The 119,086-nt window shown below is 38.1% G+C and overlaps 1 protein-coding gene across 1 annotated transcript; it reads left to right on the forward strand.

The window, feature by feature from the left end:
- Positions 1 to 25,736: 25,736 nt before the first annotated feature.
- On the forward strand, positions 25,737 to 108,223 carry TRPC4 (transient receptor potential cation channel subfamily C member 4). Its single transcript, XM_058018388.1, has 10 exons — positions 25,737 to 26,135; positions 46,246 to 46,764; positions 71,410 to 71,746; positions 83,542 to 83,681; positions 91,380 to 91,693; positions 93,413 to 93,608; positions 95,248 to 95,442; positions 103,519 to 103,560; positions 105,327 to 105,416; positions 105,705 to 108,223. Exons 1-10 carry the CDS (start codon positions 25,758 to 25,760, stop codon positions 106,419 to 106,421), a joined length of 2,928 nt encoding a protein of 975 aa, XP_057874371.1. The 5' UTR covers positions 25,737 to 25,757; the 3' UTR covers positions 106,422 to 108,223.
- Positions 108,224 to 119,086: the final 10,863 nt, after the last annotated feature.

A 119,086-nucleotide genomic window follows, 5' to 3' on the forward strand; every position in this document is an offset into this window, starting at 1 on the left:
TATTAGAGCAAAGTGTTTCCAATAAGTATTGTGCAATTAAAAATATTAGAATCATACCTTTATTTGAGCTGCAGTATTGGAGCAAATTAGGAAAAAATAAGGAAAATGTTGCAAGTTTTTTCAATATTTCTTGATTTGCTCTTCTCTCTTTGCTCTGTGTTTAATCCTTGATATGTAATATAAAACTGTGTCATTCCTAATTAACTTTTACCTTTAGATAAGGTTTGACTGTAACATTCTTCGCAATAACTGTGAGAAGAACCTTCTGTCTTTTGCTGGCATGTTCTGTGAAAATACTTTTGAATTTACTGAGATTGTGTATTATTCCTGCTTTCATTTAGCTGATTTGCAATTCCCATCATCCTGCTGCCTCAGCTATCCTTCAGGCAGTGAAAACCAAAGTACAACTGAGGTAAATTTTTACCAGGCAAACCAAAACCACACAACCAAATGAAAAGTAGTCTTCACACTCAGATGTCATCAAAAACTGTGTGAAAACCTTGTTCTCAATTCAATATGCTTAGCAATTTGTGCTCTGCCTTCTTGCTGGTGGGGAATGTTTAGAGGCATTTGCACAATGCCCTTAATAAAATAGTTTAACGTTTGGTCAGCCCTGGAGTGTTCAGATAGTTGGACTAAATGATTGTTGGAGATCTCTTTCAACTGAAATACTCCTGTTCTATTCTATTCTATTCTATTCTATTCTATTCTATTCTATTCTATTCTATTCTACGCTAGACCTGTCCCAGTGGTTGTCTCTTTCCCTAAAAGATAAGGACACTCAAAGACAGAGAAAATAATACATAAATCTTAGAGCTTATTACAGGTAAGTACTTACCTCAGTACACATATTTTTTTTACCCACCTCTGTAGACAAGAAACAGGACACCAAGGAAAATCAGAACCTCATTTGTATTGTAGAGGTCAAGATACCCAAGTCATGCAATGACTTGCATATATAGGATATTGAGTGAGCAGAAGTGCAGTTGAACACAAGCCATGTCTGGCCAAACCTGGACAGTATGGTCCCCAGTTCAGTCTTTGTTTCTATGTCTGGAGCCCAGGATGTGGGAGGAGGTTGCCAATGGTTTCACTCCAGCCTCTCAGCTTGTGTGAGTGGAACAGTCCAGCACTGGCTAAATTCTCTCAAAGCATGAGGGCATCCTCTGGCCTCAGTGGGTTGGAGGCTCTCCCTTCCCTTAAGAGGGTGCAGCATCACCTGTGAAAGCACTTTGCAGTGAGCAGCACAGGATGGTTGGCAGACGCTCACAGGCAGCAAAGGATGGTGGCAGACCTGCACAGTTAGGGCATAGCAAGAATCAGTAAACTCTTAAATAAGGGCTGAACAAACATTTCTTGTGCTATGGAGACCATTTAGTGATGCTGCTCTGGTGTCTTTTGCAGTGTATCTGGGTTCTTGCTAATTCTGTCCTCTGTGTGAGGGTCTTTACATGAGTGAAACAGCTACTGAGGAAATGAAACAGTGTTGCATGATTTGGCTCTTGGTTTACTTCAGGCTTCAGTTAAACATGGGCACGTGGTATGTTAAAAAAAAAATCTGGTTCCATTAAGGTGCAATGAACCTTGCCTGAGTGTGCTTTATACAGATCATCTTAATCTTTTATAGCTGCCATTTGCATATTTCATATAAAGAACCCTGAATCTCCACGTGGCATCTCTCTGACTCTATCAAAAAAATATGAAGTTCTTCCTTGCAAGAGCTAGTGTGGAAATATGTGAGCGACAGGAATTTCTTTTAATGTAATTTGGTATCTATGGGAATTAATGACTAGGTCATTGCTTTTTATGAAATCACATACACTGTATTTGTAACTTTACTTTCTGATCCAAAAATCTTTTTAATGTCTCTATTCCAATCTTTTATAAGATAATTAAAATCGATTTTTGTCTTTAAATAAGTAATCCATAACAGAAATGTCATTACTTTGCATAATATATATAAAATATATTGATAAGTATCCAAATATAAATATAAAAAATATAAATACTACTCCAGTAGGAATGCCAACCTGTTGTATAGTAGAAGCATTTTCAGTGATCACATTTTTTCAGGTAGTTTATATTACAGTTTGTTCTGTGTCCATGGATTTGATATTGTGTGCTTAGAACTGAAGAGTTAAAAAAGTTTACCTCACTGCATCTGAAATCTGAAGTTAAAAAATAGTGAACATAATTAATTCTGTTAATGAGATTCTTGAGTTTTCAATCAGTGTAAATAAAAGTCAGTAAAACCAAGAGATACTAAATATAAGGCAGATTAAAATTGCATCCAGCATTTAGCAGAAAAAATGATATCAGAATTTTTTTTGGTAGATAGCTTCAGGGGGAAATTATTATTCTAGAATACTGAAATAATCATTTAGTTATCTTTGGAACAATGTCTCAGAAAGTTTTAGTTATTTGATTTTTTGTTTCATCTTAAAATTATTTAAATGCACTATTAATGTCAAAATTGTAATTTTTTTTAAAAAAATTGAATAATGAATTTATTCTCTTCCCACACTTCTATCTCTCAACATTTTATCTTCTTGAGTTATATTGAAATAGTCTCATTTGGAACACAGTTCAATTTCAAAACTTTGGAATCCATTGTAAAATGGCATTTTCATCCTTTGCAAAGCCTCAGTTTGTCATTAAATAATGACCCCAAACTAAAAGACTTTGTTAGTATTTCATCATGCAGAATTCATCCTTTCTTTTTTTGACACCACTTTGTTTAATAGTCTTTATCTAGTAGGAGATGATTAGTACATTCATTAGCTGTTTGAATTGTTCATGTGATGACAGATTTTTAATGTAGTTTGAGTTATAAGTTATTGACATAAAACATGTTAAGTATGGAAGTCTGCAAAGAAGAGATGGGCCAAGTAATACTCAGACTAACCAGCTATTTTGAATATTACTTATTTCAGGCTGGCTTTCTGGGCAGCTGGAGCAAAGTTGCCACTTCTGGCACAGTCTTTCCATATTATTAAATTTTCTTGCAAAATTACTTTGTGATAAATAATAGAAAAGATAAACAGAGTAGTGAGAGTCAAACTGAATGCAAATTGCTCTAAATTTGCATGAGATTTCAAAGAAACTAAATACCCAGGGCTCTGTGCCTCTTAGTAGAAGGTTTTCTGTACTGAGAGGAGGGGACAAAGAAAGTACCCAGGCAGCAGTCTGTTCACATTAGCTTTATTTTCTTGAACATTTCCTTGGGTTGTTTCTGTGCTGGGTAAGATAGCAGAGATTAGCTAGTACAATTTATCTGTTACACACTCTCTCATCTCTTAGAGAGGTTAAATTAAATAGCTCCTGCAGCTCTGTCTGCAGCAATATTCTGTGCCTGGAGCCACACCAAGGTGGAACAAGTAGCTACATTGGGAAATGTAAGAACAAATTATCTAGTGAAATTTTAACTTTGAAATAATATGAAGAATCATAGAATCACAGAATATTCTGAGTTGGAAATGTCCCACTAGGATCATCAAAGTCCAGATTCTGGCCCTGCACAGGACCATCCCCAAGAGTCCTGTGCCCTCATACACCCAAGAGCACTGTCCAAATGCTTCTTAACTCTGTCAGGCTGGTGCTGTGACCACTTCCCTAGCAGGCTGTTCCAGTGCCCAGCCACCCTCTGGGTGAAAAACCTTTTTCTAATATCCAACCTAAACCTCTCCTGACACATCTTCAGGCCAATCCCTTGAGTTCTGTCACCACAGAGAAGAAATCAGTGCCTGCCCCTCCTCTTTCCCTCATGAGGAAGCTGCAACTGCAGTGAGGTCTCTCCTCGATCTCCTCCAGGCTGAACAGACCAAGTGACCTCAGCCACTCCTCATTCAGTTTCCTCTCAAGGGCCTTCACCATCTTCAAAGACCAAGAAGGAAAAAGAGAGAAAAAAATACCAAGAAAGAAGTTTATTTTTATTGGCAGATTTGACAACACTGTGTCTCAGCTATGGTCTCTGCAAGCTGGAATTCTATTGATAATCATCCTTTATTGCCACAATTTCTTTTCAAGCTCAGCTGCATCCTTCTCCACATCATGAGAAGCTACATATTCATATCACAAGCTGGAGGTCATGTTTGAGTCAATAACAGCAAATAAATCCAGCAGCAAACATAGGTCTGACGAAAATACAGAGGAGAGAAGATGTGTGTCCAAGCACTGTTCACATGACATCTACATATACTTCCTAGGCACTGGTAGGATCTCTGGGGAAGAGCTGCCCAGGCATGTGCTGGCATTCCCACCACCCAACATGAGGACAATAGGTGCTTCCTGACATTAATGAAGGACTGAATCCACTCTTAGCCCACCAACACAACTTCAGTGTCTTCATTCAGAAAGGCTACCGAGAGTGCTATTTATTTTAGATCATAATTGCTGATTTTCTCTTCTTTCATACAAAGGAAATCAGCAAAGCAGAGATTATTGCTCCAACTTTAATTAGATATTTCCACATGGTCAAGCTTTCAGGTTATTGTTTTCCCAGTAACTTGACCAACCTCTGCTTCTCTTCTGTTGAAGTAGAAGTGATATATAAGTACTGGAGCATTTGGAGATGATGTACAATGTGCAGTCAGTTAGTAAATATCACTGATTCATTAAAAAAGCCTCACAATAATCTCAACTAAAGGCAAGAGGTAAAGAATTTTGCCATCATCCAGAGAGGGAAGAAAACATTTAATTAGAAGCCTTCAGTCATTCCACACATTCCACATTCTTGCTTAGCCTTGGAGAGATGTCTTTCAAATATTTTCCTCAAATACTTAGGTCATTTAGCTGGATGAGAGAGGTCATACTCATCAGTAAATACAACATACTTTTAAAAGTGGTATGGCAACAGACAAGTGCTTTTGTTGGTATAGATTACATCATTGTGGGGGGATACTGGAATTATTTTGGAAGGTCCCCTGATGCATGAGACTTAGCCTACATCACATTCTTTATGAAGCATATTTTGTCCAGGGTGCAATATTCTGGAGGATATTGGTGATGGTTCTGGTGCTTTCCTCCTAAACCACTATATTATGCCTTCCTGGTAGTAAAGGTTTTCTTTCTCCATGCTTTCTCCAGCCTGCAGTGGATTACACCCTTTTTCTGCTAGTTTTCTGCAGCTAGTTTTCCTGGGTGCTGGCATCTGAACTTCTCAAGCTATTGTAGTGGATCACATGATTCTCCTTTCTGGAGGTCTGGATCACTCTCTGTGACCCCTTGCAGTCCTGAATTAGTGACATCTTTCCACATGAGCACATTTCCTTTGTCTCCATCTGGTCTCATCCTTATTGTAGATCAATGATCTCAATCCACTACTGGCTATCTTGTAATTTAAACTAGCTGTTCAGTAGAATTTCATCATAAAATCAATAGTGGTGTTGTCCTGCTTTAATAGAGTTAGATGCTTCTCACAATGAATTGGCTGTCTGTGGAAGAGCTTTCTGTGCTTAAAACTAAACAGGAAATATGCAGTGGACTAAGTACTAAGCAGCTGTTTTCACAGTTTATTGTCAAGGATACATGGCACGTGGTTGACCATGATCTTTTTTTGGATCCCCAAGGAAGAAGCTGTGATATATTAGAGGTGTTGAGGTTCTGTTACATGCTGCAAGGTTAGCTGTTTCTAAACATTTATTTTTGTAGTTTCCTATGTGTTCTTACTGTCTCTTTAAGGCAGTGGTGTGGGAATGAAATGTTTAGTGCTGAAGGATCAGATCCAAAAATAGAAAAGAAATAGTTCTGAACATAAGGAACAATCTGAAGTACAAAGCCTAATGATAAATATAATTGTTAAAAATAGGAAATGGTGGTAGAAGTACTAGTGAAGTATTTGTTTCTAGTAACAACTTATTTCTTCTGTCTCCAGTAAGATAAGTGTCCTGGACAAACTGTACGAAATGATGTGAAATTAAAGGTTGTAAATTAGAGTTTCCCTCTACCAGGTTTTAAAAGCTGTAGTGCACACTCGATTGCAGCAGAAAGTCTGGAGAATTTTGCTTTCTGGGTGCTCTCATGGCCAAATAATTTGCAAAAAATAAAAGCAAAATTTGCAGAACCTGACATCTGGAATTTGTCCTTTCTAAGCCAGGCCAGCTGAAAGCCCTATTAATAAAAGTATGGGGCTTTAAAATCCAATTAATGATTTAAAAGTTCTGTGGTGGTGGAAAGTGGCTCTTCCTAAATAATGTGTAAGAATACTTGTGATGATGTTTCATCCCCTGTGCCCTCATTCTGGAGGGGTCTTATGTGGGGCAGACGTTGATGTTTCAGTTTTCAAGGCAAAGGGTTGTGGAATGTTTTGAGTCTCAATTTAGGCCCCGGAACAAACCCTGCGGCTGCTTGGGAAGAATATTCTAAGCTGAGAAGCAAAACATTCCACGGTCCTTAACCAACTCAAAACACCGACATCTGACCCTCACAGTGGCATGAATGAAAGATTTAAAATCCAAGAATTGTACCCTTTTAGTTCTGAGTTCTCCAACATGCCTGACATTGTCATATGGTGATGCTGTAGTTTTAAGTTACATGTTGTACCAAGGACATTATGTTCACCTAACAAGAAAGGGAAAAATAAGTTTCCAGAGTCATAACGTAAATGGCTACAGGGTTTTCAGTCAAAGTTGTTAACATAAATTCATTTTATAATAGATGAAGACAAAAAGAAAGTTTTCTTGAAGAAACTGTATTACAGTCTCACAAAACTGATAAAATGTGTCAAACTTCAGAATAACTACTTTAAAAGATGAAGTAAACAAAGACCTATTTTATTTAAGTTTTAAGTTACAAATAATGTATCAAATGTAAGAACTGGGCATGCCGCACTTTTTATTTTACAAATATAATTGTTGAATTTTTTATAAAGGTTAATATTAATTCCATTGTGCAAGACAACTCTACATCTATAAATATGTGTACCACAGATCTACATTTCCATCTATCCAAACACCATTTAATACATGATTAAACTGTCTCCTGCTGCCTTTCATAACTCATGTGCCCCACATGGAAAGAATTTGTAGGCTAAATCCATTTTCTGGATGACATACTAAAAGTCTTTCTAATTCATTTACGCACGTTTAAATCCAAACAAATCAGCGTCAGCCTCCCTTGTAGCCCACAAGGTCTCTGGGAGGAATTAATCTGATCCTAAAGAAAGTATCCAAGATGTACATATGAGAAATCTGTAGCAGCCAGCTTCTCTACACTAACTGTAAAGGAGGACTCCCCTTAGTTAATCAACTAAATTTAACTAAGACTACTGTGGACAACTAAATTTAGACAACTAAACTTAGGTGGGAGGAATTCCTCCACAACAGTTTACATGCCAGTTAGAAATGATGATCTCACTGTCGTGAGCAAGGATGAAGCTGACTGTTTGTCTTGGTGCAAGTGAAGACATAGTATCAGGACATTGGAAGCTTTCACAATTGTCCAATTTTATGTCTGTCTTGAGAAGCTACTGCCCTTGGTCACTTTAATATGTTTCTCATGCATTTCACTTTCAAACTTACTGATACTCATTGCTTACTTACTGATACTGTCATCTTTTCATGGTTAGATTTTTTTTCTTTGCCTGTGTCTTCTCAATCCAGTTCAAATATGTTAACCAATAAGTCAGTCATGCTCTTTGACGTGGTGGCCCTGGGTGCACTTGAGTGTGAATTAAGGGCCAGAGAGCAGGAAGAGTACAGAAAAATGTCTCACCTTTTTCCAGGTTTCTGGCAGAGCGTGTGATACAGGGCACTTGTAGCTCTGTTTGCTTTTCCTCACATTTTCTATTACATTCCAAAGGATCTTGTACAACAGACGCTATGGTTGCTTTGTGGTTCAGGTGTTATCTTCTAGGTATTCCAACAAAATAAATTATATAAGTGAGGAGGTATGTTTTATTTGTTGGCTAGACCATGGTGGATGTTGTAATTCAGAACATCTTATTTCAGCAACTTTTTTTATTATTTATGAGCTTGGCGTGGAGGAGTTGGAACTATTTACCAGTTGACTGACAAAAGCTTAGAACTTTGCACTTGGCAACAGATTTGTTCAAGATAGAGAGTGATGGTGTTATGGGCATGGTAATTATTTGCAGTACATTTACTTATTGCAACTTGACAGCCTTTTCCCTTTAACTTCATATTGAAAGTGTGATGAAATAGTCCTTGAAGCTTGATTATTCTGCAAAAGTCCAACTATTTAAAAAAGTCATAATAGGATTCACTTTGAAGGTTGTTTAAGCAGAAGGAAATATCTCAGACCCCTTTATCTGACATCTTTGTCTCTATTCTCCACCTGCATGTTTTAAAATATGCAAGTAGAACATCCAAGTGCTATGAATGTATTTTCAGAGGAAACATCCATGATGAAGATGGTTTTAGTCCAAATGATCCTTGCAATTTAGCATATTGTCATGTCTCCTGAAGCAAGGATTTGAGAACAAAGCTCTCTCTCATGTGAGGAGCTTTTTTTAGATTTCTTTTAGTAATAATCAGAAATAGTCTGAAAATACAATGTAGCTCTATTTAGGCGTTTTTGGGTGGTGTGTGGAGAACATTGTCTTAAGAAAAAGAATGTACAAAACATTTTTATTCACACTCAGCATAGTGGTAACAGTTAAGCAAATTTGCTTCTAAAAAGGTCTTGTGGTAATTAATTAAGGAACTTTCACATTTCCTAGATGGCAGAGGTGGTTCTGACTTGCAGATGAACATAAGCAATTGGAAATCCCTCAACTATTGTTCCTAGGAGTCTTCTCCATATATATTTATAGAATAATTTTGTTTCATCCTGTTAGATGAAGCAATATTTCACTATCAAGGTTGACTTGCAGGATTTCTGAGGAATAGTTAAAAAGCCCATAGTATTCTACACTCATTGGTCCATCATACATAACTGTTACAAAATTAAAAAAGCAGCCCCAGAGGTTTATTTTCCATCAAGAAGGGTAAAAAAAAAAAAGAAGCAGCTGGAGACAAATCGCTCTTGACTTGTTGAGGTCAGTACAAAACATGGATAGAGTTTAAGACCTATAATTTTTAAAGTCTGTAGTATCATCCAAAATAGAATTACATTTCTTTTTTTAATTATCATATTCTGCTTACTTGATCTGTGCTATAGAATATATAGAAAAGATAAGTCTAAATTCTTTTTAATTCATTTCCAAAAATAACATTATGCACTGGTAGAACAACATTTTGCTATGGCAAATGATAATAAAAAAGTTGATAGGGTAAAAATTACTTTGTAATTTTCAGTTCATATTCTCAATTTGTAGACCATGTAATAAATTTGAGCATACTCTCATTACAATCCTCTGTTACGATTCTAAGTTTGTCTTTGGTGAAAGGCCTGCCAGAAAGTTTCTATTTTATCTCTTGTGCCTTTATTTCTAGCCAGTCCTGAATGCAGAACTGAACACTGGCTCTTTCAGGCTCTAAGCACTAGATTTTGTCATCATACTCTTGTCCCTTCTCTCTGTTGTTGTCAATTTTGAATTTCTTTTTCAATGGCAAAATTCAGAAAGAATACTGAAAACTATTATGTTTCAGAACAGCATTGGGATTAGAATATATGTCTGCAAACAATCTCAGAATGCTTTGCTCAAGATTTGACCAAATTCTCTGAACACTGATCCATTCTATGAACATCAAGAATAACGTCTTTCTAGTTTGAAAGCAATGATCCTAGGTAATTTTCGTAAAAAATGGATTATAATGTTTTTACTTTCAAGAGAAAGACTGAGTGTCTTACTTGAAGAACAATTTCCTCTAGATCTGTGAATAAGTGTGAGGGGGTGGGTTGGGGGTCTTTTCGCAAAGAAGTGGAGTTTAAATCATAGAATCATAGAACAGATTGGGTTGAGAGGGACTCAACACAGAGAGAACTTAAGTCATGCACCAAAGTTCATGCTATCATGTACGTAACTGAATCCTTCCCTTGATTACGTTAGGTGTATCTTAAAAAAAAATTAACTTCATGTACCATCCACCAGGACGCTTGGAAATAACTGCAATTCTGTCAAATACCGGTGGGACAGGGGGAGCTTTCTTAGGTGTTTAATGATCAGAGCAATTTATGTCAGCACAAAAGTTTCTAAACTGAGAACGAGATTGAATTATTGTAGGTGCATCTACATTACTCTAGTATCCTAACATCAAAGTACCCTTTTCAGTGGTTTTTCCCTTCTGCTTTTCCCCATCCTACCAAGCTTTGTTTGGCACTGCAGAGAGGCCTGGAGGATTGGATTTCTCTACAGGATCCAAAGACAGATCATTGACCCCAGGTGTGTTCCTGCCACACTCCAGCTGCTAATGCTCAGCTTGCTGGACCAGGATAGAGCTCATCTGAGGTACATCACCTGAAGTGCGGGGTTCTCAGCAAGGAGCTCTGCTCCTAATGCACTGTGATATTTGCTGAGGCAGGTGCAGTCTTACCTATTCCTTTAGGAATGGCAGCATGAAAAAATAATGCTCAGGCTCCAGTGTGCTGTTGTGACCCACTCAGGTTTTCAACATGCTTTTGAGGAGCATAAAGCCAGTCTCAATAAGCAGACTAGTGCCTTCCTTATGCCTTGGTTCTGTCACATGCAGATCTGTGTGGTAGCAGGTGGTTTTCTGAATATAGCTTAGACAGCAGGGCTCATGTCACACAGGCACAGGTACACCTGCTCCTGCTTCCTCTTTGGTGGTTGCTCTTGATCAGCCTTGCTTTGCACATTAAAAGCAATGTCGCAGAGATTAGCTATTTTAGCAGTCGCTCATCTGCTCTCATCAAATCAGACTGGACTTGTAGAAGTAGAGCTGGTCACCAGCCAATTCAATTCCTCACTTCTACCTTCTCACCTGACACAAAGTGAAGCTTTGCAGATAGCCTACTAAGTGTTCTCAAGAAATCTGGCTTAATTTCCTTTATACTTCCTATTTTTGGTTTAGTCTAGTTTGGGTTTGGCGGGGCAGGATTTTTTGGGGGAAAGGAGGTTTGGTTTTTTGGGTTTTTTGGGTTTTTGGAGGAGAGATGTGGATAAAATAAGTTGATTGAAGAACTTGAAGGAAAAGGTTAGGATAAAGACGTGCTTCAGGGATGAGACGTGATATTGAAGCCATCTGATGCTGTCACCCCTGAAAATGTGACAGCAAGAAGTTGTGACTGCAGTAGAAAGATTTGCCCGTTGTCCCATAGCAAAAGGCAAATATGCAGCCAGTTCACCCCAAATCTTTCTAGTTGATAGATGTCATAGATGAAAACAACTTAGATGAGTGGTTGTCAATAAGCAGGCTGTTAGCAAAATTTGCTTAAATAGGTCAGGGTTGAGTATAATTAGAAGTAATGGGGTGTGAGATAGCAAAGTGAAATACCAGCAAAATATCTGGAAAGCATTTTGAATCGTGAAGTGTGTTGGACTGTGAAACATTCTCTCCTAAGTGCTGAAATACATGCATATGTGTCCATCATTTATGTTCTGTGCTGTTTTGCCTTTCTAATGTGATATGTTAATCATGTATCTATGAAAATTATTGGGAAATCTTGGCAACCCTGATTTAACCCTAGAAATATATATCTCTAGTAGGGCAAGTAGTGAGCCAAATGCCATAGATTGGAAATAAGCAGATGGCAGCCCAGAAGGGCTCTGACGTTTGCTCAAATGTGGAGTAACAGGGTATCAAGCTGTGGGATGATAACACCTGGTTGCCTGTTAGCACTTTGTGTCAAGGCAAAACTTTGATTGTCCCAAAAATGGAGCAGTGCCTGCAACAGCCTCATCTGTGCCAAATGATGGCTGCTAATGCTTTATATCTTTATTTTCTCTTCAGATATTGATTTAATGGGAGACATTCTTGGTTTTTCTATTAGTAGCAAAAACTGCATGGCAAACTCCACTCAGGCAATGAGGTGAAGCTGCACAGACATCTCCCATCCATTGCTGGATGTTGCCAGCAGCTTTGAATTCTCAGTTTTTTCTGACCCTCTGACACCATGGGAAGAAGAGACGTGCTCCTTTCTGTCTCTCTGTCCCTGTGCATGGCTTTTTTATAGACTGCACAGCCAGGGAGCAGTTTGACAGCAACCCCCTGGTACTGCAGCTGCCTTAAAGCAGATGGTCTGCATTCTCCCTTCCCCAGCAGACATCTAAATTCAGTGTGCTTCTGGGCTCCTCCCAGTGCGTAGCCTGGCAGATGATAGCTGCCCTAGAGGCAGCCCTTTCCCTGCCTGCCATGGCTTTCACCTGACCCCCATCACATCCGTAACCTCAGTGTATCATCTTGTGGCCCTACAGACAATATTTAGGCAACTGAATTCTGCTCACCATATGGGATTTGTATCCAGGCCCACACAGGGTATTCATGCAGGTGTCCATGAGGGTGCTGGGTGAGAAAACAGTCTGTGACCTCTTGGAGCTGCCTGGCATGTTGATCCCTAAGGCGAGTCATAGCACTTTGCAAGTGCTGCTACTTTTACTGACTAAAGCTGTGATAAAGTTGGGTAAAAGGCATGTGTCTAGTGACATCTGATATGGCAGCCTTCTGGGATTCTACCTGTGGACAAAGGAGGATATTTTCTATTTGGTCAGTTCCCAAGGATGTCTCTGGCATGTAGGATATTTTAAAGGTCATTCTCTGTTTAGAAAACTAATCCCATCCTGGTTATCCACCGGCAACAGAGGGAGTTTGAGGACTTATCTCAAATGCCAATATCTACATTTAGACATTTAACGTAGGTGTCTTAACCCTGAACTGAATGCCACCCACAGTTTTACTCTCCCAAAAGGAGTAGTCTAAGGACATGAGATTGCCTAAAGGAAAAACTTGCCAAAAACTTGCCAGTAAATGATTGTCAAATATATACAGCACTTTGACACAGCTCTCATCCAAACAGTTGGTTGCTTTTCAGAAATAAATGAAAGTATACTTTTAGGGTCCACTGCCACTGGGTGTAATTCTCAATTCTATGTGATTTACCATATTCCAATGGACACATCCTGTTGCATGATCCACTGCCCATCTCTTGTTGTTTTTATGCTACAATTTCTTTTCTAGCCAGGTCCCATAAATTATTGAGCCACTGCTAAAAATGGTGGACATTTTTCACTCTTACTGGTATCTGTAAAATGCAGGCTCCAGATACTCTTGTTCAGTCAAACTGAGTAATTGTTTCTGAGAAGAAGAGTTTTATTAGCAGCTGGTATTTCTACCTTGAAGTTGACCTTATGTTTTGAGACAATTAGCTTGATTAAGTTCTCACTGACATGCCACTGTGCAATGAGCTTTGGAATACTCTGTAAAGGCAATGTCTAAATTATACTACCCTTGAATTAGTCCCATTTGTCTTAGTATTAAAGTAAATGAGTGTGATTAGTCTAGAAACAGTTCTACTTCTGGAAAACAAATAGCTTGTTTTACTATGAGGATTGTTACTGTGAACAATATTAAAACCTCAGTCAGCTTCTCCTTACACAGCCAGCAGTAAGTGAGCACTCAAGCACATTATGTACCAATGGCAATTTAATTTTCCCCCTTGTTCTAAGCAGTGAGTGTAGAGTACTGAGGGACCCGTATTTCAGTAACATTCTATCCCTGATATCTGACAGTCTGAAGTTTTTGCGGCTGTAAGAAAAAAATCACTTTGAACATTTAGATTCTTAATCATTCCTAAAAGGACTCTTCTTTCTAGTTACAAAACTTAATTTTAAATTGAATTATTTTCAGTTGTTTGTCTGACTTTTCTCCTCAGACCACTGGTAAAAGAGTATCTAGTATCAACTCTTTTTATGATGGATGGTATTATGTTAACAGTTCCTGATTATTTGTTAAGGGTTATTGCATGTCTGAAGCTGTAACTCCCAATGGAAAGAATGCCATAATTTTAGATTTCCTTGAATAGAAACTGCTGGTGTTTGTAGTGCCCAGAAGATCAGGGCACTGGCTCACTTCAGCAGTGAGCAGTGTCCAGCACAGCTGGCTGTGGGTGGCCTGGCAGGTAGTGTGAGCCCTGGGGAGCAGCATGGACCGCAGGAGGTCCCTGTGAGGACACAACTTCAGTGGCAGGGAAGCAATGGCTGGAGGGGATGTTGCTCTAAGAACATATGTTAAGCTGTTCTTTCAGAAATATGTTACTGTCAGGCCAGAATAACCTGTTGCTTATTTAGTTAATGCATCCCCTGTGCATGGAATTTCTAACAGAGTCATCATTAGATTTCCAGCACTGTTTTTGATTCCATGCATCTGCTAGCGTATCAACTATAAGTAGTTTTAGACTGAAAATTAGTATTTTAAACAGTGTATTTTGCAGTGATACTCTAGCAGATGCATGGAGCCAATAAAATAATTACTTTCAAACCAGAACATCAGCATTGGTTACTAGAAGTACATAGCCTTGTTACTAGCAGCTGGTTTTATCTTTGGATTATGCTCAACTTTGTATATACTCTCATCTTTGGAAGAAAAAACAGAATTGCAATGGAAGCTCCATCACTAGCACCTGAGTTTGAAAGGAATTCCTACACTCAGTGTGTAACTGCAGTGTCAGCATGCTGGGGATCACAGAGAGTGTAGGATACACCTGCACAATGAGGAATAATGTTCGCAGCTTCCAAATATCTATTTGAAGCTCACCTTCTTTGTGTAGCTTGGGGTCAGTTTCATCTCTCAGACAACCAGTTTCAAGGAAAAGTAGGTAGGTATTACTTCCCTTGCCAGTTATAGTGAATTGTACATATATACCTCTGGAATATCTGTGATCTTCTTTAATATCTGAGGACATTTAATGAGATTTCTAGTGGCTAGCAGTGGTTTGATAAGTTGTTATATAGCACAGCATCTGAAAGGGAACATGTGCCACAACTCATGGTGCACTCCCTTATGCGCCAGTATTTGCCTTGTTACTTACAAAAGTATTAGAGTAAGAAATAAATTTCCTGCAAAGGGAAACCTTTCCAAAATAAATTTGTCTTATAATCTACAGTATTACAGGCATAGCTAGCATTATTGCTGTATCGGGCTTACAATAGTGACAGACACCTGCATATCAGGAGATTTCCTCATATTTCTAATCAAGGTAGGGTCTGTCTTCCTTTGTACATTTGTGTTCATTTGGTTTTGACCAAAAGCAATTTCTTATTTTCAGTTTTTTTCTTTTCAAAATGAACTTTCTGAACATCTTTGGTTCAGAGAATTCTTCAAATGCGCATGCTCAGGCCTAGGTTCATACCCAGCTGTGTCAGTCAAAAGAAAGAAATGGAGATTTGACTGAATTGCTTGCAGCAGGATTTTCCATCTCTTTTTGTGCTAGCTCTAGAAAGAGACCAAGACAAATACATTCCGAGTTATGAAATTTAGTAGGCTGTCTAAATTTAGGTAAGTTGCATCGAGGTACAATTTAGGTATTAACCACATCCAGCACTACTGTATGTGGTTAACACCTAAAATGTTTACCTCTTATATTCACTAGTAAGAGACAGTTGTGGGTGTCATTCTCACTTGGGAAAAACAGTAAACAGTAAAAAACTTCTCTCTTTAGCCACCTGCTAATTGCTTTTGTGTGGCCTTGAAGGAAGGAAGGAAGGAAGGAAGGAAGGAAGGAAGGAAGGAAGGAAGGAAGGAAGGAAGGAAGGAAGGAAATGCTCATATTTATATTCCACTTATTTTATAAAAGAAAATGGTGGTGGGTATATTTAGAACAAATTCTCCAATACAAAGTTCATGATGTTCACAGGGAACATTTGACATTTTTTACTACAAGGGGTCATGGAGTCAAAGACTTACTGACTACTAACAAACAGAGGCAAAGACCTGTGTGATACATCTAAGTAGAGAAAACTGACTAAAGCTCAAGCTCTGGGGAGGAAGATGATTACTGGAAGAAGAGAAGTTCTTGTATATATGCATCATTGCAGAATTAGGTTCATGCATTATGAGCTTTCTTTTGCTTTGCCCTTGAGACCAGTTATTCCACTATTGCGGGAAGTAGAGTACAAAAGGTTATTCTAATCTAGCTAAAAGTACAAATTACATGAGTGTTTACAGAATAATTTTGAAAAATGAATTTTTTTCCTTTTACCAGATTTTTTTTTTTTGACTGAAAACAGCTGAGGAAAAAAAGAGCATGAGTTATCAGCAGATTAAAGGTTGATGATTATGATGTAGTCTTGAACAAGGTGATTGTAGGTCTGGAACTTAATCAAGTAAAATATCCAAGCATGAGATGGAGAATTATTGAAATTATACAAAACAGAAAAGTCTGTCTTGGAGTAAAAAGTACACTTTGATCGCTCAAAAAAAGTGATGTGGCAAAGGAGTAGTGCAAACGCAGGAGTCTGAAGGTTCAGTTCAGCTGACCACTTGGGGACATCTATTTCTAATTAATTGCCTGAGGCTACCAGGGTTTGGGATGTGACATAAGAGCTAGAGGGGACCTGTTCCTTTTCAGGAGAGCAACTGGGGACAGATATGGCATCCTGGGGTGTTTCAGGTGGCACCAGCATGCAAGGAATAGGCCGGAGTTGTAAAGAGACATATTTATGCATCCTGGCCAAATGAAGTCTGAAGTGAGATAGCTTTTTCTCCAACTATGCTGGAAGAAGGATAATCCTGTCAGCAGTCCTTAACAGCTGAACATTATTCAGGACTGAGGCAATTTTCCTGCTGGAGGAATGAGTCTCTGTCCACCACCACTCGCAGAAGCAGTGGGTCAAGCAGGGGGATCCCAACTACTTCTGACAAGGAGTCTGATCTTTACAGAGTCTGATTGTTGGTGGAAGTTGCCTGTGTGAGAGGCTGGATTTGGTGGCTCAGGAAGCCTTTTCCAGTTGAGGTTTTTCATGACCAGGTAGCCATGCTGATTTTCCCTCAACCTGCCTTATGTCAGAGTTTAGATGAGGTACTTGTAGTAATCCTTAAGTTTGTGAATCTCTCATAACATCTGAGCTTCTTGATAGTTAAAATATTGTTTCAAAGAGTTTCTGATAATCACCTGTCATTTTCCTGAAATATTAATGTTCCTTGCTGTTCTCTTCAGCTTTTATTTGGTTGTCTTGCCAAGGAGTTATTCCTACAATGAGAATCCAAGTTAGGCTTGGTTGTGTTTAGATGAACTTGTACACTCTGGCTTAAGATGAAGAAACCATAACACAGGTGCTTCAAAATGAAGTTGTTTACTTACTATTTCCAGACATAAACCTGGATGATTATTTTTTAAAGTAGATGAGTAAAAACCTTGGCTAAAAGAGTTCTGAATTAATCTTCTGCCAGTTGAAAATATTGACAAGGTGCATTTTTCACAGTGAAAGTTTTCTGTATCAGTTTTTTCTTATCAGTCAAATGTATTTTTTTCTGTGAATAAGATGCTGAAATTATTATATCTGGGAGCAGATTCATTATTGAGGAGAAGAGACATTATATAATCCTTCAGAAAGTTCATAAGGAAGTGTTGAGGAGATAGGTTTGTTGTTCAGATTTTCAGGTGATCTATTTTTAAAGTTTTTGTGTTGTAATGCAGTGATGTACCTTCTTCTGACATTCTCCCACACAAGAATATACAAACTTCCTGAAGGGTGCTCAAAGTATTTTAGCTATTACCAGTCTCACATAATTGCTGCTGGGTCACAGATCTATAGAGCACTGTAATAGACGTGTTTTTGTCAGCCAGGGAATCCACATGACAGCTTTCTGGTGCCATCACTTCCTAGCAATGAGAGTTCTCTTATTGTTACTATTTATATTTTTCACTGTTGTTGTAATTTAGCCCGAGACTTTTAATCCTGAATTGTTATTTGGGCATATGTAGAAATGACAATTTGGCCATGCAGGCAAATTTCTGGAAGGAACTGTTATTCTGGATTTCAGAAGCCTTATATAATACCTTGTCAAGTTATTCATTAGGGCATGTTCTGTGCTATACATTTAAAGGTCCTGAGTGACATGAAACTGTCATTTTACGACTTCTGGCAAATAGGGCTTGTCACTTTGAAGTCTTTATTGCTACAAGGGCAGGAAGGGGTTAGTCATCACATAAGTGTACAACGTCTTGAGGGAAAAAAATGCCATTATTTTTGTCAGGCTTTGGTCCAGATAGTAAACAAGTTTCGCTGTTAGACAACTTAACCAACCAAATTATACATTTGACTGATTTCAATCAAATTCTTTCCTTAGGGTTTATTACCAATGGGTGATCATCTTCTTATAGACCTGTATAAATACATTTTGTGTTGTCTAACTAACTGAATTGTGGAACATTCATTGCTATTGAGTTTAAATGTTTTGCTTTGATGTCAGTTTGATTTCAATTTAATTGAGCATTATAATTCTTTTTACTTGAGTTTTTGGGTTACTATGGTAGGTGAGCTTAGATAATAAATTTTCCTGACTTTATTTTCATGCAGTCTTTCAGTAAAATTATTAAAATACACCAACTCAAGTGTCTCTAAGCAGTGTGAGGGCAGAACCACTAAGGATGTGGGTGGAAAAAGACCAATAAATTCCAAAACTTGAACAGTTTTCCTTAACTATCCTTTATTTATTTTGGTTTTTTTTTAAGTTCAGCCACTTTCAAAGCTCCCCACAAAATACACATACCACTCTGAGGGCAGCAGCCAGTACTAAAATGCTTATGTGAAGATATATGTATGAACACAAATCTCTGCACAGCTGGCTCTCTATTGGTCGTAAATACTTGAAAAGTGTTTTAACTTATCCTCAGGCTGCCTTAGCTTGTATATCTGAAAATGGACCCACAGAGGAGTGTTTTTATTAGCAAGGCTTTACTCAAGTATTTGGGCAGTCTGCCCAAACTCTCCCTTTTCTGGCCAAAGTGCATGCTGCCTTGTAGTTCATCACAGGAAGCATGGGAAGACATGTGGTTCTGTGTGGAAACATACCCAAGAACTTAGAAAAGTCACTGCTACTTGTAGCATAATTCCCACAAGTAATGCTCCTGTCCTGTATTTCCCAACCTAATCTGCATCCTCTCTCCTCCTCAAGTGCACCTGCTCAGTCAGACCCTTTCTGCCCACCTCTTTTCTCAACAGATTGTGTATACAGGTTTCTTCTCCCATCCTCTTCTCATTTGGAGAAAGACCACCCACCGTTTCCATGAGCAGGGACAGCCCACTCCCCATGTCCCCTGAGAAATGTTGCCGTGCAGTGTGGCTGCTGCAGGATCACATCCACAGAGCATTGTGTCAGTGCTAATGTTGGAAATGCTGGAAGGCAGCCTTCTGTGTAGCCAGATGACACTGAAGTACTTTTATCTTGAAAACTGTTTTGGAGAGCTCCTTGAATTTACCCAGGAGGATAACACCAGCCAAGGAGACAGGAAGGTCAACTCAACTGGATGTTGCAGTCACTCATTAAGATCATTATCTGTGTTATTGCCTTTCCTGTCCTTCCCACCCTAAACTGGCTGCCTACTGTGTGTAGGCTGGACTCGCATCTTTCATGCTCCATCATTTCAAAGAACAAGTTCATGTCAGTCAGGGGCAAGCAGTTTTTCTCTCCTTTGCTCTGGTAGCAGGTTTAAACACGTCACTATTTCCTTCTGGGCAAGAACAAATAGTTCAAGCTTCAAGGTCATTCCCACGGATCCCTGAGGACATTTGCGTACTGCTAGCCATCAGCAAGAGGTAACCATGCATCTTGTATTTTTCTGAAGAGTACCTTTTTCCAGTTTTAATAAACTGGGAAGATGAACTAATTTAATATTGTCATCTAATGATACTTCTGTTACCTAATGATGCTCTTTTTCTCATGAGTGACCTATCAGATTTTTGCCCACAGGGTAAATGAAATTAAGCTCAGTTTAGGTATATTTGAAGAACCAAGTTCTTGAATATCTCTTATTTTAAAAATATTTGCAGATTTGCAATACTGTATGCTTGACCCCAAATCATCCTACCCCTCTAAGATCTGGTAACAATTTCTAATGTCTCTCAATGGTCTTTTATTTCTATTTTGATATTTCTCAAACTCCAGTCTGATAATAGTCTTGTAGACTTTGAAGGTCACTGTTATAAGAATCTATCATTCTCAACTAAGATTTGGTGTAACATCAGCCCTAGAAGGTAAAAGTTTCCTCCTATCTGGCATTAAGTAAACTTACAGACCATCTTTATGCTATATATGAAGCACCATGCTTTAACAGCCCCCCCCGCAAACAATGCTATGAAATTGCGTCCTGTCTTTTACAAAAAAACATGAAGGTAAGTAATCTGTGTCACCTCATGAAAGGTTTACACATTCAGTGTCTCAGACTCAGACTTGCCTTGGTCTTGATCTCTTAAGATGTTGATATAAAATGCTGGTGGTGTTTAATCCACCATATAACCATTGTACCTTGGATGCTTAAAGTTGTTCTTTGCAGCTGATGACCTGCCTTTCTGACTGTGAAGCCAGAACAGCTGTAAGCAGATGACATGGCAACCTGCTTCCCATCATCCTCTACAGATGTATACTAGGTCATGTTCTTTGCTTTACTGAAACTTTGATTATAGGGCATTTTAGACCAGAGCAAAACTGAGACGTTTAGCTCTTTTCCAAATTAACAGCCTTATAGGGAACGTGCACCATACTGTTATTCAGTTTATGTCATGCATGTGTGAATCAGTGTTAAATTTTGAATTTCAAATTGCTACTTTTGCTATTGTCAGCTTTCAAATCTGAACTGTAGTTCTAACAATGAAAAATTACTTTCAGGTAAGGACCCTACGTACTGTATTGGCAGCTATAACAGTTGTAAAATAAACAGTGCTAGAAGGCAGGCACGATCAGTGAAGCTCCATCACCTGCAGCCAGAGTTGTTCGAGCAGTCCCTGGAATCAATCCAACTGCTGGCTCAATACAATTCTATCTTCCTACACACTTTCCAGGCACAGTGTAGGAGTTAGCCTGGACCCCAAATTATCCCCAGAAGACAGTTCTCATTCAGCTGACCTGTTTTGGGGTGAAGTATGTTTAACAGTATGGACACAGCCTATCCAGTTGATCCCAGTGCTAGAGCATGTTAAAGTTGCTGTTCAGATATTTGGTTATAAGGCAGTATCTGGACTAATGCTGGGTTCAGAAATCAAAGGCTTATCTGCATTTCTTTTGTTCTTGTTGAAATGAAACAGTCTGTTTTGGTGACTGACAGAGAAGGAACTTTGTGCTTCATTTGGACTGGGATTTATCAGAGCTAGTCTTACTTTCCAAAATTCTCTTTGAACATCATTTTTACTGTGTGTCATATAGCGTTCTGTGTCAGATTAAAGCTGGTATGTCACAGATCTATTTTAGAAGGAAAAATGTCATACTTTCATGAACCTAAAAAATGTCAGAAAGTTTCCTTTGCCATGAAAAGTGCATATAAAATAGTTTCAGAAGATCAGAGAAATCAGCACGTTATTCACTTGTCATAAATGTTCTGGTTCTGAGCAGGGTGATGCCATAGTTACATGTGAAGTTTCACTTTTGCTTTTTTTTTTAATGCAAATAGTCTGAAAAACAAACTCATGAGCAGAATCAGAAGTGTGCTTTGATTATATAGAAGAAGCTATATAGGATAATGCTATATTTATCTATCTATATATACTGTAATGTATGTAATGTAATAAAGTATAACAGTGGTCAGTGTTGGAAATGAGTGTCTTTAGAAGGGTTGTGTCGGTGAGGATTTCAGAAGCTGCACATGTGGATACTAAGAAGCATATCTGTATCCCTCCCACTTCCCATCTGCTGAAGGAAATGTGTCCTCACTGGGGTCTCTCTCTGTCTCTGGAAGGTTTGCAGTACGTCTGTGAGCAGTGATACAGGTGGCTTGTCACTGAGGCCCTTGGTGCCTGCTGGTGGCTCACTGATTTCCCTCTCACACCTGGTTTTGGGGTAGGGGGCAGCAAGCAAAGGAAGTGCAAGTCAGGGTCCTCTGGAAAAATAGGGAGGATATGATAATATATGTAAAGGAAGCAAATATGATCGAATAAATACCAAGGAAATCTGATTGCAGTTTTTCTTGAGCTTTGATGGGGAAATATCTTTGTGCCTGTGGTTAAAATATGCATGTATATGTACATATACACAATCATACGGCAGCAGAAAAAAATCCACATATTTATTTAGGACTATCAAAATTAATAACATCAACTTTTCTAAGGACATATGCAATTATTAAATAATGATAGAGTGGAAATGGTAAAGGTTTGCAAAGAAAGTGGAATGTTACCATTCCTCCATGAAAAACAACATATGAAAGAAACAGTCACATGTAATTTGAAATAGTGGTCTGTAGCAGGTGCAAACAAAACTGACTGTTAAGAAAAAAATGTTTTCTCTTAAGAAACTATTATTGACTATTCTGTCAAAGTATTATGATTTCCTTTTTTTATCTCTTTTTCCTGCTCAGGTGCTGCTGATATTTCCATTGCACAGCGGGAAGCACCATATAAAGTTATTTTGTCTTCATTTCTTCTCTGAAGTGTTTTTATTATGAGTCAAGTATATGAACTCTGTAGAAACTATAATTACACTTTTCATAAGTTTGTACCATAACTTTTTTTCTTTCATTCTTCTCGCACTGGCCCTGTGTTTTTGACCTCCTGTTTCTTTAGACTTCTTCCTGCAGAGATTTCAAAGCAATTGGAAACTTTTGTAGTGCTGCTGGTTTGTTTCTAGGTCTTACAGCTCCATGTAAATGTCATATGTATGCATTTATATGTGACAGCACAGTAACAGCTGTTACACAACACTATCTACCTGTAGATAAAATGATAAACAGGTTTTTTTTGTAAACACCCATGGAACCATTATCTTTGATGTTCGTATCACCCTCCAGGACCATCCTGTATCAGCAATCAATCTATAGTTTCTAATTGCATGTAAACATAGACTTTTACTTAAAACTAAACCTTATTTATGGGTAATTATTTTCAAGAATTGGTTCAGGCAACAAGTAGAGACTAGTGGGGGACAGCTATTTAAAAGAATGAAAATGTGTGTTTAATATCTAACTAAATTTAGATCTACTTCTTAAGAATCATGAAAAGGTAAACAAAAGAAGTTCCAACAAGTATTTTCCTTATGGCTTACAGTGAACAAACAAAAGATCTTCATCAGACTTAAAATAAAAACAAAGAAGCAATAAACACCGAAATCATTCTTATTAAATCATGATAGATCCCATCTGTAGGTGAGTGTTCTCTTATTCTAGAATAAACATTTCTGATGCCCAGTTTCATTGATACAAGTTAATTCATGGTTTTTCTCACAATAAATGTGGAGACAATGATCTTTTTATTCATGTGCTTTTAAGAGAGAGAAGCCTTTAGCATTAACCCCCCAGTTGCAGTCCCTCTGTTTTCTTCAAGGGTCTTGGGAACTCTGTATATATTAAAAAACTGGATAATGTGCGTACATTGTTGTGGGTTAACTTGACATCTGCCTGACACATATGAAATAGAGCCTGTGTTGAAACCTAAGTCTTTGTCAGGTGGCAGCTGGAGTCAGGCAGGACATCCTTCCACATCCAGCACCCAATCTGCTTGAGTTTGGGAACAGGGGTATGAAACTCAAAGTGTCCATGGCTATCCATGCAATATGGCAGTCCACCTTTCTTACAGATACCTCCTTGTGAACTATATTTATGTCTCTTAATTTGGATCTGAACATAAAAATTTTCACCTCCTTGAATTGAACTTGCAGTTTTGAAATTAAAGAATGAAAAGCAAAGAGATAAAATACAGTGCATTAAGAACATATCTGTTCCAGGGGTACAGAACTGTGCAATGGATATGAGGTTTATTTTACTTAGAGTGAAATTAACAGAACATAATCCACAGGCTCACAACCTCTAGTAGTCCAGACTGTAGGCTGATACCATTCTGTAGGGAGAACTGGGAAACATCTTGCAAAGGTTGGCAATTCCTCAGCCCCTGTATATGGATGTGGCAGAGAGTTGTCTCTCCCATATCTTCTTTACCTTTTCCTGCCTATGTCCAGCCACGTTGATCTGCTCTTGAAAACAAAGAAAACAACTTAGTAACAACCTTTACACGTTTCTCATTGCACTGCTTAAGAAAAGTGGGAGTGGATTAATTACTATATTCCTCACTATGTTAAGTGACTTTTTTTTGATGAATGAAAACCTCACAATAATAGAAATATGTATTATAGCTTGCTATAGAATCTCAACAGAGATTTTATTCTAATGACTGAAAAAAAATGGAGGAAAAAGCAGTGAGTTAATGCAGCTTGCATTATCAACTGAAAAAATTACACGAAGCTACAGTTCTTCCTCTAATAAGGTGTTCAACCTCCAGTTGAACAGCAGAGGGAAATATTTTTTGTAGACCTTGTTCTTTGAGGTCAATTTTTTTCTCTTCCCACTTTCGTCTTTCCCTTTTTTTTCTTTTTATTTCCCCAGGTGGAAGATAGAACCAGGAAAAATAATTTTGTTATAATGAAATTTTTTTGCAAAGTCCTTGGATAAAGTATACAGAATAAAACCACAGACACCATGTGCTTTAGTATATGTAAGACTTTGGAGTTGTTTTATTGCTTCTATGTTTCAGTATTAATTCTAGTTTAGAACTGAGTAGTTCAGAGTCAAATCTGTGGCTATTATCTACCAGTCCTTGGAAATTTATCTCCTATGGATTTTGGTTTTCCTTTTAGGTTCTGAGTTTATAAGTTAGTGAGCTCTGGTTAGAAAAACATTTTATGTGAATGTTTTTCTAGTAGCATGTGAGATTGAATCAAAATCTTAGTAGGGAAGCTCATCACTGAACTGTGCCTGTCATAGAAAAGTCAGGATATTTGAGCAGGACTAGATGTAAAGAGGTAAAAGCTGTATTTAATTGTCCACACACAAACCTCAAGCAACACACAAGTTGTTGTAGGATGTCAGAGAAGATCTCTCCATTGGAATTGCCTTTTACCCAATTGGAGTTGATTTCAAAACAGTTTTTGAATTGCCTTTCCTTGTGGCCCGTAAATTCTACACTCTTTGTCAGTGACCCATTCTTTTCCCCAGGCTTTGTTAATCTCTCCCTAGGTCTGAGACAGCACTTGGACAATAGTACCACCTTTATCTTATCTCAAGTTCCTACAGTAGTGGTTTATCTTACAGTCCAAGTTCAAGTTACCCACAGAGGCACGTTTGAGAGGTAGAGGGAGGTTTTGGTGATCATTGGTGGTCGTAGATGCCATCTTTCCCATAACTTGGGGTGATCTTTGTTTGACCATTCATATGTGTATGAGCAGTTGCTTCTCTACACAGTTTGCTGCACTGGGAATTTTTTGTCTGGATGTACCCACCAGGATGTGGTAACCAGAGCTCTCCTCTGTCAGACCTGGCATGGTCACCATCCTGTCACTCCCTTCTGTGCTCTTCCCATGGCAAAATCTTTCTGTGGACTTTACAGTGTTTGAGACAGGCGACTGTTTTTTAAGTCTTTGCAGAACTGAATGAAGAGATTAAGGATTAAGTGGACCAACACTTCTGGTGGTAACCTATGGTTGTACTGTATTTCTTGTTTGCCACAAATTTAAAAAAAGCAAATAAGCAAATGGTATTCTGACAGATATGCTTTTACTTGGTAAATTACAACTAAGCAGTGTTTTGGCTTCCACTTTTGCTTACATGTTCTATTGATAAAAAATGTTTCAGCATCACTTTCTAATATGAGTTTTAAATATGTACATAGAGCAAATATTAATGTGGTGCACCGTACCCCAAGCTCAATTACTGATTTTATCTTTATTTTCATGTTGCAGAGACAAAGTATTAGAATGGCATAAAATATGGCCCAGTTCTACTACAAAAGAAGCGTCAATGCTCCCTACAGAGATCGAATCCCTCTTCGCATCGTGCGGGCAGAATCCGAACTGTCTCATTCAGAGAAGGCCTACCTGAATGCCGTGGAGAAAGGAGATTACGCCAGCGTAAAGAAAGCCTTGGAGGAGGCAGAAATTTATTTCAAGATCAATATTAACTGCATTGATCCCCTGGGAAGAACTGCACTCCTAATTGCAATTGAAAATGAGAACCTTGAGCTCATTGAGCTGCTCTTAAGTTTTAACGTGTATGTGGGAGATGCTCTGTTGCATGCCATACGGAAGGAGGTTGTTGGAGCCGTGGAGCTGCTGTTGAATCACAAGAAACCCAGTGGAGAGAAGCAGGTATGTGCAGGGTTTTCTGAGTTTATAATCTGGTCTAATGTAAAGGGAAGAATTGTGCAAAGGGGGTAAGAAAAAGAAAAACAAAACATCATCCTTGCACACAGTACTTAAAATCAGAAAATCAATTCCTTTGATGCTGAATGCATTGTATTCATCTGTGTTTATGCATCATACAGTCAGAAATTGTTTTGAGTCAGAAGGACTGTCAAGTCTAGTTCCAACATCCTGCCATGGGCAGAGATATCTTTCCTTAAACAAGGTTGCTCAAAGCTCCATCCAACCTGACCTTGAACACTTCCAGGGACAGGACATTCTGAACTTCTCCGGGTAGCCTTATCCTGTGTCTCACCATCCTAACTGCAAAAAATGTCTTCCTTCTGTCCGTTCTAAACCTACCCTCTTTCCATTTAAAACTATTGCCTTTTTTCCTGTCACTACAGGCCTAGGTTAAAAGTCTCTCTTTGTCTTTCCCATAACTCCCCTCTATATAATCATAATATTATTCCTGCAGATATGGCTGGGAAATCTTTAATCATTCAAAGAATCAAATAATTCCCAAGAGAATAGTAGAGTTAATATGTAGTCCCTTTGAAATAATTATGAAACTCCCATAGAAGTCAATGAATGTTTAAACCCATCCATGTAGAGGTCATCGTATCCCAACTCAGAAAGGCAAAACTGGTGGACACGACCCAGTTATCAAGACTTCAGTCCTTCCTCAAGTAGTCATCCATCCTATGAAGTACAACTAAAAAAGTGCAAACTTCTCTCCCTTTCTCCCTATCTTTTCTCAAAGGAAAAAGTCACTACATATAGTCTCATTCATGATCTGTTACCTACTGTGCTTTCCCTTGAACTGCTTTGAGACATCTCTGGGAAGTATCTAGCCTCTTGCAAATCTTTGTCATTTTAAGAAAATAGTGCAGGCAGGATAACATAGCCCATAAATTCTGATATTACTATGACTCTTCTAGGAAGAAAAACCTTAAAAGTAGTTACACTATTGTACTCTATTTTCATCAATTTCAGGTTTCTTGTGTTATAGGTACTCTATTAATGTATTTCAATGAAAAGTATGTTGAAATTATTACAGCCCTTTTATACATAATGCATATAATATACTTAAATTACAGTATAATATACTTGCCATGGATAGAATTGCAGATAATAGGCAAAAAGTATAATTTTTGCTGACAAAATAACATTAATTCTATGCTCCTTTGTTATGGAAAGAAAGAGATACTAGGTATTCCTGCAAATGTGTGTGCCTGCCTTTTCTTCTTCTAGTAAATGCAGAGCTCCTGTAAAATGACAACAGATTTATGTCAGAGAAAGGGAAGAAAACTATATTCACATGATGTTTGTCTCATTTCTTGATTCCTGAACTGATAGTGGAGATGAGGATACAGCGCATAGGAATTTCTCAGTGCCGTGTACTAGGAGCCTGAAGGATCAGTGCACAGCCCCATCCCAAATCAGTTAAAACCCCTGTGTCTCCATTATGCAGCCTCTATAGTGGAAGTTGCCATTGGCAGGCTAGAGTTCATGCCATTTGATGGTAGCAGTCCAAAGGTGTGTCTCATCTCTGGTCTGGCTCCCTGGACTCCCCTTGGCAATGGAGAAAAATGGAGATCTCTGGAGAGCTCCTCCTGCTGTCTTTATCAGTTACTTGTTTTAAGACATCACAAATCACTTTGTGACCTTGGGAGTCTAGAAATTCACCTTACAAGAGCTGCCTAAATTTCAGGCTGTTCTTTAGACTTTCATGGCTACATTTTTGTATGGGCCACAGCTGCTGTAATGAAAATACTTGAACATAAACAGTCAAACTTGTATTAGTGAGCATCATGCTATAGCAGACAAAAGCTAAGCTTACTTTTTGTGTAAATACTACCATGTTAAATTATTCACAAACTGCTTTGCTCCAGTCTAGAGGATCCTTTTCTGTGCTGAAGCTTAAGCATGTTGTTTCAGTGCCAGAGTCCACTGCTGGCTGGTGTGAAGAGTGCTGCTCCTGCTGCACTTTCTTGGTCTCCCTGGTTGGACTTGCTGGAGGTTGTACTGTAAAGTGTGAAGAATAATAATGAATCATTTGAACAGAGACATCTCCTTTTGTGTCAGTTTAAGTTTAGGTTTGCCCGTTGCCTCTACAAGCACTGATTGCAAGCCAGGGCTTATAAAAATGGCTTCTTAACTGATAAGTTGCTTACACATGTTGACTGTTGTATGTGCTGGGGATCCCAACAACAATTAAGTTTCTATGGGTGTCAGGTGTGTAATAATACACTGATAATCACACTGGTTCATTTTTAGGAACATGGCATGCTGAAGAGAATGTAAATGCCAATGGCATTTTTGCAGTAATGCCACAATGAATTTAGTATAATAAAAAAGTACCTTTTGGCTGAAAAATCAGTCCAATGCGATAAAAACATAAAATCTGAATACTCAGAATTATGTACTTCTATTATATATTTTTTCTTCCTTCAAATCGTTTTCCCCCTTCCAGTTTCTTTTGAAACTATTTCAAATTACAACTCTACTTTTGGATTACTGGTGTTTGTAAATATTTGATATATTGTTTAGACAATGATTCATTTTCAGACTCTGTGCTTTTAGTAACATGATATCTTTGGCTGTTTGGTTTTCCTTCTTTGAATAAGGGAATGTGTGGTCATGTGTGGTGAAATCCTGGCCCCATTGAAGTTAGTGGGAGTTTTGCCATCGATTCAGTGAGGTCAACCCTTTTTTGCTGGGTTTTTTTTTTTTTTTTTGGTCCCTGATGAAAAGTTTTATTTCTACAGAAGACAGTTAATAATAGAAAGAAAAACACCTTGCTAAATACTTCCAAGCACAAGAAACAGTTTCCCAAATATTTAATTAGTGAAAAAGTTATGAACATTGAATTTCTGGAAAAAAACCTGATATGATTCACAAGTAAATGAATTAGCTCTCACTATTTTTTCTTTGTATTCATGAGATAATATCCTATGTATGATGCATAGCTAATTTCAGCTTCAGTTCATACAATAATGTAGCTATATTTGTAAAACGAAATAATTTTAAGCATAGAATTCATTATATAATTCAAGTTCTCATTGTCAATGTCAGAAATCTAGAAGAAAATGTCCTCTTGTATCAACAGAAAGCTAAAATTCTTCAGGACTGCTGAAATGTATCTTTTAAAAGAACTGGTTATACTCCAAAATTTAATGCTTTAAACATTTTAAGTGTTGCAAAAGAAAAGGGGGAAAATGTAACAATGTGTTAATTCTGACCAGGAATAATTTTATTTAGTTAAAGTAATCTGGTTTTGCATTTTTGGAGAAGTTTTATAACCAACATCTCCAAATTAGGAGATGCCACTGATCTCTAATTTACACTTTCTCCTAAAAGAAACAACAAAAAAAAAAAAAAAAAAGGAAGAAAAACCAAACAAAAAACCCACCATAACAAAACAAACTCAAAATAACCCACTCCAATAACAAAAAACCCTAACAAAACCCCAATAAAACAAACAAACAAACCCCATCCCCCAAACCCCCAAACTATAAAACAATGTTCAGATCTCGTTAAAGTTACATCTAAACTCTGTAGTCTATTGATCATTCAGCAGCTGGCTCTGCCTAATAGCCGTGTGTGATGGGCTCAGCATTTCCATGACCACGCAGGTTACAATGGTTTTAACCTAATTACCAATGTATGGATACATATGGTGCCACCTGGTGACTAGAGATGAGGCATGTAGGTTTAACAGTTCTGAATTGTCTTTGGACTCCTCCTGCTTCTCAGTTTTTGAGAGAAGTTTTTTAATTAATCCAACACAACAATCCAACACAACATTAATCCAACACAAGAAAAGGGGTTTTTTGCCACTTGCATTATATTCATTATATTTCTATACTTTTTTAGCTGTACCAGCTGCTAGAGCACAAGTAAAAGAGAATAGCACAAATTAATGTGAATGAGTTGAGGAAACTTGTCCAAGTACTTTCAAATTACCATTCTTCAAAGCCATATGTCCTGAATTATCTGCCAAGTCACTTGTTGCTTACCCTGATGGATAGCTGAATGCCAAATTAAGAGGGGGGGAAAAAAAAGTTGTTCTTTTAAATTTAGTATCTGCAGAAAACATTTTTGTCTTGTCAAATTGCATGCAGCATCCACAGATGGGCTGGGGGCTAGGCAGCATAAAAAATTAATACCTTTATCTAAATCATAGTGTGCTCTACTGCTTGTGGAACTCAGGCATTGATCATTAGCTGGGGGGTTGACCATCTAAATATTTGTGTATATTCAGGGAAGACTGAAGCAGAGGTGCAGCTGCCTTCTAAGGATGCTGCAAATCACATAAATGAAGCTGAAATCTCAGTTACTAGACTTGAATCCATGTGGCATTTTATTAGCTGACAGACTTGCTTTAGGGCTTGGAATCCTGACTGCAGTGCTTACAGCATTGTCTGACTGGCAGAAGAAAGCACATGACAGTGCTTTTATGCCTTCTGTTCACTATTGTATGTCAGTCTTGTGATACTTGAGGGTGTTTTTAATGGGTGGACACTCTAGGGATAGATGTGCAGATGTATGAACAAAATATTGAGCTAATGCCTGGCTGGCATTTACAAATACAAGGGAATTGCTAGAGGAAGGAAAACTTTTGGAAAAGGGGGGATGTGATCACTGTGATATGTGCCTGGCTCACATGCAGAGAAAAGTAGAAATCACTGGCACAGTGCTGGAAGTAGGAAGCTGAAAATAAACTATATCCACATGCTGCAACACTCAGAGACCTTTTGCTCTCCCAGGACAAGCAGTAAAGTCACATCATAAACTACTTTATGCAAAAGCCCTGCCTCTACTTACTGTGCCTAAGTCAAGCTAGGAAGCCCAGCTTCAGCTTGTCAATGTGTCAGCCTCTAAAAATGCAAGTGCATGGCATATACAACCTATTTTTGTTGGTTTTCATAGATTTTCCTGGCAATTTCTCAATGGCCCAAGAAAGGATGCGTTCAATCTATTGTCTAAATATTTGGGAAAAAAATATTTATTAAAAGAGACAAAAACCCAAACCTTTGAAACTTTAAGTATAGAGATGTTTCTGAAAGACTGAAAGATTCAGCATTTAGGTTACCATTTTCTCTTTAGACAGACTGTGCCCAGCCCTTCCTCATCAGTATGGAGGGGCCTCTAGTATTCTCTCTGGTCATGGTAGACTTTAGGTATGATATGTTCTAGCCTTTATCTGTAGGGAAAGAACTGAAAGGAAGGAGGTAAACCTTTTGTGGCAGAGGTAACCACAGCAAGCTGTGAGTTTGTGCTGTTGTAAAAAATGGCATCTGGAAGAGATGGGTGAGGTGAGAATTCATGTGCAAGAAGATGGCAAATCCTGAGATTTTTATGTGCTGTTCGGTGTGCTAGCAGCCATTGTAAACTCTTGGACAGGAGGAATTATCAGGTGATTGATTGGTAGGAAAGCTTGCTATTGTGGGACTTTTTGGGAGGTAGGGAGAGAAAGGGCATTGTTTTACTGTCAAAGGCTAAAGTTATATTTCATCAATCTTGACTCATGTATCTGATTGATAATTATTTGGAGTGTGGGAAGGTAGAAAAGAAGAGGACGAGAATACAAGTTGTCTTTCGCTTGACGCTGCTGATGTAATTCTCATCAGAAAAAAAAACCACTGACTGATCTTATGCCAAAATGTGTCTCAACATCTGATTTTTTTTTTTAATCAGTTGCTAAGTAGTTCTGGAGAGAATGAAAGACTGTAAGAGAACAGCCAGGATGAGGGAATGGTCCTGTGTGAGGAAGTGTCAAGGATGTTGTACAGTATAGTTTCTAGGCCAGTGGAACAGACTCCTCTGTGGATGTTCAGGCACTCACCTAAGCTATCTGGGAAGGGATATGGACAACAAGGCTAGACAGCTTTGCAGGCAAAGTGCCTTCAGTCTGGCAGCATTCCCAGAAACAGAGAAAAAGTCTAAAAGGGAAAAGTCTGGAAGCAGCATGAAAGTAGCACAGAGCCTGAAGAGTCATTTTCCATTCCTGAAATCCTGGCAGCTTAGATGCTGCTCTTCTGACAGAGCTCCTATCAGGCCTGACAGAGCTCCTATCTCCCAGGAGATTCCCTACATGCGGCCACATCACCCACTCTGTTCTTTTATTGTCTCTCAGTATCTTTGGACTTCTTGAAATTACCCTTTGAGGAGTCCCAGTGTCCTGAGATGAGGCCAATGCTCTGCTTTGGAGCTGCACTTTTAACCCAGTCTCAGTCTCCCTTAATGTGTGCAGAGCATTTAGGCAGCTTTGGCCCACTGTTTTCTTTCCAAGTCTCATGGAATATCATTTTCCCAGTTCTGCATTGCCACACAGCCCCGTGGTGTGTATGTGGAAAAGTTCCTATGTCAGGGTTGTACTTCCTCCTGGTGACAGCGGGCCCCCTTGGAGAAGACAAGGAATGTATACAGGTTGTAGGCCCAACATGACCGCAATAGACTTTACATAAATGTTAAACCTGACATTTTTTCATTTTTTTAAATTCTCCTTCAAATTTTCCCTTAGTAACTGAACTGGGAGTTGTATTGGTCAAGAGGAGACAGAAAGAAGGATTTTATGATCACTGCATGATGCCTGGTAGTTTGCTAATCTTAACCTCTTTTTCCATTAACTTTGCAAAATACCAGTCACAATCTCTTGTGGGCTAATCTTTGTCTGTTGAGATTCAAGCATCATTTTTGTTTTGAAAATGTTTCCCACAGAAGTTTATGAACGAAATGTCTTTTTTGAATGCTGTGATTAATGACAGTCTAGCTAGTAATGAGTATGGAGGAGGCGTTGCAGAGATTCTTTGTCGGGCTGAAAGTACACAGTCTTGAAGTGGAACGTGAGGGCAAAATGTTGTTTCTTTCCACTGCTAGCTGCCTGAGTGGGTAGCTGAGTGTTTTTTTCCCAGTTGTGTCTGATTAGTTAGAATTTTCTGACATATTGACAGACAGATGAATGGGAGAGGCTGTGTAGGGGATATTTTGTTTATGGATAAAACTGGTCAGTCTTTCATATAACCATTTGGGCACATGAAAACAGCACGTAGCACAGCTGCGCAGTAAGGGTGGAGCTGACTAATTGCACATGAGATGGAGATGAGAATTTACAGAAGTTTTGTTCTTGGGTTTGAATAAGGTTGCTGGCTGTTTTCAAGTTCAAAAAAAGTTGCACATAAATGCCATTATGTCTTGGCAATAAACCCAAACTGTCTGTGTTTATATGTATCAGAGGTAAGGTGGGTGGATGAGTAGAAAAACCTGTGACAATTACTAAGGAAATACTCCAGAAGCTGGTATGCCTGTGCCATCCAACAGAGCTGCTAGCAATTTCAATATTGAGGTAGGCAATGTGTTCTACAATATGCACCCATCACCTTGTAACAAATTCTAAATCATCATATTCCATGGCAATACCAAAAGACAAATTACAAAAAAATTATTGGCAACATAAAGAAAAATTCTGACTATCAGGATCCTTTTAGGTAGGTTCCTAGAAGGTAGTGTTATTGAGAATTACTTTTCCCAGCTATTAATCTATTCCTCTGGTTTAGCAGTTTGCAGAAATCTAAAGAATTTTGGTGATAACAAATACAGATTTCTTTTAAAGATGGCTGGTGAACCAAACTTCCACCTAAACTTGAAGTGTTGCAGATTCAGAAATACTGAGTACTTTTCTGTCATTATTTGCTGACATTTTCATATTTCTTGTTTGAAGATAATGCTAGAAATGAAAGTACTTTCCTACCATGAGGAGATGAGTGCAGATTATCAAAAATATTTGAAAGTCTAGAATAAATCAAACCCTTTAGAAAAAAAGAAACTCCATATCTTTAGAAAGGTAATTAAAAAATAAGGTCTGCATAAAAGTCAGATTTTTCTTCAAGAAGTCACATTTTCTGTGCTGATTTCTTTTTCCAACTTTTCATGTTTTTTGAGCCCCTCTTTACAGCACTCACCCAAACTTACAATCAGAATAGGGACAGAATGCAAATTAAAATAAAAGATGTGCAAAATTTCTGCCTTCTACGGACAGTGGTCCTGTACTGTCATCTTCACAAGCCTCCATGCCAGGCATCCTTTTCATCAAACCCACCTGCCTTCACTTCCTGAAAACTCATCAACTCCAAAGATTGCAGTTAAAATCTAAGTACTTTAACAGTCTTTCAGTGCCTGAAAAAATGTTAACAATCAGCTTTGAGGCCAGTAGTATAAATTTGTTAAGAGTGAGAGGTTCAACCAACACAACCTTTTTTGATTGAGGTAGTCTTGTCTTCTAAGGCCTAGAAAACCCTATTGCCAATTATTTGTACATTTGGTGATGTAATTTAACTTAGGAAGTTGACAAATTTATAAGCATTAAAGGAGCAATATAAAAAAAAAAAATCCAGTATCTTTTCTGCTTAGAGCAGCCACTCAGGGAACAGTTAATATTTTGGCCCTTGATATTTTGGCCCCAGACTGAGATCTGTGCTCTGTATAAATATGTGCTATATAAAAATATGTGTATACAGAGACACGTGTGTAAGGGGTTGGAAATCAGCCCCCCATTCGGATGCCTGAAGCTGAAGGCAAGGCAGCAGTGAAGCTCAGTCTGTGCAGAGGTATGTCCTCCCTGTCCCTGCCTGTGCTGCAAAGGAGGGACATCCTCCAGTAGGTCTCATGTCATGTCTGTGTAGGTCTCTCTCATTCTCTAGAGTGTCTCAAGCAGTAAAATGCTGTTTGAATCAGTCCATTTACTGCTTACATATCAGCCAGATAGGTGAGCTCCCAGTAAGGTCAGTGATGAGCAGGAGGATTTCCTGACCGAATACCAAGTATCTGCTGTAAGCTAATGAAAAGACTTCTCTGGATTCCACTCACTACATCAACCAGAGGCCCAGCCCAGTAGCTCACAAGTAGTGGGTAAGTGAAGTATGGAGCATCCTAGAATATCTCTGAGACATGTGTTGTGGCCTTGCAGTTACAGAGCCTGTGGGCAACTGAGACGAGCCCTAGATTTTCCTGGGTATAATAGAAGCTTAAAAACAATTCAGATATAGAGCTACCATTAGGTGTTTAAATACAAAGATAAATACTCTCCTGTATATTCTTCTGCAACATATCTTTTTTCTGACAGTGCCCGGTGCAGAAACACAGGAAATATTTCAGGAACAGGATGACCTACTGTTAAAAAAGCTCAAGGCAGAGCAGTTTCTGATGGACAGAAGCCTCCAGGCAATCCAACACTGAACAATGGTCCACTGAAGAATATTTTCAAAGAGCCACCATTTTAGAGTTCTGTCTATGAGGAGCCACTATGCTCAAATGCAGTTACCTTGAACTTGCCTGTGGAGATACTTCTTAAATAATGCAAGAGTAGAATTTGACAGACTTTTTCAAAGTGAGCGTTAGTCTTTGGGAATCAGGAATGCAATCATACATAATAATCTATAAAACAAATGACTTTTCAAACCTTCAGCCATGGGAAAACACTAGGAAAATTTAGAAAGCTCACCTCTGTCAAGAACCTTGTTCATATATAGTCTTCCACGCCCCACCATTATCTTTCCTTGTGTCACAGGGCATCTCTTGTCAAATTTCTCTATAAGCAGTGAAATTTATGAAATCTAATTTTCATCCAATTATATACATCATGATGTAATTTCCTCTTTTTGATGTTATGAGCATTCATCAAAGCTTTTGCAGAGGCTGATACACTCATAATATCCTGGTTTTGTATGAATTCTCTGGTGCCTAGTAACATGGCTACATTTACACTTCATAATTTTCTTTAGATCTCAAACATCCATATCTTTTGGGAAACTTGCAGGAATTCAGTATTTCTAATATTTCTTCATGTCAACACCCAGCTGGAGCAATCCAACAAATTCAAAAGTCACAATGGACTGACAAAGCCCATTAATGTGATAACAGGGTCTGACTTGTCTTGGGGGACTACCAATTTAGCTTGTCAAGTTACTGACTGTTTTCTGGATAGAGGATGTGTTTGTCACATACTGCACTGACAGAAGTGTTTTAATTGTACTTGTGCCTGTACCAGGATCCATATCTTCCATATCTTCACCCCAGATTGGCAGGAGGCAAAATTAGTTCCCCTTTCAACTCAGCTACTAAAACACTACAGAGAGTTGGTAATAAAATATTATCTAAGTTTGCAGGCTTGTCAGAGTCTGTGAGGCCTTCTGGCAAGATAAAAAAAAAAAAAAAGAAACCTGAAATATCTACCCTCAAAGTGTATCTTTTCATATTTTGTACTGCTAAGATACAGCTGAATATTTGCAGAAAATGCAAAAGTCTACCATCATTTTATTTGCTACCAACTCATTTTATGACATTTACTGTAAGTACAAGCCCTCTGGCTGATAAGATTAAATTTCTCTTCCCTGATCCTTGCTCATTTAGACCTTTGCTTATTAAGTCTTTGCTTACTACCATGCCCTGAATTTAGCAAAAATATCCTTACATACAATCAAAAGAAAAAAAACCCCCTAACATTTCCATATCCTAAAGCACATTAAGAGTACTCTTTATGCATGGATGCACCATGTGTGTAAGATCTGAACAGATCAAGGTCCATGCAATTGGTGAACTGAAGAGGAACACAATACTAAGAGAAGCCTAAGTTGAAACAAGGAGTATTAAGGGATTTGAACCAATCCAGTCCCCTTGCCATCAGTTTCAAAGGTTTCCTTCTAGCAATGTGCCCTTAAGTACCTCTGACTAACTCTGCTGCCCCTGGTCTCTCACTGGAGGGCAGGTGTAGGGCACCATATAATAATGCACATCTCTCCTGTTTCTTCTTTGACCTCTTTGCAGTAGGAATTCAAAAGGAATATTTTTATTTCTAGGAATATTCTCTTGTTTACTTACAGGTTTCCAAAACCTCTTAAGCAGGAGGATTGTTCAATTGATTCTTGAATGCAAGGAGTATCTTAACATGTCTATTGTTAAGGAATTTAATCCAGCTGCCAGCTGAGAATATCATCAACCTATAATAAAATTCAGTTTTCAGTCTTTTCCCTCTCAAGTACATCTTTCATTCCCAGAACATCCTAGCATAGTTGTGGAGCCTCTGTATACTTCAGAAAAAATGTTCTGTTTTGCATCTGTGAAATATGGGAAATTTACAGTATGGTTCAAAATGTAGAGCTACTGCTAAATAACTGACGACTGAAAAACATACTGGGAATAATGTAGTTGTGAAACAGCTTATTGTGAAGTTCCTCTGCATCCTTTTAAGATACAGGTTTCTTTGTCTCTGCCAAAATCTTTTGTATTCCTGTCTCTTATTTTTTTTTAATAGAGAAAACATTTTTTGTGTCTCATGAATTTTCCTGTTCCTTGCTTTGTTCTTTGTGAGCACAACCCTTTTCATTTTCTCAAATATTAAATTTACTTCCCAGCCATGAAGATAGCACAAATTACTTTGCAATGTTAAATAATTGCAATCAGCTGCAAAGACATTTAGCTAATTCCCACCCTCTGAGACACTTGTAACTCCTGAACAGTTTGTTAATACCAAGGGAGGCCACCAATCTGTGATTGTCTTTTCTGCAAAAGCTCTTTTTCAGAAACTATCTCTATAATTCTATAGCCAGTGGGACAGCTTCTCTTGTGTCTAGATCTAGGAAGCTCAGGGATAAACAAAGGATTCTGCTTAGATTCTAAGAACTCCTTTGTTCTGACATTTCTCTGAAAACCTTACTGTCGAAGCAAGCCAATTTCTTTCCACCGCTCTAGCTGACTATTGGAGCCATTCTGAGACAAGAAAAATGAACAGGGAAAAGCAAGGGCTTCTCCACATTTTAATAATCAAACCAGAGACACAGTTTCGCAGGAAATGGAATATCAGACCTAAGGTTCATTAAAATGATTTTGTCTTTATGAACCATTTTGTGCTTGGGAAAATTATTTATGCATCCATTTAATAAATTCAAATAGGAAGGCCCTCCCCCTAGATCTGCTTTGAACATTCAGGACATTTCAGTATTGACTTCACTCATCATGCAAACTCTGAGAGAGGTATATATGAGCTTTATCATGATGGACATAAATAATTCAAGTTCCCCTTTAATCCTTTCCATAATAGGATCTTTCTTCTTTCTCAGCTCTCATGGTTTTTCCAAACCATTTTACTTCTCTTCTATCACTGTCCCTTGAGTGAAAACAACTTTTTCTTGTCACTCCTCATTATGAGCAGTCAAGCAATGCTGAGAACTCCTACTAGAAACACTCCTTTACCTGTTTAAAAATTTTATGTGGCGAGAACAAGTGTAAGTTCCATAGCTGAAAACAAATTCTAAATATCCTTGCAGTCTTCTATTGAGTGTCTACTTTTAAGCAATTTCCCACCCTTCCTCAAGCTACTGGTGTTGACTGATGAAACAGCACATCCATTCACTCATAATGCTCACAGGAAAACATTAATTGGAAATGAGCAGTTTGATGTACAGGCAGTATTTTGGAACAGAGTTCTTTCAGAGATACAGGGAGGACAAATAAAAAACAACTTTAAAAAAAAAAAAAGAGAGAAAAATAAAGCACTGAAGTCCTTTGACATCAGCTCCACCCAACAACTTCATGTCCAAACCTATCAAATCCAATATCTTTTCCTCTGCTTCTGTCTGGAAACTGCTATCAATTAATTTTACAGCATTCCCTTTCCATTCCATATTCTCTTTTTTCAAATAAAAGAAATCTATAGTTTCTAGAGTTATACAGCAGGGACTGTCCTGAAGAAATTAGTCAAACATTCTGCTTGTAAGCACCTGGAAGAAAATATAGACATGAATAACAGTCTACCAAGATTTGTCAGGAACAAAGCTTGTCATAACAATATAATTATCATTCATCACCAGATAGCAAGTTCTGTATGTTGGGGAAAATCAGCACATATCATATAGCTCGAGATTTGTAAGATTTCATGAACTGTCAGTCAAAAGACAGTCTAAGAAAACCACACTCACAGGAGTTGTCCACAGTATTTGGTGAAACAGGACATATGAAGGGATGAAATGAGCAGTCCTGCAGGGGTCTATCCCTATCAGTGCAATTTTTCATGACATTTTAGATGAAATAGAGGCCCTGTTAATTCTGTAGACAACTGACAATACGGGGGGATCTCAAGGCTTTTGCAGGACACAATTACCATTCAGGTTTTGGCAAGCAAGTCATTATTTCTGTGAAAAATAAAAGAGTTCAGTAAGAAAAAATGTAAGGTTCTAAGTGGAGCAGAAATAATCAACCAAGTATGTCTTGGAATTGAAAACAATTAAGATAACAGTTCTGCAGGGAATATTAAAACAAGACTAGCAGAAAAAGACTGGACAATACCATTTTACTGTTCAAAAGTCAGAATCACATCTGATGACGTCAGAATGAGCACAGGTCATAGAATTGTAGAATCACAGAATGGCCTGAGCTGGAAGGGACCTTAAAGGGTGGGAAGCTGGAAGTCACCGATCCCGTTTCAGCCCCCATAAGGAAAGTTTGAATAAAAACTTGGAAAAAAGAAACTAAGCAAATAAATTAAGTATTCTCTGTATTCACATTTCATAGAAAAAGAATTCATGGGCTTAAACTGCACAAAGGTAGAGCATATGAAGTATCAGAAACATTGTGAGGAAATGGTGTGACATATCCGCCCACCACTGCAGAGCTTCAGAAACAGATTGGTCAAATTCTTTTCCTTAATGTGTTACATTAATGCTTTTTGTGCAATGTGGCTGTCATGGAGACTGGAAGTGATCAGTCCATGATGTGACACTTGTGACACACAAATTGGTTCAGATGTAATAAGATGAGCATGAGCAAGCATTAGAAAACTCACATCTTTGGGGTAGGTTAAGTGTAGTGATAAAAAAAAACCACATCCAAGGTTTTGTAAACTCAGCTTGAGCCTGGAAAAAAAATAGATGAAAATAACTCAAACTTGTACATTTAACTGTTCAAAATTCACAGACTTGTAAAAAGGCAAGTAGTGAAGCTTCCTTAAATGTGACAGGGATTCTGTGTTACTACAAACATCCCTGTTCCAGTAATGTTCCAGCAAAGCTGAAAGTAAATTTTCAGCAAAATAAATGGACATGGTATTACATAAAACACTATTCTAAGTGGGAGGAAGAGATCCTTTGCTAACAGTGATTCATATTACCAAATGAGGGCATTTAGGCCTGAGCCTTGGAAATATATTAAGACATGTGGTGTACATTGAGAAGGGTTTACACAGAGGCAAGAATGTTGCCTTTCCCCCCTTACCAGGAGGAGACAGACTAAAAGCAAGCTCCTAAGGTAACACATTCGGCATTAACTGTTCATGCCCTCTTTTCACACGTCCTGGAGAACTGGCCAAAATGATGAATGGAGTACTTTTGAAAAATACCTGTCTTGTATCCCAGCAGTTCAGGTTAGGAGGCACAGGCCCTGGCTAGCTGAGGGTCAGTACCAGCATAAGCACAGCAATCAAGTTTTGAGCTATTAGCACATGGCTTGTGTCTGAAGAATAAATTATGTTGAGCTCCATGCTAAGGGGAGTGTTTACCTTACCCAATTTCAGCTATATAAAATTAGATATATATATATATTCTGGCATGACATGGAATATAATATTTTCACAGGAAAGTATTGGGAACATTTTGTAAAACTAATAGTTAAAATTTTCATAATCACATAGTATAATCAAAATAATTTAATCTGGAAAAAAGTGGAATTGAACCTTCTTGTTAGATCATAGGGAAATACTGGAATAAAGGAAGTTTTTAAGATAGACAAGAAACAAAAATCTGTAATACTTTGGTAAAAAATGTCCACACAAAAGTATCTGATTTTTAATTATTATTTTTTGCTATACCTACCTGGCTTTAATTCACAACTGGAATTACATTAGACTTCAGAGAAAAGAAATCAGGAAGTCAAGCATTAAGCATCTTGACAGTCTTGCGGTAAAATGTGCGTATGAAAATGTTAAAGAACAGAATTTGTAATTAAATCTTATGAAAGTATACACATCCAGATATACTGAATATGAAAATATGCATTATGAAAGTATGCATTCTTAAGAAGTTACAATATTACTAAAATATTTGCATTTAGTCCTTAGACTGTTATTTAGTTATTAGTCAGCTTTCAGTGCCTAAGACCCTCTTTTTTACTTGTTATGTGTCTGTTTCCTACAAAAAAGAAAAAAACTAGACAAATAAAACTAGAATTTTAACCGATGAAAGATAACACTTGGCAGATTAAGAGTGTGGCAATTATCATTGGGAAATGTGGTGAGTTCAAGGACAATGAAGAGGTAGAGCCCTTCTCAGGGAGGCCAGGGAAGTTGCCTCTGGAAGGCAGACAATGGCAGTGCACCAGATGGGTGTTGCATGGCTAGTGTCACACACTGCTTGGAAATGATGCTGTCCCTCAGCTCAGCTTGGCCTCTTCCATCCACTTGCCTGCCTTACATCCTTGATGTACAACTGTACATCCAGCTGTACACTGCCCAGTGAGCACCCTGGGGTGGGAAAAAGCACTTTGAGACAATCAGGAGCCACCACTGCAGTCCTGCTGTTTTGTGTGGCCTTGTGAGGATAGTTTCAACATGAGTCTCAGGACCCCTCTGGTGCTGTGGCAACTGATTTCAAGTTATCCTGACATGGTATCTCTAAGTTATTCAGTATATCTGGATGTGTATTGGTGACTTAGTCCATGGTAAAGGAGTTGCAGTAGGAGGAATTTTTGAACCCTTCCCAGGGGAACTGCTTCCATTTATTTAACCTGGATGTATTTCAGGGGATACAATAATGATACAATAATAGCAAACCAAAGAGAAGAATTCAACAAACCAGAATGTAAAGCATGGAACCATGTATGCATAGGGATAACTCATGTGCTGTGGGCTGTACAGAAATGTACAGTTAAGCATTTTCAAGATGTTTGACTGATGATGGCTATAGAGAATTAGTGTTAAAGCAGCTGAAACTTTGATGACACACTTTAATAATACTGATTTCTTTATATAACCTGGTACTGCATGACATATGTATTCATCCTATCAGTCATATATTCTCTTTTTGCCTTTGCTTTAGGTTTTTCCTCCAGTCATGCTGTCATGATGGACATGACTCAGAAATTTATTCCCCTAACTGCCTAAAACCAAGTGGGATTTTCTTTCATTATCAAACACAAGACAAAATAATTGCAAATAAATAAACAAGGGCAAGAGTCAGGGAACCTATCTGTTTGCCCAAGCCAATAGATTTCCATAGATTCTGAGCTCTTGCACCTAAACAGCAGGTAAATGGACTCTCTAGTTTTCAGTCTCTCTGTTGAGATATTGCAGTAATGAGAGCTATTATGAGAAATCTAGATGGAGAAAAAGATACACATAAGTTTATGTCTTTTGTTTTCCAACTGACTGTTATATTTTTCTGTTTCCTGGATGTCTCAGAGATCATCAACAATCAGTCTCTCCTTTGATTTCATGGGGACAGGAAAACATCTCAGTCCTAACTGACATTAACTTAACCTAGATTTCTCTTCCTGTCATAGCAAAAGAGCTTGTCTTCACACAGACCATACATGGAATATAAACACATTGAAGAGGACCATTCCACTTGGTATCTAAAAGAATTGTTAGATATCCAGACCAGGCTGACTCATTCCCACTTACAGTGAGTGCAGGGAAAAGAAATGCTACAAAAAAATCTCATGCCCTTGAGCATTGAAGTGTTCAGACTTTGAACTATCCTTTATTTTCTGTTCAGGTTTTTGGTTTTTTTTTTGTCTAATATTCACATAGACATTCATAACAAATATATATATGTTTGGCTCTGTAAATAGTGCTGAAGTAGAATTTCTTCGCAAGGTGTAAGAAGGCAAAAATTGACTTCGCCAAGTTTAAGCAGCTTCAAACTTAGCATGCTACTCCAAAATGTATGATTAGTTACACTACTGCTGAGCCTTGAGAAGTCACAGTGACTGAAAAACCTAGTACCTTTCCATCCTCCAGGATTTAAGGAATACTCAAATGTTTTCTGTGAGTATTCTGTCAAGGCTTCCAGTAGTGTGGCTAATATCAGTGTATGATGGTTATTTGGCTTGGTTCTCTTTAAAGGGAAATATTTTTAGTAGTTTGAAAGTAAAATTCATTGTAAGTCTGATAACTTAAGAGCAAGTACTCTGAATCAGCCATTAGATGTTGAAATTTTCTGAATGCCATGAGAGTGCTCATTACTTCAAAGATAAGTTCAAAGGATAAGTTCAGATGTGGGAATAATTTGCTTCAGATGAGGGAATAATTTGACTTTATTATTTCGATATTCTCTCTTTCATTTAAATTAGTACAAAATCTTATGATTTTGTAATTTTAAGGTAAAGGATCAAGGGTTAAAGTAATGATGTAATTAAAGTGGATGTTTTATTAGGATTTGCCATTTAAGTTTAAATGTTTCTGTAAGTTATGGCTGAAAAGATTTAATAAATGCTTCTATATTTGGGTAAATTCTGATGTGATGAATTCCAAAATGTGTGCATTGGCCGTGAATCTGAGTTAGTTTAAGATGAAAGGTTTTGATAAGCTATGAGAAAAAGCAAGCAGCTTGAAAGGAAATGGACCCCATGTACAAGTCAGTTGCTGTAATGCCATGTCGTTTGAAGCTGTGTCTTAGTTTTTCAGAGCTTGCAGCTGATGATATGTTTAAGACAGCCCTCAGTTCTGGCAGGGCTTGAAGCAAATATTACTTCAGTACTGTCAGAAAGTAAAAAACTAGCAACATGTGAAGTGACAGAGTTATACTCTGAGCAGTCAGTGAGTTTGAAGTTACACCTTTCTGACCTTGAGTTTTCTCCCCTTGCAGCTCTCTTCTTCGCTCTCTGGTACCCTAAACCTGAGGCCAAGGAGGAATCTCACTGCTTGTAGCAGACACTGTCAGAACACAACACATGCCTCTCTGTAAACCTTTTTCAGCTCTGTGATCACCCAAAATCTCATCTCCACTAATGCAAAGTTTGAATCTCTACCACTGTTTTCATGCTGTTCTAGTCTCAAAATCACTGGCCAAACTACTAATTTAGAGAACATAGCAAGTGTGTTTGTGTGTTTTTTCCTATATAATATGACAAGACAAATCTAAGACCTGTGAGAATTGTGGGAGGAAACAGGTCTCACTTCGCCCACTGACACCAAAGGCAGGAGAGAAAACATATATGGATTTCAAGCCCAGTTCACACTGGACAGGAATTATGATGTGGTTGGGGCACCTGGGCATGCCCAGGTGGGCTCTGTGCAGTTTCCAGCCAGGAGGTGACAGATGTCCCAGAGGTACCCTGGAAGAGACCTGACAGAGCAGCATGGGCAGAGCCACAGTGTTCTCTGGGAAGTCATATGTCCATAGTTGTGGTTCTGGGGCTGAGACCAGGAGCAGCACACAGAGCTTTTGTTTTTTTCTTGTACCCAAGTGTTCCCTCCGTCCATATTTACCTTCAGTATATTCTCAATTGGGTTCCTTACTTCATAAGTAATATGTAGCCAGTGTTTCTCTACACATGCTATGCTGTTTGTACCTCAGAATAAAGCAAGCAGAAGTGAAGATGTACAGAAGCTGCTTGGCTCAGAACCACTGGTTGTAAGCGCCCACCTCTGAGGATAGCTGCACCCTCTGCATGGGATCATGAGGGTGGGGTGTGCCAGCTCAGTCAGCCCACAGTCCTGTGCTAAAACAAACTCAGTGCCAGCCTGACTCGATGCCAAGCCATGTCTGAGTGCATGAGAGGATGAGAGGGGAGAAAAGGGATTTCTGCCTGTTGACTCCACATACCTTCTCAGAATCTGGCACGGCTACTTAAGGTCAGCAATATGCTATGGCCAGGCAGGTTTTGCTTCCCTAGGGATGTGTGATTACAATCCTGAATGCCAGTTCTCCAGTCTTGACTTTTCACTCCCATTTTACCCTACCACTCCGCTTGTGCTTCTTCCACCTGGCAGTGAGGTCATGGTGTTGTTATGAGACTTGCCTCAAAAATTTTTTCCTCCCTGCGATGGCCATCTGTTTCTCTAGCCTTCAGATAACTTTGAGTCAAATGTTTTCCTTTTTTCTTCCTCCTGAAAGAACATCCCTCAGAGCACCTCGCCGCGGTGCTCTGTGGATTGTCTTTGTACTTGGTTATTGAGCTGTGGACAAAAGTCAGTCCGTAAGTGATGATGCTAGTATCATTTTTTTGATTGGCATTGGCTAATTACACTCACATTCTTAGTCATACTAATTGAACAAATTGTCTTGACCGGGGAAAGACTTTAGAATCTGGTAGTGCAAAATAAAGAGACAAGCTTAAAATTAAAAACCTTACTGTCTTCGGATAAAGATGACTGAAAAAAACAGAAATGCGTATCAGAAGAGGCTTTAAAAATGGTCTCTGGGAAGCTTTTTTCTACTAATTCCCCTGTTTTCCTATAAACAGAACATGTTTCTTTGTGCAGGTGAATGTAGAACTGAGCTTAAGACATTAAGCTCTTTGCAGCAAGTCTGTTTGTCTACACAGCCTTATTTTCAACAGAAAATTCTCTTTAAGAAAATGCGTATTTTCTTCTCATTTACTCATTTTCTTCTCATTTACTTGACCATTTTATTTTCTAAATCTAACTTGCCTGTGTCCTTGTCATTGCTTTCTTCAGAGATTCACAGTTATGCCCCCCATGCATTTTCTTCCCTATGAAACTGAGATAAACCAGTGAGAGAGAAGAAAAAGTTTCCATCTTGCTCACCTCAAGGGACTGGGGAGGAGCATTTGTGTCTAACTTGTCCTTGTTTATCTAATAATTTGCTCTAATAAATCATTGTCCATGGATTGTTTATGTATAAGCAGGTTCTGTGAAGGATCACACCCTGTTTGTAGCAATTCATTAACTGGAAAGATATTACCTTAGCTAATTGAATTGTTTTATTTAAAGAGTTTCCTTCAACTCTGGACAGAAATAAAGATCCAGCAGGAAGTGTATTATCAGGTAAACCATTTCTAGCTTAATTTTCTACAACTCTTGTTCAATGAGGGGGCCTGTAAGAGTTTTTGCCTTCTTTCACAGGTGCCACCAGTGCTTCTGGACAAGCAGTTTTCAGAATTTACGCCGGATATCACACCTATTATTCTGGCTGCCCACACCAACAATTACGAAATCATAAAGCTCCTGGTGCAGAAGGGGGTGTCTGTGCCCAGGCCACACGAGGTGCGCTGTAACTGTGTGGAATGTGTGTCAAGCTCAGATGTGGACAGCCTCCGCCACTCTCGCTCCAGACTCAATATCTACAAGGCTCTGGCGAGCCCATCATTGATTGCTTTGTCCAGTGAGGATCCTTTCCTTACCGCTTTTCAGCTGAGCTGGGAGCTGCAGGAACTGAGTAAAGTCGAAAATGAGTTTAAGTCAGAGTATGAGGAACTGTCACGGCAGTGCAAGCAATTTGCAAAAGATCTCCTGGATCAGACACGGAGTTCCAGGGAATTGGAAATTATTCTTAATTACAGAGATGATAATAGCTTGATAGAAGAACAAAGTGGTAATGATCTTGCAAGATTGAAACTGGCAATTAAGTACCGTCAAAAAGAGGTGAGTGTGCTGGAGAATATTTGAGTGTATTCAGTAGTAGAAATGTGATAGATAAGAGCCTGAAATACATCCTTTTAACTGAGACAAATTTTTGCTTATCTTTTTTTTGTTCTACTAGGTTTCTGTTCTTTTTATAGTTTTAATTAGATGAATTTGAATAGTTGTTACAGTTTGATAGTATCAGAATTCAAAATGTTCTCTTCTAGCACAAATTCTATGAAACTCTTTTTCTTTTACACCTGAATAGACATACTCTTCAGTAGTTGTGCTCTGAAGTGCTCTTCAGTAATAGAGTGAGAAATATATAAAGCATACTTTAAATTAACTTGGACTATGTCTGAAAGAAAAAGTCAGCTGTGTTTAAACACACTCTAGAGGTACCTCTGTAGAGATGTTTCTTCAAAAAGTAGCTATTACAGATACTGAAGCTGAAGTTTCATAGCCATGCATGATTCCCAAAAATGTTGGCATTCAGATTCTCTTTTCATAAAAAATTCAAAATGGAAATACCTGGGTATTGGTGTCCATGGCAGGTAAAAGTTCATACATTTCCTTCACCAATGTGTACATTCAATTGGAATCAGAGGATGTCTGCATATATTTTTAAAAGTACTCCGGTTCTTTTGTGTGTGCAAAAGCAAAAGAAGCAAGACACAAAAATAAGTTAGGAAGACAGTTCCCATGATATTTCCAAACCTTCACCTAATCCCTGCATATCATCATATCAGATACGTCAGAATATGTTGTATTATCTTATTGGGAAGCAGTACATACCAAGTCAGCTGAGCTATGGAAGTTTATAGGCAAGACAAATGTATTCAGTATTTGTTCATATTCATTACAGAAAATGCTTAAAAAACTTCTGTGTCAAATCTTATCACTGCTAAATCTCTGTTCTGCAAAATATAATAGTAAATGTGTTGCTAAACATGTTAGAAAGGTTTGAAGAAATAATAACCAAACATTTAATGATTCTTTTGTTCATTTGAAACATAGTTTAGTAATCCTAAGAAGCTACTGTGAAGGTACTCTAACTTCATAAGTCTTCTAATAAGCATTTTTTCCCTCAGAAAACGTATTGCATAATTTTATGTTCTCTAGCATAATGTTTCAGGCAACAACATATTCACTGCCTTCATAAATTATTTTCAGATTGTACTTTGCCAGATTTAACAACCATTATTTCTATTTCTTTAAATGCCAGTCCTGTCTTACAGTCATATAAGAAGCTGAAGCTTGGACTTCTGTTTTCGCAAGGATTTATACATTGAAATAAAATTCTGACCTCTCATTGTTTATTTAGTTTTTTTTTAACCATAACACAAAACTTGAATTTTTTTTTCATTTGAGATAGAGACAGTGATAGGCATGTGTAGGGTGAAATGTTTTTTATAGTTGCATCTGATTGCATCTGATCAGGTTGCAAAAATACAGCTGATTACGTAATTGATTCTTCATAGTAGAAAACATTAGGCCATACTGATTTAGTGAAACAATTCCAAATCAGTGGATCTGTTCTATTTTACATGTCGGAACTCAGTACAGTACTTGGAGCAGCAATTAACAACTAGCTACCCGAGATTTACACACATTTTCATTTCTGTAAATATTTTCCACTATCCCTACCATTTGATTCTTACTGAAGTAAAATCAAGGTTTACTAAATGTGTTCCACAGTGTTTTCCATACTGGTTGCTGAAGCAAACAGTAGCCTCTGTAACTGTTCAGCTGTTTCATTTCTGGTTATTACTACAGTATTCTGGTAGGTGCAGCTCTTAGTTCAAGAAGCTTACCTCAGGCATAACAATTGCTTGGATTCTATCTGTCCTGATCCATACAGATCATGATAAAAATACATCATCAGGTTCTTTCTATTTCTTGTGTTAAGGATGTTACAGGAGGCACAGCCTCTGGCGGAATCCAGCAGCCTCCAGGGTCAGGGGATTCTTTCAGCTTGGGCACTGGAACCCAGCCAGGAGCTCTTGATAGTACAGTGTTTTAGGCAATATATTCACTGCTTTTATAAATTATTTTCAGATGGTGCCAGACTTAATGATGACTACTTCTGTTGCTTTAAATGCCTCTCCTGCAACAAAACAGCAAAACAGATAAGAATGCATTGTCCTTTCCTTCTTATCCCATCCCTAAAATCTCAGCCTTTATTCATGCTGTTACCAAAGGACATTCTAATGCCATACTGGGGCTGAGGTCAGAGCTCCACAAGTAAGCAATCAGGTCTGGTTGTCCAGAATGTCCAATCTCAGTCCAAAAATTGCAGCTAAAAGTGACAAAATAATGAGGCATGTGTCCTTTTACACTGTTATTATGGTTAAGTGGTCAGGAGTTAAGTATTACTTTTTTCTTTTAAAGTTGAAAATAATACCAAAAATTATTAGCAGAGATTCATTTTGGCATTTTAAGCAAGCAAACATATTAGAACTAAGTCCTGTAAAGGGGTGTGGTAGTCTTTGGGTAACATACCTTGGTTTAATCTCAAGACACTGGATGGTGTAGAAGAGCAGATTTAGGGTACTTGTGGAAACAAACAAGTGGATGGTGAAGAATTTTCATTGTGTAAAGAAATGAAAATTGACAAACATGAGTAAAGAAAATTACCAAGCTCAGAGTTTTTGAGGACTTTCCAAAATGACATGATGCTTGAAATGCAGATTTAGAAATGCCTTGTAACGAACAGAAAAAGTCCCTTGAAATTCAGATGATTAGGCAGTGCTTTGTGTAGTGCTCTGCAAGCTCCTGGTGTAATCCTGTGTTTGTGGAAATTGAGAATGTAAATTCATTTTTAGAGCTCTCCATGTTCTCCATTTTCCTGCTTAAGTGGGCCTTCCACAAACCAAGAACATTATGCTAATTGGATTTGAGATTCTCCACAGTGAAAGTTGCTCATCTCTGCATTTCCATTCCTTTCACACTTGCCATAATACTGTGATTCTCATTCATGTGCTGTCCAAAGGCATCTCAGTGATATCGATTCTCATTCCATGGAGTCAGGTCAGAGGTAACATACAGTGTATTATCAACAAAGAAACTTCCCTGATAAAATCATCAGTCTTCTTTATTAATAACTAATGAGGTTGAAAGATTTATAGTCTCAAGTTTACCTTGCAGGATAATGTCTGGCAAGACTGTGGATAATGTGTGTTCAGAGTTATGGGGCAGAACCAGGAGAGTATCTGCCAGAACATGTGGGGTTTTGTAGCATAGCCCATGGGACAGAACATCCAAGGTGCCTTTTTTTTCTGTTCATTTTGCACCACTGGTGCCATTTTACTGTAAGAAAAGAAGCTTGTGGCGCCTGTTTCTGACACCTACTGTTGCCTGGGCTACAAACAACAGCAAACAAAAAAAGTTCCCTGAAGTCACACTGCCACCCTGCACTGCGCACAGACATTTTGCTGTCCAATTACCTGTTTGATATTGTCTCAAGTAAGGGAGAGTTTGGTTTTATGAAGGTTGCCACAAGTTCATTGTGGTAGATTCTAAGCACACAATGAGCAGTGAGAAATAAGTTTCCCTGGTTTCTGAACCAAATGAAAATGTTATCTGAATTAACTGCAGCTCCACATAAGGATGTAGAAGGCAAATCCCAAACCCTCTGTGTGGTTCACAAGCAAATCTGAGTTCAAATTAATTGCAAATCTCTGGTGTAGCAATTCAATCAAGTAGAAGAGAATAGTAGCTCTCTTTATTGATTAGTAAAAAGTCATCTTTTCACTCATTGTAAAATGTGTGTTTTCTTGTCGTATATATTCAGAGTTTTCAAAAGAGATACCAGAGCAAAAACCCAGTTTCTCTCACTATTCAGTTAACTTTGTTTTAGCTTTGGTTCTGTTTAGGTATTAAGCATATAGCTACAAAAATTTGAAAAAGTGCTTACTACAATGCTTACTAATTTTCCCTTACATGTGAAATAAAGGGGAGATTAATAGGCTGGAACAATATCAACTGCTTTCACTGTAATTTTAACCAGTGCGATTTAAATACTTATACTAGTCTTTTATATCTCTGTTTCATTTTTGCCTCATGCTAAATGTCCCATTTCTTTTAAGCTATGGCTGTATAAGCTTAAATACAGTAACAGGATGAGTTTATAATTATTGGTAGTATTGCCTAATTTTGCTTTGTTATTAGACATTCCCATATCAAAGCAGAAGAAATAGGAAATTTTAAATATGTAACTGTTGAGCGTTTCTCTCTCACTTCTCGAATGAGCACTGGCTGGTTTGGTTTGGGTTCATTTTTTCCTTTTTGTTTATCTTTTCCATTTTAGGTTATGCTGATAATCTTTCTCTTCCTCAACAAATACACAATCTCTGGTAAATTTGTAAATAGGATATAAAGAGGTTAAATTCTGTCCATTTCAAATTAGCAGCCTGGAAAGATTTTAATAAGCTTTTTTTCTGCTTTTATCTTAAAACACCTGAAGGAAATGTGTGGTTTATCTAGCTTCAATCCAGAGTTATGTGTCATGTTGAGACATATCTAAAGAAGCCATAACTAAGTTTTCTAAAGTTTTTCTAATCCGGAATTACCTTTTTAAAAGGTTTGATTAAAAAAATTCTAAATTTTACTTTCTCTCCCAGTTTACTAGACATGCAGCTGCTTAACTACTAAAACTCTCCCAGATGTCTCTAGTTGGACCTCTAGATGCTCTCTCTTCCCAGGGGGAGGACCTGTTTTTTGTGAGTTGTGAGCAGCTGCAGAATGTGTACTAGCAAAGGGCAGAGTGAAAAAGAGAGTGGGTTCAACAATTTGATGTATTTAAAGAATTAACAAGTGTTCAGGCCTTATTAGAAAGAATTTCAGGGAAAATGTTTCAGGGAAATCAGCTTCAAACTAAATTAAGTACTAAATACAATAATATGATATTCAGATTTCCTGCATCAGTTCAATGTTTCTAGGAAAGTGATGCTGAAAGATTAAAAAAAAGTTGCTTGGTTTTGATAATAAAAACCATCTGTTTGCTTCTGCTCAAAGAGGACTTTTTAAAAAGGAATCATCAGTTCTTCCTAGTTTTCTATGCAAAATACAGCCTCAGTGAAATGAAAATGTTTCACAATATTGTCAAAAATTCAGTGAAATTTTCAATGAAAACATGCCTAGTCATTTCAAATCTGTTATTTCATGTCAGTGTCTAAACACTTCATTTCAATGAAATAAAGGATTTTGTTTGTCTGCAGTTACTTGTAAATCCACTTGGACTTTGGCATGTTTGCCAATTAAATTCTTATAGCTAATATCATCCATATCACATTATTACAGAAACCAGTGTAGGCATGACAGAAAGCAAGAATTACTGATTTTCTAAACTATTTGAAAATAATTTAAACTACTGAAATGAAAGGCTGCTATGTTCTTAATAATGTTTTTAATGTTTAATTATAATGTATTGCTCATAAAAGTCTTTCAGACGCAAAAACATGAACTACTGACTCTAAGCAGGAATGACTTTGGAAAAACAGTATCTTAAGGATTGTTCTGTGTTTAAAATTGGCTCACACCTGAAATGTAAGCAGAAACACAGTGGCCATGTGTAGCAGGTCACTGTGTATATGAGTATTTGTCAAAAGGTTGCACTCAGAAGTCTCCATGTAAAAAATAACAAAACCTCACAAAAACCAGACTCTGATAATATTTGGACATTTTTGACACCAAAGGAAGACATGTTTAGTCTATGAATTGCATAACTGAGAGGAGTGATATATACACGTTTGGGTCCATGTCTCCAGAAGACCCATTTTTGCAGACTCTCAGCTATAGCACTCAAAAAATTTGACAAACATTTTTCCATGCTAGAGTCAGGTACTCTAAACTAGGTCATATGTTTGCTTTGTAAGTCATGTAAAAGTCTCCATGTTTATAGATAAGAAGTCCACAGATTGTTAAATAGTATGAATTAGGTGAGTAGATTATCTGCTGCACATACAAAGCCTTCTTCTAGTTGGTTATAGAATCCTTTCAGTTGGAAAAAAACTTTAATTCCAACAATTAACCCAGCGCTGCTGAGTCCACCACTAAACTATGTCACTCAGTGTCACATATACATGTCTTCTGAATACTTCCAGGGATAGTGACTCAACCATTTCCCTGAGCATCCCGTTGCAGTTCTTGACCAGCCTTTTGGTGAAGAAATTTTTTCCCAACATCCAATCTGAGCCTCGCCAGTGGAATTTGAGGTAATTCCCTCTCATTCTATCACTCATTACTTAGAAGAAGAGACCGACCTCCACCTCACCACAACCTCCTACTCTGCAGGCTAAACAACCCCAGTCCCTCAGCCACCCCTCATGAGACTTATATTCCACACCCTTCTCCTTCTCCGTTACCCCTCTCTGGACACGCTGCAGCACCTCAATGTCCTTCTTGTAGTGAGGGGCTCTAAACTGAACACAGGATTCGAGGCCTCATCAGTGCTGAGTACGGGGGAGTCAATCACAGCCCTGATCCTGCTGGCCACACTATTGCTGATACAGGCCAGAGCCTTCCTGGCCACCTGGGCACTCACATGGCTCGTGTTCAAATTGTTCAACTGCTGTTGAACAGCACCCCAAGGTCCTTTTCCACTGGGCAGTTTCCCACCACTCTGCCCCCAGCCTGTAGCACTGCCTGGGGTTGTCATGACACATGTGCAAGACCTAGCACTTGGCCTTGTTGAGCCACATGCCATTGGCTTCAATCCATTGATCCAGCTTTTACAGATCCTGCAAAACCTTCCTATTCTCCAGGAGAACAACACTCCTTCTCAGCTTGGTGTCTTCTGCAAACTGACTAGGAGTGCAGTTAATACCCTCATCCAGATCATTGATAAACATACTAAACAGGCCTGGCCCCAACACTGAGCACTGGGGTCACCACTGGTGACCAGATACCAACTGGACGTAATTCAATTCACCACCATTCTCTGGGCCCAGTCATCCAAACAGTTTTTTAAGTATTCCCATCCAGGCCATAACCTTCCAGTTTCTCCTGCAGGAACACTGTGGGAAATGGTGTCAAAGGCTTTACTGAAATCCAGGTGGCCAATAACAACAGCCTTCCCTCATTCAGTTCACCTTGTTATAGAAGAAAGTCACACAGTCAAGCAGGACTAAATGAGATGTAGGTGTCCCTGTGGAAGATGTACTTACTGCTGCTAGGAAAAAATGTTCCTAAATCACAGGTCACATCTGCTTAATACAGCATTTAGTAGTGGTGAAACAATTTTCCTAGAATATATTAAAAAATTCCTTATAGAGTCAATAGACAGAGGTATGCACAGAGGTCGAGATCCTGTCTGTTCAAGATAAGACGTCTAAGTTCATTCCAGAGACATCTCTCTCTGCTTCTGTGGCTGGATAAGGAAACAGTGTGCTTCATTTAGAAGAATTACTTCACTAGGCATTGAAAATGTATAAGCAAGTTAGACAATTTACTGCATCAACTGCAATTTCTACCTCGTGGTAACAGAGACTTTGAATTCTGTAGGCACAGAGCCCACATAAGGGGAAATTAATTTCAGCAGTAAGTAATTAATGATGTCTCAGGAGTCCTCAATAACCTTTAAATGCTATATGCTACACACAGGTTGCAACCTTCTCATCACAGTTCTGGTTAAACTATTAATGAACTAAATTCAGCGACTTTTTATTTCAAACACTTGATGGAAGTAATTAACTCGAAGACGAAACTTTCTGTTAATGAAGTACAGTGGAAATCTCTCATTTCAATTGCTTTTCTGCATCTTCATTATAAGAAATGTTGCTGGGATATCTGCCTCAAACAGGAAAAACCAGTAGTGCAAACCCCTAAGCAGCAGTGCACAGCCCTTCTGTTGAGACTGGCAGCAGCAGAAGTTGGTTTGAAGGAGTCCCTGATGTTGCACCTTCAAGCTTCCCTACAAACCTGGTATAGATTGAGGACCATGGCACAAAGTGTGCTGTCCATCTGTCCAAAAACTAACTAATCCATTCCTGTGCTAGGTTTAACTGGCTTAAAATAAGTTACTGAGGCACAATTGAACATGCTGACACTGAAGCTTCTACATGCTGTTGCAGTGGCATTTTTTCCATTGTCTGGCTCTCTCCATTGAGTGTTTATTGAACAATAAAACAAGACAGCCAAAGCAAACTTGTTTTAGGCCTGCCTGCTCATTCTTTCTATCTTCTCTTCGTTCCACCAGATGTCCGCAGAGGAATTTTCCCTTCCTTCCTTACCCCTTCCTTCATTTAGTGTAAACCTTAGCTATCAAGATAAAATAGCAAAGGGTGTCTTCATCCATTGCCTCCATCAATATGTGCTCCCATTGTCAAACAAAAGGTTTATGAGAAAAAAAAATGCTTCTTAGATGAACTCACTCTTGTGCCTCCAAAGAGATCTGGTCTATATATATTGTTCAGCTGAGCAGAGAATATCAGTTTCTAAACTTTCCAGCTCCAGGAACTAAAGTAGAAAAGTTAGGAGAAATGCTCAATATGGCAGTGGTTTGACAAAGTGAAACTTGCATTTTGAAAGTTATATAGGGTTTAATTTTGAGTGCTGGCCTTTGAACTTCAAGGGTATTTTTCAAAGAGGAAGGAAAATGTTTACACAAAATTATCAACAAGTCCTCCTTGCAGAGATACTTGGCTTTCTTCTATAAATAATAGGATGATATTCTTCAGGGTTGGTTCTTGAGATTCTATTTAACAGAAATAAGATATTTTAAGAAAAGTTTTCAAGAAATTGAAAACTCTTTTATTATGGAGAAAATAGTCTCACATGTCAGTGAGCACTTGCACACTAGAAAGGACTTGATAAGGAAGGATTTTGCAGAATGTTTCAGAGAACAGTGAAAAGCCAAGGTGAATATATATGAATAGGAGAAGAAAGAAATCCAAAGTTGAACATCACCTTCTATGTTATTACGTTATTATATCAAATCATGGCTTTTGTTCTTTGAATGTGTTTCATTCCTGAGTAGTATTGGATAAATGTGAGGGTCTTTAACGTCTGCGGGAGAGAAAGACCAATGCAGATCTTCAGAAAGTAGAAATTACTGAGGGTCTACAGAGTACAACATGCCTGTGCTCTGTTCAAGTACAAGGTCTGGCTTGTTAGGTTTTTCAGGTGGATGGAGAGGACATGTTTTACTCTGCCTGCTGAGCATAAAAGACAATAACGTTTAATTATCAGGGTAATGCAGTTGTTTAAATTAGAGGTTGTTCTAAATAGCTGACCTTAAGGGCTTTATTAGCAGCTCACAAAAATACATGACTCGGTTACATGCCATTTGACATTAAGACAAGCTGAAAGTGTAACATCATGTAAAACAGTTTGACACATTATTTATAAAATTAGTTAGCGTGTTTGTTTCTGCCTTCTTAACAGCACACAGAAAGAAACTAGAAAAAACCATTCCTGTAGCGTGCTTGTGCTGTGAGTTTCTGACTCATTCCACATAACCTCAGGTTTTTAACTACGGTACCTATGTCAGCAGCCCAGCCTTGGGTTCCTTCATCATTGATGGGAAGAGACAGACATTTCCAGGCAACTCAGGCCATCTGAGAACAAAATAATTTTTGTCACTACGTGTCTTGCTTGCAATTATTTTAGAGGTGACAAAGGACAACTAGATGTGTTATACAGGCTAAAAAGAATGACATATAATTTCTGGAAGATAACTAACATTGACTGTTTTTTTAAGTCCTGATATTCTGTTTTTTGAGACCCAAAAAAAGCCTTTAAGATGAAAGGGTGAACTTGTTTACAGGAATCACTTCTAGTGCAGTGTATGATCTAAGGGTCTGCCTGGAGAAGTAAGCGTGATGCAAAGCTGCATTTCAGAGTTTTGTTATGAGGGAAGAATCCTCAGTTTTACATAAAGATGCTGAAGATCAGGTGGAAAGTTTTGCAAGAGAGAACTGTAAGAGCTATGACAGCCTGCATGATTGCACTTGTGTTAAGACACTTCTTCATCATTATTTCCAAAGCTGAAACCTCTAGTGAATTTATTCAAAATCAGTCAAGATGCTGAAATAAAGGATAAAGCTTTTCTATACAGTGAAAAAATACTTTCTTTCAATGCATATGGCCTTATTCTCAATAAAAATGTGTTGATCAAATCATATTAAAAGTAGCCTGGCAAGAGGAGCACTTTTTCTTTTCAGACTGATCTTTCCAGGTATGATCTGTAAATTACAGTGCACGAATGATGGTCAAACAAGACCTTATCAATATTAAGGCTATATTGGTGTGAGGTTGTCCTGCTTTTCTGGTGCAACTTTCAGCCAGAGCAAACATACCTATTGTGTTTTCGCCCCATCTGACAAGTAAGCACCACACAACTGCTTGCTCACTCTCCCCCAGTGGCGTGGGGGTGAGAATCCGAAGAGTAAAATTAAGAAAACTCGTGGGTTAAGATAAAGGCAGTTTAATAAATAAAGCAGAAGCCACTCGTGCATGCAAAGCAAGAGAAGGAGCTCACTCCCCGCTGAGGTCAGTTCTAGACTGGGTTTTCTGTGATCTGATGGCAGGAGCTGAGGGGACATACACACTGTAGCTGGTGTGCTGGGAGGTCTCTGTCACTGAATGTGCAGATGATGACACATACTTGCCTCTCTTCTCCTGTGGTGTTAAGGAATCTGGCAACCTTAGTCTTTCTCGTATCTGTTTGCCAGTATATAACCTGGCATCTCTGCTGAAAGCGTAAAGAAAAACCCTAAATAGATTTTAATGGTTCAGAAACAGTATTTTATGTTCTTATTAATATTGCAGCAGTACTCCAGGAATATTTAACTTCCCAAATAGCTCAATGAGTTTGAAGTAATCAAGCAATATGAATTTTCAGGTGACTGAGGAAGGAAAAGGGCGGATCACTATAAAATTATTTATTACATCAGAAGATAGAATGACACAAGTGTTCATTTTGCGGATATTCTTTTCACAGGAAAAAACACAGATACTTATATTAGAAAAAAAAGTAGTGAAATCAACATAATTAATCAGTGAACTATTTGGGAAATTTATACTATTCTTCATAGACCAACTTTTCAACAGATACGCTTATTCACTTCAAAACATTTAGGTGAAGATTATTATCCTATAATTTTCAAAAAGAAAATTAAGAAAAGAAGTTCCCTTCCTTACTGCTTTCCTTCCTTTACAAATGCAATGTAAATTGACCCATCGTAACACTGCCAATATAAATATTCTGCCAATAAAAACATAAATATTATTCTCTTAGACTTGAGTCCTTTGGCTTCTATCCTCCCTCAGTTTTCATGGAAAAGCTGTGGTTTATAACAAGCTTAGCAAGCTCAGTACTTCAGAGAAAGGAAGACATTTCCCCCAAGCAGTAGTGATAATACATCTGCCATCATGTCATTTTTTTCTAAAGAGGCGGTGAAGTTTTACCATTGTGAAGTGTCAAGGTTGAATTATGGGGTTTGTGTATCAGATCTCTAGTCGGAGTTTCTAAAATTCCCCAGATTAAAACATTGGTGTTGGATTATCTTTGAAGTTCTAGAATGAAGCAATAAAGGAGCTTGCAGTTAAGTCTTAGAGAATGCTGCAGCTGTTTCCCTGCCCAATTACAATATAATTTAGCTTACTATGTAGCTTAGTTATGAAGTTGGGAGTTTTTTGGTTGCCATTCCTCTCAACCTCTCACTGAAGCATTTGTATGCTGAAGAAATCACCATTTTTTTTTTTTTGTGCTGACAGAGGCTGGATTTGGGAGAGCTATGGATTCTGTCAGGGTTGGTACTAATTGGCATAGAGTGGGCAGAAGTAAGTAATAAAGAGACACTGGAGTCTCACCACCACACCACAACCTCAGCAAGTAGGTATTTTGGGTGTAAATTTAAAAGGGTTGTGTGGTACAGAAGATGTTTTGATCCTGACTACAGTGTTTGATGGTATTACTAAGAGATCTTTACAGATGCAGGCTGGATTTTGTGGAGAAAAAGATGACTGATGATAATATTAGCTCAAGATATTCCTATCTCAGAAGTGGCCTCTATGGAGGCCAGAATGGCCTCTGTGGACTACAGCAGAAGTCTTCAACCCAGCTGATTTTGTTAAATCTTTTATGTAATATATAGGATCATAAGAGTACACATGTGATCTAAATTTAAATTGCATGTCACATAGGAGCTTCAGGGCTTTTTGTATGTTTACTTGGGCCTTTTCCTCTCTGTACTCACTTATGTGTTATTATACAATAAGTTTCTTTATTTTTAATCGTATTGTTTCACTGACTCTCAAATAAATTTCATTTTAAAGAATCATGTATATGATTGGGAAACATCATAGAAGAGTGAAAAAAAAAGCAAAAGAAAATATTTCTTCAGAGTACTAGTATCTTTCACAAAGATTAAAGAGCATCTCTTTCTTAGAAATGTACCCTTTATGACTTGCTAGAGCAGAGGCCAGGGCATGTGACATACAGGCAGTGACAACAGCCTATGAAGTATATTTCTCTGGCAGTGAACAAATTGCCTTTGATTTGTCGCGGAAGAATGTAGCCTCAGACCTTCAGGGACTGAAAAAAACTTTGTTTATATCCTTCTACATATATTTCTTCCACCTCTAGCTTTTAAAAAATGGCTATTTTCTTCCAAACTTTAAAAGAAAATATATTCCTTTACCTGGTAGTACAAGCCAATGTATTAGGCCCTATCTCCACAAGAGAATGCTATGGAATCTGACCATACAGAAACATCCCCTGAGTTATCTAGTTACTAGAAGCATGCAATGAGTTTTAGAAACACCAGTCTAACACAGAAATGTATAATGTAAAAATCAATAAAATATTGAGTGAGGAACTGGTCTTTGAAAGGTTGTCTGTAATGCTAAATGCAAGCAGACCACAGCCTGATGGGATGACTGAGCAATGCTAAGGGATTTGTATTCAGGCTTCAAAAAGTTGCAGATTTGCCTTACACAGACATGTCTGGAGAAATAAAAAATGGTGCCAGGCAGGAGATAATAGGTGGTGGGGATGAGTGGGGTCAAATGCTCAGTCTCAGACACTGATTTTTTTAGTGTAGATGATGCCTGAACATCCTTAAAAGTGATGCTTATGTAATTCTCAATTAAAATTGGCTCTTTATTGATTCATTCCTCACTCTGGTTCTTCACTGTTAAAGAAACCAGCAGTGTTCAGACATCTTTACAGCAACAGTGAGAGTAACTCCAGGTTTTTGAGATCCCAAACTCTAATGTTTTGCCACAAATTGCAGAGGTTCATAAGAGGAAAGAACTATCCAAGACTATACTTATTTATCCAGGCTGGCAGATGCTGGATACACAGATTTTCATTAATGGCTGTAGTAGGTATCTTCCTGTCGTGGTTTGACCGGAAATGGGACATCTGGGATATGTTGTTTTTGCTGTGGTCACCAATGGGTGTTCGGATTTTAAGATGAGCACCTGGTTTGACCAGTGGGGCATTGGATCCGCCTCAGAGACCACAAACCCAAGGAGTTAAAAGCAGGGCTCTTTTCCTTCAGAGCTCTTTTTGGATTTCCAGCGGGAAGGAGTTGGGTCTCTCCCCCGGCCCAGTTGCTGGCTGGGCTGGGGGAGGGGAAAGCCACGTGGCCCATCTACGGTAGGCCCGGATTCGGTGGAAGGGTGGAAGGGGCACCGAGCAACCTGTTTACCCCCCCCCCCCTTTTTGGAGACGGAGAGAGAATGCAGCCTGTGCTTGAACTGTTACCTTGAAACTTGATATCATGTGCCGGCAGCACGGCTGAGAGGAGAAGGGGGGGCAGCGAGCAGCCCAGCGGCCTGGGAGAGCCTTTAACCCTTGTGGATAGTGAGAACTTCACGGAACATTACCTTTCCTAGGAAAGGGATAAGAGTGGATGATGAAGGAAGAAATAGGCCAGTAAGGGGGTCTGGCAAAGAGAAAGAGAGATGTTGAACGGAGGAAGATGGAGTGGCAACTTTGCTGGGCTCTTTTGTTGTAGATCCATGGACTGTTTCCTGGTGATACAGAGGCTGCATTGCAGGGCGAAGCGGAGGCTCGGAGCTAGGAGAGTTTGGTGTTGAGACCCCTCGGCCCCAGGGGGTATAGAAGAAATGGGGGGGACAAAGGTCCCAGAGATGAGACTGTGCTCTGCTTGGAACAAGACGAGGCATCCTTAAAAAGGTCCACCCTGAAAGCAGGCCTCTGCCCCATCCCATGCCTGGTGGTGAGAGCACCTTGGCATGGAAAGGAGATGTCACGAGATAGCAGGGCTCCGGGCGGCGCTAATTGTGGCAAGAAGTCCGTGGCACAAGGAAAGACTCTGTCTACTCTTCATGAGCTGAAGATTTGATTTTCTAAAGGGTGGTGCCAGACCGAGTGTGGATAATTTTGGGAAACGTAATTGTACTGGGGATCTGGTAGGAGGAGGAGGGGGAAGTGTTTCTGTGTAGTTTTCATTTTCCTTGTGTTTTTTCTTTTTTTTTTTTTTTTCCTTTGTGGTTTAGTTTTTTGTAGTTTAGTTAATAAAGTTTTTTTTTCCTTTTTCCCTAAGCAGGAGCCTGCTTTGCTTATTTCCAGGTACCACCTCACAGCAGATGCCAGGGAGAGGGAATTTTCATGGGGGCACTGGCATTGTGCCAGTGTCAAACCATAACACTTCCCATTACATGAAAGCGCAGTATTTCGTAGGTCTGTTCCCAAGAGAAGGTAATTTCCTTCAACCACAACCTATTGTTAGGTATAAAAGAGCTTTTGGAAAGCAAGACTTTAGAGCAAGCAATTATACTCCCCTGAAATACTTCCTAAAATTAATATTTTGTGTTTAAACTGTAGAAGCTGCACATGGCTGCACTTGACTGATAAAGCTGATGCATCTGTTAGAGACTCACATGCATTTCTCCTGAAAATGGTCTCAGAATAATGCTCATTGAGCATGCTTGCCAAAGACCTTTTATTTCAGTTTAGCCTTTGTGAAGGAACTGGGTGATTAATCTGATTTCTCAGGTCTCAACATTCTTAGATAAAAACACAGCAAAGTTAAACAAGAGGAACCTAAAGATAAAGAGCATTAAAGTATTTGAAGAGAAAGAAAACCAGATTAGGTGACTATATACATTCTGTTCCTAAGTATTTGTGAAACTGCAAAGCCAGATCTGCACATTAATAGAGAACTTTCAACAGAAAAATACTCTGTTTATTTCTCTATCTAGCTTGAATGCTTTTGAAGTCAGTCTGTGTTATTATTTTTTCCTTTCTCCCTCTAATTTTATATTCAGTCAGCCTTCAAATGAGTGTTATGCTTTCCAGGAACTGGATTCCCAGTGATTTTGGGGAACTTTGGCCCCTTCAGTTCCACGCAAGCTTCACATCATAAAGAGTCACTTCTAAAGAAACTGGGAAACCTCAGAGTTCAACTCTCTTATCTCTTGGCTAGAACGGTCTGAGCATGGAGTCAAGAACAGTTATGCTTAATATCCATTTTTCACATGAGGATGCATGATGGAACCTCATAAAGCTAAGCTAGCAGAGTAAAATCTAAATTTGCCTGGCGCTAATGGGAGGTGATTACCATTGTTTTTACAGAAAATATTTAATAGTGCAACAAAATATCACTGATCCAAGGTTTCTCTTCACAGAAGCAGTCATAAAGCCTGAAAATGAAGAAAAGAAGGCATTGAAATTTTTGTGTTCAGGTTTCTTTCAAATAAGTCAATACCCTGCTCCAATCTGAAAGGATAGTCAGCAAAGGGAAGTGGAACTAAGAATGACTGCCTTTTTTTGACCTCTGCAACAAGCTGAGCAAATGAGGAATAGGGCAGTCTCCAGTGATGCCAATAGAAATTCTCACATGAGTAGGCAATTCTGAGAGGAAGAATCTAGCTGTTCTGGTTGTTTTCCTGCCCATCTCTCACTCAAAGCTTTTCTTAGCTAATTTTTCTCCAATTAAACTCTCACTGTGTTCTGTGCTTTAGTTGCTTTCAACATATTTGCAGCTCCCTCATGAATTTTGAAAGGTTGGTTTCTTAATTTGCAACTTTTCCTTCCGGTGATATGGCAGCTATGGATGTAGACAAAGTGGTAGAATATTCTGGATGAGGGGGAACTCACTGGTCATTTAGTGGAACTGTAACTATCTTGGATCCTAACCCCTTCTGGCTGACCATCTAAGGCTTGGAGGCCTTACCAATACAGGACACAAAACCAACTTGAATGTAAGAAAAGTGGAATCACAGAATGACTTGGACTGGAAACAAGCTTTGATTGCTAATTGCTCACTGGTCCAGAGGTGTGGGTTTTTTTTCTTTTTACATTCCCTGTGTTGGTATATGAAGTTTTTTAGAATACATATTGATTTTGGTCTTGTAGAATGAACTTGAACTTCTGAGTTTATAAACAAAATGTGTTTATTGTCTCAGTTTATTCAGTGTTAGAAAGAATACTGAGAGAATGATCAGCCACTATTTCTATTCTCTTGAGAGGTAGTGTGCTTTTTAGAAACTATCGGTACAGACAGGAAACTTGGTGTCAGAGGTGTATGAAGAGTGCCTTGGGAGTAATAGGATTGAAATGATAGAGACTTAATCAAATAAGTGCCCAGTCATATTTATCTTCTTGCTTACTGGTGTCCCTAGGCATTTTCTGCAAAGTTACTCCCTAGACCATGAATTCTAGCTTGCACTGTTGCACAGGGTTATTCTGTCTCAAATGTAAGACTTTACTAAGAAATATCAGTTTTATTATTTGCTTGCTATGCATGGAAATACACCAGCTAGGTGTGCAAGAACAGAGGTTCAGTATAACAGAAGTTTTATTTTCTCTTCAGAAACTTACAATGCTTCTGTAATTGTTTTTCCCTACAAAAAATGTCGTGAATTATGGTGGTTCTAACACTTTCCCAGTGTGGGAGCTAGCAGTATTATACCAACATCATAATTTTGAAGTTTTAAGCTATTTTACACAATCATCCCAAAGCTCAATAACTGATTCATTTTCCTTTACCACTGGGAAGTATAACAAAGCTATTCATGCACAGCTGGTTCCTAACAACTGCATTCTAGTTTTAGTTGCCATTGCCTTTTCTAAGCAATTAATCAGAATCACTGCAATTATAGATAAGTCTTGGCTTATTTAATAGATTTTTAATAGGTTTTTTTCCTGTACTGATTCATTTTACTGAGGAGTCATGAATCAAAGTAAGAGCTTCTGCTTGTGTTGATGTAGCAAATGAGAAATTTTAAATGCTCAAAGCTGCAATGTCATTAATCCTTTTAGAAAAGCATTTCAGTTTTTACTTTTCTATTTTCCTTTTGTTTCCTTCCTTCTCATATTTGAAGTCACAAAATAGAAAAATTCAAATAAAAATCCCTGGAATTGTGTTTTGTTCTTGGTGAGAGGAATGTAAACTCTGGATTTTATGATGAAGGCATCTGTATTGTGAATTTTCTCTGCTACAGGGATCTGATGTGACTCAGGTTGCCCTGATCGTATACAAGGTGCTGTCATCTGGTGCTCTGATCTTGAGTGTCCTGCTTTTGGCTGGGATAGAGTTAATGTTCCTCTTAGCAGCTGGTGCAGTGCTGTGTTTTGGGTTTAGTATGACCATAATGTTGATGACATTGATGTTCTGGTTGGTGCTGAGCATGCTCACCCTAAGCCAAGGACATCTCAGTGTCCTGTGCTCTGTCAGTGGCTGGGAGGGAGCATGGCCAGGACAGGTGACCCAAACTGGCCAAAATGACATTCCATACCTTAGGATGTCATGCCCAGCATATAAACTGGGGGAGGCTGCTTAGGTGGGGCCAATCTGTGCTCTGGGATGGGCTGGGCAGCACTCAGCTGTGGGTGGGCAACCACATTGTGCATCACCTGTCTCTCTTGGGTTTTATTCCCGTCTCTTTATCATTATTATTGTTATTTTTTTCATATTAATTTTGTTCAACTGTTCTTATTTCAACCCATGTTTTTTACTTTTTTCCAATTTTCTCCGCCACCTCACTGAGAGGAATGGGGTGGTGAGTGAGCAGCTCTGTGGTATTTTGTTGCCAGCCAGGGGTTAAACCATGACGCAGAATGAGCTCACTGGTCCTCTTAAGGACACAGCTGCAGATGGAGCTGAGTAAAAGTTGACCAGTGGTTTGCATCCAGCAGGAATCATGGTTACTGAGATGGCCTGCTCCAGCTGACACAACATTTAGATGGGATGGACGTGAGAATAGGATTTGGTGCAGGAATCAGGGTTTCTGGCCTGAGGCAGAAAACTCTCAGTACAACTGTACCCAAAAGAATCCAAAACATGGTCCCTAGCTTTTGGAAAGGAAAATGTAGAGCTGATCTTGTCAATAACATTAAAGCATTTAAATTGCAATTAAATGTTGTTTGTCTTAATGAAGCAGTCCTCACAGAGTAAGCACTGAAATTCTCAATTACAGCCTTTGGGGAAAGATACAGAAAAGAATATGCAGTGACATCTCTAAAGGGAGAAACAATATACCAAATTTAGGAGTCTTCTTAGGGAGGTTGGGACTTGAATCTGTCATTAGTGCCAATGCTTTTCACTACCAATAGATAGAAAATACTGACATGTGAATTTGAAGTTTAACTAAATAGAAGAGTTAACTTTTCATTAAATATCTGTGAAAATTTGCAAAATATTAGAAGTAAAGTATTCTAGAAAAAGAAAAAGCAATGGAGCTTGAGTCTTGTCAAATGGGATCACAGTCATTGGGAAGTGTGTGTGACAAAGCAGCAGACTCCAGAGCAAACCTTTCCTACCAGTGTGCCTGTAATGGCCCTGCAACACAGCATAACAGAGAATCTGGCTATGGCTTCAAAAAAGTATTAATAAGAAAGTCTATGATAAATGTTTTCAGCTGTTTCTTCCTCAAAAAAGTAATTAATGTCATTAATCTTTTAGAGAATGGTATCAGAGATAGTTCTTGGTGCTACAGCATAACTCCCTTGTATATGTCAGAAAGGAAACAAATTTTCTTTGACAGCTTTCATTTCTAGATGACAAATTACATCCTATTTTATATAACATACTCAACCACCTATTGATGTCAGAATGAGAATTGAATTTGGACCTCAGATTTTGTTAGACTGCTTTTATAAATGTAAAAATGAGCACCTTGTTACAAGTGGAAGTTTTTTATATCTTTTTGTATTTCATAATATAATGAAATAAATACTTGTAGGTAACATTGTGGTACAGTAAAGAGCTAACAACATAACCTGATGATACATTATTTATAAAATTATTATTTCTTTAAAGACCATATAGAGTTAATAGTATCAGTTGTGTTTTTTCTTCATAATTTCATTGACTGAAAGATGTATTCTAGAAAAAAAAGATTTAATGAGAAGTGAAAATTAAAATCTGTGTTATGTAAATGCTTGGATAACACTAGAATCAGGCTGTGTTATTATTTATACCAGATTATTTTTGTTGGTGCTGTGAATTTCTGTTTTCCAGTGGTCTCAGGGAAGAGCCAATTCCCAGCATGACAACTGAGAGAGTGAATACCAGAACATTTTCATATGGGCAGACTCTATGAAGGAGCTAATGATGTGAAATTGGGAATAATCATGTAGCAAAATCCCTTGTGTAATTACAAACTGATGGAAGCCATCATAATGTGAAAATATAAACTTGCTGATTGCTAATTATGTGGAAACAATATCAAAGTCAAATCATATAATACTGACAGTAAAAAAGATACTCAAGAATAGGAAAAGAATACCTCCAATCTCTCCAATTAAGGAAGAAAATTATACTGCAGTGAAAATATTTTGGCATAGGCAATGCAGAACTGGCAAATTAATGTCACAGAGTATTTCTATTTCTGCTAGTCACAAAATACTTGTGCAAAATAGTTTTTAATTTTTTTATCTCCAAGTTCATCAGGGGACTTCCATGTCTATTTAGCATTAATATGGGATCATCTTATATGTAATGCGATCCATTTATATGGGAATTGTCCTATGCTGGAGCATGTCTTTCTTCCATCCCCTTCTACTCGTCCTTTCTAATAGAAAAGTTTCTAATAGTTATAGTATAAATGTGAATTCACCGGAGAATTTTGTCATTAAGACCTTTTCCTTATTTTTTTAATGTAGCGAAGGGCTTTTCAGTGGATAAATTAAGAGTGTAATAAAATATATTCATCACAGATTAAATTGTTTGATCTATTTAACTGTTACCTGTGAGTAATGTCTCTGAGACAGACTACATGGGCAGCATTTCTACTGTGAGTCCCAGGAAGGTTTCCCTGCCTGCAGTCCCCGTATGCTCTCAAGTATTTATGTATGAAGTGTGAAAACAGCGCCTTCCTCTCATTTCCCCAGGTCCTCCACAAGGACCAGAAGGGACAAACTCACCTTTCCTGTGCAGCTGAAGAACAAGACTGTAGGGATCACCACTGAGCACACTTCTCTTCCATCAGAGTATAACTTTTCCCTGTTAAAACCCTTCCTTCATTTTTTAGCTAATGTAATAAATGTAGGTATAACTACTGACCGTATTTCACAGATGACATATGAAGACAATCTCTTTACCACAAAAATGAAATCTGTGAGAATTAGTTTGGACATTTTTAATAATGTCATACAGTTCATTGATAAATTAAACTTTAAAAGAAACTTCAGCAGGAGACTTAGGATAATTTTCCAAATATCCAAAAAATACTTTGGAATGGTTCATAGTTAATATTATATGGCAAATGAAGCTCAGAACCAAAAAGAAAAGTTTTCAGTGAAGAGCCAGATATTTCTGTTATTTCAGGACATTGCTAACCAACCTTGCCAATGTGTTGTTAAAACACACCAGCATGAATATTTAGACCATTCAGAAATGCATTATATCATCTGTAGATAAACAAACCGTGTTGTGTTTTCTGTTATAAACCTTTGCCTGTGGCACTAGAACTGCTTCCAAATGCAATACGGCTCTTTAAATGCAGACATAGTATTTTTTACGCTTGCTCCATACCATACCATTAGTTGTTTCTTATGTATTTTGTGTCAAGCAAGTAATTGAAAGCACATTACCAAGGCTGCTTCCTCTGACTCCAGCCATACTAAATGCATGGTCTGTGCAAGTTTTCTTCCGTATTTAGAGGAGCCAACCAGTGCTAGAATTCTCTTGTCATATTTTCAAGAAAAGTTATTGTGGATTTCTTATGAAATTATTACCTAAAAAATCATCTCTTCAGTGTCTGGGATTTGAAAATTTTCTGCACTTACTAAAAAAATTCCTGTGCCTTAGAACACCATCCTTGATACATTGTACCTTAACCACACAGTCCCAACACCATAAAATCTAATATGGGTATTAGAAGACAAGGCATTTTTTTAAAAACCTGCTCAGAAATGCTTTCTCGATTAACACTGACATTAAGTGTTAATATGCAATTAACACTTGCATATTAATCTATTTAAAGATTACAACTAAGCAATGCAGTGCCCACCCCATTGTGGAGCATTCTCCGGATGGTGCATTCATCAAGGATCTCCTCATGGCATGAGGTAACTCTGCATCAGTTCTGGTCTGCCCAGTCCCAGGGCAGCCCAGTGTTTGGACATTGGAAAAACTCTTGCCTTTTACTTAATTTTCTCTACATTGCAAACAGAAAAATTAATTCCTTTTTAGATGTGCTTGGCAAGGAGTAGGTCCCCTACATCTGTCACCAGGCTTTGGTAGCCACTGGCAGCTGTTCCTTCACATAGCTCCCCAACACTGTGAGAGTGGCCAAGGGTGTTTAGAAAGGGGGCACAGGCAAGACTTAGGCACTGATTACTTCAGGTGAGGGGATTTGTAATTTCTTTCATAATATCTTCCCATTCTTTTGTAATGGAAAGACATTATGAAGAGGAGTAAGCAAACATGGACCTGGCACTCTATGGGGCAAAAAGAGAAAAATATTTCTTAAGGAATGACTCACATTTTTTCAGTAGTCAAGCAAAGCACCTATCTGTATCTACTCAAGCTAATTAAGTTTAAAAAGTGTTTTAGGGAAAATAAACTTGGCTAAAGCATAACTTTGAAGTCATCTGCCCTGACCACATACACTATTATTCTAGCCATTTGTACCTTGAAAGAAGCAACCTGAAACCTTGAGAATGCATTTTTCTAAAGGAGGAATACATTCTGTTGCTCTTCTTTAGGGCTATTTTCAAGATTCTTACAGTAGGAGTAAATTTTCTTATCTTTCACAACAGACAGAGGCAGCTTCTCTGCTGATGTCTGGTAGGCAAATTTGTCTCTACTAAAGACTCTGACATTTCATTAATGTACACCAAGTTTGACTATGGCTGAGGTAATGATTTCTGACAAGATCCAGACATATATATAGGAAAATGCATGCTGACTCTCATTTCATTCCAATCTAAAAAGCATTTTTACTAGTAGTAATCCCAGTGATTTTACAAGCAGTTTGAGGAGTTACCTGTTTTTCATCCCCAAAGGAACTTGGTTCCTGTCGTTATAAGTATTATCAAGATAATGTAAGATCCCAAAATAGGTGCATTTGATTTGAGTTCAAATCTGAAATTATTTAGTGAAAAAATACAATTTTGTAATAAGAGAAAAAAGTTTCTGCATAGCTTTACAAACTATTCAGACAATGGTTTAATCCACTGTATGTATGTAATACACTCATACATGTGTGAATGTATTGGGTTTGTATGGCAAGATTTTGATAGTTGGGCTGCTTAAGTGAGATGCTGCCAGAAGATTCCTCCCTTTCTCCCATGTTCAGTGCCAGATATCCAAGATGGACATGCTTCTCGACAAAGTTGAGCTCATCACTGGTGATGGTAGTGCCTCTGGGATAGCAGATCTAAGGAGAGGAAAGAAGTTAGTGCACAGGAACAATTTCAGACCGGGTACAAGAGAGTGAGAATGTGTGAGCAACACGACTCTGCACCCAGGTCAATGGAGAAGGAAGGGGAGGAGGCGTTCCAGGCAACTCCTCTGCAGCTGGTGAGGAAGATCATGGTATGGCAGGCTGTCCATGGAGGTCCGTGGTGGAGCAGAGATCCATCTGCACCCCTGGGTAACTCCACACAGGAACATGTGGATGCATGGAGGAGACTGTGACTCACTGGGAGCCCTGCACTGGACCAAGCTCCTGGCAAGACCTGTGGTCCTGTGGGGAGTGGAGTCCAAGCTGGAGCAGGTTTGCTGGCAGGATTTGTGATTCCATGGAGAACCCATGGAGCAGTCTGCTCCTGAGGAACTGCACCCCATGGAAGGGATCCAAGCTGCAGCAGCTCATGAAGAACTGCAGCCCATGGGAAGGAGTCATGTTCTAGAAAGTTGTGGAAAACTGTCTCACATGGGAGAAGCCCCACAGTGGAGTAGGGAAAGAGTGTGAGAAGTCCTCCCCCTGAGGAGAAAGGAGTGGCAGAGACAACGTGAGGAACTGAGCACAGCCCCCATATCCATCTCCCTGCACCATGTGGGGGTAGAGACAGAGAATTCAGGAGTGAAGATGAGCCTAGGAAAAAGGAAGGGGTGAGAGAAAGCTGGTTTTGATATTTTATTTTATTTCTGATTTTTCTACTTTGGCTTGATGGGTAATAAATTAATTGCCCCAAGTTGAGTCTATTTTGCCCATGATGGTACTTGGTAAATGGTCTCTCCCTGTCCTTATCTTGACCTGCAAGCTTGTCCTTTTATCTTCTCTTTTCCCCCTCCCCTGCTGAGGAGTGGAGTGATAGGGCAGGTTTGCTGGGCACCAGGCATCCAGCCAGCATCAAACCACCAGAGTAACAGGAGGAAAATGCTTATTTTCTTTCATTTTTTTAATGCAGCTCTGTCCCTCTTTGATACATATCTTACTTCTATTCTATGCTTTTTATATCAACTCTTGTCTGCTGCTTCTCTGTCACCCTTATAAAAGAAAACAATGGGGAAGTAGGGACTAGTGATCAAAGAAAAGTATGACAAAAATCCTTGATATATACTTCTTTGAAAAGCTATCTGAAAAATACTAAATATTTACTTGTTTTGGGGTGTTTTGGTGAAATTCAGTTTTAAGGATCATATTCCAAAAAATCATATAAAATCTCATAATGGTAACAGAAAGTATCGCACAGGATAGGAGTGTATCCTGACAAAGGTTAGTGACACACTGGGGAATGCTAGTGCTTAGTTCACATTGTGTAAACATTTTGTAATGCATCTGTAAGTTTTGTCAGTATTAAAGCATGTAAACCTGATTTTTAGAGAATGAGCAGGGAACATAATGAGAACAGTTTGTTCATGGCTGTGGAATTCAGTTTCATTGTTTGCAGACCTCAGTTGTGCTCCTTGGTTTCTACCTCATGTTCTGTGAATTCTCCACAAATGTTGCTGATTAAATAAGAAGTATCTGTGAGCTTGCCTTTTAGTTTCAAGTCAGGTTTTGAAGTCCATGTGTTTAGCTATCTGTTGTCTCTTTGTGTACTCAACCAATGCAGAAGTGAAGCTTTATTGGGAAAAGTAAATGTTTGTTTCTATGCACTAACTATACTTTTGGCATTGAAGGAAAGGCAGGCTGACCCAGCCCTGTCTTACTGGTACAATCAGTATGAGTGACATTGCACAGGCTGTGGATTTATTTTAATGCTTTTAATCTCTATCTACTAAAGATACATAGAATGAAAAATCTTCACAGAGATAGCAAGAAACTAACTCTCTTCCTTTCTTCTCTCTGTAGTTTGTTGCTCAGCCCAACTGCCAGCAGCTGCTCGCATCCCGCTGGTACGACGAGTTCCCCGGATGGCGGAGGCGACACTGGGCAGTGAAGATGTTGACATGTGTTGTGATAGGACTCCTTTTCCCAGTCTTCTCTGTGTGCTACCTGATAGCTCCCAAAAGCCCATTGGGGCTGTTCATCAGAAAGCCATTTATCAAATTTATCTGCCACACAGCATCGTACTTGACTTTTCTGTTCCTGCTGCTGCTTGCCTCTCAGCACATCGACAGGTCAGACCTCAGCATGCAGGGACCCCCTCCAACCATCGTCGAGTGGATGATTTTACCGTGGGTCCTGGGTAAATGTATTACTAAAGAAAATACAGTGAAAAGTATTTTGAGCACTGTGGTTTTGCCAGGCGTTCCTGAGGCAGGATACAGCAGAGTTCTGTCATGAATTATTAACCTACCAAAGCAGGCAGATGGTCCAGCTCCTCCAGTGTTTAGCAAGAGTATTTGACAGTGTAGACAAGCAGTAGAGTTTGAAAATCCAGAGTGATAGATTACAGTGAGAAGAAACAAAAGATATTAAGGATTCCTTCCTATGATTATGCAGTGCCCTGAAATATATATTTTTTTTCTCTCCAGACCAGAAATTGTCCTGGTTCTTGTGTCTATTTTTTTAATGTGCTAATCTACTTTTAAAAAGAATGCCTTTGCTACAAGAAATATTTTTCGTGTTCGGAAATGAGGCATCATTTAATTTCTGTAGTGTTATTACTAACCTTAGTCACCTATAGTATGCTTCTTTCTAAATGACAGATGCACCTATTACAAATAGTGCTGATCAGCATTTTCAAGTGAGTATTTTCATTAAAATATGTGCACAGAATATTTTTTCAGTGCAAGAATTTGTCACTCAATTCAAACCAAATATCCTATGCCAGAAAGAATAGAAAAATTCTTTAGCATTTTTATAATAGAAAAAAAAACTTACCTCTCTATCCTTATAGTTTACAATGAAAAATTTTGGGCTGGGATTGTTGAAAGCCTGCTTTGTGTGGGCCATGTCACCCTTAAAAGTGTTCCTTCCTGTGATCCTAGTATTATCCTAGGTGCTCCCTAACTTTGCTTGTCTACCCTGCTAGATGGTCATTTCTCTCAGTGTACTGTGGTCTCTCCCCTTTTTCTTATTTTTAGAATCAACACAAGTTGGACCAGGTCAGGGCAAATATATTTGTCTAAAATAAAATTATAGAAGGAGGGACTCAGCAGTCTTGACTGCAAGAATTTAGGTTTGGTACATTCATTAAAATTGTCATCACATAGATAGGTACCTGCACAAAAATTTCTGAAACTTTTGTGGGATTTTGACACCATTACTTCTCCCAGAGCTTCTCATTAAGACACTGTGTATCTTTAATTTTTCCCAAACATGTGGGTTTCTTTAGAGCAACGTAACTGTCAAGGCTTTTGGCCCCATTGATCCTATATAATTTACTACACAGTGTTGAATTTGTAATACACTAGTTGGTTGTGCCTGTTATTCTGGAGAACAACAATTCAGTGGCTTTTCCTCTGCATGTGCCTTGGAAGAGCCCTGTGGGAAGCACAAGACAGGTGTATCTGCTTTTCATTTATAAAAACAAGCATGCAGGACTGAAAAGCCTGTCTATGCTCATTGTCAGGCACCTGTCAGAAAGACCTGCCTTCCACAGGTGAACTGCTTTTTGGGATTTTCCCCATGATAGCCCAGCAGTGCTCACCACCAGCCTTCTCTGTGAGGTGTGTTTTCCTTGGCTGGGTAAATATTTTTAATATATTTTAAAAAAGCCAAAATCTAATATTATTGCAAAGAAATTATTCAATCTGGGAGGTTGTCTAGACTGATACTTCTTACAGACAAGTCAGACTAAGTTCTGTAAGCAAGATTCACATTTAAATATTGAAAGAAAATTTCCGCCAGTTAATTTTCCCTGTATTTTACCATCAAGAAATGAGAAACTAATATAAAACCTATTATCTTTATACATTGCCTCCTTAGAAATAAATGCTACAATGCTAAGGAGGAGCAGGAGGCTCTTCTGTGCTGTGCCATGCCCAGAGGAGATATTAGTACCTTTTCTCTCTGGCCTTCCAAAGTAGCAGGTGGTCAGGATCTACTCACAGTATCCTGAGAATAAAGGATAATAAGAAAAAATGCACAGCTGACACGCAAACCTTGACATGCCAAAGTGGATTTTGTCATTAACGTGTCTTTTAATAGAGCTGAAAGAAAGAGGCACAATTTGAGAAGGGCAAGAGCTAGTTTCTGTAGTAAAGGCGATTCAAAAATTTTAGTGACCAGCTCCTCTCCAAAACACACTCAGTGGGAAGAGGAAGAACCTCTAATGCCCTCAACCTCTGACACAGTTGTTTACTTAGGAAGATGTTTATGTAACTCAGCATCTCAAAGCACTTGTTTGAAGAAGCCATTAACCCTGAGAATTATGGTGTTCAAGATAACTATCACTTCTAAAATCAACATTAATATTTTCAGCATAGACTCATATGGCTGGATTATGCCAGTGCTGAACAAATACTTCATCTGCAAACAGTACAGATCAAGTCAAGGGAGCCACTTCCATAAACAAGAGCATGGATGAAGATCAATGTCTTGACACCACTGGTTAAATAGCTTGTAGTCAGTCTAGACTGTGCTGTTCAGAAAAGCCATGCCTTCCAAAATCTCTTGCATCCAAAATGATGCATTTTGCACACTGATCTCTAGTGTTTCCTAACTAGCAGTTTCCTGTTCCAGTTTCACATTTTCTGTGTTCAGCTTTCAGGTTTTAGCTGCTGTAGTGCCTTAGCCCAGCCAAATAACGAGGCCTCAGATTCACCCATCATGATTTAAGGCAATTCATTTGGCACCTGATTTCCCCGTACCACTGAAGGAGACACACATCTCCACAGGAAGTTCCAGCTCACAGCATGTGATGAACATCTATTTCAGCTTTTTTGTTTGTATATTTAGGTCTTTTTCATGTTGTGTTTTTCTGTTTGGTTGCTTTTTGTTGAGGGGGTTGTTTTTGTTCCTTTTGTTTTGATGGATTTTTGTTTGGTTGGTTTTTTCAGTGGTGGTGGTTGTTTTTCTAAAGGAATGAATCTCAGCCAAACCCTGCTATTTTCCTATTCACATACATAAAAACTGTAGTCTAGTCATCTTTTAATAAACTTAGTTTTTTTCTTAAGTTCCTATCAATAAGCTAAGGTTTGTTTCCAGGCTGCAATTTAGTTTGTTGTCTAATCTCTTCAAACCATAAAATTATGCAGTAACCTTAAAGAGTAAATGAAGCACTCTTCAGGGGAGACTATAGCTGAGGTACATACAAATACTTTAGCATTTTCTGGATGTAAACAAAAAAATTTATTATTTAAGTAAAAACTAGTGTGGCTCTAGGGTTATAGCTCTTCTCTGGAACCTGCAACACGAGTTGCAGGAAAGTACTTCCTTGGGAAAGGATATCCTGCAGCAGCAACTACATGTCAAAACTATTAATATTTTAAACAATAGAACTTTTTTGGTTTTTCTTAGTTCAAGTAGCTCTTGTAGTTTGCATTTTAACTCAATCTCTCTTAATATTCAGAGAGGAAGAAGAGCTCAATGTTGCAGGTTTGTTGTCAACATGAAATCCAGGACACAAGTATTTCATGCAACTTCAGAAGTTTCAAGACTGTCCATAGTAACCTGAGCTCTCTAGTGAGCAAATAGTAATTAGCATTTGCCAACTACTATGTAATAGAAGGCTAAATGTGCATAATTAGCACATAATTAAAAGTGTCACTAGAGTAGGAAGCTCAGAGGGAAAACTTGTATTGGGCTACATTTCCATGGAGACTATCGACTTTACATTTTAAAAGTCTCTTGAGGAAACTTCTGCATTAATTTTGTCTTTTTCATGATTAGATGATTACACAAGTGGTGCTCCAGTATGTGGTGATTATCTGTGGAACAGTAAGTCAGTGTTACAAGGCTGTCATAACCTTAAGAAGCAGTTGTGGAAAAAATTCTCAGTAAGAAGAGTCAGAATCTCCTGTCCTTGCACTTAAACAAATAAGAAACAGGCTTTGGCTCATGAAGAAAATTAATTGTCATCTTATTACTGGCTGTTAGTTCACACTACAGAAACATAGGCCTATTTACTGTACTTGAGAATCCATCACCATTCAAAAATGAACAGGAAAATGAAGAATATCATCTTGGTAAAAAGAACCCAAGGAGGAACAGTTTTTTCTGTCATCATATTCCCATCGAATTGCTGTGTCCTCTGAGCATGATAGCAGTGATTCAGAGGGGAAATCCAACAAGACCCTACTTCACCCTCAGTGTGCCTTGACTGCTGCTCATGTAAGGATGATGTTGATCCCTGTACATTTGTCATAGGTGTTCTTCTGCTCTAAACCATGGCCTCAAACCTAGCAGTCACTGTACTAAGTGTCCTCACAGTGGGCATTTGCTTCACTAGCAAATGCTACGAAATTCAGGGGAGAAAGGCATCAACTAGAAAAATTTAGAGTTCAGTAGTTGTGGTTAAAAGGCTCCCTGCCAGTTTTTCAGGGTGACTGTAGCAAAAGAAATTTTTTAGGGAATTTCTTTGGATGAGTTTTTTGCTCTTTTATGGTCATATTTAAATGCTCATTTTAATTGCATTGTTCAAAAGCCTGCCTGGAGCAGGAATACAGCCTTACTGTATCTCTTGAACAACATGTTCCCCATCCTTTCTGTCAGAATGGTTTATACTATTGGAGTACATGAATCTATAGAGAATGTGGATGTTTGGGAACTGTGCAAAATTGCAAACATTTGTGGTTAGCAAACTGCTGGTGGGATGTATGGGAATGTACAGTCTTGTCAGTCCTTGGAACAATGTACATTCAAACTGATGGCACAGCAAGACACTTCAGAATAACTGATCACAGAGGGGGCAAGTACAGTGTGCATCATCTTCTAAATTAGGTCAAGAAAATGTTGCGTAAAAAATTAAACATTTAGTATGAACTGACATGTTTGAGGGAGCAGATATAGAGAGTAATATGGTTGGCAAGATGAAACAGCACATAACCAGTAGTGACATATATAGCACAGAGCAGAAAAACAACCCCAGACAAAGCAGGAACACGCCTTCTTTTTAAGGAAGGATAATGCACATAATGACCACAAAAGGCTATTAAGTCCAAACTACTGCTAAACACAGGCTAACTGAAAGACAGGTCACATTGTTCAGGTTCCTGTACAGTCAGATCTTTAATTTCCCCAAGGATGAATATTTCACAGTCTCTCTCTCTCTCACAGTGCCTGTGTCTAACAACTGGTAGACTTTTTTCCTGATACTATTAGCAATATCCCATGCCACAACATGCAACCATCATTCATCCTTCCAATGTACGCCTCTAGAACAAGTCTGGCTCCAGCTCTTTGGAACCAGCAATTTCATCAGTGGATGAAAACAGCATTACAGAATCACAGAATATTCTGAGTTGGAAGGGACCCACAAGGACTATCTCCTAAGTGAATGGCCCATACAGGGATCAGGCTTACAACCTTGGCAGTATTAGTACCATGCTCTAACTTTTTCTTTGGGAAGTACTTTTAAGGGTGCCTCTGGCCATGTCATTCCCACTTTTTTACCTGATCTGACCCAGGACCCACTGCACAGTTGTTCCCCTCACAAGCAGGTATTTACCCATGGGAAAGCCAGAGGTGTGTGTTTGATTTTGCCCATGTTCTCTTGAAATAGTTGTACTCTGTTAATTAATATGCCCCAGATATTCAGAATTCAGTGGAAGCCCCTGAATTATGCCAGAGTGCCTGTTGTTACCTTCATATACCTTCAGCAGAGATCAGTTCATCAGCCCAGGTGTAAAACAGAAGAGCTATATCAATCCTCCTCAATGCTCAATGAATTCCCTGGAAGGATTTTCCTTGGCTTCACTGAGCTTTATATCATTAGCTGCTTGTCTCACTTCTTGTATCTGTGAAAAACTCTACATCACATCACATAACAGAGCAAAGTTGATTTTGTCAGTTAAATGGTTTCACAGCCCCACAAAAATATGTTCTCTGAGAAACATGCTAAAAGGCAGTTGTTGATCTTGGCATGCAAAGATTGACCCCAAGGAACCTCTTGCTTCCCATCACTTAATGGTAAGGAACAAAAATAGCTCAGAGCAACCAACCTTTTGTGGGAAAGGTAAGGCCAAAGTTAGTAAGGGATCCACAAAACTTTTTGAGCCCAAACATAGTTCAGGATATTGCCTTTCATATCTCTCTGACAAATTTTGATGTTATTGTTCACAGTGAGAGTTTAACCACAATTATGATTATAAACCACAAAAGGCAGTGTTTTAGAGATGGCATAAATCTTTGTGAATTTCCACAGTTGCTGGAAATTTTTTTTTGCAGTTGCTCAAGTTTCAGTACAACATAGGAATTTAGACAGGCTGTGTCTAAGTTTTTTTCTTAGAACCTAAAACACCTCTGAATGGATTTCAGAGGGAAGTTATTTCTTTGTTGTTTGTTTCTTCTGCCTGAGACTGGGATGTGTTCCTTAAGAGTAAAATTACAGCTCTAGGTAGCCATAAAGGATCAAACAGGATAGAAGCAAAATGTTTTCTAAGCAGAAGTTGTCTGCCATCACTAAAACATACTTTGTTCAACCCAAGGCTTCATCCAAAGGAACAGAATTTTTGTAACAGTATTGAGCTGCTGCCCTGCTCAAAGTTGCAAGATTTGCCATCAGTCTTAAATTATGAAAAGAAAAGCAAGTCCACTCTTTTGATATTTCAGAATCTAATATCCAAAGATTTCAAGACTGGAAATACAACTTCTAAATCAAAATCTATAGATAAAAGTTGAAAATAAAAGCAAATCTTATCAGTGTATATTTATTGATGTATCTGCACATTTATCATATGCAGTATGTGATATCTATTACTAAATTCTTAAGGATTTTTTAAAAGTGCTATAGGAACTTTAATGAACAATGCTGTTTTTCTAAGAACATTTTTATTTCAGTGCTTTTTGTTTTTCTAAGATGTATTTTTATTTTGTTGCTTTGAATAGAACTTATGACATACGGGGTTTACTTCAGAAGAAACAAATTAATTTCTCATTAATGTTCAGATAATTTTGCTGCAAAAAAAATGTTTAACTCACAAATTAATTTCATTTCTCCAAATTCATTTTATCTGATCAATTTTAGTTCCTTTCTTGCTTCAGGCAAACTGGACTTCATTCAAATGGTTGCAGTTGATCGGTTTGCATGTATAACAATTCACAATGGTTTACAAAACCTCTCCATGGTGTCTGTCATTCCCAGGGCACTTTATGGTCTGTGGGATTCCTGCCCTGAACTTATCTATTTCATCCCATTAAAACTGTAAGAGTTTATAAAATTTTTCTCTGTCATCTTAGGCTGTTTCAAAATATCCGTGCTGTTATTTCTCTTTTACTGCTCCAATATGTGGGTATAAACAATGGAGCAAGTATTTGAAAGTCTTACCCTCAACTTTTTAATTAAAATCCTTGATTAATGAGGTGGAAGAGATGCATGATGTTTATCATTTCCTTGCAAGTGGCAATAAATGATAACAGCATGGTATGAATAGGTGAGAATCTAAGAGGCAGGTGTTAAATCTGGCTGATGTGAAGAGATGGGAAAGACACAGCTGGAGCAAAGAGACAAAATATAGCAAAGAATATCCAGCTAAAATAGTGAAATTTGCTCTGAGTGGAATTATTTCAGCTAAATGCAGGCATCTGGAAGTTAGACATCTGTTTTAATTAAGCCTGATCCTCCATGGCTTCCTTTTCAGCCAGTGGGAAGACTGACCCACCTGCAGATGACAGGATTATTGCCTTGGAGATTCCTGTTTCCTCCCAGGGAGCTAAAAGAGGGCCTTGGGCAAGCAACTTGTCCCCAGCCTGACTGCCTAAAAGGCTTTTGTTTTAGATCTGCTCCCTGTCTTTTGCTGGCTTCTCTTAGCAGTTTTTCCCCAATACCTGTGTGCAGGCTGGCAGTGTCCTCTCTGTTTTGTCGAGATGTCAGCTTCCTTGCTGCTGAAAGTGTAGCTCTGACATGAGCTCTGTCAGTTTGCAGCAGTGTTTGCTGCTTTGGAACATTAGTAATCAGGCAGTGCCTGGACTCTGTGTCTCTTTCCTACCTGTAGCAGTGCCTCTATTAGACAGTCTTGTCACTGCATATCTTCTCCTCTGTCATGTCAGGTCATGTTTGGGAATGCCCTAAAGCCTCCTTTCATAATAAAATCAGGTACTATCCAGCTATCCCTTAATCTTCCAAGTAGAAAAGTGTACAAGGTCACAGAAATAATTCTTCTCTGATCTCTGGATGTATTTTTCTAAAAAAAAATACACCCAAGAAAAAAAAAACCCTAGAGATTTTCCAAGTCTTTTCCTGATTCTCCCAGTGAATGTAACAGAAGAAAATTGGCGTGTTGTGTCAGAGCCTGTGGACATAAGGGTGGTCTGACTTCTTCCCCTCAGACACGTCTTTCTTGTAAAAAGGTACAATTCTGATCTACAAAAAATTTCAAGGCCTCTGGCTGCTGTAAATTAAACCTAAACAGCACGGCTGGGAATCCCTGAGGTTTGTTGTTCAGAACACTTTCATCATGTAAGCTCACCAGGCCTTACAGACATCTTCAGCCTTGCATAAAGGCTCTGGGATTTCAGAGAACACTTTTCTAGGACAGCCCTTGAGGCACACTTGGGAGGATTTAGAGAACTCTAGAGAGTCCAGTTCTTCCAGCATTCATTGCTCCAGATGAGCCCTGCTAAGAATCCCTAGCCATGGAGACCCGGTAGCTGCAAAGACTCTGATCACAGCTGTCATGGTGAGGTTGCCCTGCAATTGTGAATTTGAGAAATCAACCTTAGGACTTGGTACCAAGATTTGCTTTCAAAAATACATGTGTGGGCAGCTCTCCTGTGCGTATGTGGGCTATGTGTCTTTCACAAACATAGAATCCATCTGTCCATCAGCATAGCTTCAAGTTCTCTGGAGTCACGTAGCATCTCAGTAACTGTATTTATATATTGAGTTTGTACTTAGATGCTTTGGCTGGCAAGAAGAGCAAGCTATCACATCTCTCTTGCAGCCAGCAAAAGTATGGGATTCATAGTTTTCCATTACTATTTGCTTAAAAAGAACATGCATCAGAATGAACATAAAAGTTGTCTTGAACCAAAAAGATAATTAGAACCACCACCTTTACAACATCAAAGTATACTCAGAACTTTCAGCTGCCAAATGACTTCCAAATTGCTGGTCGCTTGGATTAATTGTGCTTCTAATTCAAAATGATCAAATTTACAACAGCCATATATTCTCTTCCCTATTTTATAATAGGTCAGTATTTCTCTGTTAATGTCAACTTTAAAATTACATTTCATTTTCTGAAGCCCAGGAAGTGCTTGGAAAAACAGTCTGGCTTTTCACTCACAAAACAGATCAAGTGCAGCAGCATTAGTCAGCATTTCTTTTTCAATCTGTACATAATCCCATTATATTTTAGGCAGTGCCATCAAAGCATACAATGCTGAGCAACAGGCTTACAGAGAGCAGCCCCACTGCAGTCTGTGTCAGTTCATATCTTTGCCTGGTGATGAACCATAGAATATCTTGGCAGAAGACTTCAATTAACCTAAAGCCTCTTGTTAAAGCATTCATCTTAATTCATCTTATTTTGCATCCCAACCTATTACTGCTGTCTTTTCAAAGTGTATTTTAAAGCCAATCCTTAACTCTGATAAGTCACAAAAAAGTTTATTTCATTCTATGAATGTGTGTATTGATTTCTGCAAAGCCTTTTTATTTCGGAATCTTCTGTCAATGCAGCTGTTTGCTTCATGAGCCATGGCAGTCTTGCCAATGTCAAGATCCTGCAACTTTTAAGTAAAAATTCCTTAAATGAAAAAGAGCAAGGCACTGTTCTGTGACACTGAGACTTAGGGGCCATATCTGTGTTACACAGACTTTGGCTTGGAGCCTGGAGCCAGGTCTTTTCCTGCTGTATGATTTTTATGTGCTATAAAGCAGGTGGAGCAGCAGTGATTCAGAGCAGTGTCTGTAATGTGGAGGGGATATAGCAGCACACAAAGCAGCTGCTTTTATGACCTGATGATGGTTTGGTCTTCGCAAGTTATGCCCAAAAGGCAGTGGAAGAGCAAGCAGGGACATTTGCAAGTTCAGGGACTGTGTGGTGAAGGTTGGAGAGGACTGTGGAGAGAAGGGGGAGGCAGATCTGCTGTCACCATGTCCGTACTGCATGTCACGAGTGACCAAGTCTTTGAAGAGTAAGTGATTAAGTCATTTCACTGGCTGAAATGGGCAGGCACGTAGGAGCCTGCCCTGGTAGCCTTGTGAAAGTGTGTTGCCTTTGTGATGGCACTTGGGCAGCTAACAGCAGTGTAGCAGGACAGAGCAGTGTGCTCTTAGAGGATATTGACCCCTGCCGTGCAATCATGCTCAGCTGTTCTCCCGCTGTTGGGCAGCACAATTGATTGCATCGTTAAAATAAGTGTTCACTTTGTAACAGTGCTGTATTTTCTGGGTTGGTTTTATCTGATACACTACAGATAGAGTTGCAGTCAGCCTGTCTAGGCTGTTGTAGGCAGTAAAATGGGCCTATTCCGCTTTCCTGTCTGCATGTTCCCATCGAGATCCTTCCTCAGAGTGTGTTACCCCAGGTCTGCAGAATGCTGAAATGGTGATGGTGGCATGGCTGAAAATTAATCCTGTGAAAATAAAAATTGCTGGTTCAATCAGGTGATTCAGGTACTCCTGAGGCTTGTGATTGTTGGTGATGACACACAGAAAACAGATGGGACCATGTGTCTGAGGTTTGAGGGTGAAGTTAGTGAGGAAGGAAACTTTTCCTTCAGAAAGTAAGCAGGAGACAGAAACACTAAGCCAATACACTGGAAAACTAATTTGTAATAATTCAAAAACCTACATGGCTCAAACAAGAGTAGGCCAGAGATTACTTCATACAGATTATGCTTGAGAAAAATCACAAGTTTTCCATCCAGTCAGCCAGAAGACCCACTGCAACAAAATGTTATAGTTTAAGGAGAATTAAGCTCATAGTAAGGAAATGCAGAACTCTATAGGCCCCTGCACAAAATCTGTTTATCATTTTCTAAAACAGCAGGTGAAAAAAAGACATTTACTGTTACTCACCACCAATATGTGAGAGATTGGTATTATTTCTGCCCCTCTAATGAGCACAAAGTAAGGAATTCCTGCAAGAAAATAATTAACTGTGAAAAATTAAAAGTTGCAATGGTATTGTTATCAAAAAAATCTCTTTAGATAATAACATGAAATGTGCATCTAAATGTACTATGTTGTCTTATAAACAAAATATACAGTAATGTGGAGTATCTTCTTCAGAGTGGTTTTAATATTTATAGCATTAAAAACAGTCTCCACACAGTTGTCTCTGAAGCTGTTAAACCAAGTTCATGTTAGACAACTTGCAAGATTTTCCACTTGGATTGAATATTTGTGTGTCACTGTGTCTAGCACAACGTGTGCTCTGCACACCTGAAAACAGTTTCAATTGCTTCATGTCCCAAAGGAAGGTGTCAGCAAAAGACTTTCTTCTGGAGACACTACTCTCTCATATGGAAAAGGGAGACTTCAGCTCAGCATTGACAATAACAATAGAAATTCTCTTCCTTATTATGTGGGTTCCAAATAAAATAAATTGTGTTGGATTGACCTGCAGTCATAAATTTTCCAGTCTGAAATACATTGCATCAGTTGCCAAGGACTGAGTTGACACTGGTAGCTTATTTTAAGACTTTTTATACTTTTTAGGATACAATGAGAAAGTGATTGAAGAAAACCAAAGAAATTGTCCTTGTAGAAGCAGATTTTTTTTGTGGGGGTTTTGTGTGACAAATTAATTCTGGAAATAGCAAAAAGATGAAATTTTACCTATCTGGATGTGTAAATTAGAGCACTTATCCACCTGCCCTTTACACTAGATGTAAGGAAAATCAATCTATCATGAGTTAAGTGTCTAGAATAGTCACAGCCTTTTAAAACTTAATATTCATGCCTAATGAATTATGTTTTATTTTCAGGTTTTATCTGGGGTGAAATTAAACAGATGTGGGATGGTGGACTACAGGACTACATTCACGATTGGTGGAATCTCATGGATTTTGTAATGAACTCCTTGTACTTGGCAACAATCTCCTTGAAAATCGTTGCATTTTCAAAGGTAAACTGTAAAAAAAAATCAGCAACATTTCAAAGATAAATTAAATCAGGCTTCTTCAATCTTTTATCTGTGTTTGGAGGTCCTGAGGCTTAGCAATTCAAGAGATGTATGATGTGCTCTGTGAATCTTCTGCAGCAATGACAGGAAACTAGACAAGTATAAGAGCAAACAAAATATTGGGTTTTATGCTTTTTTCTCCTTGGCCTGTGCAATCTTTTCTTATTTTGCCCTGAGCTGTCATACTGTTAAATTCTTGAGAAATGAAAATTACCTGTAATATTTTATAATGCTTGCATTTTATGTTAATCTTTGACTTTTTGAGTGAGAAATTATTGCCCCTAAGACAATTTTACATAACTACTGCCAAAATATGTGGTCAAAATTAGTGGGGGGAACTAAAGAGCAAGATTTTAATTTTGTTTGAAAATTTATTATAAGTCATTTGAGGCTGTGTGTGTTCATTTTTATGTTCTTTTCATGGACTTGTTTTGAAAAGTCTTATATTTCCACTCTTTTAAGTATCTTCCAGCAGAACAGCCCTTCTTTCCAAAGGCATAGAACATGATGTTGTGAACATTTTGTCTGTATTCCACATGAATAAATAATATGACAGAAATTCCTCATAAAATGAGATATCTTGAGCCAAAAATGATCTATAGCGCAAGGAAACCACATATGAAAGGAAATATAAGGATTTTTTAGCATTTGTCATAGAGTTCTTACCACATCCAAGCAGAGATAAGGCCATTTTTACTGGCCACTGGGATCAGCATTGTACTTCAGCTTTTTCAAGTTCCCCGCCACCAGCAATAATTTATAGTTGCAATAGTACTACTCTGTGTGCATGGAAGGAGAGTCCCTCCTCTGCCAAGATGCTTCTGACTGGGACAAGGAGAGAGCCATCAAGTAGCCAGTGACGACTTCCTCTCCTCAAATAGCAGCTGTTCTTGCTGCAGCCCTGCCACAGGCATAGAGGAGCTTAGGAACTCTAACTTTTATCATCTTGTGTCTGCTCACAAAGTTCCGTGTGCCAGCCAGTCAGGAGCAGGGATGAACAAAGACCCTCCCCTGGTCGTGTGTTGACACATCAGCCTTCTTTGACGAAAGGTTTCTGACGTGCTGGATGTCTGACTGCAAACCTTTGGAAGTCTTCTCACTCGAAGAAATTTGGAGCCTGAAAGAGGAAGGTGCTCCAAAGAGTGGTGAAGTGTCATTTAAAAGCTAATGAAATGCCTTTTTACACACAAAGATGCTTTATAATAAAATGACTAGAAAATAAATAGTCATTTCACTGTCCCTTGAAATAAAGCACACAGTTCATTTAAAATAGATGTTTCCAAAGCATTGGAGATGGCCAATTATTCACTTCAGAATAATATTGATTAGAAGACATTATAATCCTTTCATCTCCAAAATGGCTTCTGCTTACAGTAATCAGATTCCAAGGTGACAGTATCTGGGATAATGTGCATCCATTACTCTCCAAATTAGTGAGCACATTTTAATCATGGTGAATACAATGCTTACAAAAGCTGTGCTAGGCAACTGGAACACATGATAACACATGACAATGAACAGAGGAATATAAGTGTTATTTAATACCCTGCCACATTCCTTCAAATGCCTACAACAGAGTTCTTTGCCACTATGCCGGATGACGTTGAGAGGATGCCAAATGTAACCAGTATATTTTAATGTAAAGCTTTCGTTTTCTTTTCCTAAGCATTGTGAGTCAGGTTTTTCTAAGTTACAGCTCTTCTGTCTTTATTGAACCAAATATATAAGGTCAGTTCTTAGATTTATTCTATCTTCTATGGATCACTTCCAGCCACCCAAGAAAACATTTTAACCAACTCCCTTGAATGAAATTATGAGCGTCTCCTGTGTGATAAATATTCCCAGAGTAAAATACAGTGTTTATTGCCCATTTAAGGCTCTTACTGATGCAGTGGTTAAGTAGATGGATATTATCTAGAGTAGCTGATGGGGTAATGTAAAATTCACCAAAGCTTATAATTTCAGGATGAGAGACTGCTAAGATAACTCAAAGTAACTGGTTTCATTGCCAGTATTCAAATAAAATAATGACATCTTATAATTTTCAATGGCCTGTGGTTTATTGTCTCTGTATCAACATGTTAGGTCTTCCTAAATTATCCAGTGTATCCATTGAAAATGCTCTCTCCTCCATAAAAATATCATAATCTATAGTACATTGTTATATTTTTTTTTAAGTACAAGATGACAGATTTTAAGCAGCACATTTGTTTTTATGAAGGGTTTTTTGGTGTGCTAAGAAAAAATGGTTCCTTTTATGTTTTTTGAATATAATGTATTTTGTTTTGATATGTAAAGGTGAGTGCAGTGCCAACATGTGTGCAGAATCTTCTTGCTTTCTCTTAAATACTTGTTAAACTTGAGCATTAGACATAGTGCTGCTTGTTTCCAATTCTGCTAAAAATCACATACAATCTCATATTGCTGATAACGTGCCTCAGCCTCTGATGTGAAGATCTAGTAGGGAAACAAATTCCTGTTCAGGGCAAGAACTCTGAAAAGTAGCTAAAGTACATTATTTATCTCAACATTAACTGGCTTAATGATCACTGTGTCAGGTCTACTGTTTTCAAGAGTAAATAAGATTCTATATCTCTCCTGCCCCCAGTTCTGCAGACGCTAACATATTGTTACATGTTTGCATTGTAAAATTGTTTTGATTGGTATTTTATCAGATTCACAGACTAAATGTCCATTTACACAGGCAGATTAACACCTCTCCACCCCTGAGAAATTATGGACCTTATTCCTCAGGGTAATTACCATTCTAAAGCTCTCTGCTAGGCCACCCCCCTGCCCCCTTCCCACTGCTGCTTGAAATTGCACATAATGAATGCAAAGATTGCCACATACATTTTTAAATAGGAAGAGTTCACATTTACATATGACTTTTCAGGAAAGTATTTGAAGTACTTTTCCTGAAATGGATATTATTTAAGTTGTCTCTTTGTGACCAGAAACAAGAGGGTCATCTTAGACTGAGGTCCAACAGCCCATTAAACGTTCAGGTAGCCTGATCTACATGTCTCCTTGATCTCTTGTGGTGCTTCCAAGAGATCGAGAGTTCATGCCTTTTGCTTTAATGGGAAAACAGTGATCATCCAGCAGTTTTTTCTCACAAATGGTTCAGATATTGAATTTGCATTTTAGTTCCTTTGACTAAGGATCAGGGATTATTACCTTGTATTCCCTGGCTGACACTGCAAAAGCATCATATATTTACCTTGAAACTCTGCTGTTTATGTGCTGCTCAATTTGTTTTCTGCTCTTCTTAATTTTCCATTGATGTGCCATGTAAATTTCCTTCAACCACAGAGCCAATAATGGGTGTTATTTAATCAAATTAAGTGGTGGTTGGCTTTGCTTTATGTCAAAAGGTTGTGTTTGCATTTCCAGGGGGGTTAGAAATTCATCAGGGTCACCAAATAGAGGACTGCAGAGTATCAACACCATGATTTACAGCAAACTCAGTGTTGCAATATTTTCTCTTACCATTTTCCACTCCTCAGAACAATATTAATTTATTTATCCTGTGTAGAACAGAAGAACTTCAACAAACATGAGTGAGAAAAAAATACTTCAATTCTATGTGGTTTGACTCTAAGATACATTTTTTTTCTTTTTCACTGTCCCTGGTTTTAGTATACCTAGTTTTTTTGCTACTCTTCTATATTTTCCTTTTCACATGAAAGCTGCTTTGTTCTGTAGAGGTTTTTTTCAATATTTCTAGATTCCTTTTCAGCATCCTCTGCTCTGGTTAGTGTATTCAATAGGGGTTTGTTGTTAAGAGACCTCTTATACTCATTATTTTCTTTATATTGTTTGCTGTCTTCTTGCAGTTAGTATATTTCACAGACAATTTCCAAACTTATCTCTCAGGCCTTCACCTTTCTCACTTTTTTCTGCCAAATATTTACAGTCTTTTAAATTATGTTTCTTCAACACTGAAATAACAGCCATCACTCTCCACTTACGATGGTGACACCTCTTGAATTCTATCCAAACATGCAGGAAGCTCTTGGGCCCAGAAAAGGAAGAGTCAGTTACATTGAAACATCACAGCTGTGCCTTTGATTTCGCTTTTACAAATTAAAGGTCATTTGATCTTTTCTGAATGTTTGAACAAATCAGTTTTGTGTCTTTATCCAGGACATCATAGACAAGGTCCCTTTTTCCTCACCTTTCTGCTTGACATAATTTCTTTCAGAAAATGTGACATTGGACACATCTTGCCAGACTAAAGCCATAAGACAGTCTATCCCCTTCCCCACAATCAATGAGGAGAAAATGAGAAACAATCAATGAGGAGAAAATGAGAAACTTGAAGAGCAACTCACCTATGTGGGGTATTTGCTTTCCCACTACTCTAGAACTGCTCATTTATCTTTGCTGACTGTAAGAGTAGATGGCAGAGCGCAGATATGGCTATCCACACCTGACTTGTTAAACTTGATTCTTCTTGTCTTGGTATATCATGTGCTATACTTGTTCAGTGTCCTGTAGTTCCATGTGTTTCTCTGAAGGGCATTTTCTTCAATTTCTCCCAACTCTCTCACATCTGTAATTTCCCTGGAATCTGCCACTACTTGCCCTCACCTAAAATATGTCTGCAGTTTGATGCTTTTGATTCTCTACCAAAAACTCCATTTCTTCCCAGTTTCCTGAATGTTCTTCACATTTCTCCATGACTGTATTTTACTTTATTGCCCCAAGACAGCTTGTGTACTTTTCCCTAATCTGAGTATCTACTGCACTGTCCAGTACCAACCTTTGCTTGTACAGACAATTATTCCTAGTTTTTTAAAAGGTGCAAGTTTTCAGCTGTGAGGGTTGTAACATGCCATGAGAATTTGCAGTAATGTGCTGTAAAATATTATTCTAAGAAAGCCATTATAGGAATCATGCTGAGGAATTTTCATCTCTATCCTCAGACACACTGAAAATAATTTATTCTGCTTGTTATTCTTGTTTTATCTCTTAGGTGTTGTCCCCAGTAACTAAATTCTATTTTCTACTGCCTGTTTTTTATCACTGAACTTGAATCAATCAGAACTGGATTAGAGAGCCATAGTGAATGGGGTAGATGAGCATAATCATTAGGGAGGGGATAGTCTAATGAAGAGAATACTGATCTATGATTCCAGCATAGAAATTAAGGTCTAGATTTAATTAATTGCACTGTAGAGAAAAAATATCACAGGTGAACAAAATGTAAGGCTGAGTAATTCTTAATTCTTTAATGGGCTATTTTTCAGTTTTTCAGTTCTCATCCCCAAATCCAAAACCAAAGCTGCTATGGCTGCTTGTATATGAGTAAATGGCATTGTGCCAGGGATTGCTGTCAGGCGCTGGGACAGTTTCACACGCAATACCAGTTGGTTAGAGAAACCCTGGTGTGGGGCCTGTGCCGACTGTTGGTGTCCAAAGCAATGTCCAGTTCCCCTTCACAGTTTGGATTGTAGAATCACAGAATCATAGGATGAAATGGGTTGGAAAGGACCTTTAAAGGTCATGTAATCCAGTGCCTTTGCAATAAGCACAGACATCTTCAACTGGATCAGGCTGCTCAGAGCTTCATCCAGCCTGACCTTGAATGTTTCCAGGAATGGGTTATCTACCACTTCTCTGGGAAACCTGTTCCAGTGTTTCACCATCCTCATCATAAAAAAATTCTTCCTTATATCTAGTCCAAATCTACCCTTTTTTAGTTTAAAGCCATTAGCTAATTCCTAGTGCTACAGGCCCTAGTAAAACGTCTATCTCCATCTTTGCTATGATGCCCTTTTAGATACTGGAAGGCCACAAGATCTCCCCAAAGTCACCTTTCCTCCAAACTGAACAGCCACAACTCTCTCAGCCTTTCCTCAGAAGAGCGGTGCTCCAGCTTTATGATCATTTTCACTGTATGCCTCTGGACCAACTCCAACAGTCCATGTCTTTCCTGCATGGGGGATGCTGCAGCTGGATACAGCACTCTGGGTGCCATCTCAACAGAGTGGAGTAGAGGGACAGAAAACCCTCCCTTGGCCTTCTGGCCCCACTACTTGTATAGCTCAGGATATGGTTGGATTTCTGGGCTGTGAGCACTCATCTACCAGCACCTCAACTCCATCTCCTCCAAATCCTTTCACTCCCCAGACTGTCTTGATACTGGGAGCTGCCCTGACCCAGGTGCAGTGCCTTGCGCTTGGTCTTGTTAAACCCCATGGTGTTCCCATGGGGCCACTTCTTGAGCTGGTCCTGGTCCCTCTGGATGACATCCTGTCCTCCAGGCATGCACTCATGGATGCACTCATCCAGCCAGTTCTTTATCCACTGGACAGCCCACCTATCAAATCCATCTCTCACCAATTTAGAGAGAAGGTTGTCACAAGGGACCATGTCAAAAGCCTTACACAAGTCCAGACAAATGACACCTGCAACCCTTCCCTTGTCCACTGATGTAGTCACTCCATCATGGAGCACCACTTGGTTGTTCAGGAAGGACTTGGCCTTGGTGAAATTGTGCTGGTGCTTTAAATTGTGTCCCTGTCCCCCATGTGCCTTAGCACAGCTTCTAGGAGGATCTGCTCCTTGCCCTTTCCAAGCACAGAGGAGAGGCTGACGGGTTGGCTGTTTCCAAAGTTTTAATTTCTCCCTTTTTAAAAAATGGGTGCTATGTTTTCCTCTTTCCAGTCTGGGAACTTCACCTGACTGACAAAACTTTTCAAATATGATGGAGAGAGACTTGGAAACTACATCAGCCAGTTTCTTTAGGATTCTGGGATGCATCTGATCAGGTCCTACAGACTTAACATATGTTACTCAGGTGTTTCTGAACCACTCTGACAGTGATCAATTTCTTTGCAGGGTGACTGTGGTGAAATGCTGTGATGCCTGTTTATGTTGTGTCATCTGGCCCCAGTGACACATGGAGTCCCTTTCCTTACTGCTCAGGGCATCCCCAGCAGCTCTGAAGGTGCATGTGCATGGTCTAGAATAGGTAAATACAGATAACACCATAGGCCCCCTTTGAAATCTGCTTTATATTATATTATCCCCTTTTTAGAGGCTTCCTAGCATAGATTCTCTCATCTGATATGTTCTATAAAACAGATTAATGAGTTCAAATAAATAATAATGAGTCTGCTATAGTAGTTAATCCTCAGTTCCTCAGTTCAAATATCTTTCATCTTCAAGAATATTTTTTTTTTGGTAGAGCCTGAACAGAAGTCACAGTTTCAGGGGTCAGACTCTTTGATAATGAGACACATAAGCAGTTTGCCATGGTTCATTAATAAACATCTTTTTCATCATTGGTCCAATATTAGTGCTAATTGATATACTTACTTGGTGATTGAATGTTTTCTTCCTACTTGCCAGAGCTTTTGTGGGTTTCTATCCATCACTGTCAGCCCTGCACTTTCCTTCAAATAAATAATTTACCTGCTTGTACAGCTGGAAATTTCTATAATCCTAAAAAGCAAGGTGCTCAAAACTGTTCCTTTTGCAGTGTCAGAATTTTTAAACTGTGAAAATTTTTGCTACTGTGAAAATTTATTGTGATATCTGCAAATTAATTGAGCAGCTTATAAAGGAACTGACATGCTTGTTTATGCATCAAAATAGAGGAGTAATTTCTTCCCTTCTGCTTGTTTTCAGTACAGTGGGTTAGTTCCACGGGAGAGCTGGGACATGTGGCATCCAACCCTGGTGGCTGAGGCCCTGTTTGCAATTGCAAACATCTTCAGCTCCCTGCGCTTGATCTCATTATTCACTGCAAATTCTCACCTGGGACCTCTGCAGATATCTCTAGGAAGAATGTTGCTGGACATTTTGAAGTTTCTCTTCATATACTGCCTTGTGCTGCTCGCTTTTGCAAATGGATTGAACCAGCTGTACTTCTACTATGAGACAAATGAACCTGGCAACTGCAAAGGAATACGATGTGAAAAGCAGAATAATGCATTTTCAACGTAAGTAGCTATTTATTTCTATCCTCCTCCTCTCCCCAAATATTTTAATGACTTAGATACTGCCTACAGAAAAAAACCTCTGTTTTCTGTTGGTATTGCAGTGGTGTCCTGACAAACACATCTAATATTACCCTAATAATAAAAAAAAACTTAACATTTCATCACTCTAATAATGTTCACCTCATACCACAGTGAAGTCTGTACAATTCAAGATATCTCAAAAGATATGAGGTAAAATAGATCTAAGAGGAAGATAAATGAGATTAGAAGTTGCATAAAGTCACCAGTTCAGACCTTGCTCATCCAGGCAGCTGTCACTATGCATTTCTTCCATGTCTACTTGTGGACATTAAATAAGTCTGGTGTTCTAAAACCTGAAGATTCCTTCCAAATGTGATAGGCTGTAAAAAAAACATGCAGTCCCACATTCTACTGACTCTACTCCAAACAATCAAATTTCTAATTTCTATTATAAACTGTTTCTTTTTTTTTTTCTCTTGAAAATCAATTTTACTTCATTATAGCTTTTAGTTCATCTAAAGAACCAAAGCACTGCCAAATGAACACTAATTCTCTTGTCTTTCACCTTTCAACCTACATCAAACTACTGCTATAAATATCTATTTAACTATTAACTTCTGTGTATTTAGGCTTTTTAAAAAATATATTTATTACAAATGGCTTCCTTCTTAGAGAAAATAACTTTATAAAAATAGCAGCCTTTATATCATCTTAATCAAGTAATTTTCCTCAGGCACAGCCTATTTATGTTGTATATTAATAACACTTATGCAGGTCTAAACTTTATGTGATCTGAACAGAAAAGCACACAGAAAATTTTCAGAGCTCAGCATTGAGGGAAGCAATATTCATCTGGGAAATAGTGAGGAGTACTGGTACTAGTGTCAGAAGGTATATGTCATGTCAAAATTTGATGCTTTATGTGCTCCATACTTTCAAGGAACAAGCTAACCAGGACAATTCTTATGACACTACAGCGTAGCTGAACACAGAACAAAAAGAGAAAAATTTCGATGTATCTAGCTGCAGAGGATTATTTTTTAAAGTTCATCATTGTGACTAGCTTCCTAGATGTTGTACAAACTTCTCTAAGGGAATATAATTTGCTTTAGGTATAAAAACACAAATTTCTTTTGAGAGCAGCATGATTTTTTTGTGTGTGTTTCCCTTCTTTATAAAACAAAACATATGCTAATGATAATAATGCCTTTCTAATTATTCAACTATTTTTATCTCAGTTGCTCTCAACAAATCAGAATTGCATAATGTGAGGATACGGATACCATACTTCTTTCAACATCCTGGCGAGACACAATAATTACATTTACAATCATACTTGAATTATTTTGGATCATTATTTTACCCCTTATAGTTAAAGCAAAGGGTCAAAGTACTTCAAAAGAGGGTGTCCAACATGACATCTCTGAAACTGTATTTATCTCTCTGTAATTTGAACAAAATCAGACTTTTGCTTGCAAGCTTATTTATAGACTGTATTGTATATCTAGAGGCCCACATTTGAAAGACTAGGCCATTGTTTCACTTGTTAGATATTCCCTCTATGTTGGCTATATTGTGATAAATGTCATTCATCTCAGTCAAGTCAAGAACTTTTGTGTGCTTTGGGAGAAATTGAACAATCTGAGAACCAAATGTGTAGTTATTGTACAGCTATTCTTTCTGGGTTTTGTTTTTCAGGTTATTTGAAACGCTGCAGTCATTATTCTGGTCTATATTTGGACTCATCAATCTCTATGTGACCAACGTGAAAGCAAGGCATGAATTCACTGAATTTGTTGGGGCCACCATGTTTGGTACCTATAATGTAATATCTCTGGTTGTTCTACTCAACATGCTAATAGCCATGATGAATAACTCTTACCAACTCATTGCTGTAAGTTGTTTCTTATTTTTAGATAATTTCTAATATATACCCTCTCTCTGTTCCTACATTCAATTTTTCTGGCAGTAAAACACTTCACAGACAGGACATTGGGACAAATATTGCAATTTGCTCTGATTCTTTTGCACTGTTCTGGAAGGACAAGAAACCAGACCCAAGCTGGACTGGTTAAAGTGAAATTTCCCCACAACACCAAATGGGGAAGAGATGAGGAAGCCAGCTCGTGGGTTGAGGAGGGTGTCCTGATGCTTCTGGCAGGTGACATGGGCTACAGCCCTGCCCAAGCTGCACTGTGCAGGACTTCTTCTTAGAAAAAGACTGCCCAGGATTGTTCTGTTGCTGCTTCATTTTTAATACATTATATTTATTAGCATTTGAAAGACTGCTATTTTATTTTTTTATCTGACATGGATATACAGTTAACAGAAATGGGGTGCCCGTGTTCCAAGGACACTAGCTATTCAAACTAAAGGTCATGTCTTCTCATTCAACTTCCTTTGAGAAAGCAGGACTTTCTTAGTCTTGCTTCCTCCTTCAATGAAAACTGTCTTTGTCATTACCAGAGCAATTGGCATAGTTTTATTTCTTAAGTGTCTATTAAGGAGTCTTAGAGAAAAAAAACACTGATTCATCATATCATAATTCAAATATGATCATGCAGAAAGCAAACAAAAGAAAGCTTCACAGTCTTAAGATTATAAATATGCCTTTTTTCCAATCTGGAAATTACAAATGTTTCCACAAAAGAAAAACTGACCACCTGTGTTTGTATAACTCTAGTTGTCAGAGTCTAGTGAACCAGATCACAGCATAGTACCACTCACCAAAACTTAGTGCTTACTTTTCTTGCTACAAGTTGTAAATTGTTGCTTTTGTTACTGTATGACCAGGACTATACCTGTAGCTGAGGTTCTTGGCTATCCAAATCTAACATTAGTGATCTAAACTTCTTGTTCAGCTGCTAGGATTTAGACATCTTTCCATGGCCTTTAGCTTTCATTTACCCAAAAATTTCAGGATTTTACAATGCTATATAGGTTCCAAAAGAAATGAAATTTCAAATAGTTAAAAACCCACCCCCCAACCTATTCCAAACATTGAATTCTGAAGTAGTAAGAAAAAGAAGATACTTGACTCAATAGTTTTAGTAACCTCATGATTTGTTGGATAACCTATCTGTGAATTTTAGGGACTGGTAATTTCTAAGAAAATGCATGAGCCTTGCTGACCTGTTGCAGCAGCTGCAGAGCAGCATAATTAGACTGATCTATGCAGAATAATGGTGAGCTGCTATTACAACAAACTGCTTCTTCCAGAAATGTAGTATTTCTCTGCTTGTAATTACCCTTTGTGTTTTTTGAGAGACTTTCAATAATTTAACAGCTTGTAACAGGAAAGAAGTGCTTATAAGTAGATACATACTTTACATATCGAACATCTTACTGAGGTAAAGTAGCTTAGTTTTGCTTTGTGTTAAAGATGTACTGTCAAAAGATGGCAGTATTTTAAAAAGACAATTCATTAGGATTTCAAGGTTGTTCTAGCTTTAGTTTTTTCAGATTTTTAGGGGCTTATTTCACCTCCTTAATTACAGCAATATCTATGTCAATGATGTGTTTCTTGTGTGCAGGATCATGCAGACATTGAGTGGAAGTTTGCTCGAACAAAACTCTGGATGAGTTACTTTGAAGAAGGAGGAACTCTGCCCACTCCTTTTAATGTCATACCAAGCCCAAAGTCTTTGTGGTATCTGATCAAATGGTTATGGAGACACCTTTGCAAGAAAAAAATTAGAAGAAAGCCTGAAAGTTTTGGAACAATAGGGGTAAGTTGTGGGTTTACTCTGCCTGTAGTCCTCCTCTTTGCTATATAGATGACTTTTTCTCAGCTTTACAGTGTGTCTGACCTGTCAAGTAATGTGCATATGATTTAGACAATTATTCTAGCAGAGAATGTTAACTTTTTACATGCATGTCAATGTATTTGAAGAGAAAGTATCATCATATCCCTGTACAATAAATTATGAAAAATGACTGTGCTTCATCTACAGATAGTTCAAGAAAGGTTAAGAGCAATAAAAAATACAACAGATCAAATGTGTACACTTGTCTGTCAGTGTCAGAATTGTTGGTTGCTAATCCCTAGCTCAAGTTTCACAGTTCAGGGATAATTGAATACCATGAACCAGAGATTCATGTATGAAGTATTCATCATGGGATATTCTCTGTCTCTCTGTCTCTCTACAGGGAATGAAATGAGTTTGCCATAAAATTATTACCAAAAGCTGTTCCCATTAAAAAAAAATTCAAAGGTGACAGCATTTATTTGCACTTGTTTTCTTGAATTTAAAGGTAGAGCTATTTCAGAATCCCATTCTGAAATCATACCATATTCTGATACTGCTGATTAGCAGTGACATTTCTAGGGGAAAAAAAAAAGAGGGGAAAAGACACACAAGGCGACCAAGAATAGTTCTGCACCTGGATTCAGCAGATGCCTGTGTAATATCTCAGCTACTTACTTTCTCTGGTAGATGCAGTTGGTAAAGCAGATTTGAACTTTTCCCCCTTAACTTCATCTACTTGAGATACCTCAGTCAGTGACACACTTTTTCCATAATGTCAGTGCAAATATTCAGGCAACATCCTAACCCACCAACAGCTAATTCTCTCTAGTTATGTTTCTTCATTTCCCATGAGCAAGTCAGTAACTAGGCTGAATTTAGCCAGCTCCAGCATGAAGAATACTGTTTGGGATAAGATGTGGATAATGGCATTTTCTTTATACCATAGTGATTTGATGAGTATCAATGTTTCAAGTCTGTCAGAACTCAGATAGCCAAGCATTAAGTGGGAGACAAATGTGGGTAAGGGGAAAAAGAAAGGGGCATGGTCTTGTGCTATTGATTCTTATAAAAAAAATTCCATCCATTTCAAAGAAGTCAGGGGGTATGATACAATTATTTGATGGACTGTTTCTATATCAACCATTTCTTTGTATTTCTTCCCTATTTCTTGGTAAGTGAATAATAAGTTTTTCCTACCTATTCTGCTGTCATATCCTGAAATGCAGTTTAATCTCTAGAAGTACTTGGAGGAACAAGTTCACATGCACGTACAGATATATGGTAAAGAGGAAAAGTGACATATAAAACTAATTCACAATTACTATGCTGATAAATTGATTTCATCCTCTTTGTAGAAAGCTTCAAATAAGGCTTATTGCAATATACTGATATTGTTGGCCAGTATCTAAATTGTGAAAGCAAAACTGTTTCATTTTGATGTCATACTAGTACATATAGGAAAGAAACAGACAGGAAAAAAATCTAACAAACATGAGGGTGATATTGAATCAAACCAGTAATGGATGACAAGAAGCACACTGAAAAAAAATTTTAAGAAAGACTAACAATGATTCATATAGAAATTTTAAAGAGAACATTAACTAGCATGAATGGTGAATAATCTTAAAACATCTCTGTGTAATATAGGAAGTGAAAAAAGTAAATGCAGAGACCAACAGAAGGAGAATCTATGAGATGTTGTTAGAAAGAAAAAGTCAAGAGAGAGAGTGATGTACTTATGTGTGTGGGAGAGTGGGCAATGCTTCTAGGCATTTGTTAAACATTTGGTAGGGATGATTAGCTAGTGTAAACTGAGAGAATTATATTAAAATTAATGGTATGATGCCAGTGTATAGCAGAGGGTTGCTTGACACAATATTTCTGTTCAACTGAGACAGAGACAGAAAAACCTTATACAGCCCAGCTAAACTTTCAGGACAATATTTCTTGTCAGACCTTCCATCTGGGATAAGGAAATTTTTTTTTCTTACCCTCTCAAACTGCAGATTTGGGAGTAAGCTCATTCCTGGACAAGTGGAATAATAAAGATACAGGGTGCTCCCAACTCTATGCTGAATGGCATGATGAGGAAGAGGATTCAGAAAGATCATGTCTACTTCCTGCACCTACCTCCTGCTAGGGTACATAAATACCACCTTCAAGAAACCCACATCTTAGATTTGGGAAAACTGCTACAGCAAAGGGTCAAAGGATAGGGAGTCTATGCACCAAGCTACTTGAGAATTTTTCTAAATATTTGGAAAAATATATTTCCAAAATACACATTTCCAAAGAATTTTCTTTTTGTTTTTTTGTTTAAAATCCCCCCAAATCTCTAAAGATCAGAGCTTTTAATTAATATATTTCAGTTTCAAATAAGCTTTTGTTGGGAAAACTTTTCAGCTTCAGGATGAAATTTCTGTTTGAAGAAAGGAGCAGGTGCCATTTAAAACAAATATCTTGGGCTGAGAAGACCCAGATTTACTTCTGTTCTCCAGTGGATATCTAATTATTTACCCCAAGCATAAAAGCTATGACAACAGAAATTTCCTTCTCAAGATCTTTAAGATACCGCAGGGGCTAAGGTGCTCTCTTGTGAGAAGAGAAGGAACTGAACCAAGCTTCCTTATGATTTGAATGTGAACCACTAATTACTGATCTGTTTGGGATGGAGGACATCCATGAGGGAGAGATGTGCGACATTTTTAGTTGATTCCTGTATTTTTTTTAATTATTTGAAAGTGGAATCCCTAAAGCATGTGGGACAGTAGGGCCATATACATCACTGGTTTCCCCTGCAAAACAGGTATTCTTAGTTGAATGTCAGATTCTTAGTTGAACTATTCTTAGCTGGAATTAGAGCTGAAACCCCTCTGAAGCAGAGAGCTTCCCAGCAGAGCCATCATGGCAACCACACTTCCAGCTCCCTGAAAAAAGTGAGTGCCTGTGGCTGACCAGGCAGATTCAGTCCACCATATGGGCATCTCATAAAACTACAAAATTTTTCAGCTAATTCCTCAGCATAACACAAGCCCCATTAGTTTTATGTAAATTTGGAACATTTTGCAATTTCCAGACCCAGTTATTCACCCAAGCTCCAAAATGGAGTATGATATCTGCATATGTACTCTGTGCTCTTATTTCCACTTTGGATAGGTGCAAACCACCAGATAGGTGCTGTTAACTGGACATCCTCCAAGAGGTCAAATCATCCGTCAACAAATGGGCACACTACAGGAATCTCATCGTTTGTCCTGAGGGAGAGCACTTCTTTCTGGTTCTGACAAACTTCCCATACCCACAGCTCAGCCTTGATTTCCTAGAACTTTTTAAATTGTCCCAACAAGCTACAACACAAAGTAAATTTAGGACCTCTATGCCCTTTCAACCAAAAGTTAATTAAGAGTTTTCTTTGCCTCTTGTTCAAGGATCTCAGAGGACTTCAGCTCAGTTGTATCTGCTCTGTAATAACTTTGGCCTCTGAGCTACAAGATAAGCTTTGTTGAGATCTATTCCTTTCACTGAGTCTTGCATTATAAATTCTGTCTCCTTCTCTACAACCAAGTTTGGAAGAGTAAAAAAATGCTATAATATGATTTTCTTATATTTGCTATATGGATGGATGGATGCCACATTGTCTGTAAGGCAGAGCTCAGATTTCAAAACATTCTGTTCTGAAATCTCTAAATGTTAACTTTCCTATTAGGAAGCACTAATCAGCAGTGACGTACTATGGTGTTTTCCAGTAGAAAAAGCAATAATGTGCATCCAAAGAGTGAGTCAAGTGCTAGATTATACAAAATAGATAATAGACAGAAAGAAGCTGGCAAGGATTATGCATGATCTCTGCAAAAAGTCCTCAATAACAAAAAACCAGGAATCATGAACTAGGACTGAGTCAAGGATCAAATTAAATGTATCAAGAATCCACTGTAAAACTTATATATGTTTACAGTTGAGAGTTCAGTATATGCAGGCAGAATGTGTAAAGAAAGGGTTGAGGGTCAGGACAGTTTACAACTCACATTGTAGTGAAATAATTTATCTGGCCCATAGGAAGAAGAGAAATGCCACTAAAAATAAGCAGGACATGGTTGCTTGGGAGGATCATCTACATTGCTGTTTATAAAATAACTATCATGGGCAAGAATACGGTCTGTGGCATTGTGAGGTGCCTCTAAAAAAAAGGCAATTAATTTGCTTTTCCTTGGATGTCAGTTCTGTGGTTCTTCTGTCCTTTGTTGCAGAGGGACAGCTGAAGCAGTGGGTGGTGAAGTCAGGGGGAGGTTTTTCAAGGGAGAGGCTTTTTCTCCAAAGCAGCACGGTGCCCAGCCATGCTGATGGCAGCTTCTCTAGCCACAGCTTCAGCCGAAGGAAGGCCAGGAAGGTACATGTGATTTACTGATATTTCAGCTCCACTGTGAATCCAACAGAGCTCCTCTACCACTCAGAGTTCAGCACATTTTTTTCATTCTATCATTTTGACATATCCCAGGTATGCAGCATTTTCTTCAGCTATTATCAGTTATCTCCTACACTTAAAATTCTGAAATAAGTGCATGCTTGTGTGCTGCTTTTCACATATATCTGTATCATCTATATCTTTATCTGTATCAGTTCTATTAATTTTGTTAACTTACCTTTGCAAAAGCCAGATTGGTAATATAATTCTATCAATTAGGCTGAGGTTTTCCTGACTGCACAAGGCTTATGGCTTATGGCTGATGCTGTTGGCCATCTGTATATCAGGAAAAAAAGATATATGGGAAAAGAAATCCTAGTCCTACCAGAACAAACAGTACTGCTTTCCTCAAATTACATTCTACTTTACATCTGATCAGTCACCAAAAAGTGTTTCATCTATAATTTTAAGTATTTCAGAAGTGAAAATTGAGAGGATTGCCAGAGATAGCTTCAGTACTTTTTTTTGCATCTGATGTTTAGATAAACAGTTGCCTCTTTTCTAGCTATACAGAATTTTTTGCCATTTTCTGAGCAACCTACACAATTTTATTATCATTTGTCACAGAAAATCTCCTTTTCCCTTCTCCTATTCTTTTTTCACCTAGTGGAAAATGATGCTATTTCTAAGTCAGTGTAAGCATTTTGTATTTTCTCTGTAATGTCTGTTATTGAAAGTTGAGCAAAGAAATAATGCCTTCCATCTGGTGTGGAAATCAATAATCTGGAGTGTTCCTTGTATAGCCAAGAATCATTTCATGGAGAATCTTCTCTGTCAACACAGATAAGTTCTAATCCTTTAAAGGTGATGCTTCTAGTCAAGATGAGGAATATATCCCACAGCTTCAGACAATATTTCCATTTTCTTTATCACTTCGCAGTTTAAGGTCAAGTGCAGGCATTGGATTTGTATTCCTGCATTGTAAAATATATTTTAATGAAACACATCAAAATAAATAACACAATTTTATTAAATTTTTGCCTGCTAAAGAGATCTTTTTTTCCAAACAGTGTAAATTGCTAGCAATGGCATAAACAGGAGGATCAGAATAATTAACACTACTAGTGGAGCTACTATTAAAGCTTCCTAAAGGATATTAGTGCCCCCTTTTGGATAGTGACAACAGCATCCCCTTCAATTTCATTGTTGTATTCAACATGCATAATTATGTTTCCCAGCCTGTTACTATTTTTAGTAAAATTAAGCTTTCATCCTTTTGCCAGTCATAATTTTCAACTTCTTCATGCACACTGAACAATGGTTACTTGAAACAAATTTTGAACCATAAATTAGACTATAACTGAGTAGAGAAAAGCAGGCCAGTTCAGAACTAAATAAGTACAATATAAATGTTAATGACATTTTATTTCTAGTGAATAGACTGGTTTTCAGATGTGTTTAGGCAAAGATTCATTCTACTTTCAAAAGGAAGCAAAAGATGATTAGGAACTGGAGATGGAACCTAAACATTTAAATGAGAGATAGAGAAATGTTTGCTGATAATAAATTTGATAGGTTATGTGTAATTCCCTGTGGAAGAGGTATGTAGATGTGCATGCAAACACACAATTAAATTAATTTTCTTTCAGCTTCTTGGTGGTATGGATTGAAAACAATTAAGTGCAGTAGAACTGTTCTGACACATTATTGCATAAATCTTTTCACATAGTTATCCCAAATTGTACTTGTTGGCATTACATTAACGGGGAAAGCCACAGCCTCTGTTTCTGGGAGTTTCCAATTTGGCTGCAAAAAAAGGATAAATGGTATCTAGATAGCTTTTGTTACAGATACAGAATTGAACCTATGCATTTATTTCACATTTCACTGTAAAATAAAGCAGAATAGACAGCAGCTGCAGGAAGTACTGTGCAAGAAAAGAATCAGCATTTTTTATTTAGGAGTTATTCACTTTACCTGAAGTGTGTTTCAATTACACCCTAAATTGTTTTTCCTTTCACCTGTGAGTCAGATCTGTTGTTGAGAGCTCTCTTAGCCATGGACTCCCTTAGTGCTCTCTCAGCAGAATGAAACATCTCCATCGTGTGGCCAACTGCAAGAAAGCTGAATTTATTTTTTTTTCTAAAAACCGGCCAAGTTCGGGTGTTGTGAGGGTATGAGCCTTCCCACGGCTGCAGTGCCCCCTCTGGCCCTGGTGATGGGCAAGCTCGCCCATCCCTCCATCCTTAATCACAAGGAATATCCATTTTCTCGTTTACGAGGCATAGATGGAGAAACACAATCTGGAAAAATACTGAAAAAAGCATTTTCATGTACAAAGCCCTACCCCACAGAGGCTCTTCAGACTGATTAGGAAATAATGATTTTCCCCCTTTCTATTAGTTTCTGCTAGCCCAGCCATGAAGCCACTGCATCTCTCAAATTAATGGCAAACAAGAAATCAACCCTGAAGTGTAAACTGACTCCAAGTATAGGGAGAAGGTTCATCATTTCTTTCAGTAAAAAAAACCATAAAGATTAAATAACTTGCTGTGCCTGCCTTACTATGCAACTGAGGTCAATTTTAACAAGTCCCTTGGATGTCCTTTCCCCCTGCTTTAAGCTTCTGTCAAGTGTTCTGTTTTGTAGAGATACAATCAGTGGTCAGACACATTATTTTTTTGTCAGTTGCAGATATGACAGTCTACGTTAAAGCTGTGTTTCTTTCACCAGTTAGGAATAATTATTGTAGAGGATTGGGATATGTTACTCATTATGCAGTTGAGGACAAAAGGAAGTCAAGGGAATAAATAAATCCGGCCTTTTTTCCTCGTCTTTTTCTGGGCAGCCCTTAGATACGGCAGTTTAATTTATTTCACCTGCTTGAAACCTGGGCGATTCTTTCATCTTATCACACTTCTTTTTGCTGCTCCTCTTCAGAGTTACTGTCCTTTTACCCTCCCTCCTTATCAACACCATACTGTGTTGAAAGCTGTTTCTTTCTTCCATACAGCTCTCTATGACTAAGTGGTTTGAACAGAGAACTAAGGGGGATCTTTTCTCATTAACACAGTTTTATAGTGCAGGTTTTGATTAGCTTTACCTTAAATGAGACATTAGGAGCCATAGCAAGTGTCTTGCTTACACAATGACTTTACAATCCCACCATGTTGATGATTTTCCATGCAGAATTTCCCTTCTGTAACTCATGTCCATTGACTCCCATTCTTTCACTGTGTACCTCCAAGAAAAAACTAACTTGACATGAGTCAAGCTTCTTTCAATTCAGTAAAATATATTTCAGTCTGTACAAGTGAGTGACAGGATCCATTGTTCCACTTCCTTCTCAGATCATTGGCCCTGGGACTCTGCAACCTGTGACCTGGCTGCCCCATCACATCCATGCTGATGCAGGAATAAAAGCATTTTGACAAAAATGTAGAAAATCAATTTTGCCTTCCCCACAGCAGCCTTCCCCTTTCTATAAAGCAAATGATAGGCTTTGTTGAAATACTGTCATTTTTCAACAGATTTTGAACCTCTTCTCTCAGCTTGCTAGATACTGTATAATGCACAGGCCTGCTGTTTTCTATGCTTAAATATTTTACTTCCCCACAGAGATTAATATCTTTTTATTCTTTTCTATTTTTCAGAGACGTGCAGCAGACAATTTGCGGAGACATCATCAATACCAGGTACAGGCCTATGTTTATTCTTTGGGCAATTGTTTTTCTGTGACTTCAGAATGTCTGAATGAGGAAAGAAAAATATGGAAGAGTTTCATGAGAAAGTGGAAAAGGAAAATAAATGGGAAAAACCATAAAATCTGTACTTATTTCCTCTTCAACGAACAAGCTTAGTATTTTTGATGTTCAAACAAAAGAATTTCAGAATACAATTATCTTCTTTTTGGAGCAAAAGGATATTTTCTGGAGCAATAACATGCTATCCAGGATTTTGCCCAGTGTAACATGGATTGCCTTTAAAAAAAGCAAACTCCTGCCTGCCAAGAATCATCAGGACCATATGTACAGTGAACTGACATGCTCCATCAGAACCTGCTCTTCATCTCTCCAGCTTTAATGCCGTATTAATAACTTCCTTAATAACCCCTCTGCCTAGATCCCCTGTATGTAAGCAATTATTTTTCATCCTTCTTTCTTCAGTTTCTACTTTTTTTAGATTATTATTTCACAATGAATAATTTTCCTCTTTATTTTGAGTTTTTGTTGTATAAAAGTTTAACAAGGTGTGAGCTGTAGGCTTGGTAGTTAATGAATCCCATATGGGAAATAACTAGGTAAGCTGTGACTTTTCCAACCTGAGGAAGAGGAAGCTGTGGGAAGTACAACAGGGATCTATAGAATCATGAGGCAGGTGAGCACAGAGCAGCAGTTTGCCTTTTATCTGTAAACTCAATACCACACATGTACTACACTGGATAAGTGAGGCTGTATAGAAGGCCTTTTGAGGGAAGTGATTTTTCTCCTCCAGCCCTCCGTTGAGGGACTGTATCCAGAGCAGCATGTCATGGCTGGGCCCCTAGTACAAGAGAGATGTTGACAAACTGGAAGGGATGCAGCAAGGGGGCACCAATGGTTAGAGGACTGTTGTATAAGCAGCTCAGATTTCAGCCTGGAGTGAGGTAGGGGAAATATAACTCCTGCCTTAAATATCATAGTGGGTGGTTAGAGAGAAGGAGCCAGATTTTTCTTTGAGGTACAATGCAAAAGACAAAATGGACACAAGTTGAAGGAAGGGTAATTCTGTATGGTAAGGAGAATTGTCTTCACAGTGAGGGTAGTAAAGAACTGGAAAATGTTGCTCAGGGAGGCTGCAGTATCTCCACCCATGGAGATATTCAGCACTTGACTGGGCATGGCCCTGAGATGACTCAGACAGCCTCCAGGTATCTATTTCAACCTAAATAATTTCTAGAATTCTTAGAAAACAACAATGGAAGCTACCAGACCGAAGGTTAAAAAAAAAGCCCGAAATAGAATCTTACTCCCTACTGTGGGAGAGGATTTTTGGCAGAGGATTTTTGAATGCTGAAAGTTTACATTAGTTCAAAATGCATAAGAAAGCCTGTCACAGCCAATTAAACCTAGAACTATCATTTTTGTTCAGAGAGTCACTGTGTCTCACAGCACAGGAGGCTTGAGAGAGAATAGCTGGAAATAAAGTTGTACAACCACACCAGACTTGCTCTCTTCATGAGGCATCGCTCGCTGCCAGGCTGGATGTTACTGGCAGGAAACATACCTTGGGTCAAACCCGATATATCCCTTGTCAGGATAATAAGCATTAGTATTTTCCATCAAATAGCAAAACAAATTTGCAAACAGGTTTGTATAGTTTTTGTCATGTTCCTAAAGCATGGAAAAGCCCAAGCAGAGCCTGTGAGTGTATATTTACTAACTAATACCAAGAAAGCTAATACAATGCTTTATATTTTTAGGAAGTTATGAGAAATCTGGTTAAAAGGTATGTTGCAGCAATGATAAGAGATGCCAAAACTGAGGAAGGATTGACAGAAGAAAATTTTAAGGTATGTGTTTATTTTTATCTTTATAGGTGTTTTAGTAACGTAGTAAGATATTTTAAAACTGTGAAGCATATTTCTTACACTCAGTTATTCAGGTAGCATATAACTTGCTTCCTAGAGCAAGATCTTCAGCCTTGAAGATGCCAGGTATCCCAACACTGAGAGAGTAAAGTTTATTACTGACCCAAACATAAGCCCTTTTTCCCCCCTTTTTTTTTCTCTTTTTATTTCAAAAGAAAAGTCAAATTAGCTTTGATGTTCTGACATTTCATCTTTTTCCCTAACTTTTAGGAGTTAAAACAAGATATTTCCAGCTTTCGCTTTGAAGTCCTGGGTTTATTAAAAGGAAGCAAGCTGTCTAATTTGCAGACTGGGAAGATGAGCAAAGACACTGCCTCTCTGTCAGAAAATGAAGAAAATGGTGAGAGTGAAGGAAACAAGAAAGGGAAGAAGAAACCCTTCAGCCTTTTTGACATAACAACGATGATTCACCCACGGTCAGCCAATATCGCCTCTGAAGGACATAGTGTAAGCAATGGCTCAGCAATGATGGTGTCAGAGTCCACTCAGGAGAAACAAAAGCGTGTGAATTTTGTAACAGACATAAAAAATTTTGGGTTGTTTCACAGACGATCAAAAACAAACTCTGTGGAGCAGAGTAAAAATAAAATATACACCGTTTCTGAAGAAGTTTCCCGCCAACAGGCAGAAGAACAATGTGAGAAAACTGATGAACTGGAAGAGGGAGAATTGATCATGAACTGTGAATTAAACTTCCGAAATCCTGGCAAAAAATGTGTGTTAGCTGAGTCACAAAATACCAGTGAGTCTTTGGATTCACACGAAGAGGGGAGTATTTGTCCTTCAGAAACAGAGAAAATGGAGTTACAGAGCTCAGAACCTGCCACTCCACAGGATCAGCTGGGCAAGGCTTTGGACATTAGCATTGACTCTGATGGGAAACAGGAAACAATTGTTCAGGGGGACTATGTGATAACAAGGTTGTGATGCTTACAGGAGGAAGCATTTACAAATATATATATTTTGCATAGTGCTTTTGGGGGGGAATGTTTTAAGAACTATATTAGCTAATGCAGAATTACACTTTATAGTACTCAACTGTGGCACATGATCTTGTAACATAGTAGTCAAGAGAAAGAAAATATGAGGACCTTCTGTTTTGTAGCCTGCTTTAGCTTTCACGATTTGTTTTACATTTTTTAATAAATGGAAGCATCTTGTATTCTTGTACTGTTGCAATAACCCACAGAAACTTTTTAGCTATCTTTTTCAATTACAACAAATGGAATTTCTCTCATATGATAGTTGACTCCTATGATAAATATTTTTCTATGCAAATAAAAAGTAGCTTAAGAGACTTGTAAGCTTTTATTTAACTTTGTAGGTTCTTAAAAGATTCTGTGCACCATAATAATCCTATGTGGCTCCTGCCAGCATAATTCATGTCAAGCTATTAGAATCATTTGTTTAAATTCCTAGAAACTTGTGTCAAAATCTATACAGAATCAGAAGATAAATTATATTCTTTTATTTATTGAAGGAATATGAATACCTGTAAATTATGAAAAATAAGTCTATTTGATTATTTAATTACAACTTTTCCCTCACAGCAAGAGGAGTGTGACTGTCCTGATTCCATTGTTAGAAATGCATTTGCAAGTTTTGAAGACTGTAGAAATGTTTCTTAGAGGAAAAGAAATATCTGTGGCCTACTAAAAACTGATGATGGATTACTCCCCAAGAAGCCTTTATCACCACAGCTACTGCTTCTTCAACCATCTATTTTTCCTCATGTGGACAACCTATGCACTTTAATATTCAGCTGCTTATTAGCTTCTGCCTTTACAACACACTTGGATTTGATAAGGGAAAGATACTTCAGGAATAAAAATGCATACAGTGATTCCCCTGAGTACTTGAATAAATATGGCAATTTGTTGAGAAGTTTTAGAAGGCATGCCTTAAGGGAGTTTCTTTGGCAATTTTACAGTTTGGGGGAACCTGATTGGGTGTTTTATAATAGATACTAAATGTATAAAGAAAACCTAATCGTATTTTTCATAACTGATGAGTGACTCACTGTCTTAGTTAAAACCAGTATTTTTAAAATTAAACATTGTGGGGTTTTTTTAATCATTGGCTGGTGTTCTACATTATTAAAAATGTCATTTTACAACTGGCATAAGACTAACCACCCCTAGCTTTCAACACCATTCTTTCCCCCACGGAATATACTTCAGAAGTGTTGTTATTTCATTCTTAACTTCCTCAGCCCTGCCATGGTAGATTTTGTAATTCATATTGGGATGTATTAGGGAACTTCCAGATGCATAGAGTGAATTTACATTTCTGATGGAATCTATCCCATGTAAACCTGTAGGGCCTGACCTAAAGCCATGTCATTCTCGATCTAAATTGTCCTGGTACTGAATTGTGTCTTAGAAATCCAGGCAAACCTCTCTCATCTCTATACTTCAAGGTGAGTTTTCCAGCTCTACTTTACACATGTGCTACTCTCTCTGATGTCACATACTGAAGGCTTCCTTCATCCACACTTGTTTGTGTCATGGCAGATACAGTTAAATCAAAATGGAAAATATGAGTCATAATTGGAAAATAGTTTGTATAGCTTTGCAGCAATGTGTTCAAATCATATTTGTTTGGTTAGTTTCCACCTTGGCCTCTTGACTGCTCTGTAGACCCTCTCTCCTTCACGTCTCTCTCCTTGTCCACCTTTAGATTGTAAGCTCCTTGGGGCAGAGCCTGCAGCTTTTCTGTCTGGAAAGCACCTGAATTATTACAAGTATAAAAAGAAATAAATAATAATAATAATGGTGGAATACCCTCATATCATTTGTATTAGGTTAACTTTTTAGAGGGTTCTTTTTTGTACTGTAACATTTTTGCCAAAGATTCCATAAGGCAAATGTGTCACATCGTCACAAAATTTTCTACATGCCAGTTAACAGTCCTTCCCCACTACTGCATTCAATTTTTCATTCTTCATCCTGGTTTGTAATGCCTTTGAGTCCTAAGCTTACTCCCTTTACACTAGCCAAATTCAAAACAGACAGTGCTTACTCAAAAGAGCTTTCAACACATTCCAGCCACATGGTTTCACTCCAGACAGAAAGTGCCTGAGCACGGTATTTGCATGGCAAACATCACCACTATCAGAACAATTTAACTACAACAGGTCTAAGAGTTGTGCCTATTATTCTGGCATCGTTTTCAGCTGTGCATAAAGTTCCCAACGCAATAAAGTGAAATATCAGCCCACACCATCACATCATGACCCCACTGTGCTGGGCATCAGTCTAAGCCATGGATACATGACAGAGCAGCAGAGACAGTGCAGGTGGGCAGGATACTAAACCACAGGGACACAATTTATTGCATAGCAAGAGGCTATTGCTGCCTTCATTTTTTCTTACATCCAAATACTGAGACATCAGTCTAATAAATAAAGCATACTTAAAATCAACATTTGCTCTATTTTTATGTTATTCTTAAGCATTGAAGCTTGACAGTAATAAGGACCTGATTTAATTAGGACCTGATGGAAATTAAAAGTAATTCCAAATAAGCACCTCATTCTGTGACAACAGATGAGCCCAAAATATATCCAAAACTGAAATTGTGATGGACTTTAACTGCTTTGCAGGCAGCGAAAAAAAAAAACACTTTCTCACTGGATGCCTCTGGGAGGACACCTGTGCCAAGAAAGATCAAGATATGCACAGAGCAAAGCTCATAATGCCACAGCAGAGGCATCATTAAGCTTTGCAAAGCTGAGCATATTTTCTCCCCCAAAAGAAAGTAATAAATAAAAAGTTCTACCCTACCTGTCCCTTCCTGCAGCTTCCATTAGCATCAATATAGGAGGAATACAAATGGACCAGGATATGAACCCCTATAAAACACAGTTTTTTGAAGCAGAACTTAAAATCATTAAATGTTTCATGCAGCTACAAAACTAAGCACAAAAGGGTTTAATACCAGTATTAGGTTGCTTAAAATGTTGAGAAAACATTTTTAAATTTTTTATCTTTTTATTTTTGTAAGGACAAAACCTGACTACCCTTTATTCTTCAGCTTTTTTTTTTTTTTTTTATTCCTCATTTCTTCAGCTCCTGGAGAAACAGAGCACAGACAGCCCAGCAGGACTTTTCCACTTTGGCATAGCTGGACAGGAGGCAGCTTGAATACATTCAAGACAGTGCTTCACATTGATTCACAGTCAGAGGCCAGGTGCTGCATGCTTACCTTCAAGACAAAATTGCAAAAGCTCCTTCTGACTCTGCATGCTTCTGTGGCCCTCAAGGGCACTGCAGAAGTGAGAACATCAGAGGATTCAAACTATGGGGTCCTGTGGACCAGCTGCAGGCCACAGCTATATTTGTATGTGGTACAATATTACCAGAGACCAAACCTCTGCCAGGAGTAACCACAGCTCTGCAGCTGGTTTTAATCTTGTTTTCTTCGTTCATAGATTGAGACCATTACATTGAGTGGTATGAGCTAAACATATCACACAGCACTTTCTTTTTGATAGATCAGGATTTAATGAGAACTTCTACGGCTTTCTCAATACAAGTTGTTTTTGTAAATAAATAGTACCTAGTTCCAGGAGAATGCATATCTATAGTTATAGCTGTTGGGAGCTGTAAAAGGTGAAATTTCTGGGATTTGGGTACTCAAAATTCTTCAAAAGTGTATTTGATGCAAGAACTTCTTCTTTAATGGCATCCTTTGACTGATGCTTGAGGGGGAAAATTTTTTCTTAGCTTCCTCACAGGAATAAAGCATAGAAAAAAGACACAAAGAAATTATTATATGTTCTTCTTAAATTCTATATGTATATTGCAAGCTATAACACTCCAATTGCTGTCAAAACCTCAGATGAATATTTCATTATATTCTGAGAAGCAGCATGAAAGAGAAAAGAAGCAAATCATGTCAAAATATTGTGAAGAGGCAATGAACTTTTGAATACAGTTCAAAATATTTAGTATCAAGTATTCTTTTGGTAATATAGCAGTACAAGTTGGATAACAACATAATCCATCTTCATTTTAAAGTCTCTTAAGAGATACCAAAAGCTTTACTGAATAGGGTAACCTCACAAAAATAATAATACTGGTAAATAGCAATAGTAAATAATAGTGCTGGTGATGATAGTGGTAGTGAATGCAGTAGTGTTAGTAAATGTGCATGTAACAATAGCAATACTATATATTTATCCCTGGGAAGATGGAACTCCCTACTCAAAGTTTGCCTGTTTCCCATATCAAGCAACCATTTGATAACACGAGTAAACTGTCCTTGGGCACATCTGTCTTCCAACATAGTCACTCTAATCTCTGTTGAGAAAATCTTACTTTGTGTTTAAACTCTTCCCCTAGCTTAAGTTTTAATTATGGACCATACATTCACTGCAGCATGGGCAGATTAAAGATCCTTTGAGACAGTTTATGGCTAAGTAGTTGGATATACTCCAAAATAAATTGCTGCAGTTAAGGATGAATTTCGATCCTCCAGATATGAAAAGAAGTTGAACTCATTGAACTACATCAAACCAAGTTCAGTAACCACTGCTTTAATGCTTGATAAGTTGCTTTGTTTGTAAAAGTGTAAAGAATGAAACAGAGGTCATTTCTCATTAATATCAAAAGAGCAAAACCAGCTGCAACTTCAACCATCATGACTTTAGAGCCGTAAGAGAACTACATCATACAATTTCATCAGGTCCCTCCAACATGTCATTCTCTTCCTAAATTAATCATATTCTCTGCTGTTGCTAAATATAGCTATGAAATGTTTATACGTATGAATAGTTTCAACTGTTCATATTTGTACTTTTGGGTAGCTGCTATCTTTTAATAATATATTTTTCTGACTACTGATGAGTTTGCTTTGACTGTACTCATCCCCCTTCAGCCCTGGGTTTCTTTGTCTGTAGTCTAAACCACATGCTATTTTCATTTCAATTAAACTTTCTGCTCTCTTTAATTGACTGTGACATTCACAACTGAGTGCTGTGCAGCAGTAGGTGTTGCACTGCTCATTGCTGCTGTGGCCTTTTCATTCTGGCCTTTAGCTCTTTGTAACCTACTACTTTTCTACCATGGTACCACATTGGTACACTCAAGGCCCAATTAAACTTTCTATTTCAGACACTTAATATCAGGAAAATTGTCTTTGATAGAGATTCCTTCCGCTTTTTTACATTTAAGAGGGAGTTCTATGACTAGAAACCTGTTTCCAATAGCTGACAGTTGAAATGAACACAAGTTCAGCATGGTGCTTCTTCAGAATCTTTTCTCTCACTTTTCTTCTTTGACAATGCAGTTGAGGATGTCCTTGTTCAAAAGGAAGTCTCGTGATGGCAGCACCCTCAGTGTTGCATTCTAAGAGTATGAGAGCCGTGCTTGCAGTGGAGACAGAGGAAATGTTCAAGATGTAAAACAGGTGTTTCCAGAAAGGCTGGTTCCAGTCTGAAGGTTACTAAGAGAACTTACAAAATGTTCCACGGCATGGAGTCAAGAGTTAATTCATAAGAGCTGGCATACTTTTATTCAATGGAACTGAAAAAGCAGGAATAGCCCCATCTATACTTGCTTTCTATGCTCAGCTTTTAAATTCACAATAAAATTATTCCATAAATGTTTAAACAGGCAATAAAAGTCCATGGTTAGTGAGCAAAATAAAATAATGTTCTAGGAATCCATGTGTTTTAATTTAACAGGCTAGTAAAAAGACTTTTTTTTCTCCTGTAATAGCAAATCTTTGAGGATTGAAATACTGTATTCCGGAACTCCAGTCCCCATTAAAAAAAAAACCAAACCAAAACCCTCCAACCCCAAACAAAAAAAAAAAACCCAAAAACACTGAGATTTTCCAGTTTTAGAGATTCATGAGGTTTTGTAGTTAATTAGTACCCTAAGAACATCTGAAAGCATTGAGCTAACCTTTCATAAATATAATGGACAGCACTGACTGCTCCTTAAATGTGGCCAAGTGAAAATGTCAGCTGCAAAACAACTCATTCTGGTTAATGACTTATGCTTTTAGCATACAAAATGGAGTTTACAAGACGGGTGATGCATCATTTTCTGAAAGTGTCAACTTGTCTCATATACAATAAGCATTCAAAGATATTCAGAAAAACTCAGAAAGTCCGACACAGATGCTCATTAGTGCAATAATTTTTATCCCTTTTTCTTCTCCATATCTTCCCTATCTAATACTTTGTTTTTACAGAGAATGTGTAACTCCACTAATAAAAATGTCTTACATTTTCTGCTACCTATTTCTAAAAGCAGAAAGTAAGACCAAATACTGAAATGTCACCTTTGACCTTATGTCCATAGGATTAAAAGATAGTTTTATTTGGATTAATTAAGTGTAGTACTCAGATATAATATTTTTCAGCCATATCCAAAATGAATGCAGCTAGAAAAACATGGAAATATTCTTTCACTATGACTAATTTAACAGAATCCACTTCTACATCAAGAAGAAGAAGTAGAGAAAAGAAAATTGAAAGAGATATATTTGTATAAATATGTTACATTTGGAGAAGTGAATATCCACATTATTAGTTCCCTTCACTTTTATTAAGTAAAATTCGAGGGACATTTTTTTGACCTTTTTTTTTTAATTATACAGTTGCTTCTGTGGGTGCTTTGTAAGACACCCAGAATTTTATTTATTAATTATTAAGAATTTCATTAACTGAGAGATGTAAATCAGGAGAGATTATGAGAGACCTCATCTGAGGACTGGTTCTACTGATGTTATTTTTACCTGACTGTGACTTCCCAAGATCTAAAACTCTCTATTTCCCAGGTGAATTTATTGTCCTTGAATTGTGCAGCTCTGATCTGAAATCAGATCCACATGGAGGAAGCATGAGGATTTCAGCCACATAGAAATGTGCTCTGCTGATTTTAAGAGTCTATAATAATGATTTGTTTACCCAGTCATAGATATGATATAGAGCCCTTGACAGCCATGTCTCAGCAATAGTAACAATAACACAAAAAATATAATAGCACATAAATATAAAATACATGTAAGAAAGTATTTCAATAGTTAAGGCTGTCTAAAACAGAACAAACACTTTTAGAGTTTGTTCTGTTTTAGAACCCAAAACATCGGTCTGAACACCCAGAGTTTTAGGAAGTCAAACTCTAACCCAAATCTGGCTCATATTTCCCCAGAGAAATAAATACTGAGAAAGTTTATTCATTAAGGACCATGTATGGTGGGGAAAGAGCACTTCATTTTGGAAGCTACTTCTTTCCTTGCTTGTTTGTTTGTTTTCTATTTCTGCAGAACATGAATAACTTCTGAAAACTTAAATATTCCCACACACTCACACACTGGAGCTGATGAAGAGAGAACCAGATGTATGATACTGAGCCAAGATTTACCCAGCATGTTCAAGAGAAGTGATGAAAGACCAAATAAAAGCAATTATAAACCTGAAACAAGATGCTAGTACTGCAAAAGAAAAAATTCTTCACAATAAACCAGAAAAGAAACAATTTCCATAGGAAATCTATTTCCCACATAAAGACAGCGTTAAATACAATTTAAAGTATTTTCATTGGTCACCTGGAATTTTATTATTGATCTTCTGTGACATTGTCACCACTGCCAAGGGAGCATAACACTATTGACTTACCTGCTGATTCTGTCAAAATTATAGAATCACAGGAGGAACAAGGTTGGAAAAGACCTTTGAGATCATCAAGTCCAACCTATGGCCTAACTTAACACCTCCTAATCAACTAAACCATGGCACTGAGTGCTACGTTCAGTCTTTTTTTAAGCACATCTAGGGATGGCGACTCCAGCACCTCCCTGGCAGACAATTCCTTTGCCCAGTCACGTCTTCAGTGAAGAAATTTGGTGAGTATTGCTGAAAAAAACCCAAAACCAACCAAACCTCAACATAAAATAAAAAACCCCACTAGCAGGAGTATGACTAACCCTGCCTGCATGAGCTGCTGCTGCTGCAATAAAGATGTGCCATGCCCTCAAAGACATGCCACATGCTTCCTACCCACTCCAGAGCACCAAAACCTCTAGAGCCACCTTGTAATCACAGCTCTGATGGCCAAGGAGGCCCCTCCCTGCCTCTGAATGGGTGATAAGAGAAAGGGAACCAACTGCTCATCTCCCTTTTAATTGCAGATGTGATGGCCACTGAGGGCCCCTCCCTACACCCCAAAACCAGCCAATTTGGCAAGGCTTTGCCTGTTCTCCGGCGCTTCATGTCAACCCACGCCATTTTAATGTTTTCACTTTTGTGCAGGATTTTTTGCACACGTTTAATTTGTTCACTTTCTTTGCCTGATTTTTCCTTTAATTTGATTTCTTCATTTGGGCATTTCAGTAAGTAAAATTTTAGCAAGTTTCAGTCATTTTCACTACTTATAATTTACTCTCAGTACACTTGATTGTGGTCAAGCCACTTCTAAATTTTATGCCATTTTTGCACTTTCATTTTAATTGATAATACTTCCTTTCCAGACCGTATCTGAAAGTTTCATCTCTGTGTTCAAAATTTCATTTCCATGCCTGAAAGGAAATTCTTCATTTCCTGAAAGCAATAGAAATCCCAATGAGAATAAATGCAGAAAGGTTTGGTTCATTTCCTCGCACTTCATATCAGTCCATTTTCTTTTCTTGCTTTCACTTAATTTCAGGTTGCTTTTTTTTTACAATTTCATTAATTCACATTTATCCCTGTCACTTTCTTTAGATTTTCCCCTGATATTAGGGATTTAAAATAAATTATTTTGGCAAATTTTGGTCTGTTTTAGTACCCCTCATTCATCTAAGTACAGTTGATTGTAGTCAGTGCATTTCAAATTTTATGGATTTTTTTTTCAATTTCATGTTTGATTGACCATGTCTCCTTTCTGGAGTGTTTGTACAACTTTGTCCTCTGATTTCAATAAGGCTCAATTGGGCAGGCTTCAGTTGATATTCCTGCACTTCACATCAACCCATTGGCTTTCCTTGTTTTCACTTTGTATCAGATTTATTTTTTTTTCTGGAGAATTTTTTTTCTCTTTAAGAATTTCATTGCATCAATTTCTTCTCCTGTCTCTTCATTTCACTTTGTTCCCTGATTTGGGGATTTCAGTGTAGTAAATTTTGGTAAGCTTCGGTTCTTTTTTCAATGCACCTCATTTCATCATGCCTACAGGCACTCCATTTCCAAATTTTCTTCTTTTATTATACATCCCTTCCAGAGTGTTTGTGAGACTTGCTTCTCCATTTTCAAGATTTCATTTCCTTTCATGAAAGGAAGTTCTTAATTTCACGAAAGGAGAGGAACTCTTTGGATGGGAAAATAAATAAAGAAATGTTTGAGAACTAAATATGCACCATATCTTGATTGATATATTTACTGAAACACATGGACCTGTTTTCTTTTTCATTTCATAAGCTATACAGCTCCAGGGCAGCAGCTGAAAAGATCCCTCATGAGAACCTCTGTACTGAGAAATTAAAATGAATCAAAATCTTATGGAGCAGAAAAACCCTTAAGACATCTTGCTATTTATCCAAACAAATCCACTCTTGCCTTCAAATGCAAATAATTAAAAGAAAGACTAAAACTTTTATCAGGAGAATCAGATTTTTCTCATGGTATCAAACAATTTTTTTAGGCAAGTAATACTACAAAAATTTTGACAGTTCACTATGAATGTTCAAGAAGAAAAAAGGATGCGCAATATATGTCAGCCTTTACCTTGCTGAACAGGCACTTAAGGCCTGGGGTTTGTCTGCTGCCAAACTTTGGAGCCAGCTGGAAATAGCTGTGATTGGCAGAAGGCAGCCCCTGGCTGCTCTGGCTCTGCCCAACCTGCAGGTCCATAATCAGATGTCCACTGTTATTTGATCACTTCTGCCCAAGGATGCTCTTTCTGGAGATGAAGGGTAGCAATGTGCTGTGTAGGAGCTTGGTTCTCCAACATCCAGTTCTATTAAACTTCCACCTGTACTATTAGCTGTGGAGGGGAGTTCTGCAGACAGGTATTGGACATTGGAAGTGCCATTCAGTGTGAATTTCCAAGAACCAGACCAAAGTCAGAAGCTATTGCTGGTGGCACCTTCAGCAATGAGGAGTTTCCTAAGCTCAGTAGGCACATGGCCCCCAAGTACACACGGCTTCAGATGCTGGGTCGTGCTGTCTGTCACATATCTTATGTCTATACCCACTTCAAGACTTCAGGGACTTTTTCCCTCCAGCTTGGATGTTATCAGCCAGGACTTCAAGGCAAGTCTGAGTAAGGCATCAACGTGAATGTGCAGTTGCTCTGCAATGGCAAAAACCTCACATGTAGTTGCAGCTCTCATTAAATGTTATCAGTATGTTTAAAAGTCTGCTATCAGCTTTAAATACAATATGGAGTGATTATAATTCATTCTGAGAGCCTCATTCTCAATTGTATGCCTTTTTTCTTTACTCTGGAAGTCTTACAGGCATCCCTAAAGTGCATGTAGGTTTATTTCCTTGCCACTTCAGTGATCCTTATTCTGCCAGAGGGAGCTATGTGAAACAGAAGGAGGACTTAAGTGCCTTTTAGCAATGCTGTGACAAAGGTCAAAGCATTTGGAAGTACTGCTAAAAATGACAGAGTAAAGCATTATGCTTTTCAATATTAAACTCCATGCCTACACCATCTGTAAGAAAGAAAGATCAGTCTTAATATCCCCAGGGCTGTTCTCCCACTTTTTGCTTGTTACGCTCTTTAACTCCAGGATTTAATTACAGATGGGAGAATTATCATACCTAAATTAAAGTCTGTGTGAGCAGAACATAGGAAGAAACTCTAAATTAGTCTAGACACACTAGCACTAAAAAAGAAACCTTGAAACTGATAATTACTCATGCTAGAATTATCTAGTATTGCACAAGCTGTAACTGGGGATTATTATTCATTGTGAAGTAACATAAGACATAATATTGACCAAGTATTGCTCCATATATCTTCTGTGACATGTTCATATCAAGGAATGATTGTGTCAAACATAAATGTTTGGAAAAAATCAACATGCCTCATTCCAAGGGGCAGGGGTGTACATGATGCATATCACATGTTCTCTTTGATTGAGGTAATCCTTATATTTTTCAGGCTTTATCAAGATCATATAGCTCAATAGAAAGATTTTCCTTTAAAATGGGAAAAAAAAAATAAAGCAAAACTACCCAGAAATTCAGTCTAAGATAACCTCTCTCCAAATTAGACATTTTTTCTGTGCTGTGTTCTTGACAAACATTATACCACTTGGACAAAGGTTTGACCCCATATCAGGGCATTCTGTATTCCATAAGTTCTCTTTAAGTCTCTCAAGGTGAAACTTTGGCCATGCATATTGTAGTCCTAATACTTACTTTGAAATAGATCACCTTTTCAGAGAAGTTCTAGGGACAGGCTTTCAAAATAATTTAAAGATGCACAGAGTTGTAGCTGGAATTCTCCCCATGTGTGAGAATGCATCCTCTAATTTGCTCAATAACTTTATGAAATTTTTTACTCAGTGATCTATAAATGGGATGCCTGTTGAAAGTTAGCGGAATATGTTAATTTTTATTTTGTCCCTTATCAGTTTTAACTAGACTCATAAACTGATTTCTCTTTGTATTAGTAGAGTCTAAAAACCTTATCTTTTCCACATCATAAACACTAAGCAATGTTAGCAGTCTGAGTTTTATGCAGACTGTAGGCACTGGTTATTTGCTTGGATGGCCTCAGGATCATTCAGACACATAATATTTTAATTTCCTGATATTGACGCTCTACAGCACTCAGGAGCTATGAAGTGAGAAAAATTGCAGTACAGGTATTTAAGGAGCTGGCTGCCATGTGTCTAATAGTTTATTAGATATCATTTCATTAAAAAGCAGCACGTTTAGTGAAGTTAAAATTTATTTAATGATCTGACAAATTGGTACCATCTGTAGCATATAATTTATCAGTATAGTTTGTACTGCAAAATGTATAGATACAACCAACCACTCAAACAATCTAGTATAAATTTTTATGTATGATTGAAAAGGAAAATCCATTCCTAAAAAAAGAAAAAAGGTCTCTTTTTGTCTCCTTTTGCAATAAATATCTTCAGGGAAGATACAGCATCCAAAATTTATTGTACAGTATTTGGGCTTATACTTTATTATTTTGCATGATATGAGAAATCTTTAATTAACCTGATTTTTAATTTGCTACACCTCTGATCTTCCAATGACATGGATGTTTCTTTTATTCCATGGTTTTTACTTCTAAAAGCCAGTGTTACAGTCTAGCTCCTATTAATTGATCTTTAATGTGGCCAGAGCTTATCTGGTAGTGAAATGCTTGCTTGTAATAAATGCTGCCTGCTAAACAAGTGAGCTGTGTTACTGAAAGATGCATCAGACAAGGTCAGAGTTTAACTATTGCCCTTTTTCTCTCCGGTTTATGTGTTAATGCCAGATCACACCAATGAGCTGTGTCATTTAATTATAATTTCTAGTGTTCTACAAACACCACAATATAAGTAAGACTCACTCAAAGTCATGTCCTTACAACATGAAAAGTGACCACTCAAGTGATTACTCTTGGTTCTTCACAATACATTCATGC

This window comes from Melospiza georgiana, chromosome 2, assembly GCF_028018845.1.
Source record: "Melospiza georgiana isolate bMelGeo1 chromosome 2, bMelGeo1.pri, whole genome shotgun sequence".
In the NCBI taxonomy this organism is placed as follows: domain Eukaryota; kingdom Metazoa; phylum Chordata; class Aves; order Passeriformes; family Passerellidae; genus Melospiza; species Melospiza georgiana.

Excerpts from the sequence above, each read along its gene's own strand:
- TRPC4 (XM_058018388.1), top strand. The coding sequence starts at position 25,758 with ATGGCCCAGTTCTACTACAAAAGAAGCGTCAATGCTCCCTACAGAGAT. Across the intron at positions 91,694-93,412 it reads CAGAATAATGCATTTTCAAC|GTTATTTGAAACGCTGCAGT; the intron begins GTAAGTAGCTAT and ends TTTGTTTTTCAG. Across the intron at positions 93,609-95,247 it reads ACTCTTACCAACTCATTGCT|GATCATGCAGACATTGAGTG; the intron begins GTAAGTTGTTTC and ends TCTTGTGTGCAG.